Source organism: Tachysurus vachellii, chromosome 11 (assembly GCF_030014155.1).
Source record: "Tachysurus vachellii isolate PV-2020 chromosome 11, HZAU_Pvac_v1, whole genome shotgun sequence".
NCBI lineage: Eukaryota > Metazoa > Chordata > Actinopteri > Siluriformes > Bagridae > Tachysurus > Tachysurus vachellii.
Genome location: NC_083470.1, coordinates 16,584,731 through 16,717,169, shown reverse-complemented (window position 1 = coordinate 16,717,169; position 132,439 = coordinate 16,584,731). Strand labels below are relative to the sequence as shown.

Genomic DNA, 132,439 nt, shown 5'->3' with positions numbered 1-132,439 from the left:
TACACACACACTTACACACACACTTACACAAACACTTACACACACACTCACACTTACACACACACTCACACACTTACACACACACTCACACACTCACACACTCACTTACACACACACACCTACACACACATTTTGAATTTTTACGTCAAGTTCAGTATTTTACCAATACAATGCCATATAGCTACGAAACTTGGTATGGTTCATCAGCGACATGTTCTGAGCGCATCTGATCGGCTTGACCCCGGTATCGCTGCTTGCAGCTATATTTATTATTATTATTATTATTCCGTTTTCCGCCATTGAAGTCAATGGCAGCCCATAGAACCGTACGTAGGAAAGTTATGGAATTTGGCACACATGTAGAGGCCAGTCTTAGAAGTTACTGTAGCAACTTTGGTGTGTATAGCTTAAACCGTCTAGCTCCACCAACAGTCCAAAAACCCAATTTTGTGCTGAATCGTAAGGCCTAGAGGCAAAATTCTTGCAACATCAGAATCAGAATCAGAATCACAAAGGTCTTTATTGCCAAGTATGTTTAGGCAAAATTCTTGCAAAATCAGAATCAGAACCAGAATCAGAAAGGTCTTTATAAGGAACACACACACTTACTCACAGTCGCACACTCACATACTCACACACACACTCTCTCACACACACACACAGACACACAGACACACACACACACTCACACACAGACACACACACAGACACACACACACAGACACGCACTCACACTCACATACACACTCACACACACACACACAGACACACAAACACACACAGACACTCACACACACACTCACACACCCTGTCACACACACACACAGATACACACAGACACTCACACACACACACAGACACTCACACTCACACAGACACACACACTCACACAGACGAGGAACACACACACTTACACACATTTACACACACACTCGCACACTCACATACTCACACACACTCACATACACACGCATTTACACACACACACACTCTCTCTCTCACACACACACACACACACACACTCACACACACACACACACACAGACACTCACACACACACTCACACACACACTCACACTCACACTCACACACCCTCTCACACACACACAGACACTCACACAAACACACGGACACTCACACTCACACAGACACACACACTCACACAGACGAGGAACACACACACTTACACACACATTTACACGCACACTCACATACTCACACACACTCACATACACACGCATTTACACACACACACACTCTCTCACACACACACACACTCTCACACACACTCACACACACTCACACTCACACACACACACAGACACACACACCAAACTTGGTATGGTTCATCAGCGACATCTTCTGAGCGCATCTGATCGGCTTGACCCCGGTATCGCTGCTTGCAGCTCAAGCCCCGAAGGGGCGTAGACACCTATTGTTATCGTTAGTTTTCTTCTTCTTATTATTATTATTATTAGGGTTCAAGCACGAAGCGCTGGAAACCTATTGTTTTTGTTAGGATTTTTATTATTATTATTATTATTATTATTATTATTATTATTATTCCGCCCTAGAAACGATCGTGCAGCCCAAACCGTAAGGCCTAGAGAGCTCAAACTTGGTCAGATGGTAGTACTGGTCACAGTTACTCAGGGCCAAAATCTCAGCGGAATCGGACAATTTGGGGCGCTTCAGCGCCCCAAAACGTGTTTGTCCCCATAACCCCTAAACCCCTAAAACCCCTATGTCCAAATCTCAAGTGCTTTATATCATTGGAATCCTTGGCTCATGACTTAAAAAACGTATATCTCCTATTTCATCTCCGCCATTAAATTTTTTCACTATAGTGCATTTTGTCCGAAACCTACTTTTGCAAACTAGTCCTAGGTTTTTCGCCTGGTTGAGACCAATCCAGTGCAGTAATATTCTCTGGAGTCTCAATGTCAATAATCTTCGAAAAAAAGTCGAAATTTTGATTCAGGGTCCTTAAGGGGCCCCAAAACCAGTTTTACTAAAATGTCAATAACTCAAGAACTAAATGAGCTATCAACACCAAACCTGGGACACATGTGAAAGAGGTCAAACTGAGGTCACAGTTCAAAAACCGTGGCGATTGTTTGTTCTTGTTCTCTCTCTCTCTCTCTTTGCTCCACTATCTATCTTTTCAGATCCCTAAAATTGGACATCTCCTGTCAATCTTCATTATCCTGTGTGACATCACAGTCCAAACACAGTTCTAGAATCAGAGTTTACCATGTTGTCATAGCAACATGGTAAACAACCCCAATGCATTCCATGCATTCAACATCCTAAAATTTTGTGTATGTGACTTGCGGGTCACTATGTGTATGTGACTTGAGGGTCACTTTATGTATGTGACTTGCCGGTCACTTTGTGTATGTGACTTGTGGGTCACTCGTTCTGCATCTGGATGCTTGTGTTTCTTCGCTTTATGGATATGACTTTGTTTATTTTAGGGAAAACCGGACAGGTGAGTACTTCACATGACATATATTGTGCAACACGTTGGTAAGCTTTTCTGTATTAGAGACACTAGGTTAGGAGCGGGTGCCACCCTCTGTAACTTGCGGGTCACTTTGTGTATGTGAAAATCCTTTAAGGCCTTAAACTCCCTAAAGGCCTTAAACGCTTGAACCCGGGAAATGCTGCTTGCAGCTTTAATTATTATTATTATTATTATTCTTCCGTCCGTCATTGAAGTCAATGGCAGCCCATAGAACCGTATGTAGGAAAGTTATGAAATTTGGCACACATGTAGAGGCCAGTCTTAGAAGTTACTGTAGCAACCTTGGTGTGTCTAGCTCAAACCGTCTAGCGCCACCAACAGTCCAAAAACCCAATTTTGTGCTGAATCGTAAGGCCTAGAGGCAAAATTCTTGCAACATCAGAATCAGAATCAGAATCACAAAGGTCTTTATTGCCAAGTATGTTTAGGCAAAATTCTTGCAAAATCAGAATCAGAACCAGAATCAGAAAGGTCTTTATGAGGGACACACACACTTACACACACATTTACACACACATTTACACACACACACTTACTCACACTCGCACACTCACATACTCACACACACACTCTCTCTCTCACACACACACAGACACACACAGACACTCACACACACTCACACACACTCACACACACTCACACACACACACACACACACTCACACAGACACACTCACACACGCACTCACACTCACACACACTCACACACACACACACACACACACACACAGACACTCACACACACACCCTCTCACACACACACCCTCTCACACACACACAGACACACACACACACACAGACACTCACACTCACACTCACACAGACACACACACAGACACACAGATGAGGAACACACACACATTTACACACACACTCGCACACTCACATACTCACACACACTCACATACACACACATTTACACACACACACACTCTCTCTCACACACACACACACACACACACTCACACACACACACACACATACACTTACACACACATTTACACACACACTCACAATCGAAAACATTAACACACTCACATACTCACACACACACACTCTCACACACAGACAAACACACACAGACACACACAGACACTCACACACACTCACACACACACACTCACACAGACACACACACACACTCACACAGACACACTCACACACACACACAGACACACACAGACAATCACACTCACACACACACACCCTCTCACACACACACACAGACACACACAGACACTCACACACACACACAGACACACACACACACACACAGACACTCACACTTACACAGACACACACACTCACACAGACGAGGAACACACACTTACACACACATTTACACACACACTCGCACACTCACACACACACTCACATACACACACATTTACACACACACTCTCTCACACACACACACACACTCTCACACACACTCTCTCACACACATACACACACACACACACACACACACTCACACAGACACACTCACACAGACACACTCACACACACACACACACACACACTTTATTGTCAAGTATGTTTTCACATACGAGGAACACACACACACACTGACACACACATTGACACACATACACACACAGACACACACACTCACACTCACATACTCACACTCACACACACAGACACACACAGACACACAGACATGCACACAAACACACACACACACACAGAGACACACACACACACACACACACACACACACACACACGGGGTCAAGCCGATCAGATGCGCTCAGAACATGTCGCTGATGAAACATACCAAGTTTCCACACTCGCACACTCACATACTCACTCGCACACTCACATACTCACACACATACTCACATACACACACATTTACACACACACACACACACAGACACACTCACAGACACACAGACACACACACATGCACACTCACACAGACACACTCACACACACACACACACACACACACACTCACACACACACACATTTACACACACACACACACACTCATTCACACTCGCACACTTACTCACACTCGCACACTCACATACTCACTCGCACACTCACACTCACATACACACACTCACAGTTACACACTCACTCACACTCACTCACACTCGCACACTTACTCACACTCACACTTACACACACACTCACACTTACACACACACTCACACACTTACACACACACTCACACACTCACACTTACACACACACTCACACACTCACACTTACACACACACTCACACCTACACACACACACACTCCCACAGACACACACACACACACACACTCACACACTCTCACACACACACACACACACACAGACACACAGACATGCACACACACACACGCACTCACACACACACAGACACACAGAGACACACACACACTCACACACTCACACACACTCACACACACAGACACTCACACACACACGCACATTTTACGAATGCAATGCCATATCGCTACGAAACTTGGTATGGTTCATCAACGACATGTTGTGAGCGCATCTGATCGGCTTGACCCCAGTATCACTGCTTGCAGCTATATTTCTACTTATTATTATACTGCATAGAACAGTTTGTTGGGGGCGGGGCTACACATGATGTCACGTGAATACCCGGTGGGGTGCCAATACTTTTGAACAAAAGTGACTACTAAGTGTTTTGACATTTCATGTCATTTCATGACATTTTTTTCAAAACTGCAGTCTTATGGAATTCTACTTATTATTATACTGCATAGAACAGTATTTTGGGGGCGGGGCTACACATGACATCACGTGAATGCCCGGTGGGGTGCCAATACTTTTGGACAAAAGTGTAGTGACTGGGACCAATACTTGTGGAATCATTGGATTGATAGTGTGGAGTTGATAGTTACATGTATTGAGAGTGTGCTTTACATCTACAGAGAGAACAAAAGAATTTTAAGAATTCTCCATTCAAGTCTATGGGAAAAAAAACCCCTTTGAGCTTCCGTAGCGGGAATTCCGGAATTCCGATCGCTTATAAAAGTCATAGCACACCTCTCCTCAACGGGCCGCTCGATTTGACACCTCATTCATGTGTCTAGGACAAAAGCTGCGGGACAAGTTACGCGCCGAAAAAGTGTCCGGAAGAATAATAATAATAATAAGTATGCAGAATAACAATAATGATGCTTTTCAAGCACCATTAATAATAATAATAATAATAATAACTAGAATGTACATTTCCTGAAGAAAATGTGAATGGTGCTTGCACGTGGCAAGTTCACCTCATTGGGCTGAGTGTTTTGATATATGACATGTCCATGTTGTGCAAAATTTTGGATTTCGCTTATTTTGGGGGTGGGGCTACACGTGACGTCACGTAAATACCCGGTGGGGTGCCAATACTTTTGGACAAAAGTGTATTGACTGGGGGCCAATACTTGTGGAAACATTGGATTGATAGTGTGGAGTTGATAGTTACATGTATTGAGAGTGTCCTTTACATCTACAGAGAGAACAAAAGAATTTTAAGAATTCCCCATTCAAGTCTATGGGAAAAAAAAAAACCCTTTGAGCTTCCGTACCGGGAATTCTGGAATTCCGATCGCTTATAAAAGTCATAGCACACCTGTCCTCAATGAGCCGGTCGATTTGACACCTCATTCATGGGTCTAGGACAAAAGCTGCGGGACAAGTTACGTGCCGAAAAAGTGTCCGGAAGAATAATAATAATAATAATAAGTATGCAGAATAACAATAATGATGCTTTTCAAGCACCATTAATAATAATAATAACTAGAATGTACATTTCCTGAAGAAAATGTGAATGGTGCTTGCACGTGGCAAGTTCCCCTCATTGGGCTGAGTGTTTTGATATATGACATGTCCATGTTGTGCTAACTTTTTGATTTCGCTTACTTTGGGGGCGGGGCTACACGTGACGTCACGTGACGTGACAAAAACACGCGTGAGGCACTTCCCCTCATCGGGCTGAGTGTTTTGATATATGACGTCCATGTTGTGCTAACTTTTGGATTTCGCTTATTTTGGGGTGGGGCTACACGTGACATCACGTGAATATCCGGTGGGGTGCCAATACTTTTGGACAAAAGTGGCTACTAAGTGTTTTAACATTTCAAAAGTGACTACTAAGTGTTTTGAAATTTCATGTCAAAAGTGCAGTCATTATGGAATTCTACTTATTATTATACTGCATAGAACAGTTTGTTGGGGGCGGGGCTACACATGACGTCACGTGAATACCCGGTGGGGTGCCAATACTTTTGGACAAAAGTCTATTTAATCCGAGGTTTAGAACGAGATAAAGAGAGTGACATCCATTATAAGTTGGTTTTATTACATTCTGGTTAACCCCTACCAAATCTAAGATGGAAACAACTGCTGTTCTCAGAGGATATAACTTGAAAAATTAATATTAAAGTCTCCAAATATTACTGCTTTGTATAAAGAAACAGAAGTTCAGTAGGTCTGTAAAAAACAATTAGAGGAACTGACTCAGTTAACTTATTTTTGTGGCTACATATGTTATGTTAGTATGAATTAAATGAGTTTGTCACATTAAACGAAGCTTGTCTACCTGGTTATAGTTACAGTATATACATCAGCCACTCCTAACAGGCAGGGAAGGAGGTGTTGCAGTTATTCATGATGTTAAGCTAGGCATCAAATTAGAATCTACACATATGTTCGAATGTCGGATGAGTTGAACATATATCTAGAATCTTGTTTTTTGGAGTTATTGAGCTTTTTGGAGCAAGTCACATCAGCTCTATGTTCACAGATGCGAAAATGAAGCATGCAAAGAAAAGACCACTGTAGCAACTGTGAAACATGCAGAAGGCTTGGTTTTGTTCTGGTGCTGCTTTGCTGCATCTGGCACAGGGTGTCTTGAATCTGTGCAGGGTACAATGAAATCTCAAGACTATCAAGGCATTCTGGAACGAAATGTGCTACCCAATCACAAAAAGCTTGGTCCCAGTCACAGGTCCTCCAACAGGGTAATAACCTAAAACACAGAGAAAAACCCAAGAATGGCTTAGAACAAAACATCAGTTCTGTGTGCTCAGTCTACTGCTGTTCACTCTGCTGACTCATGACTGCATAGCAATGCACAGCCACATCATTAAGTTTGCTGATGACACGACCTCAGTGAACCTCATCAGTAAGAACTATGTGTCTAAGTGGTGAAGCTTCCTGGTGCAGAGTTAACAAAGTTTTGTCAATGTTCAGATAAAGAGATAGTGGGTGTCTTCAGGAGAGCACAGAGAGACCACTCTCCATTGAACATTGATGGATCTTCCATGAAGATCTTTAAGAGAACCAAATTTCTTGGTGTTCATCTGGCAGAGAAGCTCATCTTGTCACTCAATGCCAGCTCCATCAGTAAGAAAGCAAAACAGAGCCTCTATTTACTACCAAGGCTGGGGAAAGCCCATCTCCCTCCCTCATTTTTTCCACGTTCTATAGAGGGACCATGGAGAGCATCCTGAGCAGATAAGAATTACTGTCTTACTGAAGAATTAAAGAATTACTGATAAGCATTACTGTCTGTACCCTGACACTGAAGTGGATAGTGAGGACAGCTGAGGTGATCATTGGAATCTCTCTTCCCTCCATCTTGGACATTCATAACACATGCCGCATCTGTAAAGCCAAGACCATTGTGGATGATCCCACACACCCCTCACACACACTCTAGACCGTCTTGCCATGTGGAGAAAGGTACCATTGCATTCGGGTCCTCACAACCTGCCTGTGCAATAGTTTCTTATCTCAAGCCATCACGCTTCTCAACAAACAGAACTGAACTATACCAAACACACACCCAACTATGTGAACTACACTGGACTGTACATCACTCACTTAACTGCTGTTTTTGCACACCATGTACTTTATAATACAGTATGCACACTAATCAGCGTTATTTTTGTGTACTTTGTGAATTTTATTTTTTAGTACTTGTATTGTCTGTTTGCACTGTCCTTGTCTCACACTGTTGCACTAGGTTGCACATCATGAACTTTATGTGGCTAGGATTTAAGTTCTTAGCTCTGTGTTGTTTTATGTAGCTTTATGTCATTTTTTGTAGCACCAACATCCTGGAGAAACGGTTGATTAGTTGTTGTTTTTTTAAAGCTTCTGCTGAATCATAATTCTAAAAGCAATGTCTGGTTTTCATTAGTCAATTTTACTATTAAATCTATTATTACTTTTGTCAGTTTCAATTTATTTCAGTGCCCATTGTGTGTTCTTTCTTTAATGGAAGGGTGCCAACAATTTTGCCCAGGCAAACGTTTAAGGCATCTGTATATCACCACCCCTGAGAATAAACCTGGCAGAAGAACTGTGCCATGTGGAGATCTCTAAAGTTGTTTTGGATATAAAACATGCCAGGGGAAGTGTCACACTGGTAGGCACGGGCAAGAGCAAAAAGCTTCATGATCCACCTGTACTGCTGCTGCGCAACAGGCCCCAACATTCCCTGTGCAGCACAAGAGAGGAAGGGCCCTGAATTTGTTACACTGAGTTTTTATAATGATTCAAACACAACATCTGAAGAAAGGAAAACATCATCTACCATTGGCTAGATGGACAACGCCTGCTCATCTCCTGATCAGGATAATCTTACCCTTACCAAGGTCTGCCTAGAGTTGTTTATGAGCCAACTCGTCTCCAGCTTATTGTGATCCTCTAAACTTTTATACAAACAATCTCTAGTAATAACAATTTAGATTAGATTAGATTAAACTTTATTGTCATTACACATATACAAGGCAACGAAATGCAGTTTAGGTCTAACCAGAGTGCAATAGTAGCAAGTGCAGGATATACAGTTTTTACAAGATTTAAATAAGTTAAATTTCTAGTCCAAACCAACCTCTAGTCCTGCACACAGAACTTCACGAACAGCTTCTTAGTAAAAATTTCCATCACAAGAGCAAGCTGGACTTCTCCTGAAAGCAAAGGGAGCAATGCCCATTCCCTTTCCAGCCATTTCTAAGGCAGCTACTGAACATTTGAAGAGCTCCAGGAAGACATCTGGATTATCCATAGAGTCAAGGGAATTGATGATCTCATTGAGTGGGGATACAATGTTTGCCAACATACAGCTTGCAGTTGGATATATCTACAGTGCTGCTTGAAAATTTGAACGTTTAGAAAATTTCTAGATTTCTGCATAAATATGACCCAAAACAATCAGATTTTCACACATTGAGTCCCCAAAACAAGGTGAATCCAATCAAATATTATTTCCTGCATTTTATTCATGTTCCAATATTATATGATCTAAAATGTTCCGATATTATATATCTGAGAGACCTCTACAATATGTGGATCTCTACAATTAGTATTTAATAGGGATGAGCAAGTACAGCATTATCTGTATCTGTATTTTTATTAATTTGTAATATTTATAACACTAGCTTACTACCTTTATGTTTTTATGAAATACAGCAAAAACGTGTCAGACACTCGGTGTCTGGTTACTGGTTAGAGATAGAAGGTTTAAAAAAGAAAAAAAATCTCCAACAGGCAGAGACGCAATGTGAGTCGCATTCTACCAAGCAAGCATCACGTCTGAACGAACCCACGTTTACCAGAACTCTACTGGTTAGTAAGTACGTATTATTAACGTTACAACCCGAAGTAAAAAGTTGAAGAAACCCTAAACGTTAACGGAAAAGACCCGCGAAACCGAGTGACTGAGGAAGAGACAGAGAGCTGTTCTGTGTGTGACTGAGTGCGCAGAGCGAGAGACAGCAACACAATACATCTGTATGTGTGTAGGGGAGGGGCGCTGTGACTAGCCTATCACAGAACGCTGACACAATCAGCTACCCAATGATGATTTTCATTCAATCCGAGCACAGATATTGACTCGTATTACTCGTATAATACTCGTACTCGGCAGAAGTGCTTTATCCGTACCGGATACTCGTTTCAGCCGAGTATCCGACTCATCTCTAGTATTTAAGGTCAAATTAGAGTCCATCTGATAGAGATATATAAAATTCTGTTCATGATGTGCGGAAGTGGATCATGGCAAAAACAAGGGAGATTTCTGAGGATTTCAAAAAAAGTTTTTGTTGCTTATCAGGCTGGAAAAGGTCACAAAACCATCTCTAAAGACAGATTCTGTAAAAAAAAAAAAAAAAAAAAAAAAAGAGGAATTTTAAGACCATTGGTACCCTTCCCAGAAGTCAACAAACAAAGATCAATCCAAAAGCAAGAGATGTAATAGTCTATTGGGTCAGAAAGGAACCCAAAGTAACTTCTAAGCAACCAAAGTTCATGTGATGACACCGATCAAAATCTCAGTGTTGAAGCTTTTCTGTACTGAGGAATGGGATGCAATTATTCCAAGCCGTTGTGCAGGACTGATGAAAAGTTACCAGAATCTTTACTTGCAGTTATTTCTGCACAAGGGCTCACAACAGATACTGAAAGCTTCACATACTGTACTTTTGCCAGTCACATATATCTGAATCATTTCTCAATAATTAAATGAAGTATAATATTTTTGGCTCATTTGTTTAGTTGGGTTCACTTTTACTTTTAGGATCTAATGTTTTTTGGTCACATTTATGCAGAAATATAGGAATTTCTAAAGGGTTCACAAACCTTCAAGTGACACTGTATATATGGCTAAACATAATGGCTTGTGGTATAACATCACCACTATGAGACCTAGGGTTTCAGTACTTCATGCTTTAACCCTGAATAGTAAGAATAAGAATCAGACAAATCAGAATCAGACCCATGGAGGTCTGGATTTGGAGTCACACTGAAAATTGAAGTGGAAAAACACATTACAGGCTGATCCAACTTTGATGTAATGTCCTTAAAACAAGTCAAAACGAGGCTCAGTGTGTGTGGCCTCCACGTGCCTACAACACCTACAACGCCTGGGCACGCTCCTGATGAGGTGGGGGATGTTCTCCTGAGGGATCTCCTCCCAGACCTGGACTAAAGCATCTGCCAACTCCTGGACAGTCTGTGGTGCAACGTGGCGTTGGTGGATGGAGCGAGACATGATGTTCCAGATGTGCTCAATTGTATTCAGGCCTGGGGAACGGGCGGGCCAGTCCATAGCATCAATGCCTTTGTCTTGCAGGAACTGCTGACACTCCAGCCACATGAGGTCTAGCATTATCTTGCATTAGGAGGAACCAGGGGCAACCGCATAAGCATATGGGCTCACAGGGGGTCTGAGGATCTCATCTAATGGCAGTCAGGCTACCACTGGCAAGCACATGGAGGGCTGTGCGGCCCTCCAAAGAAATGCCACCCCACACCATTACTGACCCACTGCCAAACCAGTCATGCTGGACGATGTTGCAGGCAGCAGAACGTTCTCCACGGCTTCTCCAGACTCTGTCACATGTGCTCAGTGTGAACATGCTTTCATCTGTGAAGAGCACAGAGCGCCAGTGGCGAATTTGCCAATCTTGGTGTTCTCTGGCAAATGCCAAATGTCCTACTTGGTATTTGGCTGTAAGCACAACCCCCACCTGTGGACGTCAGGCCCTCATACCACCCTAATGGAGTCTGTTTCTGACCGTTTGAACAGACACATGCACATTTGTGGCCTGCTGGAGGTAATTTTGCAGAGCTCTGGCAGTGCTCCTCCTGTTCCTCCTTGCACAAAGGCAGAGGTAGCGGTCCTGCTGCTGGGTTGTTGCCCTCCTACGGCCTCCTCCACATCTCCTGATGTACTGGCCTGTCTCCTGGTAGCGCCTCCATGCTCAAAAGTGACCAAAACTTCAGCCAGAAAGCATAGGAACTGAGAAATGGTCTGTGGTCACCACCTGCAGAACCACTCCTCAAGTCCAAATAAAAGCATTATCAAATTTTATCAAGTCTTCCACATTCTTTTACGGGAAGCAAAAAACAAAAGAATATAAGTGAGTTTTAAAAAAATTTAGATATTTAGATATTTAGCAATTTAGATATTTGTCTCTTCAAACTCAATTTTTCACTTTTGAAGATTTTGTCATTTTTAATTACTGAACTAACAATTAGTAGCATAAACCTTGTTTTTGATAACTGCTGCACATCTGTGTTGCATCAACCCAAGGTATGGTACCTGAATTGTCATGCATTTAAGTTTTAATGGAAAGAAACTTAAATGCACAAGCCAGACTTTTGTCCCTTCCATACCAAGGCCAACTGATATAGTACATAATTTATTATTATTTTTCCCCACTTAAATAAAAAGGGCTGTAAATAATATGCAAGTCCTTTAAATTTCCTTTAAAGCAACATTTATTTACAAACCCATTGACGTCAAGATCAATCAAGAATACACAAACATCAGGACAAGCACAAGTCCATAACTAGAGTCAACATGAACTTATTATTCTGTAAAATCATTGATGACATGAAATGTAATTAATTTGTATATTAAGTAACATCATGAATAAAAAAAACAACATTGTATAGTGTGCCTATTAAAAGCTATGCCCTTGAAACTAACAATGCAGAAAATAAAATATGAAAAAAAAAGAAACCATCACAAACCTGCATTAATCCCTCATTAACAGACTAAATTCATAGCAGTTTAATTTACTCTAAGATCAATCTGAGTCACTGTCCTTGTCAGTGTCTGCCTCCTTCACATCCACACTGAACTTGTACTCCTGGTCACAACCCATGTAAGCATCACTCATGAAATACAGTGTATAGTTCTGAACACCAACAACAGGGGCCACAAAGTCCAGTTTTACCTGATGGGGGGAAAAAACAAAAAAATAAATAAAAATACACTTATGATCAGTACTATGAGTCAATATTAGTGCCATACATTATTTAGATAATAGCAATATACACAATATTGTAATAACAGAAAACCTTTGCTTTTTGTTGCAGAGTCAATCTCTTGATCGAGATAAGACTGTTAGATTTGGGGTCTCCAATCACAACCCACCAGCCCTCTTCACGTTTCTGAAAAATGGGCATTAAAAAAAATTGACAATTTATTTTTCAGGATTTAAATGACAGCACAAGGACAACACAACACAGAGCTATCACATCCTAGTGCACAATCATTAAGAAAAATTTTTTTTATTATTATTATTTTAAAAGATAATTTTAAACCTATTAGAAATCAAATTATTTAATCTTTAATTTACACCTCTGGATTTCAAATCAGTCAAAATGTTACTAATTAGTAGATAATTGGGAGCACACCTGTGAATACAAAAATACATGTCAGATTTTTAAAATCTAAAACAAACAAAAAAAATTTTTGAGGGTAAAAAAAAAAAAAATTGCTGTAGCTGTAATGGCACAGCCAGTAATATTTCAGCCTTCCAGCTCTAGATCCTTTAGTTCATTCTTGAGTTTGGGCCACTGATTATGCAACATGCTTCACACAATACCCTTGGATAACTGTGTGGAATTGGTAAACTTTGCACCAGTGCATGAAACTGACCGCTACATCCTGTGTGCAGCACAGTGACTAGAACAAAGATGGATGCGGAGGAGATCGACACTGAACTGGTAGGGCAAAAAAAAAAAAAAAAAAAAAAACTACCCCCAATTATATGGCAATGTTTTAGCTTTAAGATTAACAACACAGAGGTACTGTGCAATATTTGCAAAATTAAAGTTGCTACATCAAGTGACAAATGAGAAATTTATCAGCACCTGAAACAGCACAGAGAAGAAAATTCAACATTCTGAAGGCAGTGGCTCAACTGCTGACTGAATGGTGAATGCAATATGTATTTTACTAACCTGTGGAAACAGTGGAGCAATGACAGGTCCTGTAACCTCTTCCTCTCTCTCTAACTGCACCTGAACAACAACTGGACTGCCACTGGAAAATCAAAAAAAACAGTTACATTACACCCAAATGGATGAACACTCATTTCTGGTCAATGACATGATTTAAGCATAGCGCTGTAGGTAATGAAACACAAAACAAATGCTTTTTAAATGTAATGAATACGCCAAGGACTGTTAATCACCCGGATACCTTATTTGCATATCATCGCTGTCGGGCGGAAACCTCGTATGTCCAAATTGTCACTTTCATATTTTTTCACACATCGATGCTATTGGTCAGTCCCCACGTGGGTCTGTTATATTTGCAAGTTATTAACCAATTTAAAGTCTTGAAAATAGCTTGAGCGCAAATCTCATAACTCCATTGTACACTTCAGCTGTCCACCTCTTCCTCACTCCAAGGGAGAGCTTCGTGGCATATTTCTCCTCAAGAAGAGTCGCAACGAATCAACACGTCTTCTGAGGTAAATGTCTTCAAAACACTGGGCTCAAAGAAAAAAAAAAATCTTGACCACCGCTAGTTCTGGTGCTCATCTGAGGACAGGAATTTAGCGCAAGACAATCCACTGCAACGCGGACTAAACCCTGTGCATTGCAGATAAGGTAGTGTTTTTTTTAATTTCCTGAAAAATAACGGTTTTGGAGATACGAGGATTCTGCCTGACAGCGACGATATATGAAAGGTTCTCTGCAATCACCTACACTATTCAGTGCTTTTCTATGTAAGCACTAGTTCTGAATGTCTGGTTCCAATGTTGATTAGCTGAGGATTAGGCAACTAAATTACATGGGTAAGCATTGTTCCATTTCAAACCTCTTATGTGGTAGGGAATTTTTTCTGCTATCTTTTAATAATAATTTTTAATACAAAAATATTTAATATTTTTTATACCTCTCAAGTAATGCTGCACAATTAATTATATCCCAAACGCGACGTCAGCCTGTGCGAATTATATGACAGCACAGCGACTAGAACAAAGATGGATGTTGAGAACTAGAACTGAAGTGACTAGAACAAAGATAGATGTTGAGAACTAGAACTGCAGTGACTAGAACAAAGATGGATGACACTAAACTGGTAGCCAAAAAAAAACCCAAATAAAATAAACACCTCTACCTCTGCTATATGGCGATGTTTTGGCTTTAAGATTACCAACAGCAGAGAGGGGTACTGTGCAAGATTTGCAAAATTAAAGATGCTACATCACATGACAATATGACAAATTTATATCAGCACCTGAAACAGCACAAAGAAAATTTTGATGAATGAATGACAGAAAACCAAGATTAATAAAGAGACAGCTGAAGAAAAAGCACAAGCTGTTACCTGAAAAAACAAAACAATTACAGATGTATTTGTGAGTCTCACATCATATGATAAATCTTCGCATAGATATAAAGAAATCGAGGACTCCATAACGTGCTTCTTGGCAGAAAAAAACGTTACCTAATAATCCGCACACTGGACAAGAGGTAAACTATTTCTCTCAAGTAGCAATCCCTAAGCTTTATAACTCGCACCGTAGCAAAGTTCAAAAGGAAATGGAAATTCTTTCAACCACTAAGGACCTGTGGTCATGCAGGACAAGTGAACCATATACTAGCTTGACTGTGAACTTTGTTGAGGAGCTTGAACCGAAAAGCCTCTGGCTGCAAACAGTGTATTTCTCCGACAACCACTGAAGTGAACATAGCCATGTGCTTGAGAGAGGCACTGGTTGCATGGGACCTCTTTGAGGAGCGTCAGGTCGCTATCAGAATAGACAACGGAACCAACATTGTAGACTTCATAAACTTCAAATAGTATATATTACATCCTGCAGAAATGTCCATTTGTTTGGACAAAATGTTTAAAATATCTTATTTTTGTGAAAATGTGCATGTTATTTATTGTTTTAATTATTTAGCTATATTTTAGAGAAAAGTTTACATGCAAATGTGTATTTGTAAAACTAGAAAATGTTTTTAGAAATAATTTTTTTACTAAATGAAATAACATTTCAGCAATATCACTAATCCTTGTGTGTGCATTTTTCTTGATAACATTTATCGCAATCGCAATATTGACCTCAATCGCAATACGATTTTTTTTTCCAAATTGTGCAGTCCTACTCTCAAGGATTCTTCATATCACATCAACATTAAAATACTTATCAAAATTATGAGACATTTAAGTATAATGCTTTTAGAAGTTTCAAATATTCACACAGCTGACATTTTCTCTATTGAGAAAATCTCTAAAGACATACATTAACCATACTTTGAGTGCATGAACACATTGTATGCATTATTTACTACACATCTGATAGTGTTTGGGGTTTACCCTTTGCAATCAACTATGTGGGCTAGTGGAGTACATCTTCACCATGAGCTTAAAACTAGGAAGAGTGCCACAGCAAAACATCCACTGTGGTTCCATTTACAAGGGAGCAGGTTTTTCCTCTCTGCTGCCGTGAGACTGTAAAACGAGCCACAACGATTATGTGTTGGAAAGGCTTCGTGACCTCGGCTTGCTGCGGCGACCAGGCCTCCAGTTCTTGGCATCGCCTGATACCGGGGACGCCGAAAGCATTGCTCGGGGAAGTGGGCGAGCACCCATGCTAGGCTAAAAACAAACCCTAGCCGGTCGGCTTTCCTGTCCATTCTACTCTCTAATGTTTTCACCCTGGACAATAAACTAGACTACATCCAACTCGCCCACTACACGGCGAGACTTTAGAAACTGCTGCGTCATCGTTTTTAGGGAGACATGGCTCAGCTTCAGAGTTCCGTACGCCACCATTCAGCTAGATGGGCTCACCTCGTTTCGTGCCGAGAGAAATGCAGCACTGTGCGGTAAGGCTCGCGGTGGTGGTGTGTGTTTACATCAACACAGAATGGTGCAAGAACTCTTGCTTGTGTCTAGCTACTGTTCATTGTTAGTGGAGTTTGTGACTGGTAGATGCAGGCCATTTTATTTACCATAGGAATTCACCATGGTTTTCATTGTCAGAGTGTACATTCCCCCCAGCGCTGCTGCTAAAGAGGCCCCAAGTGAACTCTATGGGGCTATATTAGAGATTCTGTAGATGGATCCCTGAAAGACTGTATCATCGCCAGAGATTTCAATCATACAAATCTCAAATCAGTGCTCCCTTAATTCCATCAGTATGTGGATTTTGTATAAACAAGATCCATCGTATTTTCCCCTCTCGTTGCAAACATTCCCAGCACACATCATGCAGAGCCCCGCTCCCCCACCTCGGCTACTCAAACCACATCTCGGTTATGCTAATTCCAGCATACAGACCACTCGTCAGACGCTCTAAACTGGTTCCGAATCAGGTGAAAACCAGGCCAGCAGGAGCCACCTCTGCTCTTCAGGACTGCTTTGAGTGCACTGACTGGAACATCTTCAGGGAGGCTGCAACCAATGGTGACTCCATCAACTTGGAGGAGTACACGTCAACAGTGACCAGCTACATTAGCAAGTGCATTCATGACGTGACCGTCTCCAAGACAAATCACCACACACTCCAACCAGAAGCCATGGATGACTGCTAAAGTGCATGCTGAAGACTAGAGACCTAGCTGTCAGAACAGGTCTAAGAACAGCATGGGCCAAACTGTTCCAAGCCATCAGAGAAGCAAAGCACGTACATGCCCAGACATTCCACAGCCACCTCCAGGACAGCGGAGAGACCCGCACATGTGACAGGGCATACAGGCGATCATGAACTAAAAGACAGATTCACCTGCCTGTGATAGTGATGCCTCCCTCCCAGATGCACTGACTGACTTCTACGCTCGATTTGAGGCACAAAACATAGCGGCAAGGAAGACCATCCCTCCCCCCAATGATCAGTTACTCTGTCTATGCAAGGCTGACGTGAGGAGAACTCTATGCAGAGTTAACCCACGGAAGGCTGCTGGACCAGACAACATCCCTTGCAGGGTGCTCAGAACAGCTAGAGGATGTCTTCATGGACATCAACATTTCCCTGAGCAGCGCTGCTGTTCCTACATGCCTCAAGATAACCACCATCATCCCCATCGCAGTCTACAGTGTCCTGCCACAATGACTATTGTCCTGTCACACTCACATGCATTATAAATTGCTTCGAGAAGCTTGTCACGAGGCACATCAAGACCCAGTTTCCACCCTCACTGGACCCCTACAGTGTGCGCATCTTCCAAACCGCTCCACGGATGATGCCATTGCCACAGCCCTTCATTTAACCCTCACCCCACCTGGACGATAAAGAGTTACGTACGAATGCTGTTCATAGACTTTAGTTCAGCATTCAACACAATCATCCCTCAGCACCTGATTTGGAAGCTGAGCCTAATGTGACTGAACACCTCCCTCTGCAACTGGATCCTGGACTTCCTGACCAGGAGACCTCAGTTAGTCTGGATCGGGAACAGCATTTCCAGCACCACCACACAGTTCTTGAGGCCCTTCAGGGCTGCGGGCTCAGCCCACTGCTGTTCACCTTGCTATCTTCCCTCCATCATGGACATTTACACAACACGCTGCATCCGCAAGGCCAACAGCATTGTGGATGACCCCCACACACTCCTCACACACACTTTTCTCCCTCCTGCCATCTGGAAAAAGGTACCGGAGCATTCGGGCCCTCACAACCAGACTGTGTAACAAAGTACAAGAAATCCCCTTGGATGCAGCTGCCCAGTCATGAAAATCTATTGAATGAAGATCTCTACGCAGCCTACCACTTGCTGTTGCTGTTTTCCCCAATTGCTCCCACTTTGGTACAATATTACTAACAGTTGACCATGGAATATTTAGTAGTGAAATTTCATGAATAGACATATTGCAAAGGCTGAGAGCAACCCATTTCACAAATGTTTGTAGAAGCAGTCTGCATGCGTAGGTGCTTGGTGTTATACACCTGTGGGCATGAAAGTGATTGGAACACCCAAATTCATTGATTTGGGGTGTTCCAAAATGTTTGCCAATATACTGTATGCTCCAACTTCCGTGTTTTGTACATCAATGCAAAACATGCTGAAAGAATAGTGATATCTGTAATCCTTACCTTTTGATGTCATCTTTGTCAACCACTTCATAGGAGAGCTCAATGTTAGGGTATCGGTTACAGAAACGTGCCACATCAGCCATCTGAATATCTGACAGCTGCAGAAGATTAATGCGGTCCTCATCCTCCATCTCCATGATGTCAAAGATGCTCTCCACACCCTACATTTACATTTACAGCATTTAGCAGACGCCCTTATCCAGAGCGACTTACATTTTTCCTCTCTCATTTTTATACAACTGAGCAATTGAGGGTTAAGGACCTTGCTCAAGGGCCCAGCAGTGGCAGCTTGGTGGACGTAGGAATCGAACTAGCACAACACCTTAACCACTAGGCTACCACATCCCCTACATACACCAAAAATGCAATGAAAGCAAATTTCATGAGTGGATGAAATGAAATAAATCCCCAAATTTTCACCTTTTCTGTACAGCGTTTGACGTGCTCTGTTGTGAAGTGTGGCAACTGTTTTAGATAAGAATCCTTAGACCACATGGCTTGTGTCACCATTTGAGCTAGCTCCATAGCAGCCAATGCTGGACTCAGCCAGCCATTGCTTGAGAGCACGTCTACACATGCCTGGATGAGACGTACAGCCTACATGCAAAAAAAAAAAAACAACAAAAAAAAACACAAACAAATTTTTTTTTTATTAAAGAATCTTAAAACATTAACATGTATTGCTTATAACATGGACATAATTGTCTTCAGGGACTGTCCATTATTTAAATATGTAACTAGGGTAGCAACAGCTAAAAAACAAATAGCTGGAAGGCTATGCACTGTATAGCACACCCTAGTCATGGAATAAAAATAGAATTTTGTCCTCTCATGGCTGTATATTTTAACCATGGATTTAAAGTTTGTGTCAATATAATGATGCACTGCAGAGAGACGACCACACTATTTTGACAATATTCATTCACTAACACTAATTTTCATTTACTAACTGATAATTATGGGCACGATACCCAATTAAATGTCAAAATGTGCACCACATGATCCTAAATTAAGTTACATAGTCCAAAGGCAAGCTTGTCAGTCAAAGTTTTAAGAAAAAAAAAAAGCAATGCAACTGGTAACTTTAAAAAAAAAATCTTTCGAAAAAGCATGAACAGCAACCCATTCTTAAAGAAATAGCATTCAGGTTTCCTGACAATGTTATTAATCTTTCTACAGGAATTTAACTGGGTTATTACTGTTTGATTGTGGCTATGTTCTTTAAGTTTTTATTGGAGTAAAATTTAGATTCATAAAAATTCATTGTTGAGAATGAAAACTGGAAGGGTACAATCTTTGTATCATGCTTATTAACAGCAATGTATCAGGTTTTCCACTTTTCCAGCTGTATTACACATTTACGATCATATTTAAGTATCTTTTCTGTCCCAACAGAATTATCAAAGTGGGAAAACTCAGTGGGTTGCAAATGTCAAACATTAACCTAGAAGAAAATTTCAATGGAACAAATTACACGTACAATAGAAGTTTGAAGTGGACCTATAATCAATGTATTTGCCTTTTTCTCCCCAATGCATTTAATTCAGATAATGGAAAATAATCAATGAATTGCATCAATTCATAAAGTCTGTTACAACGAGAATTAAGCACATATTTTGCTCACCTTACTGAGTATTTCTTCAGTGTCAGACTGAAGCTCAGCACTCAATTGCATACGCGACAAATGGGCCTGTAACAGCAGGTTGGTCTTCACATGGGGGTCATTAAACTTGGGGCTGTTCAGTTTGTGAGGTACCTTCTGGGCTAGCTGCACAGAATAAAATGCATAACATTAATCACTAAAGTCAAACAGCCTCTGTGTTTTTTAATTTGTGCATGTAATTGACCTGATGAAGCAGGGTGTCTTCGTGGTGCCTGATTGGTATGTTCTTGTACTCAGCAGCATTGGAGATGATCTCAATCAGACCACGGATTTTAGTCTTGGCATTCAGAGACATGCTGAATAACTCTAGACAACAAAAATTTCAGAATATTTTTTAAGTAAATGAAATTACAAAAAAAAAATAATAATAATATAATATAATAATAATAATAATAATTATATATATATATAAAATTCTTTAAAAATTCCATCGAAATAATCATCTTACCAATGGTGGTATAGTTAATATAGTAGTATGCAGCAATCATGCCAAGATTAAGAGGTGCAACATCCATCTCATCCTCAATGCTGATGCACTTGGACTGCTCCAGATCCTGCAGTGTGTTCTCCACCAATTCAGACAAGTGGTCTGACAGATGCCGATGAGACATACCTGCATTATAAGGAGCAGCCAAAAACAATAAAATATATAGATAAAAGCATCATAGATAAATGGCCTATCAAACTTCTTTTTAGCACACAGCAATATCTTACCCTGAAGATTGTAGTAATTGGGGTTCTGGGTCATTCGGCGGTAAAGAAAAGTCCAAGTGAGGTAGTCCACTGCATCCTGCTTGTTTTCCACAGTCTTAGTGACTATCTCAGCGTTGAAGTGGTCATGAAGACGGTGATCCAGATGAGATTCAACTGGCAAAGGCTCATAAAGAAACTTCTTAAAGAAGTCCTTACATACAAAGAAAAATGCAAAGTGTGTGAAGATTATGGGAAAGATGAAAGAAAAAAAAAAACAATGGGAAGTTTCATAGCTTGAAAACTTGATTATACCTTTTTAGAGCCCTGGCACATAATGACACAGCAGCCCTCATCATCCTGAAGGGGACGATTGGCCTTCCCCACCATTTGCAGCACATCATAGATTGGGTAATCCACGTAACTAAAAGGACAAAACAAAAAGGTTAACAATGAATCTTAACTAATACACAAAAACTGAGATTAACGATGACTACTAAATACATACGCATGAATTTTCCCATTGTAATATTGTGTGTCCATGACAATGACCAAATGGGCAGAGATGTTAGTTCCCCAGCAAAGAGAACGAGAAGCCACCACAACTTGAATAGCACCTTTAAAACAAGAAAATGTATACATCAGCTCCTTCATTTATGAAACACCAAAAGAGGGCATTGACCTATAAAAGCACCATCACGTCACAGATTTTGCAGTTTATACAAATGAACCTCCAAGTTTCTTCTAATCTAACCCTTCTAAGTCACATTGGGTGCTGCATTTCTGTATGAGCTTCTGGTAGCAGGGCCCTTTGTATGTATTTTGGCAAATTCAGCATTCAATTAGCAGTTATGAGTAGGTAAACTTACATTTCTGGTCAAGAGCAGGATAACTGTATTAGTAAATTAAGTCTACAATGAGCACTACTAGAAACCCAATCTGTTCATATAATTGAATCTCTCACACACCCGTTACTCATTAGTTTGGGACTCATAAGTCTATGCAGGATTACATACTAGGATATATCCCCACAAAAGTGTAAAATGTAAACGTTTTGCACATTTCTAGCATTTAGTAGACGCTCTTTTCCAGAGTAACTTACATTTCACAACCCTCTACAAGGCGAGTAAATCACTGGCATATGCGAGTAAATTTCCCAATAGGTGACAAAGATATATCTTTAATTAGTCAATGGATAGTAAATTTTGATTTTACTCGCCTATGATTAAGGTTAAATAAAGTTTACCGCAGATATAATTTCAATGCCTGCCTTGAGAGTACTCAGTCTTTTAGCAGTGTTTTTCTTATGTACTCAACGTCTACACATGACGTGCAAAGAGAATTGACACATCACAACAAATGGTCTTCTTACTTTACTTTCAATGCAAAAAAAAAAAAAAATTAATTACACCCCAAAATGAAAACGCTTGATAACTTGTTTTCAAGCACAAACTAAATTAAAGAGTCAAGATCTGTGCAAACAGAAGGCTGTGAATGCACTGGCGAACAACCAGCCAAGAACGTCAAACATAAAAAAAAAAAAAAAAACATGCATTCTAAAACAAAAAAAACAAAAAAAAAAAAAACATGCATTCTAAATCGAAAATAGACAGTTCCAGGCTCAGTGGCTGTCAGATTTTGACTGGCTTTTGTACGATGAGGAGAAACAAAACACTTAACAGGAGAGAAATTTTTAACTTGCTCAATATTAAATATAATTACAGGTTCACACAGTTTGAAACGTGGAAATCTTACAGCATATTTAAACAGTAAACACCACACAGCTTGTTAAGCTGGATTCAAGCAAAGACCCTGTGGAATCTGCAATTGCAAAAGGGTTTCAAGCACAAAATAAAAATAATGACAGCACAGAGAGATGTAACCTTTCTGTAAAGATGAATACAGCAACTCAGATGAAGCCACTAATTATGCTGCAGAAAATAAATGGTCTGGACATATTCACTGCACTGAACTCATTTCAAATATTTCTGCAGATTTACAGGATATGGAGTAAAAGAAAGTGAGTTCAACTACATATCAATTATGATTGATGGTGCAACTGATTATTCTGTGACAGAAAATGAAGCCATCTATGACGGGTATGTACATGCTGGGTTGCCAGTAAATCATCTTGTCAGTCACAGAGCTGTCACTTGCTCATGCGGATGGTGTGACTGCACAGTCCTCAATGTCAAAATCTGAATTCATCTTGAGAGGAAAAGAATCTTGTGAGCCAAGCTGGGCAGTATGCAGAATATATCATATGGAGAATTTGGCCTAAACCAGTCACAATGCTGACATTGCAGATCCTTCAGGGATTTGAAAACCTTTTTCCCCTCTACCAGCAGTTTGTTGCATTTTGTAATTTCCTGGCTGATGTGCTGCAGGAGATAGCAACATTAAATCAGAATGTACAGAAGGCAGACCTCCATCCTACCAAGTGCAGTTGAGAGCTATTTGACCAGTCTTAACATTAAAACAAACCCTCTCCCAGATGGTACGCTGGAAACTTTCATCACACAGTGTCTGGAAAAGCAAAGTAGAGGTGGTCACACAGCTTTTCAAGGCATTGAATTGAAAGGGGAAAGAGAGCCTGATTGACCATCTGAGACCATCATGTTCAGTCTGTGAGAAACACCTTCATGCTAAACTAGATAGCCTGCCTGGAGTTAAAGATTAAAGTGCACAAGCTGTGATGTCAATATTTGCAATATTCAACCATGACAAGTGGCCTGATGACAGAAATCAACTTGAACAACAAGGAGCTGATGGTCTTCACTGAATGTCTCAGAGATAATCTTGTTCAATCTGGATGTGAAGTTGAAGAAAGCCCTAGAGAAAAAGCAAGTGTCTAATGATCTTCATGGCAAGCCCTAACTGGACCTTTACCAGACACGGCTGCTGAAGCAACCCTAGAGGGATGAGATGCAAAACATTCAGATTCTTCTTGTTCTGCCAATCAGTTCTGCCATCTGTGAAAGAGCCTTTAGTGCACAAAAGAAAAGAAAATCAGATGTCCACAGCAGTCTCATATCCTCACGCCTTTCAGACATGATCCTCATTTCAAGAGAAGGCCCAGAGCTTCAGCAGTATTTCTGAGCAGTATGCTCAGAAATTTTAGATTAAATGGAAAATTAATATGGAAACATAAAAATTCAGATAAAGTATAAAAAGTAAAAGTATATGTTTTTTTGTCGTTCATTTGCTTTCATGCATTTTATGTAAAAAGTCTGGTGAATAAAATAAATTTACTAGCCAATGGTGACTCAAGCTTCATTGTGTCCATAAAGGGTTGTTTAATGTCAATATATACAACTGAGAAATTGAGGATTAATGGCATTGCTCGGGGCCCCAACATTGACAGCTTGGTAGACCTGGGACTTGAACCATCATCCTTCCAATCAGCAGTCCAACACCTTAAGCACTAAGCTACCACATATGCCCTGAGCTAGGTTCTCTCCAACTATGTGGGTTTCATTAGTTTATATAATTCAATGGTCATTCATAGAGTATTTTATGATGGTTGCTTAACACCATGCCAGCATCAAGGGCTAGTCATGACAGAAGCAATGTTATGAATAAATAAATAAATAAATAAATAAGCATGCAAACGACTTGCGACAAAAAAAACACTTAACAGGGGAGAAATTTTTAATTTGCTCAATATGAAATATAATTACAATGTAACAAGTTGAAAACCTACAACTTGTTTCAAATTAATTTGAGATAAAAGCATTTAAAAACTGGTTAAAGGCACCACATCAAATATCTCCCTAAAAGACCTTTGAACTAAATGTCATACAATGGTATTAATCTCCATGTGCCTCAAAATTGGTTGCAAAAGAAACGACAAAATTTCACTCATCAATAAAACATGAGTGTCTTAAACAATTCTTGTACACGCGAGACAGAATAACACAAACATTTGATCAAAAACATTTTTTAAAATTGATTTGCATTTTAAAATCAGTGAAATATGTATTTGATCCCCTATCAATCAACAAGATTTCTGGCTCCCTGGCCTCTTTTATACAGGTAACAAGCTGATATTAGGACGCTCTTAAAAGGTTGCAAATGAACATCAGAATGATTCAGAAGAGAACTGTGTGAAGTGTGTTAATACCAGACGGCTAGATTTTGGTCTCATCTGACCACAAGGCAACTTGCTAAAGTCAGCCTCAAAACCTTCATGACTTGGAGAGGATCTGCAAAGAGGAGACAAAATCTCTCCGGTGATGTGTGCAAACCTGGTGACCATCTACAAGGAATTTCTGTCCTCTGTGAATGCCAACAAGGGTTTTGCCATTAAGTACTAAGTCATGTTTTACAAAGGGGTCAAATACTTATTTCATGAATTAAAAGGCAAATCAATTACTTTTGAAAGGTTTGTGTTGTTATTCTGTCTTTCACCGTTAAAATAAACCTACAATTAAAATTATACACTGATCCTTTCCAGTGATTCATACAATTATCAGCACAATGCATAAAATAATACAGATTTGGGCCAGCAGCTTTAGGTAACATTCACAAACATTCAGCACAAGAAAAAAAATGCGATCTCTGATTTTGACAGAAATCTGTCTCAGAATCTTGATGAAGTAACTCAGATAACCGCTCTGTACAATTCTAAAATACTACACTGCCTTATCTGATCTTGAGGTGTTGTAATGGTGTGGAGAATATTTTCATGGATGATGGATGCCAGTCTTCTGGACCTTTTTGTTCAGAATATACTTTCTAATGTAATATCATAATAAATAATTTGACTAAAACATGCTGACAAGCTACAACTTTAAGCACAGCAATATTAAAGTTCAACATGGACTTAGATTTTTTTCTAGTGAATAGAACTTCTAAACAGTGCCACTCAAGCTGCCAATTATTCTGAACACACAATCATTCACCAAGTATAAACAGTCCATGGGTTTTTAATAAAATGTCAGTAATAGAACACTATTTTTTTAGTCATTTGTTTAAAAATGTATCAAAATAACATATTGCTTTTGTTTCATGGTCATTAACTACTTTATAGTTGCTCTTGAATTGTGGATTCTGATTTGTTCACGTCTTTACATACCAGAGTTAAAGAGCTGTTCGACTATCCTGCGTTCAGTCATTGAGAGTCCTTCGTGAAGATAACCCACACCATTAGAGATGGTTTCTTTCAATGCAGTATCGGACAGTTTCTCCAGGAATGGGACCAATTCCTTCTCAGAGCAGTGTAGGAACCTACAGAGACAAACTGAAAATTAAGCAGAGCTAAGGAATGGAGATGTTCTAGGTCTATCATAAAAAAATAAAAAAAAAAGGAAGCCTGACATCGAACAATGCATCAAAGTGAAAGCTACTGCACCTTTGTGGAACCACATCAGCAGCACAGAAAGTTAATATATCAATGGCAGTAAGACGAGTCTGTCTCCGAGAAGGAACAAACACTAAAGATGGTTTAGATGGAGAATGCTTCATGATGGTGTAGTACACAGGTTTAGCCATAGACAGTAGCCGGGTTTGTGTGTGACTCACGTTGAAACCCTGTTGGTGGTGAAGTGCCAAGAAAAGTTAATCATTTCATAATCTTATCCACTTTTTCCATTTGTCCCCTCAACAGGTAAACAGACCAAATCAAAACTGGGTTTGCTCTTTAGGCCTTTACCTGAATGTGAAGCTCCAGTGGCACAGGCCTGACATTTGGGTGGAAGTTGAAGGTTGCTGTGGTGCTACAACCCAACCAGTGTGCCACATCTTTTGCATTGGACAGAGATGAGCTTAGTGCCACAATTCGAATGGGACGCTCAATCTGAGAGGAGATGTACCTCATCCTGGAGCAGATAACTTCTAGTACAGGCTAAAACCACAAGAGAGAAAAAACAAAATACAATGCATGTTTCATACCAAAACAGATTGCCGAGATATTCATAAATGCATGTCATTTTAAGACATCATATATATTAAGTAGCAGGACTAATGCAGAAACATTACACCTACGAAAAACAAAAACCAACATTGTTAATATAATAAGCCTTACCCCGTTCTCTCCTCCAATAAGATGAATCTCATCCACAAGAAAAAGACTGACATTCTGGACATTCTTCCTCTGTTTCCATCGGCGGGACAAAATATCCCACTTATCTGGGGTGCTGATGATGATGTCACCTTTCCCCAGTAGCTTGAGGTCAGTGCTGGTCTCTCCAGTGAGTATGACTACCTTTTTATTCAGAAGAACTTGAAACTTCTGGTGCCAATCCACAAATACCTACACACCAGAAGTAGAACAGTATACTTTCATTCTACTGCATCAGCTATATATGGTTAAAAATGAATTGCTTCTGGAGTGAACTGAAAGTAGTGTGGCACATTTAAAATCTTTATTTCACAATTCATAAAATCTTCAAGGAAAAAAAAAAGAAAAAAAAAAGAAAGTACCAAAATTTGATTTCTATGGACTTCATGAGACACAAAGTACTTCTATAATATGGCATATAAACCGCACTTTCATGCAAAGATATTTAAAAAGCTCTATTTCTATCTATATGGCACACACAAAACACTCATAAGAGCAAAATGTTACATATACAGTGCAGGTTTTAGAACTTTCAAATTAAAACATCTGATCTTAAAGCACAAAGCCATCAAGACTAAAAAGGTTAAAAAGGCATGATCATTCAATTTAAAAAAAAAAAACACCACAACTGTTGAGATGTTGCTGCCCCAACTTATATCGTATTGGCATGATATCAGCAATGTGTATTACAGATTATAATCAGAACTGCCAACCATTGCACATTTTTGTGTAAGCTTCACAAATACATAAGAGTACGCTTGTATCCAATAAGCAATAAGAAGACATTAAATGAGTTAGATTTCAGTTAAATAGAACCTTCAAATGGACCAAATATTTCTGAGATTAGTTATGAAAATTGCAAACATTGGTAGTTGTAGGAACACTAAGGACAGTGATTCTATAACATATGTAATTTAATTTGAAAGCAGTATGCCATTGATAAGATGGACAAAAGGGTGTTTGACCATTTGGGCCATGCTTAAATGCTGATGAAAGGCTTGGTGCTTATACTTCTATATTAATGCTTAGAGCAGACATTTACATTACATTTTACATTTACGGCATTTAGCAGACAACCTTAACCAGAGTGACCATTTTATGCAAGTGAGCAATTAAGGGTAAGGGCCTTGCTGTGGGGCCCAGCTGTGGCAGCTTGGTGGACCTGGTATTCAAACTCATGACCTTTCAATCAGTAGTCCAACACCTTAACCACTAGGCTAACACATCCCGCAGGAAACACACCTCAACTGCAAGCTCTAGCACATCCCACCTAGATTGTATGAACTGTATGAACACTTAGAAACAAGCAAAAGCTTATATTAAGTTTGCATACTTGTTCAGCCAGAGACTCCATTGGTGTGATGTAGACGCAACGGCCTTCTGAGTTGTGCAGCAGCATCCTGAGAATGGCAAACTCTGCACAGATGGTCTTCCCACTCCCAGTGGGGGCGCCAACAAACACATTATCATCACTGTTGTATACAGCATTAAACACTGAATAGGGGAAACAAAACAGGTCCACATGTACAATTACCACCCACTTTAACAGCAACACTTACACAACAGAACATAAATGCAATTTTACATTCATTTAATCATTCAGATCGAGGTCAAGATCTTCAGTTAATCTGTACATCAAACACCAGGTTTGGATGTGATCCTAAAAGCAATCAATCAGAGTTACTTTAATAAGTAGCTTTTGTCGTCATTTCACCATTTCACTGTGTACTGCAACAGCTATATATGGTTGAAATGAGACAACATTTCTCCAGGACCATGGTGCTACATAAAAGCAAAGACAGAGCTAAGGACTTAGTAAGTAAATCTTAGCCACATAGTGCAACTGGGCAACCTGGTGCAAACAGTGCAGGACAACACAAACAAGACAGTGCAGACAAAAAAATACAAGACAATAAAAAAAAAAAAAACAATACACAAAAGACAATAAACAGAAACAGTGCCGACCAGTGTGTATATACTGCATGTTCAACAATACTGCGTGCAGTAATACTAGAATGAACACAGTGTCATAGCAGCAGGTCCCTGAAATAATGTAAAGTATTGTGCAAAACAGCAAAGGACTGAAATGTGAACCATGGTATTTGTAGTGCCAGGCGGACTAGTTTGAGTATTAAGCTGCCTTCACACTGCACACGACAAACGACCGCAGATAAACCGGAAGTCATTCATTTCCTATGGAGAGTTGCAAGGTCGCTGCGTGAGGTGCCGACCACCTGCGGATCCGTAATTTTCGGATCCGATTTGAGCGTTGGATCCATTAAAAAATTGAACTTGTGCGACTACACCACATCCGATATGCCGACCGGATGTGATGTATTCTAATGTTGTCCTATCAGGTTCGTGTGCGTGAGATAAGAATTATTGAAAAGTATTAATATTAACTTTAGTAATTTTTAAACTTTACCAAAAACAATCTTTTTGTTTTAAATACATTGTTATTGATAAAGTAATAAATTATTAATATTTATATTGTATTATTTTTAATGTTGTGTCCATGTTTCCTCAAAAATTATTCACGGTCTTTCTGGATTTATTGTTGCATTGATTGTATTTACTCCTTCATTAATTCATTCCTTCATTCACCATGATAAATGGAGGGAGAATACAGGTTCTAGCTTTTACTCTCTTTTACTGGAGACCCTGGAGACGCAAAGAAAACATTGCAAATCAGTGTGTATAAAACACTACCTGACTCGGAGAAAAAGTCTCGGTGAGTATCACCGTTTAGTGCAAGAGTTGCGCCTTAATGGAGAACATTTTTTTCACGATCATCTAATAATGGGTTTTCCGAGACCGCGAGAATTAACTTCTCTCCCATGTTGACGTCTACACGATTATATTGCATATTCCGGGCGACTGTCACTAGGGGGCCAAATCCGACAGTCGTGTCCGTTTGTCGTGTGCAGTGTGAAGGCGGCTTTACTCCATGTTTTTCTGTGAATTACTAAGGTTTACATGGAATGGTGCTTAAAAACACTGAGTTACTATATTCTTTCTTTGAACTTTCTAATTAACAAGGCATTTGCACCTACAGGATTGTTGCTGTTACTCTTACATACACAAAACGTGGTGGATGGGCTACAATAATACAAGACCACATTGTGTTCTACTCTTGTCAGCCAAGAACCTGAAATTATCAAGGGCATGGCTCTCTCATCCTGGAACGTTGAAGATTTTTCTAGTTAAATCTTCAAACTTAAACTCTCCAAACTGCTGGTAGAAATTTGGTGAGATTTTGGTGTCCATGATAGCATCTTGTTCCTAGCATCTTAACTTTAAACTTAAAATTTATATTTGTATTGTATTTACTATTTTACACATTATTTTTTGAATGTGTTGACGACAAACAATGAAGATCACCTCTCACACTAGCATTTAGTGTCAAAATCAAGCTAGGGGGTGTTGAGAATTAAACCCATGCTGACCAACTGACCTTTTCATCCCATTGAAAGTCTGGTGTGATTGTGAGCCTTTGGTCTGCATTTGGTCTGTGAGTTAGGTCTGTCTTTTGGACGATTTTACCTTACATTTCATCCTTCAGCTATTTGTACTTTCAATAATTCTGATGTGCAAGTAGGATGGATGACAGTAAGTAGGATGAAAGCTTCTTCCTAATCATTTTACCTATAATTATACCTTTTTGACACTAGGAGTTGTATACACAATGTATTGTGTTGTCTACACAATGTATATGGAGTTGTCTACACAATGTATATGTAAAATGTATGTTACCTTGGGTCTGAATAGGATTGAAGAAAGGAAACATGTTTTGGTAGAGGCATTCAAATGCAGCATTTCTGAGGGCAGATACAGGAAGAGGTTGTAGGTCAAGCAGCTCTGTTGGAGGTGGATACTTCTCTGGCAAGATCAGGTGGCGAAATGACACTGGCAGCTGGGTTTCGCATGCTAGAATGAAAATGTGTAAACTGTTAGCATGTTTTCAAATTCACTTCTTCACAACTAAAGACTTTAACTTACAAAGCCAACGGTCTGAGGCAACTCTGATGAAGTACTGTGGAGGCAGTGGCTCAAATACAGGAACAAAAAAGGTGACCAGGTGCTCATCCTGAGCATACTTAGACTTGAGCAGGAAATATTCATGGTGTAGGATCACTTCACTGTCAACATCTTCCACCAAGATCCAAAATGCCTCTGATGATCCATGTATCTGAGGACGTGTAAGACAAATATCAAATAGGGGTGCAACAATCTAATATTTCAGACCAATGTATTCGATAAGTCAACTATATGCTATGTATAACTGTGGCCATCTAAGCAAGGAGTGGTATGAAATGACAATTGCTTTTAAATTGGTTAGCAGTAAACAGAATATTGGAAGTAAAATTGAGCACTGTGCATGCCACCAAGAAGACATCTGTAGATCAACCTGAGAATCTGAATAATGTTGGGCAAATGTGAATTGGAGACTGGTGATTGAATTCATTATATCAAATTGTCATCTTACGAACAGTATCGTATTGTGTGGAAACCTAAGATTTACACCCAGATGGTTAACTTTTGAACTTAAATTTTATATTTGTATTCCATTTACTATTTTACTGAATGTGTTGACGACAAACAATAAAGATCACCTCACACTAGCATTTACTGTCAAAATCAAGCTAGGGGGTGTTAATATTCACTATGGAGAGAATTAAACTCATGATGACCAACTGACCTTTTCATCCCATTGGAAGTCTGGTGTGATTGTGAGCTCCACTTTAAGTGTGGACCGAGTGATAGGCTGAAGATGCACTGCCAGGTCCAGTTTTGGGAACTGATGCACATACTTATGTATGGTTTTCCCAATCTTGGGCATACGAATCAATTCGCCTTTAAAGGAAAACACATTTTAAAATGCATGCACACAATGGGTTAAGGAAAAACGTTCTTGATCTGCACAAAAGTAGATTATGTATGTAGCACTAACCAATTTCATTGTGGTTGAGGTCATACAGTCGTTCAAATGGAAAGCTTTTTTTCTCAATTTTCTTGATGACTTCTTCAGGAAGTTTGCGGAACTGTCGCAGAGGAGACATAGACTGCCACCTGAGACACAGACAAGCAGATTATATTATTTCATACATTATTTTTTGCCTCAAATTACATTAATCAATCCAACCTGCAAAGTATATGGTTTCCGAACATTTACCAAAAAAAAGCCCACAAACAACAACCAAGAAGTAGTAAATCCTAATGACTTACATCCTTTTGTCAATCATCTTGCAAAGGTTCATGGTCTTGTCAGTGAGTTGTGCCCAGCCTCGGCTCAAAACAATCTCAAAGATAGCCCTCATAAGCCGACCTGCACTCTGGACATAAAAAGAGCAAAATGAAAATAGGGATTTCAGTGCTGTCCTGTGCTGCCAGCACATTAAAATAATGTGGGGTGGTTTGTTAAATTGAGTAAAAATAAAAAAATACATTTTTTTTGTAAACTTGCCTGGGTGACATAGACCATGTCGGCCATTAGAGCAAAACCTTCCAGCTTAAGTTGGGAGATATAAGCCTGAAGCAGCACATTTATCTAACAAAACACATTATACATTTTGAGCACAAACATAATGGGTTTGAAACAGCTTTACACACACACACACACACACACACACACCTATACACCAACCCACCTTAGCACTAGGCTCCTCAATACTCTCCTTCACTGGAATTGGCACCCTTTCCAGAAGTTTCTGTAGTTCAAGCTTCTCCTCCTGTTAGTCAAAAACCAAACATGTTTCTTGCTAAATAGAACCTATCAATTATATTAGCATCATCATAATAAGCTGAAAAAAATGAATCAACAACAGTATCAGACAGACATTGAGCACATGTACTTATCTAGAAATGAATTGCTATCAAGAGCTTTTATGCTCACAGTTCAGTTGTTGGCAAAGTGAGTTGTCAAAAAAAAATGCTACAACATTTTTAGAGGAAAAAAATGCTAGAGATTTTAAATAAAAAACAAATTAGTAAATAAATTTAAAAAAATTGTTAGCTGGGAAATGTAGAATGATGAAATTACCTCTCTCACAGTGATGTTCCTGAATTCAGAGGAGAGGGAGAACACCCTGAAGAGCTCAATTTCACTGAGTGTAGGTTTAAGCAGCTGATTATAAGTCATTACGGAATCATGTGTGATGTAAAAGTGACTGGCAATGCGGCCCAAGTCCGTCATCTAAGAAAATGGTTGGATTAGGTAACAAATTTTCTATCACAGCTTGTTTATAAGTAAACCCTATGTGGGTAATATTTACTTTTGTCTATACAAAAAGGACATTCAATAGCATTGAATACTTAAATGTTGATTATGTTGCTGCAGCAGCAAGGATCTGAATACATATTTATACTGCTCAGTCTAATAAATCAGAATGACATTACATTTATTGCATGTATTACAAACATGTTTTATATATAGCGATATTTAATGTTAAGAGATGATAAAATAAATGGAAAATCTTCAAGCATTCTCTTAAAAAGAAAAGTTCTGACAGAGGCTAATTCTTTTAGCACTTACATTATAACAGCTATATACAGGTCAATCGCGCACCAGATACTTTTTTTCTAATGAAATTTATAACAAAAACAGCACTTGGAACATTTGAGGCAATCTGCAAATAAAGTTTGCCAGACATAAGTTTTTGACTGTTTAGTTAAAAATGTAATTAAATGTTAAATGCATTGTTCTTTAATAAATAAATATTGGTATTCTATATTACCTCAGTGGTTTGACCATCACTGAAAACAAAAATGACTCAAAATGATCGACTTTAAATTTAGCTTAGCAATTTTCTTCATCTTTTCTTTCCCAGCAGTTACAGCTACTCTAGTAAAAGATGGGATACATTCATAATGTCTTATTTAGTGTTGAATGTACATCAGTCTTAAAGATTGGTGTTTATATCCATTATGAAAAAAATATTTAGCAATAACTAGGCCACTATTCACCTGGAAGCTACCAGTCCTCTTATCATATTTAGTCAGGTTGCTCTTCTCCAGTACAGTGGCAGCAGTGTGCACAAGATCCATTCTACGCAACTCCAGCAGGGGATCGGTGTTGCGTTCATCATGGGAAACCCCATAGAGTGTTGGGTTACGCAGCATCCGCACATACAAATAAGTATAACCCATCCAGTTCACTGCATCCTGAGATAATAAAAATAAGATAAAAGATTCCAGAAACATTATATAAAACAATTTTCCATATAAACGATTGTTTACATTTTTTTTTTTTTTTTTATGTTTACAATGGTAAAACTGTCATGAACAACTATTTTGGGTGCATATAGAAGCCTTACTTTAGCATTCTGGACATTGCCCAGCACAATCTCAGCATTGAGCATGTCTGGGAGTTTGCCTAACATTTGACTCTCTATAGGCAACTGCTGGTTAAGCAGAGACAGGTAATACTGCAGTTCTCCATGGGATGTGATCAAAATGCCCTCTCCTTTAGAGTCGTACTGTGGGCGTCCTGCACGCCCCAGCATCTGAAGCACAGAGAAATGAAAATTTAAGAGAGGAGAGTAAAGTGGCAATACAAAACAAGACAAACAAACAAAACCAAGCACACACAATTTTAAAAAATGCCCTGCACATGCACAGTTAAAGAAACAACTTCATCTCTCCTTTTTTCTTTGAGGAAAATATTGTTGAGATTTAGAACATAAGCATTTCGTTGCTGTCGGGCGGAATCCTCGTATATCCAAAACCATTATTTTTCAGGAAATTAAAAAAACGCCGTATTTTTTTGAGTTATTAAACATTGTATCGTTAAAGTTGCTATTATACCTTATATTGCCATCATATACTGTTGTGTACCAACATTAACATCATTTTCCCAAAGTCACGTTTTATCGGAGATACAAGCTTTATGACTTGGGAGCAGGGAGATACGAGATTATGCTGTCATTGATAAGAATTGTACGGACACAGACGTCGCTGCTGCCAGCAGTGTTCAATAAAGTCTGCGGTCACGTTGAGCCTTTTTACAAGAGACAAGGCTTCAATAGTTAACTAAAGCTAATGACTGTAGTTACATACATCTTTCTAAACTCTATTTTAAAAGGTTTAAGAGCTATAAGTGACGCAATACAAAACATGATAAGCTGATTAGGCTGTCTAATAGGTGGAAATTAGTCTAATCTGCTCGCAAACCTACCTTCGTGGCTCACGGGTTTCTTTCTGCACAGAAGCTATTTTCACTTGTTAGGGTAAAACAGTGTTTTACATGCACAGTGCCAAGAGAGGCATTGTCTATAAGTAGGCTGACTTAAAGTCAGTAAAACAATAATAAAAACAATAATTTAATAGTGGTATCCAAAACATTCAATTTAATTCAAATATTATAAAAAAACATTTTAAAACGTCAATGAACATGTATAATAAGCAGTAATAAATAGATATTTAAAAATACATCAATAACAGATAAACATAGATAAAATCATAGTTAAAGGAATAGTTCACCCAAAAAATAAAATTAATAAAAGGTCAAATTATCGTTTCACTACATTATACGGCATGTTTACCTATAATAACAAGGCAAAAAGCCAGCCAGCTTGCTTAAAGTGATGAGCTACAAAGGCAAGCTACTTGTTGAACATAACGGTTTGCCTTGACATTGTAAGATACAATCCTCTTATCTGCAATGCACAGGGTTTAGTCCGCGTTGCAGTGGATTGTCTTGCGCTAAATTCCTGTCCTCGACGAGCACCAGAACTAGCGGGGGTCAATATTTTTTTTCTTTGAGCCCCACGAAAATCACATTAGATATCACTTTAAGACATGTTGATTCGTTGCGACTCTTAATCTTGAGGAGAAATATGCCGCGAAGCTCTCCCGTGGAGTGAGGAAGAGGTGGACAGTTGAAGTGTACAATGGAGTTAAGAGATTTGCACTCAAGCTATTTTCAAGACTTTAGAATAACTTGTAAAAATAACAGACCCAAGTGGGGACTGACCAGTAGCATCGATATGTGAAAAAATATGAAATTGACAAAATTTGGACATATGAGGTTTCCGCCCGACAGCGACGATTTGCTATTGTAATAACAGGATTAACTTTATAGTCATAGTTTGAATGGCAATAGTTTGCTTGTTTTGATTATGTCTAGTCAAATTCATTCAGTCTGTGAGATAAATGCCTGTGCTGAGGAGTCTTTTTGTGACAGATTTTGTAGATTTGAGAGCATCGAGAAGGGAATGATTGTTACACACACATAATGGGTAAATTTGTGCATGAGCAGTCACCAGAGGCAAACTCAGAGTAATGTGTAGCCAGGAAAAACGCAGTCAATTACATCTGCAAGTCTTTCCTACCTAAGGTAATCCGTACAACTCTCCTGATCCGTTTTCACTGCCAAGATATAGGAGAAAATGTTCCATTATCTCCCATGAGCATAATCAAATGTCCACCTTGTGTGACACCATCCGGGAGATTTCCCACTGAGATATCCCTGTACACCGCTAATTTAAGAGAACTGTTTTATCCTAAGTACTGAAACCAAAGAATGATTTCACTTGATTTCAGTTTTCTTATAAGTTTATTTGTCCAATGCAGAGTCTGAACAGTAGCATGCTTTGTGCTAGAAGCAGAAGATGGATATGCCACATCTGTGTATTTAACCATCTTTGACTATCTGTGTATTTAACTATTTGGCCTGTTTTCAGTCTCAGACCTTAACTGTCCTTGGATGATCAGGTTTGCGGCAGTTGTGACTGAGCAAGATTTTCTCCTCTCCTCACTGAAGTAGGTAGAAGGTTCACATTGAACATTAAGAGGTTCCCCATTTGCTGGTGTCATTTCCTCATTGTCAAGGTCACGGAGATATGCTGCTGGTGTTACTCTGGGGTTTTCATCTGTTCCCTGTCTCCTCCAGTCTTCTTTGTGGGTCATCCCTTCTCAGGTTGACTGATGGACACGGACATAGATTTCACCAGGCTTGACAAACACAACCATGCCATCTTGGCCTATGACCACCCCTGGACCTTTCCACTTGGTACAATCTGTTTGTTTACAATACGCTGTGTCTCCCGTTTCATATCGGTCATGATCGGGCTGCAGTTGCTTACAAAGGTCTCTCCTAATTCTCTGAGCGTTCAGCTTCTGTGAATCCTTTTCTCATTGCATTTAGTGTGGTAATTTGTTTAACTAAGTATTCCTGCTTGTTTCCAAAGCCTGGGGCTTGTTAGTGAGGACTGAGGGCAGATTTGGGCAAATACTAATGGGTAAGGACTAAAACCATGCACATTGTGCATAGAGTTCTTTACATTAATGCCCAATTTAGCATTTTTTTTTTTACAGTCGGAATTATCAATCCCACGTGATTGTCATCTCTCAAATTCACACAGTAATGTCCTGAAGGTGTTAAAGTTTAACAGGTTGTTTGAAAATTGCTGCTTTCATGCACAATGTCCAGAACTTCACTTGTTTTTTTTCAACAAAGTCTTGTTTAAGAGCATTGGAATATCTGCAGGGACAATTTTCCGTATGGAATGAACAACTTTGCCATCACCAAGTCTAAAAGGTCTTGCACTTCTATTTTTAGTAACTCACTCTGTGGTGGCCTACTTGTGTAATGTCTGTGCATACTTTGTGTTGTTGAGCCTTTTCTTGCTTTAAAAACACAATTTCACTAAAAAGTGTTTGCATACCAGTGTCAGCATTAAAATCCTCAGCGGAAATTTCAAAAGCACAGCCCCTTGCTCTACCCATTAGAGACATGGTAACCGCTTGTTTTTTTGTCCAGTTCGGTGATACGTCTCCAAAAAAAAAAAAATCAAATTTTTCCTAATTTCGTAATGTGGCGTCAATAACTCCAGCTATTTAGGTAAACAATTCACTATATTGTTTATCAGTATACATCACCACCATTCAGCACACACGTATTAAATTAAATTAAAAAATAAATAAATAAATAAAAAAACGCACATGCGTAGTTAATGAAACATAACTGAACATACAGACACAAACCTAATTGGGATTTTCTTTGACAATTTACCACAGTCTGTTTTAAACTTAATCAAGATGACCAATGATGATTTTTATCCTCCTCTAGTACAACATTCGTTGTTAGGTGAAGATAGATGTGTCACAGGAAAAGAGTACAGTCAGTCCATTGATCTATTGAATGACTTACCTGCAAAATGTCTAGAGCTCCTAGCTCCGTCCACCTGCCTTTCTCTGGGCTATACACCTGTGTGCCTTTGATGATGACAGTGTGTGCTGGCAAGTTAACTCCCCAGGCCAGTGTAGCAGTTGACACCAGTACCTGAAACAAAATAGTATAGTTGCAAAAAGTAGCATTCCAGGATCATTAACTCCAATGGCAGGTAGTTTATTAAATTATATAAATTATATAAATTATATTAGGTAGTAAATAAATTAATATGTATTTTTGCTACCAGACTCTGCACATACCTCATTTAAAGTCTGTTTTTAAAAAAAGCCACTATGTTGACCATAAACTATGTTCCCTACATACATCTTATAACTTTCTAGGAGATCACATACAGTATACAGAACAGAAAGAATTAAAGTAATCCCAGTTTATTACATGTACAAATAATTAATTTCAAACCTGCAGTCAGAATGAATTTATTTGGACCTGGAAACCTACCTGTATATGTCTATCTGCAAAAAGATCCTCAACCAATGTTCTGTCCACTCTAGTCATGCCAGCATGATGGATGGCAAATCCATATGGCAACAGATCCTTTAGCTCCAGATTCTACATTATTAATCAAATGAAAGGTACATAATTGATTTTTTTTAATTAATAACTTCATAATATGTTTAATTGATTGGTGTATTTAAATTGAACTAGCTTGTAATAATTGTAAGGTATTCACAAATCTCATTTATCCTTGAACCAAACAAGTGCACCTTGTTAATAGATATGAGTGTTAAAAAGTTTAAAGCTTAAGTACACAACAAGAGAAAAGGCTGACCTTGCATTGTTCGGCCTCAGTTCTTAGGACCTCTGTCGAGGCAGAACCTTCTCGAAGGAAAAGTCCTAATGTGTCTTTCTCCAGACACATATCCCTGATTGCTCGTGCAGTCTTCCCCGTCTCCTTCCGTGAATGGACAAATATCAAGACCTGAGGTGGAAAAGATTTTGCAGGTTAGCAATCAAACATGAAACTGATCTGAAATAAGGTCTCAGACTTTTTCTAGCCAAGGACTCTTTCAATTGCTTAAAATAGTAGTAATAGAAATAATAATAATAATAAATTTTCACAAACATATTCCAAGGGTTTAAATATCAAACTATTCAGTACTACTCTGGCTATTTTTTAGACATATAATTTAATCATTATTTGTATTAATAGTCATTAGATTTCATGAACATGGAAAATAACTGATAACGATTATCTATGGTGCACCAGTGCAAAATCATGGTCCAACCGGTTATGCTTCAGGAAACTCTGGAGGTCTCTTGAATCCATTTAAGAACCTACATATCAGAAGTGCCCAAAAAATGTTTTACACCTGATTTTTTTTTCTTCTGGATTGTAGGTAGAAATTACTAAACTATCAGAATTCTGGGTACATACTGGGTGTGTGCGTGTGTGTAATATATATGTGTATATATATATATATATATATATATATATATATATATATATATATATATACACACACATATATATACACATATATATACACATATATATACACAAATATTTACACACATACACATATATACATATATGTATATATATATACATACATATATATATATATATATATATATATATATATATATACATACATATATATATATATATATATATATATATATATATATATATATGTATATATATATATATATATATATATATATATATATATATATATATACACACATATATACACATATATATACACATATATATACACATATATATACACACACACACACACACATATAAATACATATATATACATATATATATTTGGATAGCAGGCAGACAAACTCTGAATACGAAGCAGATCTTGAAGGCCTTTCAGTTACATTCAGTTCATTAATATGTGCATATTTGGGTAAAAATCTATTATTAAATTTGCTTACAAATGAAATGCAATTAACCAAGTTAAACTTTGTGTCTAAATGAGGCCTGTATAATTCAGATTTAGCGTTACCTGATTCTTTCCAGCATGTTCCATTATCTTCTCATAGACAATCTCATTCATGATCTGGAAACGCTTGATTGCCTTCTTCTCTGTGATTCCTACATATGTCTGTTCTAATGGCACAGGTCGAAAACTACAGAAATGTGGGGAAGGCAAAAAATGTTAGGCTTTTGTAATTATTTTGCAGGCTTTATTTAAATTAGTCAAAAAATTTAAAAAACACAAATAAAACACCACACTTACACAAAGATTGACCCTTACCTCATTACTTTTTTTAAGTAAAAAAAGTCTTAAGTTTTTGTAATGATGCTTCAAGCTTCGAGAGCGAGAAGGGAATCTCTTCCAAATCTATCATATAACTAGGCTGTGAATGATTTTATTCTGGTGTTCATCAAACCTGATCCCTGAAACATAGAAACTTTGTGTGTTTTGTTTCAATGTCTTGCTTTGTGAAGAAGTTGTTTTGGATCATGAGCACCTCCTTTCTTTAATATTGGTTAAAGCGCTTTGTGGCTAATCTTTTTATTTCATTTAGAATTAAAATTTGGCCTTCTGATTCTTACTGCTGACAGGTGGTTTGCACCTTTTGATAAGATTGATATATGTGCACCAATTCTTCAAACACAATCATTATGGCATTAATCTGACCTATCAACTCTCTTGGTATGGTCATTGAGTTTTTTATGTTGAATGTAGTTGAAAAATCTTGCAGTATAATCTTGGTTAAAACCAGATTAACTGCAATTTCAATTGAATTTCTACCCTACACGTTCATCAATCCCATGCACACAGCACTTTGCCTACTGCAAAGCTATGGAGGCCATACCCCCTAATGCACTGTGCATTCCTCCAGAACATAACACAGATAATTTCTATGTTTTTATATGATAAAGTTTATATAAATTTACACAAATTGCTAATTAAATCCTATAAATTCCCATTTTAATTTCCCAGATGAAGTTTCTGAAAGTTTCCGGGAAACTTTCACCGCTTTGCAACCGTACACAGTACTCATTTTGTGTGACATTTTACTATTCTTTCATTTTTCTTGGCTGACCTGCTTTGTTTCTAGTTGATATTACGCATAGTATTTTTCTCCTTGCCATTCAAACATCAGAATTTCAGCTTTCATTTCCTGAAATGTTTTGATCCAATGCAATCTTTTTCCTGCCAAACATCTTCAGTGTATAATAAAAACAAAATAATTAACCTTGCTTTTCCAAAACTTTCAGATAGAAATGTAGCCTAAAATCAGCCGGCAAAATGTTTGCAAATAAAAAACTTTACGTTTGGGATGTATATCAAAACACATCTTTGCTTTTCTGTTTAACCTGTGTTACAGTTAAATATTTTGCATTTCCACATCAGAAAATTTGAAAATCATTGAAAAAAAAATCTGTTTAAAATCAGGTTGCAACATTACAAAAATGTATGAATGTTCGAGTTGGGTGAATACAATCAAAGCTATTTATTTTCACTATACCCGCACCTGTTATCAAAGTAGAAAAGACCCTTAGCAGGGTCTACACGAAGGCATGTAGCCACATCCTCATAATTTGGCAGTGTGGCACTGAGACCAATGAGGCGCACATCTTCCTGAGTCAGTTCTACATTTCGGATAGTCCGAGCAATCAGAGACTCCAGAACTGGTCCACGATCATCGTGAAGCAAGTGTATCTCATCCTAAAAAAAAAAAAAAAAAAAAAAATTAAAGTGGAAAAAATCCCTGCCAGTGTGCCTTCATTATTCATGTCAAAATTTAACACGCTACTTACAATGATGATGAGGCGCACTAGCTGGGTGTATGTGCGCTCCCCTCCCTTCCGGGTGATAATATCCCACTTCTCAGGGGTGCACACAATGATCTGGGAAGCATTGATCTCTTCCTTACAAAGCTGGTGATCTCCAGTCAGCTCAGACACTGTTATGCCATAACTAGCCAAACGCTATGACAAAAAACAATGATGAACAGTGTTACAGTGGGTATCGAAAAGAATCACACTATTCCAAATCACATTTTGATGCTTTGCAAGCTGAAATAAGAGACAACTTTTTTCAGCTGTATTTCAGTTTTATTCAGCTGTATTTACTAAATTATCAAACTAACACCAAGTGAATGATAACAGCAAAAGTTAAGGAAAAAAAATTAATAAAATCACTAAGTTAACCCCTTCCTAAAAATCACTAGCAAACGAAATGTCGACTTTTGTAGACATTTCAAGTTGCATATCGTCGCTGTCGGGCGGAATCCTCGTATCTCCAAAACCGTTATTTTTGAAGCTGCCCCTGAACAGAGGGGCTTGTAAGAGATGGCTCTGCCCCTTGCTGTGGCCTTCTCTATTCAATGTAAAAGCTCAGGAATGCAAAGGTGCACCTTTTGCTTAAAGTAGTCATGGCAGATCATATAAGAACAAAAGGTCCTGCAGTTGCTACTGGCATGGCCTTATCTGCAGTGCACAGTGTTTAGTCCGCGTTGCAGTGGACTGTCTTGCGCTAAATTCCTGTCCTCAGATGAGCGCCAGAACTAGCGGGGGTCAAGATTTTTTCTTCTTTGAGCCCAGTGTTTTGAAGACATTTACCTCAGAAGACGTGTTGATTCGCTGAGACTCTTCTTGAGGAGAAATAAACCGCTAAGTGAGGAAGAGGTGGACAGTTGAAGTGTCCAATGGAGTTATGAGATTTGCACTCAAGCTATTTTCAAGACTTTAGATTGGTTAATAACTTGTAAAAATAGCAGACCCACGTGGGGACTGACCAATAGCATCAATATGTGAAAAAATATGAAATTGACCAAATTTGGACATACAAGGTTTCCGCCCGACAGCGACAATATGGCTGTCGCATTTCTAGCAACAAGATTTTATAGTTGTCAATCATAAATAAATTGTCAAAATATGAGGATTTATTGACGACAGGACAAACTTGATGGAAGAAGAAATTTGCACCAGAAGTATTGTGGTGCACACAAAAATTGCTGAGAACGTAGCAGAGAAAAAAGGTAGCAGTCACTATGTACAGAGATAAGAACTACACACACTAAAAAAAGTAATCCCCATGAGGAATCATTACCAACATAAGTAGCAGAAAATATACAATACAATGACATTAGAAGTATTACTACAAATATAATAATATACAAATATGTGGCTCTCAATAAACTGACTCCAGCCTCAGTCCATTACTCGTGAATTTCCTCCATGTTCTTGAATCAGCTTTGCTTGACAATCTTCTCAAGGCTACGGTCATTCATGTTTTTCTTTTTCCTGACACACTTTCACCCTTCCAGTCAACTTACCCGGCATTACCAGAGTGACGTACAAAAGTGCTTTGTAGTCTCTCTTATTTAATACATTAACACTAGATATGCTAGTGTTATACTAGTAATACGTATGTATGCTAGTAATACAGCACTCTGAATAGCCAGTCCATTTTAGCAATGATTTTTTGTGGGTTACCATCCTCATGAAGGGTGTCACTGATTATCTTCTGGACAACTGTTCAGTCAGCCGTCCACCCCATGAATGTGGTAGTGTGTACTGAACCTGCCTGAGAGTTGTGGAATTTATGTTGCATAAAAAGTGATTTGCTTAAAGTGGAAATGAAATACTCATATTTTGACACCAAACTTGGAACTTTTTAAGTTTACATACAATGAGTCTAGAATATACATAGTTTTTTGAGATGCACCTGTATATACAGGGTTTTTCCTACATTGAAAATTTTTTGGCGGCCGCCAAAACGATTTGTCCCGCCAAAGCTTTATTTGATCTGTAATTCGGTTTTGTGAGTGAAGCAGGCTACTGATGGAGAGAACAAGCACAGCGCCCCCCACCCCCACCCGAGCACGCTCCGTCTTCAGTTCTGTCTTTGCTCTCTCCCTCGCAACAAAATAAACTGATCCTAAAGGTCGGAAGACCGAATCCATGTTTCACGTGGTGCATTCAGAGAATATTTTTTGCTGAATTACCGCTGGGTATGAATTGCAGTCAAAAAAAAACAAAAACAAAAAAAAAACAAAAAAAAAAACGTTGCCTTATCTTCTCTTACAACTTGTGACGCATTCCGCACATGCAGCTGACATAACTTTAAATAAACGCAAAAAAAAAAATAAAAAATTAATCCAGTTTTGAAGTGTTTTGTGTGTGTTGACAAATCTTTCGCGATGTCCTAACAGCCAGGATTCCCACACAACACGTCCGCTAAAGTCCGATTCTCGACCTAATGACTCCTTTGAGCCGATTCATTATAATGAATGGTTAAAGCAATTGGTCTGCCCGTGAGTGTCAATCGGTGTATAACAAATCATTACTTCTTAGAAGAACATGCACATGAAATGAGAAAGTAAGTGTGCTTACCCTATTTAGCAAGGGTGTTTAGTAAAATTTAGCCTTAATAATCCACAGTATGGATAGGCCTATGACAATGTGTAGTAAATTACCTATAAAATCATTTAGTTTAAAGTTAGACTGGAGTGAGATGAAACTAGATAAAAAGCACAAAGCAAGCTGTTGCTAGCTAGCTGTTAATTTCATATGGTAAAAAATTACACTATTTTTCAAATTACACTAAAATTACGCTGTGTGTGAATGACCATTTCGGTCAGCCACAACCGAAGACCAATTTTGACCCAGGAAAAACCCTGATATATAAGTTTATTCAATAATACTGGAACATCATTGAAGATACACTTAGTGTGACTAACTATCTAACTGAAAGATGAAGCTGAAAAGAATAAACCAAAAAAAAAAAAAAAAAAAAAAGGTATGATTAGTTCTTAATGTTACATTTAAGTCCTAACATCCTGGCAAAACAAGAACCTACACTGTAGATTGTGGATGGAATGTACATATTGAGACCGATAAGTTGTACACGTTGTTGAATTTCACAAATATAGTTAAAAAGAAAAGAATAGCAGTGACAACGCCAAAACAGAAAATCAGTTCTCCATCTGCAGAATATCTGCAATTATTCATTTACTGTGAAGATTCAAGTCTCCAGATTAATGCTTCCACCCTTTGTACATGACCAAAGTGTTATGCTGGCATGAAAAACAACAGGAATCAAATCACAGCTAAAAAGCAATTTAAAATAGCATATGCTGCTTTTGATAGTCCTACCTTTCCAAAACTGCCCACCATTTCCTGTACAAGTGAACGCATAGGAGCAACATAAATGATTTTGAAGTCATCTACGTTGATGGTGCCATCCATGTTGATGTGCTTGCCAATTTCTCTGAGCATGGCCATCAGTGCAACATTAGTTTTACCAGCTCCCTAAGAGTCAGAGAGAGGCATAAATGAGCAAACAAATTTGCTCCCTTACACATCAAAACCATTTCAAAACAAATGTTCTACTGACATAAGAACTGTAAAGTGTTTTGCAAAGATGTGTTGACTGGCTGGATATAAATTTTCATATATAAAGGATATACAGTTTAAGCTTTGCAAAGTTACCATCAGGACAGTTATTCTTGTCAGGAATTCAGAGAAACTGTTTATGTTAAGGCTCTTGTGGGTTGTGATAAGAGTTACATAGCTTATGCCATGCCAGTAGCAACTGTAGGAACTTTTGGTCTTATATGATCTGCCATGACTACTTTAAGCAAAAGGTGCACCTTTGCATTCCTAAGCTTTTACATTGAATAGAGAAGGCCACAGCAAGGGGCAGAGCCATCTCTTACAAGCCCCTCTGTTCAGGGGCAGCTTCAAAATTAGGAGTTTAGATTAAAATAACTATATGCGTACAGCTGTTCACATTGCTACCTAGCAGACAGTTGAATTTTAAGAATATATAAAAATCATGGTTGGACATCATTATTTAGAATATGAAACTCAAATATGCATCAGCAAAAAACACTACATGAAAAATATGGCATGATTGAAATATTTAAACTTACAGTGGGAGCGCACACCAATAAATTTCCATCAGTCTCCATGGTAGTCTTGAACAGCTTGCTTTGGATGCGGTTCAAAGTTTTAAACCCCTCAAACGCTGCTTGAGAGTACTTTGGCATCTTCTCAATAGCCACAAGAGTCTGAAAATGAAGGACAATTAAAAATGTAAAAAACTAGCATGAAATAGATTTTGCCTCTGACAATATAATGGAAAATATGTTTCACACATCGGTGACATGGTTTACTTTTAGACAACACTACTGCATAATTTTAGTTTAAAGTAGCATGCTGCTCTAGTGTGGCAGATTCATAAAAATAAAATCTTGTGGGCAGAAAGCAATCAAGATTAAAATCGTGTTTCTGTACACTGAAAGTTAGTTACAATGTGTAAATTTAAAAAAAAAAAAAACTACTTTAAACTGAAATTATATCTAACATACAAGAATATCATCTCAGGATATGTCTTATACAACAGTAGTTTAATAAAGTAGAATATTTATCATAATGTTAAAAAAAAGGGATTGTCTTAAACATTACAACTGAGTTCATTTCAACACACAAACATTGAGATGCATTTACAGGAAATCAAAGAAAAAAATTTGTGCACCCTGAAATGTCAATTTCCAAGCATTTCAGTAAAAGAACCTCATACCAACTGTGAAACACGGAGATGGAAGTGTTATGGTTTTTGGACTGTTTGCTGCAGCAGGACTTGGCCAGCTCATTATAGAATCCACTATGAATTCTACATTGTATCAGGAGGTCCTTCAGGAACGTGTGAGACCATCTGTCAATAAAATCTAAAATGAAGCAGAACTAGACCTTGAAACACGACAACGACCCAAAATACACCAGTAAATCCACAAAGAACTGGCATGCAAGAAACCCCTCAAACATCACACACAGCTGAAAGAATTCTGCATGGAAGAGTGGGGGAAACTTTCTTCCAGTCAATGTCAGAAACTGACAATTTGCTGCATTGACAATTTGCTGTTTTATTAAACATTTTATTTTTATTAACATAAAGTTTGGGGTCACCTAACATCTATCCAAAAAATAATACATTTAACCCTTGTGGACACTAAAAACACGACCCTTTCCTGATGTTCATGGACAAACTCATCATCATCCACTAAATTAAACTTAAGATAAATATTTGTACACTTCTTCTCTCTAGTAATCAGCCTCATTTCTAATCAAATATAAAAAAGTGAACTGATTTTTTTTAAACCTTTAATTACAGTCTTGAATATGTCAAAGATGACCAATGTTGACCAATTTTGGCTTTTGCATTGTTAGTTTTTGTACAGAATTAGATTTTAATGACTGCCATTATAAGCACGTTTTTTCATTGCATGGCAAAAAAAAACATGCATTCTTGCTTTTTTTATTGTTCCCTAATAGGTGAAATTTTACATTTTTACTGTTGACCAAAAAAAAGGGCCAATGACCAATTACACAAAAATGCGGGGGAAAAGGAAAAAAAAAATCTTTTCAGGCTTTTTTTTTTTTTCATGGAGTTATCAGAGGCATCTGTGTGTGCACCTTTGTCTTCAGGCTTTGAAATCCTGAATACAAACACACACAAACAGACCTGCCAACCTTGTAAAAAATTTTTGAGTAACTTGCAGCAGCGACGCGGCGTGAGGTCAGGCACATTTGCTGGTCAGTGTTGATTAAGTCCACATGCTCACTCATCACAACTTTTTACTTAGCACATAGTTCTCACTCACCACCATATCTAGTTATTCAACATACAAGTAGACCATGAAGAACTCTTTTATTGAAAAGGCAACATAAAAACATGTCTCTTAAACATTACTTAAATACATGGTACATTATAAATAACAAATCAACAAATAGCATACTGTATAAAAATACTGTATAAATAACAAAAAACAAAGGGCTTTCAAAAGGTCTTTTAAACTTTATAAATAACTGAAAACTGCTATGTCCCTTGAACACATCAGACAACAAAATAAATAAAATCTCAAAACGTGTGATATTTTCACAGCAACCTTGTAATGGCCTTTTAAGCAAATATATTTGCCTGAGAATGAGATGCCATTTTCAGTCATTCATCACTCCTAACAGCTGTGGCACTTATTGATATTTTTGCCTCATAGCCTGCTGACTTGGCCTTTCTAAGGAGAGCATCACTGAAGTTTTCCATTTGACAAACCACTCCCTTTGCAGCCAAACTCACCTTTCTTGCCACCAAAGCACTTAGAACATTAGTGCCCATGCTAGCTCTGTACTGGGTCTTGTTTTTGCCCACAAGACTAACCCTCTCACAATCAGCATTGCTATGGAAAATTGATCGTTTGTGTATAATATCTGCATACTATTTTAGCAACTCTTTATGTATTGCCATAAATTAGATCTAAAGAACTAAACAGTAACTTCATATCTGACAACACATACATGTGTTAATTTTCTCAGCAATAATGCAAGACTCTAGACTTCACTATGGTTTTGACTGGCTGATCATATAATAATACCTCCCTCATGATTTCTACTTTCTGCTTCTATTTCCCTGCTTTTCACAAAAAAATCTGATGTCCATCAGATGTGATCTACAGGAGCCAGTAACAACCGAGTCAGAATACGATTGATATTTAAAAAATTACATTAGTTTCGTCATGTTATAGCATGACTGCGTGCTATAAAAGGGATACACAGACGCTCACGGATATTGATTTCTGGGTGCTCGTGCCAGTTTGTCTTTTCCGTTAAAGTACGACGGCAATGCGTTTACAGGCATGACTTACGTTTCCTATATAAATACTGGCAAATAAAGTAAAACTTGATCTGTGCGTAAAACTTAAACTTGAGGCACAACACCGGACACATGCCCCAGTAAAGGAGTCTAACGACGCCTGTGGTTCGGCAGGCTTATTAAAATGGATGAAATTCACAATTCTGGCCATTTACCTTTGAAACGTTAAGTCCCCACTTGTAAAAAACAGTCACTGTAAGAAGAATTGAAGACGGACAGAGACAGATGAAAACCACATTTGTTTTGACAGCTCTCCGCTTGTAGCGTTGAAGTGATTTAAACTAGCGCTATGATTGGTCGAATTATTATTTTCCCAGGTTGCTGCCCAATGCGGTTACACCCATAGGCGCATTGCCTGGTGCGCAAATGCACAGACAGTTGAACTCAGAAGGTGGTCAATGGTTTTTTTACAATGTGTATTTTGAAGTGACAAATCGTAGCAGCGTACTTTGATGCGTATCTGCTACACAAAATGCGTAAAGGTTGGCAGGTCTGCACAAATTATAGTATGCTGATATCCTCCATAGAACTCCATCTAAAACAGCCTGAAAATAAGCTTTTTTGTACAGGCCTTTGTAATGGTTACATTGGTTAGAAATGTACGAAATCCTTTGTACAAAATTTTTGGTTACAAAATCCTCTAAGAGTTTGGACTCCATCATATAGATCCTGTACAAACGGAGGAAGTTTAAGACCATTGGTACATTCCCAGAATATTGCAGGACATCTGTTCATGAACTGAATCTAAAGAAAAAAAATGGGTCATACACCAAGACAACGACCACAAGCACCCAAGTCTGTTTACCAAAGAATGATTAAAGAGGAACAAAGATAATATGTTTTAAAATGGCCAAGTCAATGCCCTGACTTTAATCCAAAAGAGAAATTGTGGAAGGCCCTGAAGCAAGCAGTTCATGTGAGGACACCCACTAAAAGTATATCAGTTGGCTCGTTTGTTTGACTGTGTTCACATCAAAAAAATAAAATATAATAAATCAGAATAATAAAATAATCTCACCTCATCCTCAGAGAAGGGCTTGGGTTTAAGTGCAGGAACATGAACCTCTTCATAACCTTTCCTCTGTTTACGGAATGAACCATCAGGCAGCTGGCAGCGCTTGTTAGCCATAAAGTGACTGCCCTGGGTAAAGGCAAGGTCCTCTAGATCTAGCAGATGCCGAGATGCCATGGTCTGCAAAGGGAGAATGGCAGACAACAACTTCAAACAAACAACCTTAAAATACAACAGTTTTACCCAAGTTTAAAAACAAAAGGGTTTAGAAAAATTTAACTGAAACTGAAAGTTTTAAACCACCTGGCCATGATCAATGTCCATCGACTCCAGATCACTGTCAACACGAGATTTTCTCACTCTTTCTCTTCGTGATCTTTCCTCCTACAAGGAAAAAAAGCAGTAGGTATTTAATGTTTTGTTCTTCCAAACATGTGCAAGCCGATTAATATTTGGCCAAGATGTAACCGTGTACAGACATCTGTGTGTTCCTGCAAGAAAAGGTTCTAACTTTCAAACTGCAAAATTTCACACTCAGCAGCTTTAAATATTATAGACAATGAAGTCAACATGCTCACACGAATTATGTCTTCTTTTTCAGTCTCTTGCAACTGGTAAAGAACTTGGGACAAATCCTGATCTGCTTCCATTTTGCTCATAATCCTCTCCTTCTCCAAGTCACTTTGAGCACTTGCCAGCATGGTGCAGTACAGGACTGCAAGAGAAAGGGAAACATAAATGGAGCATTCTGAAAAGAACAGGTCCAATTTACAAGAATGTGTCTGCAGCGCTCTTACTCATGCGTCTGTGCTGGCGTAACACCTTGATGAAATCAAAAGTGTTAAAACCCAACAGAAGTACCAATTGATTTTCACATTCTCTATCGTCACTGGCAGTCTGAAAACAGAAAGGAGAAAAAGGGGGAAAAAAAAAAAAAAAAAAAAAAAAAAAAAAGACACGTGTGCGCAATTATAGGTACTTACACAACATGCATCCATTAAGAGTTATGCAAAGAGAAAACTTCTAAAGGAAATAAAGAGGTGAAGGCTTTTACCTTGAGAATCTCCAGAACTTCATCAGCTTTCTTCTGGGACACAATAGCATCGTCATAGAAACGACTGAGCTGTCGCTGAAGCCAAAAAGCATCGATATCCCTTGGATGAAGGTCTTTCTTTTTATTTGTCATCACATCTCCTGCACTTCCCAGCTAGACAAATAAAAAGTATTGACATCAACAAAATCAAATTCAATCAATTGTTGGCAATGAATCATCATCAATTACAAAAAAAAAAAGAAAGAAAACAGTGGTGCTTTGATGTATTGACAAAGAAAACCACCACTAAACTATGGTAACTTAACATTACACAGTGCTATTGGCCTAATGACATAATTTGAATTTCCATGAGAGTAATGTGGTGATAATCACTCAAATCTCTTTTGCAACCTGTAGTTTTCATAAGCTCAGTGCAAGCATTTTTCACCCTTGTTTAATAACCCATGCATGTGGACATTTCTCTGCATTGAATGAGATTTATCATGTATTGCCTGTAAATATGAGCATGTGTTGGGCACGGTGGCTTAGTGGTTAGCACATTCGCCTCACACCTCCAGGGTTGGGGGTTCGATTCCCGCCTCCGCCTTGTGTGTGGAGTTTGCATGTTCTCCCCGTGCCTCGGGGGTTTCCTCCGGGTACTCCGGTTTCCTCCCCCGGTCCAAAGACATGCATGGTAGGTTGGTTGGCATCTCTGGAAAATTGTCCGTGGTGTGTGATTGCGTGAGTGAATGAGAGTGTGTGTGTTCCCTGCGATGGGTTGGCACTCCGTACAGGGTGTATCCTGCCTTGATGCCCGATGACACCTGAGATAGGCACAGGCTCCCTGTGACCCGAGGTAGTTTGGATAAGTGGTAGAAAATGAATGAATGAGCATGTGTTCTTGACAGAGACTATAAAGCACTTCCCCGAATCACTCAGGACAAGTACAGCTTGTAAATGCCATACACATAAAATAAATAATTACATTTAAATGTCATAATAAAATTAGTAATTTAGGCACATTTTAATTAAAAATGGAGAAAGTCAGTGAAACTGATATAGATGGCTTGATTACTTACATTTGCAGACAGTGTACATCCCACATCCGCTTCCTCACCCTCACTGTCGTCAGAGCCTTCATCACGTACTTCTCCAAATTGATCCTCATCACCTTCCTAGATTACACACACATTTGAGATAATAATCATATCTTATTCTTGCACAGAAGTGTTTCAACATTCAAACCTGGCTTCAACTTATGTAATTGATGAATAAATACTACACATGTATTCAGAGTATGCAGTCTTCAAGTTTGTGCATACAAATGGCTTGTGTATTTTGTTTGATCCACTAGCAAGATTCAAAGACAGCAAGACAAAGACAGAATACTGAACCCCATTTGTATCATGCATTGCAGCTAACTGAATTTCAATTAAGTAATTTTAAGCTAAAATAAATTTGTTTCTAATCCATCGTTTTACAATAACCTCTGACATTACAAAGTAAATGCCCTAAATAAATGAAAAAAGAAATATATAGTACTATATGTATGGAGTTGTGGAAAACTGGGATTGAATATTAGTGTATGTACACGTGGGTTCAACCGTCTAACAGCTTTCAAAGACTAAATTTTCAGCATTGGCATGTAAATGAAATTATACAAGTACAACTCACCTCCTCATCAGACTCAAACTGTACATTTACTCCATACGTTTCATCTATGTTGTCATCTGTATTAAAAGAAAAATTACATGATTTAAGAAACTTAAAAAGACCAGTTCTAGATTCAACTAACATTTTCAAGCATTTCAGTCAGGAGTCAGCAGAGGTTGATTTGATAAACAACCCAACCAAGAAAGTAGAAATAAAACAAAACAAAAGCTGTCAAATTTAGATGAACTGATTTATGAAGCACTGTGCCACCATAATCACCAAGACTAAAATTTCAATAAAAAGGTCATAAAGGAATTCACTACAATATACTTTTAGCCTTATTATATTAAGTGGTTGTTATATTAAGGATGTGTTTTGATCAAGACTACAAAGAACTTCTCTAGGTCACTAAGCATAAGGGCATCTACTAAATGCTATACACAACAAATTAGATCAGATGTTTCATTTGGATGACAAACAGTTGATAATATTCTCATGCTTTGACAGAAATCCAGTTTTACCCATATTTTGTAGTTCCTTGTCTCCTCCATAGTCCGTGATCTTTTTGCCCAGGTTGACAAGGACATGGTAACGTGTGTCATCTGCAGGGCCAAGCAGCTGCTCAACCTCTCTCCGCCTTTCCTTATCTCTCATCTTGTCATTCTTTAATACAGCCAAGACTTCATCAGCAGCCCCACATAAGATATCTCTAGGCTGGGTAGGAAGCAGGCAGTTGAGGGAATTTGTACAAAATGCAGCACAGAAATTTAATTTATTTAGGAAGCCAAGCAGGGGGGCAAGTTATATATAAATTACTAGTTCTTACCTGATCTCCAAGAGCAGCCTGGATGAAGCTCAGTAGAATTTCATAAGTTTCTCTGGTCTCTTTGGTCTTGGGCTTGTAAACAATACCCACCATATCATCGATGCCCTCAGACAGAAGGGTGAACCCTTTCATTTTGTTAATGTCATGCCTGTCCTCGTCCCGCTTTCGTCTCCTACATAACGAAGATATAATTCAGTTGTCGAAATACGTACACGCTACTGTACTAAAAGGAGTTTACTCTGGTGAGAAAACGTGATGAAAAACAAATGATGCACAGAAATTTAAGTGAACACCACATTGGTTATATTCTGTAGCGGCATCGTAAAAAGTGTTAACACATACTTTGCTCTCCTTTCCTCCAACATTTGTGGCTTTGTTCTCTGACTCTTATCGCCCATTTTGGTTCCCTCCAATTTTCCAACCAGAGATAATACCTCTCCAGTGGGCTCATCTCGCCGTGTGCGGTCGATCAGAGAGCGGTCGGCTTGCAAAACTAAGTTCGAGTTCTATAGAGCCAAAAAAATATTAAGCAAACAAAAAAAAACAAACAAACAAAAAAAAAACAACAAAACAGCAACAACCTTCACAACTGCAACATACATAAATGCAAAATTTTCCTTAACGATTACTCTAACAAGCAAACAATTAACAGCACACGCGTTAACTTTCTTATAGTAAGGATTTAAGCTAAATCAATATAAATAAAGGCGGATGTAGTAATAGAAGGAAACCAAGAATGACTGTAAAGTAATTAATCATACTTACTGCTTTATATTCGTATTGCAAGCTACGCGCTGTAACATCCGCCATTACTTTATTTAATCCTGGCTACTTCTCAAAAATATAAGCTAACAAAAGTCTGCTAATATTCGCTAAGAATTTTTTTTCACGGAAATCTTGATTAAAAAATTAAATCAGAATCAGACAAGATGGTAGATTCCAGCTGCACGCCAAACGTATTTACCACTTTGATCCTGAAAGAGACTGAACTACGTTGAAAATAAGCACAACGCGGTTACAACGACATGGCTATTACGTAGATTTGGTACAGGTTCTTGGTACTTCCTGAACCGTTTTTGAAATATTGCCCTCATGTGGATTGGAGGTGTCACCCCGTAAAATGGGGATTTCTGTGCCGAGATTCGACTCGTACAAGTTATGAGATACTCAAAAAGAACATTCTATCAGCCCCACAAACCACTGCTTCCAAACACTGTCCTCCCTTTTCTATGTTAATTATTCTAATATCATAGCTAATTTATTCATTTTGAATTAGCTTTGTCCTGGGGTGAACTTTATGTTTTCAGAACCTTTATCAAATGCATGGATTCTCTCAAAATTTCATGTGTTTGAAGGGAACAACACTGATCTGAACAGTCTATCTGACCTTGACTAAAGTTACCTTTAGAAGATGTATCTCTCTGTTAGAATTCGCCAAACTATGGATGTTATTTTAAGAAAAAAAAGCTATATAAAGCTATTCATGTTTAACAGATTCATTTAAACAATTTGTCTTTCTTGTCATGTTAAAACTTACTTAATTTAACCAATAACAGTAATGGTGCTCAAAACTACTCATGATGTTGCCTCATCTTTTACAATTACACAAATTCATATAGGCCTAAAAAAAATCCCACATATCTCTAGGTTCGATTATTGTAATGACTCACTCAGTCCATAGTAGAACAAGAAGATATGATCACAATATTCCTATCTTATTCATATTGACTCCCAGTAAAATTTAGCGTTGATTATAACGCATTACTGAACTTCAGGCAATTCTGCTGACTGAATTTATTCAATTCAATTCAATTCAAGTTTATTTGTATAGCGCTTTTTACAATGGACATTGTCACAAAGCAGCTTTACAGAACATAAACATAGAACAAAAGATAAACATAAGGAGAAGTATAAAGAATTAATATAATAAAAATTCAAGATATATACAGTTCACAGTGTGTATGTATGTATGTGTGTATGTGTATTTGTCCCCAATGAGCAAGTCTGAGGAGGCTCAGGCAACAGTGGCAAGGAAAAACTCCCTTAGATTGGTAAAGGAAGAAACCTTGAGAGGAACCAGACTCAAGGGGAACCCATCCTCATATGGGTGACACTAGATGGTGTGGTTACAAATATACAAGTATCACAGAGTCCAACTGGAGCCGGTCGATCTGTAGATGTCTCAGGGTTCTCACAGAGTCAGCCTTGTCTCAGTGGAGGTCCAAAAATTTCAACGCACGGAAGACGATCATAGCATGGGTGTCTCAGCATGGGTAGAAAAAGAGAAGAGAAGAGCAGTGCAGAGGGATTAACATATCTGCTGTTCATAAGAATGTGCAAGTCTAGTGTGATAGTGCACAATATTTATGGGATGTATTATGTGTACGCCTGACTAAAGAGATGAGTTTTCAATCTACATTTAAACTGTGAAAGTGTGTCTGAGCCCCGAACACTATCAGGAAGACTATTCCAAAGTTTGGGAGCTAAATAAGAGAACGCTCTTCCGCCTTTAGTAGACTTAGATATTCTGGGGACTACCAGGAGTCCTGAGTTTTGTGATCTCAGAGAGCGTGAAGGATTGTAACGTGTTAGAAGACTAGTTAGATACATGGGAGCTAAACCATTAAGAGCCTTGTACGTAAGTAGCAGCAGTTTGTAATCAATTCTAAACTTAACAGGTAGCCAGTGTAGAGATGATATAATTGGGGTTATATGGTCATACTTTCTTGTCCTAGTGAGAACTCTGGCCGCTGCATTTTGGACTAACTGTAGCCTATTTATTAAAGATGCAGGACAACCACCTAGTAATGCACTACAATAGTCCAGTCTAGAGGTCATGAAAGCATGAACTAGCTTCTCAGCATCAGATACAGACAGGATGTTTCTCAGCTTGGCAATATTTCTAAGGTGGAAGAAGGCTGTTTTTGTGGTTTGGGCGATATGATTTTCAAAAGACAAGTTACTCTCTAATATAACACCCAGGTCTTTCACTGTCGAGCTACTAGTAACAGTACATCCCTCTAATTGGAAATTAAGTTGTGAGAGTTTCTGTGTACTAGTTTTTGGGCCTATAAGTAGTGTTTCTGTCTTATCAGAGTTTAACAACAGAAAGTTACAGCTCATCCAGTCTTTTATCTCTCTAAGGCATTGAGTTAATTTCGACAATTTAGTTATTTCATCTGGTTTTGATGAGATGTATAACTGTGTATCGTCAGCATAGCAATGGAAGCTAATCCCATGTCTTCTAATAATGTTCCCTAATGGAAGCATGTATATCGAGAAAAGCAGAGGTCCTAGAACTGATCCTTGAGGGACCCTATAATTAACTGGTAATAAACTGGAGGATTCACCATTTAATTCTACAAAATGGTATCTATCAGACAGGTAGGATCTAAACCAACTTAAAGCCTGTCCATGAATACCTGTGTAATTTTGTAAGCGATCTAGGAGAATGTTGTGATCTATAGTGTCGAATGCAGCACTAAGGTCAAGTAGAACTAATAGTGACATACAGTCTTTGTCCGAAGCTAAGAACAAGTCATTTGTAACTTTAACAAGTGCAGTTTCTGTGCTATGATGGGGCCTGAAACCTGACTGAAACTCTTCGAGGATATTGTTCTCCTGTAAGAAGGAGCTCAGTTGAACAGACACAACCTTTTCTAGTATTTTAGACATAAACGGAAGGTGTGAAATCGGTCTGTAATTTGAAAGTCCATTAGGATCTAAATTAGGTTTCTTAATGAGTGGCCTAATAACTGCCAACTTGAAGGATTTAGGGACGTGACCTAAAGACAACGAGGAGTTAATAATATTAAGAAGAGGCTCACCGGCTTTATATAACACTTCTTTCAGTAGTTTAGTTGGAATGGGGTCTAGTGAACAAGTTGTTGATTTAGCTGTAGTAATAAGTTTAACTAACTCTTCCTGACCTGTACTTGTAAAGCAATGTAGTTGTGTGTTTAGAACCTTAGGGGAGACCGGGATGCTAGTTGCTCTCATATGTTGAGCGTCACCTATTTTATTCCTGATACTTTCGATTTTATCAGTGAAGAATCTCATAAAATCGTCACTACTGAACTGAGATGGAATTGTGTGTTCAGATTTTTGGTTTTTTGTTAGTCTAGCCACTGTGCTAAATAAAAACCTGGGATTGTTCTGGTTATTTTCTATGAGTTTGCTCAGGTGCTCAGCCCTGGCTGCTTTTAGAGCCTGTCTATAGCTGGACATACTTTCCTTATATGCAATTCTAAAAACCTCTAATTTAGTTTTTCTCCACTTTCGCTCGAGGTTACGGTCTCTCTCTTGAGGGTGTGAGTATGACTATTATAGCATGGTGCAAGCGTTTTATCTCTAACCTTCTGTAATCTGATTGGGGCAACAGTGTCTAGTGTGCTAGTGAATATAGCGCCTATGCTGTTAGTAATTTCATCTAGATCGTCTGTGTTTAAGGGTGCAGCAAGAAGTCCAGACAGATCAGGCAGGTTATTTGTGAATCTGTCTTTAGTGGTCGGAATAATAGTTCTACCGAGACGATAATGTGGTGAAACGCAGTTAGCCTGTTCTACAGGTAGTGTGTACATTATGAGATAATGGTCTGTGATATCATCACTTTGAGGAATGATATCTATATCAGTGACATCTATTCTGTGTGATATTATTAAATCTAGCGTATGATTACGACGGTGAGTTGCTCTAGTGACGTTTTGTTTAAGCCCAAGTGAGTTTAGTAAGTCCATGAATGTGTGTCCTAGCGCATCATTTGTGTCGTCAACATGAATGTTAAAATCTCCTACAATTAATGCTTTATCGAAGTTAATCAATAGGTCAGAAAGAAAATCTGTGAATTCTCTAAGAAAATCGGTGTAGGGCCCTGGTGGTCTATACACGGTCGCTAGCGCAAGAGACATCAGGGATTTTTTCGTGTGCGTGTGCGATAGTGTAACATTAAGGACAAGCACTTCAAAAGACTTAAATCTATACTGTGTTCTCTGGGAAACAGTAAGGCAATCATTAAAGATAGTGGCGACACCACCTCCACGACCAGTCTGACGAGGCTCGTGCTTATAGATATAACCTGATGGTGTAGACTCATTTAGACCGTCATTTGTAGTCATTTGGTTTAATCCAGGTTTCGGTGAGGCAGAATGCAGTAAGGAATAATTTAGAAATACATGTTCCTCTTGCAAATATTTTGCCACACAGTTCAAGTATTAATTTGATGCAACTTGTGCTGCTTTGCTGTGAGCAAGGATATAAGTATTTTGGACTGGATAAAATGTTATAGTGATAGTAGGTTCTCTTCAGAAAGATTGAAATGATCTTGTGCTAAATGGAGTAACTTTGCCAACGTTTTCCTTGCACCCCTGGCAATATGGGTTCACACAACATTTATTATTGACTTTTGCAGTTTTTTAATTAGTTGTCATCCTGTTGGACAGTGACATAGTAGGCCAAAGAGAATAAGAGTGTTTGTGTAAAATTTATGGTTTCACTGTGAGTCAGAACCACTGGAACAGGCTAGAACAATACCATAGAGGCCCAACGTCCATGTCAGTGTGGAGAGAGCCATTACATCTATCACTGGCCATCCATCATGTGGGGTCTCTGAAGCCCTGAATATGTTTTTCTCCCTGTTCCACAAACCAGAAGGCACATATTTCACATAGTAATATATTATCATAAGATGAAAGGCGTGTGAACTCTAGGATGAAGTGCATACACATACAATTTTTTCCCTTTGATCTGTTATGATTGTGGCAGTTCCTAAGAAATGCTTGTAGGATGCAAATGCAGGAAAGGCAGAAAAAAGTCAAGCAGTTATTAAAACATCAGGCAAAAGCAGGTGAGCCAAAAAACAGTCAAATGGGATCAGCAAACTGTATCAGATGGATAAGACAAAATACAGAGTTTAAATCGCAAGGCAACAAGGTATTTGTGCACAGTACAAAGACTTGGTAATGGCGAGATAAAATTGAAAGTATATTTTGCAGTTCTTTTGTGTGGTGTCTGTGAGTGCAGGTGATTGGAAATATGTAGATGTGTGTGATCAGAAAGAAGGTGACTGAACATGGAAGTGTATGAGTGCTCTGGGCATTGAAGCCTGCAATAGATGTTATGAAATGGAGTAAACCTGACAAGATAAACATTTTTAGAAACCAAATCATTAATTCTTATTTACTATTCATGCATTATTCAAATACACATGTAAATGTACAGAAAGTGGTTTACAGAAAATCCATCTTATTATTCTTTAGGGAATGGCAATATCCTAAATGGATATTAAGTCTAATAAAATCACCCAGGACTATTTAAGGGAGGTTACATACAGGGCAAGCAAAGTAGTGGTACAACCTCAAATTTGACATTCATTTATTTTGGGTATATCCAAATAATTTCAACATCAGGATCCAGGACTGTTGTATGCAAGTGAAATTCTGCACTTACCATGTATACGCCATATTTTCAAGTTAATATCAATATATTTGAAAGCATATTAGAGAGAAAAATATATTTTATAAGCCATTTTGTGCCATTTTTATAAGCCAATGGCTCTGTCTCTTTTACAAGTAAATAAATTGCATGAAAATAAGGAACTAAACAATGTAATTTAGCAATAATGAAAATCTTTAAGAACCATAAACATATGAGTTTTTAAAAGAAATATTATTTGTTATTTTTTACTATCTTATATCTAATGTATGTCATATGTGAATGTAAGTGAGTGTGGTATGTGAAGATTGTATGTGAGTGTGGTATGTGAAGATTTCCCAAATGCAGGCATTTCCATACCACAGGTGTAGTGAATTTCCACACCACAATATCTGGGGTGGTTAAGTTGACCAATAATGCAAATGTATCATTTGACCACAGTATATTAAAATTACTAGAGACTAGTCATCCTAAGTATAAATGTAAGACCATTATGCACCTGCCTACATTGCAGAATATCATACAAAGCTTTAGTATGATTCATGCTATTGTATGTCCAAAAAAGGGGAAAAATATATTGCTTTTAATTTTTCTTCTCTAAAATCCAAGAGAAAGCCCGTGAGGTAATGTAATCCTTTTTCATAATAGATGTTTTCAGTATGAATTGCTATTTTAACAATTTTTGTCAGTGATCATATTAATTTTAATTATATATATATATATATATATATATATATATATATATATATATATATATATATATATATATATATATACATTCAATGTATCTTCCTTATGTAACAGGTGCCTACAAAGACAACCATCAATCATGCCTGGTATGTTTGACCAGATCGGAATCTGGCTCCTAACTGGCTTTCTAGCCATTCTTACAATATTTTTCAATATCTATATCTTATTGGTGAACCAGCGAAACTGCAGAAAGAACCACTTACATCTATGCCCCGGTGACACTATAATGACTGGTATATCCCTGGCTAGTATCAGTCATCAAGTTGTCTCTTACTTGTGGATGACAATGGTTCAGGTGGACATAAATTGTATGTATGACACTGTGGAAGCAATTCTATTGGTGTTAGTTTTCTCCCTGAAATTCTCAATAATGTGGACCACTGCTTTCCTTACCTTCTTTTATAGCACCAAGCTTGTGATCAAGCCTATCCACTGTTACACACGCATTCAGGAAGCTATTCTAAAGCACGTTCTTACTGTGGTGATTGTAATTTTTGTGTGTGGCTTTACCAATTGTCTGCCACTTTTAACTACTGTGACATTTTACAACAGCAGTGCTGGAATTATAGAATGTGGTTTAATCATACCAGATGGGGCTGTGGGATTTGGCTACTTTATTTATCTTGCAGTCAGTGCAGATATTGTTCCAGGTATACTGATGATCAAATGTAGTATCTCCATCTCGTATCATCTATCTATCCATCTACGCCACATGAAGGAAAGCACTAATGGCACCCATGCTCCCAAGCTAGGTACTCAGATGAGGGTGATCAGGATGAACCTTACCTTGGTGGTGGTGTTCCTTTGTTTTCTTATTGTAGATCTTTTCACTCAGTCCACAGTAGTCTTAAAAAAGGAAAACACCATGGGCTTATCCATTCTTTTCACTACAATTTACACATCAGTTAGTGGATTTGTGCTGATCTATGGAAAGAAGAGCTTCTGGAAAGAGTTTCTTCACTGGTATAACCTCTTTTTAGAGGAGTACTCTTGTTTAAGATGTATGAAAGTACCAGAAAGTAAGACTGTGACACACACTGCTCCAAAGCACTGATGGTTGTTTATGATAGGTACTCTATATGTGTCTTTTAATTATTTTTTTTTTTTTGTATAAAGGTAGAAACATGATTAATTTGCTAGTTTTTCTAAAAAAAAAATCCATTATAGGATATGTCTTGTTTATTGAAGCCCAAAACCAAAGCAACATTTTTCAACCAACGGCTTTTCAAACACTGAGACTCACATACTAATTTCATATGTACCTTCCCAAAAGGTTTATGTTTTTAATGAGTTATATAGTATTACAGGAATAGGTATTACAGAATAAAACAAAATACTCATTTAAACTAGCCAGAAACCAGACCTTATACCTTTCTTTGTTGCTGAATTTTCCAGAGTCAAACACCCAAATGCATGGACAAACACAGGGACAACCACAGTTTTCTTTTTAATTATATCCTAATTTCTCAAAAATAGTAATTGTAATGGTGCTTTTAATACAATTATGCAATATAACTATACAATATCAAGAGTAGAAAACATTCAAGTATATGTGATACATAACAATTAACTTGTTCATGCTATTGATTGTGTGCTTAGCATGCTTATGTTACACATCTTGCAGTGTGTCTATGCATAGTAAGAACAGAGAGCTAGTATTCATATTTGGCAGGAAACTGAATATAAAATGCTAAAGTAATGATGTAAGAAAGAAATGTTCTTCATGATTTCCTTTGTTTGTTTCCTTTGAAAAACCTTATTATTTAATTGTTATTTGTAATTAATTATTTGTTTTATATAAGTAGAATGTAACTGAATTTGTCAGCTTTATTTTGTACCAGTAGTATCTCAATCTTGAATAAATCACTAAATGTTGATTGTATTATTACTACAAAATAATTTTATGTATTTTAACTACATGTATAAGAGAATAATAAAGTGACATACATCACTAATGATTAAAGTGTTACTGTGTTAATCTTTTGAAGTAAAATATGACCTGGAATATTATTGCATTTAACAATCTTTTAGAAAGTATTATACATGGTACAAAATTACAGAGGATTCAGTGATTATTAAAAGGTAAATTATCATACAAAAATTATACACCAGTTTGACTGAAAAAGCCCTGAAACATGATGTTGCCACATCTGTGCTGTTTTGTGGGTATGGCTATGTGACCTTTTGTAATTATGAAATCATTAGACCTTTTGAATTGGTCATATGAGACCATAACATTTGGGTTAGAAATGGCTTGCATTTAGCAACCTATGCTGAAAACAAAATCTCTTGGATTTACATGAAAAAAATTGTTTGCAAACATTAAAGTCATGTATGCCCATAATTAGAGTGATCATACTGTGATGTGTTATTTGTTAAACATACATTACTTTTTATGTAAATCTAAGGCTTTTCTTTTATATCAAGAATATTCAATAGCACTATTATAAACAAATATGGTCTTTTTTGTCCATATTTGCATATATGTTCATAAAGTATATTTATTTGCCCTATGTTGAAACAACATTGGTTTGTTATGTCAAATACCCAAAGTGTTGTTTTGTTAAGTCAATCTCTAGCCAGCCCCTCCTCGAACCGCCACCTTATTGTGGTGGAGGGGTTTGCGTGCCTGAATGATCCTAGGAGCTATGTTGTCTGGGGCTTTCTGCCCCTGGTAGGGTCTCCCAAGGCAAACAGGTCCTGGGTGACAGGCCAGACTAAGAGCGGTTCAAATACCCCTTATGAGTAATTTAATAACGAGGTCCGTGACGTCGCCCGGTATGGCGACAGTGACACCTGGAGGGGCGTGATTGGGAGAAACGGCCCCCCGACCTGAACCCGAGTGGTGTTCTGTTATTGGACTTCTGTGCTAGTCACAGTTTGTCCATAACGAACACCATGTTCAAGCATAAGGGTGTCCATCAGTACACATGGTACCAGGACACCCTAGGTCGGAGGTCGATGATCGACTTTGTGGTTGTTTCATCTGACCTCCGGCTGTATGTCTTGGACACTCGGGTGAAGAGAGGGGCGGAGCTGTCAACTGATCACCACCTGGTGGTGAGTTGGATCCGATGGCGGGGGAGGAAGTTGGACAGACTTGGCAGACCCAAACGTTCTGTGAGGGTCTGCTGGGAACGTTTGACAGAGTCTCCAGTCAGAGAGAACTTCAACTCCCACCTCCGGCAGAGCTTCAACCAGATCCCGAGGGAGGTTGGAGACATTGAGTCCGAGTGGACCATGTTCTCCACCTCCATTGTCGATGCAGCCACTCGGAGCTGTGGCCGTAAGGTCTCCGGTGCCTGTCGTGATGGCAATCCCCGAACCCGGTGGTGGACCCCGGAAGTAAGGGATGCCGTCAAGCTGAAGAAGGAGTCCTATCGAGCCTGGTTGGCTCGGGGGACTCCAGAGGCAGCTGATAGGTACCGGAGGGCCAAGCGAGTTTCAGCCCGGGTGGTTGCGGAGGCAAAAACTCGGGTCTGGGAGGAGTTCGGTGAGGCCATGGAGAAGGACTATCGGTTGGCCTCGAAGAAATTCTGGCAAACCGTCCGGCGCCTCAGGAGGGGGAAGCAGTGCCCTGCTCACACTGTTTACAGTGGAGTGGGAATCTGCTGACTTCGACTGGGGACATCCTCGGACGGTGGAAGGAGTACTTCGAGGTTCTCCTCAACCCCACCGACATGTCTTCCATTGAGGAAGCAGAGGCTGAGGGCTCAGTTGTGGACTCGTCGATCCCCCAAGCTGAGGTCACTGAGGTAGTTGAGAAGCTCCTCAGTGGCAAGGCACCGGGGGTGGATGAGATCCGCCCTGAGTACCTCAAGTCTCTGGATGTTGTGGGGCTGTCTTGGTTGACACGCCTCTGCAATGTCGCATTGAGGCTGGGGACAGTGCCTCTGGACTGGCAGACTGGGGTGGTGGTCCCTCTGTTTAAGAAGGGGGACCGGAGGGTGTGTTCCAACTACAGGGGGATCACACTCCTCAGCCTCCCCGGAAAAGTCTATGCCAGGGTACTGGAGAGGAGAATTCGGCCGATAGTCGAACCTCGGATTCAGGAGGAACAATGCGGGTTTCGTCCCGGTCGTGGAACACTGGACCATCTCTATACCCTCACCAGGTTGCTGGAGGGTTCATGGGAGTTTGCCCAACCAGTCCACATGTGCTTTGTGGATCTGGAGAAGGCATTCAACTGTGTCCCTCGTGGTGACCTGTGGGGGGTGCTCTGGGAGTATGGGGTCCGGGGCCCTCTGCTAAGGGCTGTCCGGTCCCTATATGACCGGAGCAGGAGTTTGGTTCGCATTGCCGGCAGTAAGTCAGACTTGTTCCCGGTGCATGTTGGACTCCGGCAGGGCTGCCCTTTGTCACCGGTCCTGTTCATTATCTATATGGACAGGATTTCTAGGCGCAGTCGGGGGCCGGAGGGAGTCTGGTTTGGGGACCACAGGATTTCGTCTATGCTTTTTGCAGAAAATCAGGACCTTCAGCGTGCACTGGGACGGTTTGCAGCCGAGTGTGAAGCGGCGGGGATGAGAATCAGCACCTCCAAGTCTGAGGCCATGGTTCTCAACCGGAAAAGGGTGGCTTGCCCCCTTCAGGTTGGTGGAGAGCTCCTGCCTCAAGTGGAGGAGTTTAAGTATCTTGGGGTCTTGTTCACGAGTGAGGGAAGGATGGAGCGGGAGATCGACAGGCGGATCGGTGCATCTTCTGCAGTGATGCGGTCGATGTACCGGTCTGTTGTGGTGAAGAAAGAGCTGAGCCGCAAGGCGAAGCTCTCTATTTACCAGTCGATCTACGTTCCTACCCTCACCTATGGTCATGAGCTTTGGGTCATGACCGAAAGGACAAGATGCCGGATACAGGCGGCCGAAATGAGTTTCCTCCGCAGGGTGGCTGGGCGCTCCCTTAGAGACAGGGTGAGGAGCTCGGTCACCCGGGAGGAGCTCAGAGTAGAGCCGCTGCTCCTCCACATCGAGAGGAATCAGCTAAGGTGGCTCGGGCATCTGTTCCGGATGCCTCCTGGACGCCTCCCTGGGGATGTGTTCCGGGCATGTCCAACCGGGAGGAGGCCCCGGGGAAGACCTAGGACACGCTGGAGGGACTATGTCTCTCGGCTGGCCTGGGAACGCCTCGGTATTCCCCGGAAGAGCTGGAGGAAGTGTCTGGGTAGAGGGAAGTCTGGGCGTCCTTGCTTAGACTGCTGCCCCCGCGACCCGGCCCCGGATAAGCGGTAGAAAATGGATGGATGGATGGATCTCTAGCCAGCTCAATTAAGCCACTCTATTAAGATAAGCTGGGGAACAATAGTCTGTTTCGGGTGGGGAAGTAGGGAAGAAGAAGGGGAAGGACAGAAAAAGAGGAAAAAAAGAGAAAAGAGAGGGAAAGAAAGAAAGAAACTAAAGGAGAGAGAGTGCCATGTGTGAAAAAATTCAAGTCCCCCTACCCACAAGAATCCTACCACAGCTAAGATTTAAATATTTAATTCAGATTTGAAATCACAACTGTTAGTCTACATAAATATTCCTGATGCCAAACATGTGTAAATTTTTCACTACTAAATAGTTTATTGATACTGGCAATTTAATTATATGCAAAATATGGCTTCTCTATAATTATGTACTGTTATGGTTATTGTCTTTTTTAATGAATTTTACTGTGTTGATTTTATTGTATTTTTATTCTGTTTTAATGTTTTATTTATTAGAATTCCTAATTAACTGTACTCATGATTACTCCATTACTTATTTAAAGATCTCTGCTAAGGTGCTTCAGTATGCAAAAATAAAGAGTAATAAAATGTTTTACCATCCCGGCTTACAGAGTGATTACTGAAAAGTGTGAAATAAATCAGTGACCAGTCAATGGTATATAAAAGAATATAATTATATTTAAAACATAACTTTATAAAAGTTATAAATTATTACAAAATAGTAACAAAGTAAATTAAACTAAAAACAAAAGCACACACCTAAATATTCAATTTATAAAATGCAATATAACTACACTATAATATAACTATATAATATAGCACACAACTACAAACAAAACAGAAAAATACTATTTAAACATCAAGTGTTTACACATATACATATGTATATATAGGGTGGAGTGCTGCAGTGATGTGCTGGGCCCAAATGAGACCAGCATTGGCTTTTTCCATGATGCCTGTTTTAGAAAGCTGTTGACCGTCTCTGGTAGGTTTGAGGGGACCCTACAGTGTTCTGTGACAAGCTGTATGTATGCAGGTGAGTAGTTATCCTAAACAAGGATCAGATTAATACGTTACACTGATGCTATTATATGTGAGATGTTGTCTAGCTGTCTGTACAGAGGTCGCCAAAGGGGCAGCGTCAGAAATGGAGGGTGATTGATCACGGTTTCCCTAAAATGTGCAAAAAGAAAACAGGGTCAAAACTTGAAGAAAGGCAGGATGTGATTGTAAAGCACAATGGCCCTAATTACATACTGTACTTTGGGAAGATATAATCCACAAAGATAACGTGGTACATTACCAAAACTGGCCTGAATGGGACATTTACTTATCTGAAACATAAAAGAAACACTGTGTCAGTTGGCAAGCAACCTATAAATTACACTGTATGGTTTTATGTCTTTTCTATTCATACCCTCTAAAAACAATCATTCAATTCAATTCAATTCAAGTTTATTTGTATAGCGCTTTTTTACAATTGACATTGTCTCAAAGCAGCTTTACAGAACATAAACATAGAACAAAATGTTAATATAAAAGAATAATATAAAGATTAATAGAATACAAAATTCAAGATTAATATTAGATATATTTATCCCCAATGAGCAAGTCTGAGATGACTCAGGCAGCAGTGGGAAAAACTCCCTTAGATGGTAAAGGAAGAAACCTTGAGAGGAACCAGACTCAAAGGGGAACCCATCCTCATATGGGTGACACTGGAAGGTGTGATTATAAATATACAGTCTGACAAATGTTGTATTGATGCAAAAGATCACATGGAGATCACATCTCCTCTACTGTATCGCAGAATCCAACTGGCGTCTTCTGGTGAGGAGCAGGTCTGTTGCCAGCTTCAGTGGGCCACACACCTGTGCTGGCAAACTGTTGCAGGCAGGATATATTCAGGACATCACAGAAGACTCAATGGTAGGAAACCTGCTGAAAATAAATTCTACAGTTATTATTTTAAAACAGCCTGCGTTCATTCAATTTCTGGGTTACATTAAATTTTTACCAGCTTGGTTGTTTTTGTTTGGTCATATTTGCCCCTTGTTTTTCCCACTGTAGGTGCTGAACAGTGTCTATGAAGTTAAATTCAGCAATTGAATAAGAATAATTAAATTATAATATACAGTAATGAAATGGATGAAATCTAACATCATGCAAATCATGTACATTTCCTGCCCTCCTAGATTGTAAATCATTCTATAATGTACTTATTGTAATGCAAACTGATATATTTGATAATTGATAACGACTAAACGAATCAAGAAAGTATGGTCAGAGGGGCATAACTGGATTCATTAAAAAGAAGACTCATCCTTCTCCCTTTGGTGAGTATAGTGATTCTGATAGAAGAAACAGCCTCTTTGTGTCTGCACACTACCCTACTGACTACCTCCTCCATGAGCACCCGTGCTAGAAGGAAGCCATTAGAAGACTCCTGCATGGAACCTACAGTTGAACACAGACACCCAGATGGTGGCCAGGAAACTAAGGTTCATGTCTAGCATTATGTCATCATATGCAAGATGCATATCCAAGCAAGATGGCTACCACTTTTTCTAGGCTTGGAACTGTTACAGTGAATGACTATAGTGGCATGCTGGCATCTGGTAGATCTGAAACTACCAGGTGTTTGACTTTCAGGAGTGTTTAATCTGTTGCTGACTGCTGATCTTTTATGGTTCTTCTAATATTACATAATATATATTATTAGGGTTACTGAAGGATGCAAAAATCAAAGCTGAAATGTCAGACCAGAATGATTTTGTGTAGTGACTTAGGCTGCAAGGGAAAACACAGACACCAAGGACAGCATTTTTTACACAAAACATGCACATTTATTTACAGTGAGCAAGTTTCTGAGCAAGGGTCTCCAACAGTAAACATGCCAAAGCCAATAACAAGCCTCTTTTGTCTGTAGTTGGGCCAGGTGGCAGCAGGTCAAGCAGCACAGAAGACAGCAACAAGACAAGACCCAGTAGGCTGGAGAGGTAGCACTGTTGGCTTCAGTGTCCTCTGGCCACTCTGAAAATAAAAAGGAATAAAAAGCATGAGTGCTGTAGAATGGCTGTACCCCATGCCACTTTCTCCTCTCCTTGGTGAGGGCAGATGTTTCCAGCGTGTTGTGGACAGCCAGGAAGTGCATGCTTGCAGTGCTGTAGTAACCTGAAGAGCGAAAAATCACTAAAAAGTGGTTGTGCAGGCCTCACCATCACAAGAGATATCTAAAAAAAACAGAGGAAGCACCAATTCATTTTCAAATCCACAAAATGAACATTCTGCTTGAATATACATACGCTTAGATATAAGTAACTTACAGGGGTAAAAATTGTGAATTTTAATGAGAATTTCTTTAGCCTTGTGTAAGAGACAAAATTATTATGAACAGATCATGTTCCACAAAGATAATGATAAATCTGTTTCTATGTAACCACTGCTTTAGGAGCAATACTGGTCATAGAGAGTAATATCCTTCTGATATGAATAATATTGTCAGCGACGCAGGGATAAAATAGACCCAAATGCAGGATAGCATAAAATAAACAAGTTTATTAAATAAAAAACACAAAACAGGGACACAGACTAGAGACCAGACAACAGATAACGATGACAACAACAAAAAACAACAGACAACAGTAGAGGATTCAACTAAATACTAATAAGAATTAGACACATGAGGAACAGGTGTGCAGAGGCAGGGAGGAAAAGACAAGGGCTGGGCAGACACATGACACAAAACAAACAAAAGCACATGGCCAAAGTCCGGGCTGAGTCCTGACAGTACCACCCCTCGAGGCACGGCTCCAGACGCGGCAATTCGTCTTAATGATAGTCCTGACAAGGTCAAGGAGGGGGGAGCAAGGCATCCGGCGAGGCAGATGGGGGAGCAAGGCACCCGGCAAGGCAGGTGGGGCAAGCAAGGCACCCGGCAAGGCAGGTGGGGCAAGCAAGGCACCCGGCGAGGCAGGTGGAGTAGAGGATCGTAATGAAATGGCCAATGGTTCAATGGCCAAGGCAAATAAAGATGGAGAGAGAGGGCAGCCCTGACGTGTCCCATGCTTCAATGGAAAATACTCCAACACTCTCTCTAGGCGCAGAGCTATAGTTTTTGCCAGAACTTTTACATCAGCATTTAACAAAGATAGAGGCCTATAGGAACCACATAAAGTTGGATCTTTGCCACTCTTCAAAAGAAGAGATTTCGTGGCTTGGGTCATAGTAGTTGGGAGCAAACCATTTTCCTAGGATTCATTAAACACTGACAAAAGTAGAGGTGCTAATTTATTAACAAATTTCTTGAAGAACTCAATAGGATACCCATCAGGTCCTGGGGCTTTATTGGACTCCATCGCTTTAATTGAGAATTTTATTTCTTCAAGGGAGAGTGGGGCATCTAGTTCTTGTACATGGTCAGAATGAATGGTAGGGTTTTCAAGGTTGTCCAAAAACTGATTCATAATAGTAGTATCACCCGGAAATTCAGATTTATACAAAGAGGTATAAAACGATTTGAACATTGCATTAATTTCTACCGGGTCTGTAACAATTACATTAACATGATTATTAATTTTAGGTATCAAACGAGAGGCAGATTGACGTTTCAGTTGGTGAGCCAATAGTCGATTTGCTTTATCCCCATGTTCATAGTAAGTGCCACGTGTCTGCAATAACAATCGCTTTACTTCCCTAGAGGAGATAAGATCAAATTCTGTCTTAAGGTTAAGACGTTTCTTAAACTGTTCTGGGGAGGGATTGGATGCGCACACTTGGTCAAGAATACCAATAGCAGAAGTGAGTTCTGTAAGCTTGGCCTTATGTTTTTTATCTTCCCCCTAAGGAAAGCCTTCAGTGACTCCCAAAGTAAAGATGATGATGTAAGTTTGTTCGAATTAAAAAGGAGAAACTCATCAGCAGAATTAGACAGAAATTCACAAAATTTGTTATCTGCCAACTATAGAGAATTAGATCTCCAAAGGGGGGGAGTAGATCTCTGTGTGGACAGCTGAATATCCAGAAATAGTGGTGCATGATCTGATATTAAAATACTTGAGTAATCAATGGAAGCAACAGACAAGTTCAAGCTGTTATCTATGAAGAAATAATCTATTCTTGAGTATTATTGGTGAACCTGCATGAAAAAGGAGAATTTTTTAATTAAAGGATTAAAAAAATTAAAAAATTAAATTATGAACTCCCCAAGGGTCAACCAAACCATTCTGGTTCAAAAAGTCAGAAAAGGATTTTGACATAGCTGACTGAGATATTGGTCGTGAACTAGATCTATCTAGCACTGGGCCAAGTACAACAAATAAGAATTTAAATGAGGTATGTTACTAAGTAATCTGTTGGAGAATTCAACATCATCAAAGTTAGGTGCATAGACATTTATCGGCAGCACCTTTGTTTGCATTAACATGCCTACAACCATAAGGTAACTACCATTTTTATCAGCAATAACATCAGTAGGTAGAAACTGAATATTTTTATTGATCAAAATAGCAACTCCTCTTGATTTAGAGTTAAAGTTAGAATGAAAGACATGCCCTATCCAAGAAGCCTGCAGCCTATAATGATCTTTAAATTTCAGATGAGTTTCTTGCAAAATCACTATGGCAGAATTAAGCCGTTTCAAATGGCTAAAAACTTTACCACATTTAGATGGGCTACTCATGCCACGTATATTCCAGCTAAAGAAACGAACAGATGGGCCTACACCAGGATTATCGAAATTAAATTTAACAGGACACATTTAAGTATAAATGAATTTAAGAACACATGATCAGTACCAAATGGCCTCCTGACCTCATTAAAGGCGGCTCGAGCCCAAGCCACCTTGGCCGTGTGGTCGGGGAAAACGGACATCTTTATTTCTCAAAAATCTCAGCAACGTCTTGCTTTAACGAGTCTAGCAGTTCTCCCTTCAGGGACTCCGCATCAGTTACTTGCATGACTTCTCTCGGAGAGGTAGAGCTGCGGGGTGAAGACAGAGCCCCAGGCTCCGGGGTCGCTACCTGTGTAGCAGGCCTCAGTTGTTGGGTCGTGGTGGAATGGGTTTTAGATGTTTTACCAGCCATGATAATATGTCCAAGTGGTGAAAAAAACTTTATCAAAATACCCTAGGGGTAAATATATCAAAAAGGTAATCTAAATTGTGTTATAAAATAATTACCATAAACACTGCAAGAGTCTCAAATCAGACATCTCACTCCATTGGCTGCTCAACAGCACCCCAAATTATTGCTGATAAAGCTCCAACCACAAAATTGACTGATGTAACAGTAGTTCAAAAAGACAGGCTCCAGGCAGCCCCATCCACAGCAATCCCAAGGGTCACAGGCCCGTCATGCTGATCAATCCCCAACAGACTCTGGCAAGACTAGCTATGAGAGCATAACAAAAAGGGAAAGCCAGAAGGTGACACAAACATGAGGGCTTCCTAGGACATAAAGCATCCAACCACTCCACAGTCAGCGAACCTGAGCAACTCGTGAGAGTAGTAAGGCAACAGCATCCAGACATCCCAGTTCACCAAACACTCTATGCCCATGAACCCTTCAGGTCTGCACCTTTACCTAAGAAAAGCTACTTATAAAAGGCTAGACTAATCAAATGTGTTCTCAGCCTGAACACTAAGACTGTGTCTGAGTTCTGAACACTAATTGGAAGGATGTTCCATACCTGTGGGGCTATGTAAGAAAAAGCTCTACCCCCTGCTGTTGTCTTTAGTACTTGAGGTCCTACCAAATAGCCTGCACCTTTTGATCAATGTAAGCTTAAAGGATAAAAAAAAAAATAATTATTCGCTCAAGTACTGTGGCGTGAGAAAATTCAGTGCTGTATAGGTCAGGGATAGTATTTTATAATCAATGCAAAATTTCACTTGGAGCCAATTCGGTGTTTACAGGATAAGAGTGATTTGTTCATATCTTCTGGTTTTAGTTAGGACACTAGCTGCTGCTTTTATACTAACTAAAGACAGTAAAGTATTACAATAATCCAACCAATAGGTAACAAAGGCATAAACTAGTGTTTCTGTATCATGTAGTGACATCATATTTATTATCTTATCAATATTTCTGACATGAAAGAAAGCTACCCTTGTGATATTTATGTGAGATTTAAATGAAAGACTGAAGTCAATAAACACACCAAGGTATTTTACTTGTGCACAAGATAAAATAGACTCTAATATCAGAAAGCTTATTTCTGGCTGCCTGCTAGCAAAAACCCTTATGTCTTGCTAGAGTTAAGGAGGAAGTATTAAGTAGCAAGCATACACTGTCTAATGTCTTCTTCACATTCTTCAGTTGAATTAAGCTGGTGTCTCTCATCAGACTTAGCTCAAACATATAGATGCATATCATAGGCACAACAGTGGAAGCTAATACCATTGCCACAAATAAATGTACCAAGGGGTAGCATACAGAATATAGGGAGATAAGCAATGGGCCTGAAACAGAACCTTAGAATGTTTAGAGAAGTCACCATTTATAAGCTACTAACTGACAACGATCAGTCAAATAAGACCTGAGCTAGGAGAGGACTAACCATTTAACACCAACAGGTTCTAGCCTATTATGTAAAAATTATGATCAATCATGTCAAAAGCTGCACTAATTTCAAGTAACAGCAGCAAGGAGACACAACCCAGATCAGTAGCCAGTAACAGGTCATGTACAGCATTAACCAGTGCTGTCTCTGTGCTTTGACGAGGCCTAAATCCTGACTGATACAGTATATTTCATGAATGTTATTCCAAGTCAAGCCTAGCCAAGTCAAGTCAAGAAACTTTTATTGTCATTTCAACCATATATAGATGTTGCAGTACATAGTGAAATGAGACAATGTTTCTCCAGGATCATGGTGCTACATAAAACAAAGACAGAGCTAAGGACTTAAGTAGTCCTTAATTGTAAGTAGTCCTAGCCACAAGTGCAACTGTGCAACCTGGTGCAAAAAGTGCAGGACAAGACAAAAAGTTACAAGACAATACAAAAAGTACAAATAATACAATACACAAAAGACAATAAACAGTAAGCAGAAACAGCGTCAACCAGTGTAAATACTGTATGTGAATACTGAATGTTCAAACAATATATGCAGTAATACTAGAATGAACATAGTTTCTTAGCAGCAGGTCCTTGAGATAATTTATAGAATTGAGCAAAAACAGCAAACGACTGAAATATTGTACAGTATGTGCAAAATGACTGAAATGTTGGACAGTTTGTGCAAAAGAGCAAAAAAGTGCACAAAACAGCAGTCTGATGGCTTGTGGGAAGAAACTGTTACACAGTCTGGTCATGAGGGCCCGAATGCTTCAATACCTTTTTCCAGATGGCAGGAGGGTGAAGAGTGTGTGAGGAGTGTGTGGGGTCATCCACAATGCTGTTGGCTTTGCGGATGCAGTGTGTGGTGTAAGTGTCCATGATAGAGGGAAGAGAGACCCCAATATCCACTGCAGGGTCTTGCGATCCGAGATCGTACAGTTCCCAAACCAGACAGTGATGCAGCTGCTCAGAATGCTCTCAATGGTCCCTCTGTAGAACATGGTCAGGATGGGGGGAGGGAGATGTGCTTTTCTGGGACACTGCTGGGCTTTCTTGGTGATGGAGCTGGTGTTGAGTGACCAGGTGAGGTTCTTCGCTAGATGAACGCCAAGAAATTTGGTGCTCTTGACGATCTCTACGTCGTGGAAGCTCTGTCGCTCTTCTGAAGTCAACAACCATCTCTTTAGTTTTATCCACATTCAGAGACAGGTTATGCTGACTCGTCGCTCTTGTTGATGAGACCCACCACAGTCGTGTCATCGGCAAACTTGATAATATGATTCAATCTGTGCATTCCTGCACAGTCGTGAGTCAGCAAGGTGAACAGCAGTGTACTGAGCAGGCAGCCCTGGGGGCTCCAGTGTTTAGTGTGGTGGTGCTGGAGATGCTGTTCCCGCTCTGGACTGACTGAGGTCTCCCAGTCAGGAAGTCCAGGATCCAGTTGCAGAGGGAGGTGTTTAGTCCCAGCAGGCTCAGTTTCCCAATCAGGTGCTGAAGGATGATTGTATTGAATGCTGAACTAAAGTCTATGAACAGCATTCATACATAAGTGTCTTTATTGTGAAGATGGGTAAAGGGGCTAAATGAAGGGGCATGGCAATGGCATCGTCTGTGGAGCAGTTTGGACAATACACGAACTGTAAGGGGTCCAGTGAGGGTGGTAACTGGGTCTTGATGTGCCTCATGATGAGCTTCTCAAAGCACTTCATAACGATGGGTGTGAGTGCAACGAGGTGATAGTCATTGAGGCAGGACACTGTAGACTTCTTTGGGACAGGGACAATGGTGGTAGTTTTGAGGTACGTAGGAACAATGGCGCTGCTCAGGAAAATGTTGATGTCAGTAAAGACATCCGCTAGCTGTTCTGTACATTCCCTGAGCACCCTGCCTGAAATGTTGTCTGGTCCAGCAGCCTTCCATGGGTTAACTCTGCATAGAGTTCTCCTCGTGTCGGCCATGGATAGACAGAGTACCTGGTCATGGGGGGGAGGGATCATCTTCCTTGCCGCTACGATGTTCTGCACCTCAAACCGAGTGTAGAAGTCGTTCAGCGCATCTGGGAGGGAGGCGTCGCTATCACAAGCAGGTGAAGCTGTCTTGTAGTTTGTGATCGCCTGTATGCCCTGCCACATGCGACGGGTGTCTCCGCTGTCTTGGAAGCGGCTTTGGATTGTCTGGGAATGTGCACGCTTTGCCTATCTAATGGCTCGGGACAGTGTGTCCCTTGCTGTTCTTAGGGCCGCCCTGTCCCCTTTTCTGAAGGCTAGGTTTCTAGTCCTCAGCAGCGCATGCACGTTAGCAGTCATCCACGACTTCTGGTTGGAGCGTGTGGTGATGGTCTTGGAGACGGTCACGTCATGAATGCACTTGCTAATGTAGCTGGTCACTGTTGACGTGTACTCCTCCAAGTTGATGGAGTCACCATTGGTTGCAGCCTCTCTGAAGATGTTCCAGTCAGTGCACTCAAAGCAGTCCTGAAGAGCAGAGGTGCCTCCTGCTGGCCAGGTTTTCACCTGCTTCAGAACCGGTTTTGAGCATCTGACGAGTGGTCTGTATGTTGGAATTATCATAACAGAGATGTGGTCTGAGTAGCCGAGGTGTGGGCGGGGCTCCGCATAGTACGCGCCGGGAATGTTTGTGTAAACAAGATCCAGCGTGTTTTCCCCTCGCATAACAAAGACATGTTGATGGAATTTAGGGAGCACTGACTTGAGATTTGCATTGTTGAAATCTCTGGCAATGATGAACAGTCCGCCAGGGTGAACATTATGTAGGTCGCTAATAGCGCTGTATAGCTCACTTCGCTGTATAGCTCACTTATAGCTCACGCCTCTTTAGCATTAGCGCTAGGAGGAGAATTCGGCGTCCAGAATTCTGTCGCTGAGCCACGTCTCCGTGAAAACAAACACGCAGCAGTTTCTAATCTCTCGCCGTGTAGAACGTTTGGGTCGGATGTAGTCCAGTTTATTGTCCAGGGAGCAAACGTTGGCTAGTAGAATGGACGGGAGAGCCGGCCGGCTAGGGTTTGTTTTTAGCCTAGCACGGACACCCGCCCGCTTACCACGCTTCCGCTTCCTCATGCACTGCTTTTGGCGTCCCTTCTCCTGGTCTCCGGTATCAGGCGACACCGAGGACTGGAGGCCTGGTCTCTGCAGCAAGCCGAGGTCACAAAGCATACCCAGTACATCATCGTGCAGGTTGGTTGTTGCACGATTTCTGTACTCTATTAATTCCTGGTGGTTGTATGCATGAACAAGGCTGTCTCTGGTGTCCATGTCCTAGCAACAGTCAATCAGAATCAGAATCAGAAAGGTCTTTATTGCCAACTATGTTTTCACATACGAGGAATTTTTTCTAGTACAGGAGCTCCACAGTGTAAACAGAATGGCAATGATAAGAAATGAACACACATATAATAGACAGTTGTATGTACAATGGAAAATAAGAATGTGCAAATTGAAATATAAATGTGCAAATTGAATTATACATGTGCAAATTCAAATATAGATGTGCAAATTAAAATATAAATGAGAACTTGTAAACAATGTAAGAATAGAGTTTGTTCTGTGTATGTTAGGTGTTCATCAGATGTATGTTAAGTGTTCATCAGATGGATTGCCCGAGGGAAGAAACTGTTCCTATATCTGGTCGTTTTGGTGCTCAGGGCTCTGTAGCGTCGACCAGATGGCAACAGTCCAAAGAGTGAGTGTGCTGGATGTGAGGGGTCCAGAGTGATTTTCTTTGCCCTTTTGCTCACTCTGGAGAAGTACAGGTCTTGGAGAGTGGGGAGAGTTGTGCCAATGATTCGCTCAGCAGTCCGGACTACCCCCTGTAGTCTTCTGAGGTCGGAAATAAAACCTTAAAAAATTAAATAGCACCGTATTGAATCGTGCTATTGCCACGCCGCCATCTTATTATGCAGGTATGAGCATAACTGCTTTGTTACAACCTTTTCTAGAATCTTGAAGATAAAGGGGAGGTTTGATAGTGGCCTACAGTTGGAGAGCTGGCATGGGTCAAGGTCGGCTTTTTTAATCAGAGGTTTGATAACCGCTAGTTTAAAAGATTTAGGCACATAGCCAGTGCTAAGGGAAGAATTCATTTTTTTTTAGAAGGGGTTTGTTTGCCACTTGTAATATCTGTTTAAAAAACATTTAGTTAGGGGATCCAGTATGTAAGTTGATAATTTTTAAGAAAAAATCACTGAAATTAAGTCAGTCTGTCAGTCAGATTGTTATCACTTACTTAGAAGGCTCTAAACGGTTTAGCTCCCATGTACTTAACCAGTCTTCTAATGTGCTACAATCCGTCACGCTTGTTGAGATCACAAAACTTTGGATGTTTGGTAGTTCCCAGAATACCAAAGTCTATTAAAGCCAGGAGAGTGTTTTCGTATTTAGTTCTTAAACTTTGAAATAGCCTTCCGTTTAAATATAGATTAAAGACATGTCTCTTTAGCCAGGCATACTCATAATACATCCTATAACCTTGTGCTTTAGTACATCTGATCAAAAGCACATTATTATCTAGTGCTTGCTAATATTAAGAACAGTTGGATTCTGCCTCATGAAGTTTTCAGACATTCGAAAAGTAGTTGCCAATACCATGATTTTTAGAACAACCTATTAATCAATCCATTAAATAACATTCTACATATGCTGTACCTCCAAAATTAAGCATTTGAAAGCTTTGGCATGGAGAAGTTGGTGTTGAATCTATATTGTATTCAGATGATGAGCTAATTTATGAGTTTCTCAGGAGCTCCTGCTAACACAGTTCCAAATTGTTTATATTTAAGAACCTGTGAAGTACGGGTATGGATAACACTGTATTGAACTTTCAATTTTATATCAAGCCCACAAGCTGCTGAGACATCAACGTTGGGTCCTTGAGCAAGGCCCTTAACCTCACCTGCTCCAGGGGTGCCGTACTATGGCTGACCCTGCGTTCTGACCCCAGGCTCATAAAGCATGTATGTGTATGTGACTGTTACGAACTATGTTTGTGGGTTCGCTGTTTTGCTTGTTCTTGTTCTCTCTCTCTCTCTCTCTTTGCTCCACTATCTATCTTTTCAGATCCTACCATTGGACATCTCCTGTCAATCTTCATTATCCTGTGTGACATCACCCGTCGATCCACCAATCAACCAGGATCAGAATCAGGATTAGAATCAGAATCAGAGACAGAAACAGAAGGAGAGAGAAGATGTGTGCTAATTTGTTAGAGGGCTCTATTGTTGTTCATTCCGTTTTAGTATGTCAGACTGTTCATGTATCCCAATTTGTTAGTTATTTTGTGTGCGTGACTTGCGGGTCACTTTGTGTACGTGACTTGAGGGTCACTTTGTGTACGTGACTTGCGGGTCACTTTGTGTACGTGACTTGCGGGTCACTTTGTGTACGTGACTTGTGGGTCTCTTTGTGTATGTAACTTACGGGTCACTTTGTGTATGTGACTTGAGGGTCACTTTGTGTATGTGACTTGAGGGTCACTCGTTCTGCATCTGGATGCCTGTGTTTTTCGCTTTGTGGATATAACTTTGTTTATTTTGGGGAAAACTGGACAGGTGAGTACGTCACGTGACATACATTGTGCAACACGTAGGTAAGCTTTTCTGTATTAGACACACTAGGTTAGGAGCGCGTGCCACCCTCTGTATCTTTTGTTTTTATAGGAAGTATAGGTTAGTTAGGGCGTCATCGACGCTGAAGATTTGTTTTTATTACTTTTCTTTGTAGTTCAGGTTAGAGGGTTATGTTCAAGCTAGCACAGTTTTGTTTTGCTAATTTCTTTGTTTTGGCACCGCTCATGGCTCTTTTCCCCTTTGTGTTTTTTGTTATCTTGTTTCTGTAATTATCATACATATACCACTTTTGTCACCACCATTTGTATGATAATAGAGACAGGTTTTGCCCACTATTTGTTGTCCTTGTCGTTGATTGCCACATACACACCAGAAATCTAACTTTATAATCATTTCATATTGTTACATCCCAACCATACCCCTAAACACCATTTGGGGTCATAACAAATGGGGGCTCGTCCGGGATAGTTTTTCCCGTGTTCAATATTTTTGGTGTGTGTTGGCATCATCAGCATAGTTGTGGGGAGCCTATAGGCTAATTTGTATGTTTGCGCTTTACCGCTAGGGGTACTGGCATTAGTGTTGTTATTGTTTTTTTTGGTGTGTGCTGTGTGGGAATTAATAATCGAAACATGGCTTTGTTTGATTTACAGTCATTTATTAAAGATCCCACCATAGAACAGCTAAATAAGTGCAGGAAGGATGACCTATTTGCAATTGCGGCACATTATGAAATCTCTGTTGCCAGACAAGCTCGTAAAGAAGTTATAAAATTTTAATTTGAGTTGTATACACCAATGACAAGCGCTTTGAGCACTGTTGGGTTTGTTGTTTTATTGACATAAAGAACACTGTTTACCCTTTTATTTTTTTACTTGATTCGAAGGCCTTACGAATGCTATGTTTGCTGCTCTGGGGTTATGTCCTAGGACAGAGGTATTCAACTAAAATTTAAAGAGGTCCAGTAAGAGAAAATTTCTTGAAGCAAAGGTCCGGAAGATCATAATGTCTAACTAGTTAGTGTGATATATATTTAAGTAGCCTAGTAGTTGTATCAACATCTGCAAGCAATCAATACCTGACTGTCAAATCAAATAAATTCAGTACAATTCAAAAACATTTTGACAATATTTATTGTTACATAACATAGAACTGAACATATGTATGATTGTATGTAAAACATTCTCTCATTAAATAAATAAAAGTAAGGCTACATTTCAAAATAAGAGAAAATAAATAAAATGTGAAAATTGTGTATGTTTAAATAAAGTGCTTAACTTTCCCTTTTATATCTCAGTCAGAGAACTGAGCTCTAGCTTGACTTGGCAGGATGTTAAACCTGGGCTTGAATATAGTCAGGGCCGTTCTCATACACATGTGGAGGTGCTCATTAGTGAGCCTGGAACCATATTTAGTTTGGATTATGTTGATTGTAGAGAAAGCTGCCTCGCAGTTGTATGTAGAGCCAAACATGGTTAGGATGTATAGGGCTACTTTCCTCAGACCTGGGGAAATCTGTCTCAGGGACGCTGTCTTCAGATTAGAGTGGATATGTTTGTCCAAAATTTTTTTTGTCGTCTCATAATGGTATTTCACCAGAGGTGGGTAGAGTAGCCAAAAATTGTACTCAAGTAAAAGTACTTTTAAAGTAGACATCCAAATAATTACTTGAATAAGAGTAAAAAAGTACTTCTGATTTATCTTTTAACACAACAACAATCAGACAGACAAAAATACAAAATAATCTTTAGGCAAATTATGGCTCATCCAATCAATAAAATAAATTAAAATTAATTAATTAATTACAAAATAGCTTAAATTAAAATAATTCAGGTAAATTCAAGTACTTAATAAATAAAATAATAATAAATAAAAAATAAATATGCACAAGTAACACAAATTTCCAAACCTTTATACTTTTTTACCAGGCAGAACTAGAACGATGCAGCCCATAAATTCTCATAAAATTTCATTTCATTTATTTTGTGTTGTGATTGTTGCACATTTGATGCCTTGATGAAAGGGCAATAATAATGAAATACATCTCTACTCTTTTAATTAATTTCAGGAAGCCTCTAGTACTTTCCTTAGTTTCAGGTAAGCTAAAGCTTCTGGTTGCAAAGTTGTTTTTATTTCTCAAAATATCTTCCTTCATGTTCATCAGAACAAAGAAATTTATACAGGTTTGTAACAACATGAGAGTGAGTAAATGATGACAGAATTTTCATTTTGAGTGAACTATCCCTTTAAATATGTGTGTTCGGCGCTGCAAGAAACGACACGTCTGATGTCATCTGTCGGCTCTTGCGGCGCTGAGTAAAGTTGAGCACATAAAAAAAACTCGAAACAGCTGAACTCGACAAAACTGCTGTGTTGCTAACTAACCCGTCCCGCCGCTGAATTTGAGTATGGTAACGTGACGAGACTGCACAACTACGTTTGATTGGTGAAACACAGTCACGTGGTAGAGCCTTAGCGGAAGTTTCTCTATCTGTCAAAATAAAACATTAAAATTGATGCATAGAATACCAAAGAGGTAAAAAGAAAAGTAACGAGCTCATTGTAGCCTAATGTAGCAGAGTAAGAGTACAGTTTCTTCTTCACAAATCTACTCAAGTAAAAGTAAAAAGTATAGTGATTTAAAACTACTCCTAGAAGTATAATTTTTTCAAAAACTTACTCAAGTAAATGTAACGGAGTAAATATAACTCGTTACTACCCACCTCTGTATTTCACAATGCCTCATAATATGAGACATTCTGGTGAAGTGTGACGTGTGAAGAGAAATCAGTCTCCGTTGCACTCGTCTGTTTCTCTCCCTTTCTCCGTCTCACTCGTCTGTTTCTTTCCCTTTCTCCGTCTCACGCATCTGTTTCCCTTTCTCCGTCTCACGCTACTGTTTCTCTCCCTTTCTCCTTCTCACTCGTCTGTTTCTCTCCCTTTGTTTTCTACTTCATGTGTAACTTTACTCTAATTCTCTCTCATCTTTCTTTCACTGTTGAGTCGCAGTGTTTACTTCAGGAACGCACAGACTTGATTGGTCTGTGCGTTTCCATTACCTTTACCATAAAGACTGCAAAAGCTGTGCCGGTTAAAATAGAAGCGCTTCGTCAAGTTTTAAATCATAACCTTTTGTTTTGGCTGTAGGTCCGGGTCCGGATTGGGCAGCTTCTGGGTCCGGACCCAGACCGCGTTCCGGCTGTTAGTGACCTATGTCCTAGGAGTTTAGGACATCATACTGTTATTGCATTATCATGTTCTGGTGATATACATTACGCACTAGTTTCAAAGTAAGTGTAGTAATCACCGGTAAAGGCACCGTGCTACTGAATGATTAGATTTTTTTTGTTAGTCAGACAAAACTATTAACTATCAACTATTTCCCATTTTGTGTTGTTAATCTACTTAGGTAAAGGAAGATCAGACAGTTCACCATCCCATCGCTGAGAATCCAAACCCGTTGCACCACTGCATACATATTATAGGTTATCAAGAAGTAACTACTGTAGCTAGTCAGGCGGTATTAGCTGTGGGTCATGGTTTTATAGGTTTCAGGTGATGCCCAGCTGTTAAAAAGGGGTTTCATACATATATCTGTAGGAAGGACATTATTTATAATTACACTCTTCAATTCAATTCAAGTTTATTTGTATAGCGCTTTTTACAATGGACATTGTCTCAAAGCAGCGTTACAGAACATAAACATAGAACAGAAGGTAAACATAAGGAGAAATATAAAGAATTAATATAATAAAAATTCAAGATATATATATATATATATATATATATATATATATATATATATATATATATATATATATATATATATATATATATATAGTTCACAGTGTGTATGTATGTATGCAAGTATATGTATTTATCCCCAATGAGCAAGTCTGAGGTGACTCAGGCAGCAGTGGCAAGGAAAAACTCCCTTAAATTGGTAAGGAAGAAACCTTGAGAGGAACCAGACTCAAAGGGGAGCCCATCCTCATATGGGTGACACTAGCGGGTGTGATTACAAATATACAGTCAAACAAATGCTGTATTGGTGTAAGGATCACATGGAGTTCAGATCTCCTCTTAGTATCACAGAGTCCAACTGGAGTCTGTAGATGTCTCAGGATTCTCACAGAGTCAGCCTCATCTCAGTGGAGGTCCAAGATCTTCATCGCACGGAAGAAGATCGGAGCTGGTACAATGTCTGGATCCTTCGGGATGGGTAGAAAGAGAGAAGCAGTGTAGAGGGATTGTCTAATGTAATAGTGCACAAGATTATGGGATGTATTATGTGTATGCCTGGCTAAAGCGATGAGTTTTTAATCTGCTTTTGAACTGGGAAAGTGTGTCTGAGCCATGAACACTATCAGGAAGACTATTCCAGAGTTTGGGAGCTAAATAAGAAAACGCTCTACCACCTTTAGTGGACTTAGATATTCTGGGAACTACCAGAAGTCCTGAGTTTTGTGATCTCAGAGAGCGTAAAGGATTGTAACATGTTAGGAGACTAGTTAGATACGTGGGAGCTAAACCTTTAAGAGCCTTGTATGTAAGTAGCAGCAGTTTGTAATCAATTCTAAACTTAACAGGTAGCCAGTGTATAGATGATAAAATTGGGGTTATATGGTCATACTTTCTTGTCCTAGTGAGAGCTCTGGCAGCTGCATTTTGGACTAACTGCAGGCTATTTATTAAAGATGCAGGACAACCACATAGTAATGCATTACAATAGTCCAGTCTAGAGGTCATGAAAGCATGAACTAGCTTCTCAGCATCACAGACAGGATGTTTCTCAGCTTGGCAATATTTCTAAGGTGAAAGAAGGCTGTTTTTGTGGTATGGGCGATGTGAATTTCAAAAGACAGGTTGCTGTCTAATATAACACCCAGGTCTTTCACTGTTGAGCTACTAGTAACAGTACATCCCTCTAAATGGAAGTTAAATTGTGAGAGTTTCTGTGTACTGGTTTTTGGACCTATAAGTAGTATTTCTGTCTTATCAGAGTTTAACAACAGAAAATTGCAGCTCATCCAGTCTTTTATCTCTCTAAGGCATTGAGTTAATTTGGACACTTTAGCTATTTCATCTGGTTTTGATGAGATATATAACTGTGTGTCATCAGCATAGCAGTGGAAACTAATCCCATGTCTTCTAATAATGTTCCCTAATGGAAGCATGTATATCGAGAAAAGTAGAGGTCCTAGAACTGATCCTTGAGGGACCCCATGATTAACTGGTAATAAACTGGAGGATACACCATTTAATTCTACAGAATGGTATCGATTAGACAGGTAGGATCTAAACCAACTTAAAGCCTGTCCATGAATACCTGTGTAATTTTGTAAGCTATCTAGGAGAATGTTGAGCTCTATAGTGTTGAATGCAGCACTAAGGTCAAGTAGGACTGATAGTGACATACAGTCCTTGTCCTTGAAAGTCATTTGTGACTTTCACAAGTGCAGTTTCTGTGCTATGATGGGGCCTGAAACCTGATTGAAACTCTTCGAGGATATTGTTCTCCTGTAGGAAGGAGCTCAGTTGAACAGACACAACCTTTTCAAGTATTTTAGACTTAAACGGAAGATGCGAAATCGGTCTGTAATTTGATAGGTCATTTGGATCTAAATTAGGTTTTTTGATGAGTAGCCTAATGACTGCCAACTTGAAGGATTTAGGGACGTAACCTAAAGATAGCAAGGAGTTAATAATATAAAGAAGAGGCTCACCAGCTTTATGTAACACTTCTTTCAGTAATTTATTTGGAATGGGGTCTAGTGAACAAGTTGTTGATTTAGCTGTTGTAATAGTTTATCTAACTCTTCCTGTCCTGTGCTTGTGAAGCACTGTAGTTGTGTGTCTAGAGCCTTAGGTGAGGCTGGGTCACTAGTTGCTTTCATATGTTGAGCATCACCTATTTTATTCCTGATACTTTCGATTTTATCAGTGAAGAATCTCATGAAATCCTCACTACTGAACTGAGATGGAATAGTTTGTTCAGATTTCTGTTTTTTTGTTAACCTAGCCACTATGTTAAATAAAAACCTAGGATTGTTCTGGTTATTTCCTACTGTATGTGTTTGCTGAGGTGCTCAGCCCTGGCAGCTTTTAGAGCCTGTCTACAGTTGGACATACTTTCCTTATACGCGATTCTAAAAACCTCTAATTTAGTTTTCCTCCACTTTCGCTCAAGGTTACGGGTTTCTCCCTTGAGGGTGTGAGTATGACTATTATACCACGGTGCAAGCGGTTTATCTCTAACCTTCTGTAATCTGATTGGGGCAACAGTGTCTAATGTGCTAGTGAATATAGCGCCTATGCTGTTATGCTGTCTTTAGTGGTCAGAATAATAGTTCTAACGAGTCAATAACGTGGTGAGACACAGTTAGTCTGTTCTACAGGTAGTGTGTACGTTATGAGGTAATGGTCTGTGATGTCATCACTTTGAGGTATGATATCTATGTCAGTGACATCTATTTTGTGTGATATTATTAAATCTAGTGTATGATTACGATGATGAGTTGCTCTAGTGATGTTTTGTTTAACCCCAAATGAGTTTAGTAGGTCCATAAATGTGAGTCCTAACGCATTGTTTGTGTCGTCAGCATGAATGTTATAATCTCCTGCAAATAACGCTTTATCAAAGTTAACCAATAGGTCTAAAAGAAAATCTGCGAATTCTCTAAGAAAATCGGTGTAGGGCCCTGGTGGTCTGTACACGGTCGCTAGAGCAAGAGACATCAGGGATTTTTTTTGTGTGCATGTGCGATAGTGTAACATTAAGGCCAAGCACTTCAAAAGAATTAAATCTATACTGTGTTCTCTGGGTAATGGTGAGAAAAACACTGAAGATAGTGGCAACACCACCTCCACGACCAGTCTGACGAGGCTCTTGCTTATAGGTATATCCTGATATACCTACGTTTATTGTCTATACAACTTTATTCCAGTGTTCGGCATCACCATCACTCACACACTGAACGACCCGCGCTGCACATGCGCTGAGAGACCTTCGGCACACCGTACCGTATTTAACAGAATAGAAGCACCTTATGCTGTAATGAACAGAGTAGGGGAGGAATAACAGGTTAACAATCTCCCTTTACTTAAAGAAATAAAACCTTTTTTTAAGTTATAAATAAAAAAATGTATAACAAAATCCAAAATTACCATAAACAGAACAGTTGCTACACACACAATTGGAAGTGTTCAATCTTTTCAAATTTACCCTTTTTTAAGCTTAATATCTACAGTCCTAAGCTGAGTGCTTTCCATAGCACCATAGTCCTTCACAGAGTGCTTTCAATAACACCAGAGCAGATGCTCCCTTTTTTGTAAGACAGTCAGCGAGTTGAGTTTTTGTATCGGACCAGAGTATTTTCTTTATCCTTTTGCTCTGTATGAGCTCCTTTATACTGCTGATGTCCAGTCGAAGTCGTTTCTCAGAGACCTGTTTCGTTGACTTAAGCGCATCAAACAGAGAGTGATTGTCCGTAACACAGATCAAGGGAGGAGCATTCATCTCAGCATTTCCAGTGGTGAGCTCACAAAATAGGGTAGCCAGAAACACAGCATTATCTATTCCATCTGACAGGGCCAAAGTTTCCCCTGCCAGAGTACTCCTCACCACACGTCAAATTCTCTTAGATTGCCAGCTGAGAGGAGAAAACTTCCCTCCTTCTCCCATGAGACCAATCAAGGTTCCCACTTGTGTGCCCCCATCAATGAGATTTCCAAGGGAAGCGTCACTGAAAACAATAAAGTTCAGAGCATCATTGTTTCCCAAATGCTGAAACTTGAGAGTCACCTCTAATCTTTCTAATGACCTTATTTGTCTCATGAATAGACTGGACTGTGGCATCTTTTATATTAGCTTATATTATAAGCTGCTTGTATCAAACATAATGTCTGGTCTGGTTTGTTTTGCAACCTGTCCTATTTTTGACCTAAGCTGCTCTTTTTCAGTCTCATTAAGAGAGGCATCTCTCTGCACTGCACGTGCTGCTTGCATGCGAATAGGCTGTAGGTTTTCAATGTAAGTATGTTGATGTACATGAACTACATCATTAATAGTGACAAAGTCCATTCCGACATAGCAGAAATTGTCATGTTCTTCACATCCAACATGGAATGCAGACTTTAGTATGGGTATCACATCTGTTGAAAAGTTTTCTGAGCCTGCCCAAAGAAAATCATCTACATGACATGTGAGTACTCCAGTAACCTTACACTGTTCATCCAACCAATAGAACACTGCTGGATCTACTTGAAACATTCTCCCACTTGTACTCAGCATGATGTCTTTCACCTTGTTGTACCAATACAGTGATGCATCTGCAAGGCCATAAACACATTTGTTTAATTTCCATAGAATGTCTTTCTTTTCTGCTTCAGGAGGGGGCCGGACATAGATTTCTCTGGACAACTGCATGCCCTGTAAGAAAGCAGATTTGATGTCCATAGAATGAACTTGCCACTTATTTTGACAAATTACTGCTAATAATAGCCTCAGAGAGTCGGAAGCACATGTTGGGGAGTCCTTCTGCAGCTTGTGAATGTTAAGCTCTTCAAAACCTTTGGCTACAAGTCGTGCTTTGGGGACAATGACACTGGGAGTTTCTTTGAGGCTACAGACCCATCAGGTAGAAACACACTTTTGACCTGCATCATCAACTTCCTCAAAAACATTGTTTTTGTTCCAATTCATAATTTCATCCTGCTTGGCTGCATCAGATGAAATGTCTTTTGTAATGAGTACATCATTCTCCCTATCGGTTGATTCAATATTAAGATTATCAACACATGACATATCCACTGGCTCCTTTTGTCCATCACTGCCGCCAGGTTCAATATGTTGCAAATTAAACCAGTGTTTGTATTTTCCAGAGGCTTTACCTGCTCTGCCTAAAACCTTAGCTCTCTGTAGCCCATCACCATCCTGTTTCATAAATGTCACAGTCTGTCCTGCTCTTAAATTCACACCAGCAGAAGAGACAGGGTTATCACTAACATTGTGATCTGTTTCAATTTGTGTCATAGGATGAAACACTTCTCCTGTATTCACCTCATCATCGCTGATGTTTTCCTGTTCGCTGTCTGTGTTTTCTTCACCATCTGAGCTTTCTGCTCCGTTGTTTAAACTGCATTTTTCACTTGCTGTGTCTGTGTTGTTCTGAAGAGTTTGCTTTGCAGATTCCTGATCCTGTGTGTTTATCTTGCAGAGCCTGGACTGATGTACTCTAACAAGAGTCCCCCCATGTCTTACAAATACAACAGCTTCATCTTGACCGATAACTGCCCCTGGTCCCTTCCACTCAGGACAGTCTGCTCTTTTGTAGTATACCTTGTCTCCTGTCACATACATGTGGGTCTGAGCTGTTTACATAGTGCTCTTCTTATCCGCTCAGAAGTCTCTGCTTCAGTGAATGCTTTCCTAGAAGCATGTAATGCAGAAATGTGTTCTCCAACTCTTGCACTCATAGTGGTTCCTTCTAGAGCAGGCAGTTTGTCGACTAATACAGAAGGAAGGTTCGGATTCTGACCAAACACTAATTGATATGGACTGTAGCAATGAACATCCAACATACTGTTCTTGGCCATGAGGGCCCAGTGAAGGGCAGTTTGCCAGTCACATCCATTTTCTCGTTTGACCTTCTGGATTATCTCAGTGAGCATTTGATTATGCCTCTCAAGTAGTCCGTTGCTCCATGGACTATACCCTGCTGTTGTTTTTGTCTCAATGTTAAAGTTTTCAGCCATGTCTCTGATCTCTTCGTTGTTGAATTCTCCACCATTGTCACTGTACAGCCTCTGGGGGGCGCCATGAACACTTATCCGAGTGTGAATGAAGAAGTTTACAATTTCAGGTGACTTCTTAGTTTTAACAATGTTTCCAGCACTGAAACTTGTAAAGTGGTCGATAATATGAAGATACCACACACCTGGCTCCAGCTCGTGTAGATCCACTGCTACGGTCTCGTTATATTCCGAAGCTAAGGGCAGCCCCACAGCAGGCCTTGGCTTTGTCTTTTTGTACTTCTGGCATATTTTACAGTTAGATACTATTTGTTGTAAAATAGTAAAGCATTCTTTATCATTGTTTCCTGAACTGTGAATGAGTCTCTATAGCCTGTCTGCCGACGTGTGACCAAACTGTTTGTGGAGCTTCAGAAGGACTTTGCGTTTCTCATCTGGAGACATATTTTCTGTCACTGTTAGGACTTTTTCCTCAGTTTGACCTTTTTTAGTTTCTTTGTCTCTGATATTGACACAGTACTGTCCAGAACTAGTAAATTCAAGAGGAATGCATTGTTTGAACATCACTGCACTATCATTGTGGTCTTTGTTCTGTGAAAAATGCCACGTCCTGGTTCACTTGTATTCCGTTTGATGAGCCTGTCGTTTTCCCTCCGAAAATCCTTTTTAGAGCCGATTTCATAGAGGAGAACGTCAGCTCGGTGCTGGCCGTCAGTGCCAGCTGTCTGCTTTTATCGTCGAGACAGGCTGTGTCTAAAAGCTTAAAAGCCAGTACAGCATCAGGAAGCGTCATATTATACTTTTTCATCCGGTTGTATCGCTGTTCAAAGTCAATTATGTAGTCCTCCATGGAAACGGAATTATTCTTTTTGTTATGCCATCATAATATGAATAGGCTTCATATGCGCAATCTTTTTCCTCTTTAAGGAACACGCCGTCCAGCTTTGCCATCAACATTGCCATGCCTTTATTGCGGTCCAAATCTTCCGCAGGTATTTCCATGGCCATCTCACGTGCTCTCCCTTCAAGCCCCAAAGCGACAGCAAGGGCTTGCTTCTTTTTATCTAGATGGGTAACCCGCGTCCAGATGTTAACTTAATTTTTCCAACACTCGTATGGCCTGGCTTCATCAAACTTCGGCGGAACTTTATAACTCACTGCCATCCTTTAACCATCCTCTGCTACCATGTTAATTGAAATAAACACGACGTTTATTGTCTATACAACTTTATTCCAGTGTTCGGCATCACCGTCACTCACACACTGAACCACCCGCGCTGCACATGCGCTGAGAAACTTTCGGCACACCGTACCGTATTTAACAGAATAGAAGCACCTTATGCTGTAATGAACAGAGTAGGGGAGGAATAACAGGTTAACACGATGTAGCCATTTGGCTTAATCCACGTTTCAGTAAGGCAGAGTGCGGTAAGGCTATTTTCTGAGATGATTTCATTTACAATAAGTGCTTTGGGTGCAAGTGATCTAATGTTCAGGAGCCCAAACTTTAGGAACTGTTTTTGTATGTTTCTTTGGCATTTTTCTGGTCTGATTGCAGTAAGATTATTTTGAGAACAGACACAGTTTCTATCAGTTTCTATTGCTGGTCCAGCATAAGGTATGTTTTGCATGCTGGGACCAGCTTGGGATGGTGGTATGCTGGTCCAGCATTAGGTGCTAGTTGCTGGTGTGCTGGCCGACCAGCCTGGGATGCTGGTATGCTGGCTGACCAGCCTGGGATGGTGGTATGCTGGTCCAGCATTAGGTGCTGGTTGCGGGTGTGCTGGCCGACCAGCCTGGGATGCTGGTGTGCTGGCCGACCAGCCTGGGATGCTGGTGTGCTGGTCAACATATGTTGTTTTTTTAGATGCTAGTATAATCCCAGCAAGACCACAACAAAACCCATTTGTTACATATCACATTTCTTAGTGCATATTCATAGTTAAATAAAGACCAAGACAATTTTCTGGAGAATTGTAATTCACATTTTAATAAGGAAAAACTTTCTGAATATTCCTATCATTTACATGGCTTTCTATATATATATATATATCTTTCTAATTTGTATATGATTTATATGCTGCTTCCCTAATGGAGCCCCGGAAGTCAACATTTGTTGGTATTACTATATTTAATTTATGGAGACACTTTAATCCCTAACGCCTAACGAACGATTTTTAAATGTTTTTATTCTTTGTTATTCAAAGCTTTTTGAGCTTTGTTATTTCAGTTCTTTGGGAACAAAAGAAATAACACACTTATAATTAAATATATTCCAATATATTGTGTTTTAATCTTATATTAATGTGTTACATAGAAACATACACAAGCAAAAATAAAGCTTGTTCCCATAAAGCCCATTCCAGCAAGATCATACAGGTTAACCAGCTACACCAACCCCGTTTTGCTTGATATCACTATGACTATGCTGGCCACCCAGCTAAAGCAGCACTATACCAGCAATGCCCAGCATTATACCAGCACTAAAGCAGCATGAACCAGTAAAAACCAGCCTGGACCAGCATGGAATTCATGCTGGTATATGCTGGATTTTTCAGCAGGGTTCTCTGCTTCACCGAGACATGGTTGAACCCAGCGGTATCGGACCACGCCATCCAGCCGGCTGAGTTTTTCTCGGTTTACAGCATGGACAGAACACGATTCAGGGAAGTCAAGGGGAGGTGAATTGTGTCTGATGGTGAACAACCACTGGCGTGACAGCGCGAGCATCGTTCCTCTTTCACGCTCCTGCACACCAAATCTGGAACTACTGACCCCAGGCTCATAATAACCTGGGATATGCGAAAACTTAAAGCATGTCTGTGTATGTGACAAATAAAATTTTAATTTGAGTTGTATAAAGTGCACCAATGACAAGCGTTTTGAGTACTGATGGGTTTGTTGTTTTATTGACATAAAGAGCACTGTTTACCCTTTCATTTTTTTACTTGATTTGAAGGCCTGACCTACTGACCATCAAATGTCTGCCCTTCTATCTACCTCGGGAATTCAGCTCGGTCATAGTCAGTGCCATTTATATTCCACCTCAAGCGGACACCGACACTGCAGTATGGGACTTACATGAGACACTAATGCTACACCAAACACAGCATCAGGACACTGCGCTCATTGTGGTGTGATTCTTTAACAGTGCCAACCTCAAGCGCGCACTACCGAACTTTCAGCAGCACATGACACTGGACCACTGCTACACACCATTAAAGAACAGCCACAAGGAGCCTGTGGCAGGGACTAACTTGACTTGACTTGACTATAGAACACCAGCTTCTAAAATGGTGAATGCAGACTCGCTAAACATCTTTTACGCTCACTTCAAGGCTGCAGCTAAGTACACTACCAGCGCAAACAGCATGCATGCTGAAAGAGCTGAAGAGGTAAACACGTTCACCATCTCGGAGCATGCCACTGTGTCAATGGATCTCCAACTTCCTGACAGACAGACCACAAGCCATAAGGGTGGGGAAACACACCTCATCCATCCTCACCCTCAGCACTGGAGCTCCCCAGGGTTGTGTTCTGAGCCCCCTGCTTTACTCACTGTACACATATGACTGTGTGGCCACCTCCAGCTCCACCACCATCATCAAGTTTGCTGACGACACTGGCCTGATCTCCAACAACGACAAGATGGCCTACCTACAGGAGACTAAAAACCTGGAGAGATGGTGCCAGGAGAACAATCTGCTACTAAACTTCAGCAAGACTAAGGAGTTGATAGTGGACTTCAGCGTGAAGCAGGAGTGGTCATACCAACTGCTATACTTCAACGGGACCCCAGTGGAGAGAGTGGACAATTTTCGGTACCTAGGTGTTCACATCACACAGGACCTGTCTTGGTCCTGTCACATCAACCCCTTCACCCTGGTGAAGAAGGCCCGGCAGCATCTGTAGCATCTGAGACGCTTAAGGGACTTCAAACTACCCTCTCAGGTGCTAAAGACTTTCTACACCTGCAACATTGAGAGCGCCCTGATGGGTAGCATCACTTCCTGGTTCAGGAACAGCACCATGCAGGACAGGCGAGCCCTCTAGAGGGTGGTGTGGTCAGCTGAACATACCATCCACACCGAGCTCCCTGACCTGCAGGAAGTCTACAGCACGCGGTGCTGGACCAGGGCCAGAAAGATTGTAAAGGATCTCGCCCATCCCAACAATGGACTTTTTTCTTTGTTGTGTTCAGGGAAATGCTTCTGCTCCTTGAAAGCAAACACAAAGAGAATGAGGAGAAGCTTCTTCCCGCAGGCCGTTCGGAGTTTAAACCAGGAACCAACAACAAGCAACGCCCGCAGCCAAGCCACGTCCTGACCCATGTCCGGAGGGAAACAGAGGAAGCAGTTACTGTCAGAAACGGCAGGGGTAAAACCAGCCCCAAACGCAAAAAAAAAAAGAACTGGCAAAACATAGTACTGTACATAAACCGACAAAAAAAGGACGCAGACTCGTCTGAAATGCAACATAAGGGAAATAAATAGAGATGATAATAAGTCAAATACAAACGTGAGTATCAATAAGACATGTGACAATGCAAGTTCATGATACAAAGATTAATATTATACAATAATTAAGATTAATGTTAGACCAAATATTTAAATCTAATTTTATTTATCCCCAATAAGCAAGCCTGAGGTGACTGTGCAAGGAAAAACTCCCTTGGAAAAAATGGAAAAGAAAGAAACCTTGAGAGGAACCTGACTCAAAAGGGTACCCATCTTCATTTGGGTGACAGTAGAGGGTGTGATTATATCTTATATATTATCTGACAACTGTATATTGATGAGGAGCTTATTGTTCACAAATAACCACATGTAGTTGGCATCTGCTCTTAGAATGTCAGAAAACTTCATGACACGGAACACAACTGGAGGTGATACAATCTCTGGATGCCTCTGGATGGGTAGAAAAAAAAGAGAAACAGTGGAGAGGAATTAGCGAAGCTGCTGTTAATAATATCAACAAGCGCTAGATGATAATGTGCATGTACAAGAGCACAAGATTATGGAAAGAATTGTGTGTATGCCTGACTAAAGAGATAGGTCTTTATCTACATTTAAACTGGGTGTGGCTGAGCCCGAACACTGTCACTTTGCTATTTCAAAATTTGGGAGCTAAATACAAAAACGATCTAACACCTTTGGTAGATTTTGGTATTCTGGGAACTACAAGAAGTTCTAAGTTTTCTGATCTCAAAGAACATGAAGTATTGTAGTGTGTTAGAAGACTGTTTAGATACATGGGAGCTAAACCATTTAGAGCACTGTACATTAGTAACAGGAGTTTCTAAATTTAACAGATTAAATTAAATAACGGTGTTATATGATCATATTTTCTCGACCTGGAAAGAACTCTGGCAGCTCCATTTTGGACAAACTCTAGCCTTTTGAAGCAGGACAACCACATAAAAATGCATTACAACAGTCCAGTCTGGAGGTCATGAATGCATGAACTTGCTTCTCAGCATCAGATACAGATAGGATATTTGTTAGCTTGACAATATTTTTAAGGTGGAAGAAGGCAGTTCTTTAATATGGGCGATATGATTTTCAAAAGACAAGTTGCTGTCTAATATAACACCCAGGTCTTTTTCTGTTGAGCTAGTAGTAACAGTACATCCTTCTAAATGGAAATTGAATTGTGGTAGTACTTCTGTCTCAGCAGTGCGTTTATATCTTTAACGCACTCAGTTAACAGACAATTTATATATTTCATCTGGTTTTGATAAGACATATAACTCGTCAACATAACAATGGAAACTAATCCCATGTCTTCTAATGATGTTCCCTAATGGAAGCATATATACCGAGAAAAGCAGAGGTCCTAGAACTGATCCTTGAGGGACCCCATAATTAACTGGCAATAAACTGAAGGATTCACCATTTCATTCTACAAAATGGTATCAATCAGACAGGTAGGAGCTAAACCAACTTAAAGCCTGTCCATGAATACCTGTATAATTTTGTAAGCGATCTAGAAGAATGTTATGATCTATAGTTTTGAATGCAGCGCTAAGGTCAAGTAGAACTAATAGTGACTTGCAGTCTTGGTCCAAAGCTAAGAACAAGTTATGTGTTTGATTTTCCTTGAATTTGGCTTCAAGGTCATTGGATGGCTCGCCAACATACTAGAATGCTTCTAATACTTAAAAGAAAAGTAAGCTGGACCAAGTTCAGGGGAAAATTGTTAGTTGAAGATGTTTGTCTAGCATAGCAGTCTTCTGGAACTTAACCCAAAGGCACCGTCAGTGTGACCAGACTTTATACCTGGTAACAAATGGCCTTCAAACAATAGAAAGATACTGTTGGTACCGCCTACTGGAGAACTTACAGTGGACAGGACAAAAGGGCTATCCTGTGTATTGATCAGTTGATTTCTTTACAGACATGCCATTATGTTATCTACACAGGTGGGGCACAGGCACAATGCAAGTGCTGACTTCTGTTCAGTAAAATGCTCTCATAATGTGGTAATCTGTAACTGAAATATTCTTGTCTTGAAAGTTTAGCTGATGAATTATTCTAATAATAGTTGTTTCCATTTATAACAAAACAGCATGTGCATCTGTATTGTTTGCCGTTAAGTACCTTAAGTGGTTCTGTTTTTAAAGTATTTGAGCCATATGCAGAGATTTGTCTTATAGCCTACATTTTTATATGTAGAGTAAATCTAGACCACCAGGCTGCCACTGCTGGGCCTGAGCAAGGCCCTTAACCCTCATTTGCTCAGTTGTATAAAATTAGATAAAATGTAAGTCGCTCTGGATAAGGGTGTCTGCTAAATGCTGTAAATGCCAGAAAGATTTATGCTGTAGAACCTTGTCTTATGTTGCTGTTACAATTTAGTTAAAGCAAAATTTTATTTAGCTGTCCTAGAGACAGTGTGGAAGAACTCTTAGTTGATACTGTTGTTGTAATTATACATATTGTTAAAATATGAAAAGGAATTTTTGCAAAGAAAAGCAGAAATGAGCAGCCCTACTAGTTTAAATATTAAATACTAAGGTTTATGTTATGTCTATTTTAGTTTTTTCAGTCAATGCCAGTATATTTTTATACTGTAAAGGAAAAGGTGCAGATTTTTATTCTGTGCAGAAAACACATTTATACAATGAAGATGAAAAGTTTTGGAGAAGTCAATGGGGGAACAACATTTGGTTTGCCCGTAGCAGCAACAGAGGAGCAGGGGATGAAATACTCAATGGTAAATTTTATAGTCATGTTTTTAGCCATAAGAGAGATAATTCTGGAAGATTGTTGATATTGAAAGTAAGCATTGATCAGTCATGGTATTTCTTGGTGCATAGGCCACTAATAAACAACAAAATATTGTTTTTCTTTTTTAAATATTGAATTAAAATTCATACAAATTAGGAATGAATTCACTGATGCTACAATAATATGGGAAGGGGATTTTAACTGTGTAAGTAATGATATAACAGCTAGATGACCACCAAAACATGAGGTTACTGGTGAAATAAGCAATGGGTGCTTTTGTTTAGGGTTAATAGATATTTGACATCATAAAAATCCAAACCAAATAATCTATACATGGAGTAACGAAGATCAGTCTAAACGGTCACGTATTGACTATTTTTTTATTTCAAACACGCTGAAAGATTATATACAATCTATTGCCATAGTAACTTCTGTCATAACAGATCATATAATAATAGCAGTTGACCTAAATAGATATGGTTCAAGCAAACAGGGGTTATTGGAAACTCAATAAGACACTTTTAGAAAATGAAACATTTAATATAAAAGTAATAGGAACTGTTGACTGGTATTGGGCCTAGGCTAAAGTTATTTATACATTTGCAAAATATTAGGAGCTTACTAATTATGAAATAAGGAATTTAGCCATTTCAATAGGGAAAACACTTGCCTTTGGCTAAAAGACAAAAAGAATGTAAAATGAAATTACAATTTGAATAAAATAAAATAAAAAATAAAATAATTTAATTGAATAAAATAAATTTCAATTCTGATGAATTATTAGAAATATCATTACAAATTGATTTGGATATTCTTTATGAAGAAAAAGCAAGAGGAGCATTTACAAGATCAAGGCAAATGTGGTTGTAAGTGGGAAAAAGAATACAAAGTATTTTTAACTTAGAAAAGAGAAATGTCTTCAATAAATTAATTGTTAATAAATAATACAATGTCAGAACTATAAAAAAAAGATATCCCATCATGTTACTCAGTTCTATAAACACCTATAATTTAGTTAATTCTGATTTTGATAAATTTAACTAATGTGGGGAAAGTAAAGGATTTCAGAGTATTCTGTGATGAAGAGAGAAAATTGGAAGAAATTAAGTAATGTATTGGGAATTTAAAAGATAATCGATCTCCAGGTAACGATGGACTTTTTAGTGAATTTAAAGTGAGGTTTTCAGAGATAAAGTAGCACCAATTTTGCTTGCAGTATATAAAGAATCTATAAGGAGAGTTGTCAGACACCTTGTGGTGTCTAACAACAACATTTACAGCATTTGGCAGACGCCCTTATCCAGAGCGACGTACATAAGTGCTTAAATCTCTACCATTGAATACATTAATGCTGACTCACTAAGTTACATACTTAAGATGCCATGAGTTTAAAACATTTGTTCAAAGTTACAATGAAAGTGTCAAAGGTGACACTTCTGTCATGAGGGTTATGAGGGCTTTGAGGTAAGAGGGAGCTGGTCCATTTTTGGTTTTGTAGGCCAGCATCAGTGTTTTGAATCTGATGCGTGCAGCTACCGGAAGCCAGTGGAGGGATCGCAGCAGCGGGGTGGTATGTGAGAACTTTGGCAGGTTGAAAACAAGCCAGGCAGCTGCATTTTGGATCATTTGCAGAGGACGGATTGCGTTCATAGGTAGACCTGCCAGCAGTGCATTGCAGTAATCCAGTCTAGAAATGACAAGAGACTGAACAAGTACCTGAGCAGCCTGTGTGGACAGAAATGATCGAATCCTTCTAATGTTGTAGAGAAGAAACCGACATGAGCGAGTCACATTAGCAACATGAGAGGAAAAAGACAGTTGATTGTCCATGGTTACCCCAAGGTTGCGAGCTGTGGCTGAAGGGGAGATCAGATCGTTGTGCAAGGATATAGCAAGATCATGACCTGGGGATGAGTCACCTGGGATGTAGAGCAGCTCAGTTTTGCTAGGATTAAGCTTTAACTGATGAGCAGTCATCCATGATGAAATTTCTGCCAGACATGCAGAGATCCGGTCAGAAGCTGTGGCATCTGCGGGTGGGAAAGAGAAGATAAGTTGTGTAATCATCAGCATAGCAGTGGTAAGAGAACCCATGTGAGGAAATAACTTCACCAAGAGAGTGAGTATACAGGGAGAAAAGAAGAGGACCAAGTACTGAGCCTTGTGGGACGCCAGTGGAGAGTCTGCGTGGAGCAGATGTCACTCCCATGTTACCTGATATGAGCGTCCTTCCAGGTAGGAAGCGAACCATTCCCAAGCTGATCTGCAAATCCCAAGACTCCTGAGGGTGGCTAAGAGAGTCTTATGGTTGACCGTATCAAACGCTGCTGAAAGGTCAAGGAGGATAAGGACGGATGAGAGATTGGCTGATCTAGCAGCATGTACTTTCTCAGAGACATCTAAAAAGGGCTGTCTCTGTGGAATGAGCTGCTTTAAAGCCAGACTGGTTGGGGTCTTGGAGGTTGTTCTGTGAGAGATAGACAGACAGTTGATTAAAGACAATGCGTTCAAGAATTTTTGAAAGAAACGAGAGAAGTGATACCGGTCTGTAGTTACTGATGTCTGATGGATCCAGAGCAGGTTTCTTCAGGATGGGAATAACCCTTGCTCTCTTGAAGGTAGTTGGTACCTGACCAGATGCTATGGATCTATTGGTGATAGTTGTAATGAAGGGCAGAAGGTCTTGCGAGATGGTCTGGAGCAAAGTGGAATCCAATGGGCAGGTGGTAGGATTGCAAGACTGGATGAGTTTTAGAATCTCTTCTGCTGTTACAGTTGAGAAATGTGACAACAAAGGTGTAGGGGAGTCCATACTCTGAGATGTAAGTGCAGTCGGGGCTGAAGTGAAGGTCCGGCAGATTTCCTCAATCTTCTCCTGGTAGAAAGAAGCAAAGTCTTCTGCAGTCAGGGAGGATGAAGAAGGTGGAGCCGGGGGGTTGAGCAGAGAAGAGATGATGTTGTGGAATTTCCGAGGGTCATGTGAGGAAGCTTCAAGCTTTTCCTTGTAGAAGGAAGTCTTGGCAGAAGACACATCTGAGGAGAACTTGGCCATGAGTGTTCGGTAAGAATCAAGATCTGCATCAAGTTGTGATTTCTTCCACTTTCTCTCTGATGATCTTAGCTCTCTTCGATTGTTGCGCAGCACATCTGAAAGCCAAGGAGCAGAACAAGAAGTTTTCTTGGGTTTAGTGGACATAGGGCAGAGGAAGTCCATAGTTGAGGAAAGAGATGAGAGGAAAGTATCTGTGGCCAAGTCCAAGGGCAGTGAGGAAAAAGACTCAGGATCAGGAAGGGAAGAAAGAGTGCCAGAAGCTACAGAAGAAGGTGAGACAGAGTAAAGGTTGTGGCAGGTAAGAGCGAGGGGGTGAGAGGTAGTTTTAGGTATGGTAGGGAGAGTGATGCTAAAGGATACCAGGTGATGATCAGAGACGTGTAGTGGGGTAGCAGTCACGTCTGTAGCTGGAGAAGGACGGGTGAAAACCAGGTCCAGCACATTGCCTCCTTTGTGTGTGGGGATGTAGCTGTTGAGTGTGAGTGTGAATGAGTCAAGAAGAGACAGGAGGGAAGAAGAATGTAGCTTGTCAGAGGGGAGGTTGAAGTCACCAAGCACTGTCAGGGGGGAGCTATCAGAAGGGAAAGCACTAAGCAGTGTGTCCATTTCTTCCAGGAAGTCACTTAGGGGACCAGGAGGGCGGTAAACAACAATGATAACAAGGTTAATTGGAGAGGTAACTGAAATGGCATGGAATTCAAGAGGAGATGGTTAAATGAGACAAGAGGAGAGGTGTAAAGCACCATTTCTTTGACAGCAATAAACCTGTACCACCACCCCTGCCTGTTTCTCGTGGTGAGTGAGAGAAAGCATAGGCAGAGGATAAAGCAGCTGGTGTAGCAGTGTTCTGTGGGGATATCCAGGTCTCTGTTAGCGCAAGAAAATCAAAGGAGTAATGGGAAGTTAAAGCAGAGATAAAGTCAGCTTTTTTCACAGCAGACTGGCAATTCCAGAGCCCACCTACCACCACTGTTTGAGACTTACACAACAGAGGAGGGTAGATGAGGTTACTGGGATTGTGACCTCTGCTCTGTGGACGAGAGTGTCTGCGAGTGTAGGAATTGAGTACAGAGATGGGTTTAAGGCATATATTTGCAGTCAAGAGTGAGAATTAAGGTATGGTAGAATATAGCAAAACAGTATTAGACACAAAGTTTACAATGAGAGAGAGAGAGAGAGATACTTACAAACCGCTACAGACGCTAGCGGAGAACCTTCAATTTAAATAGGTAAGCCCTGCCCCCAATTCACACCTTAAGGTAGACTGAAACTACTCCTGATTAATCAGCTGAGAGAACAACAAGGACCAACACTATAAAAATCAACAATGGTATAGAATATAACAATTCAAATCACACTACTCTAGAACAAAGTGAGTTAAGCAGATAGTATACAAAAGTCAGGAACCTACTTTACCAGAAGACAATATATTCAAATGAAGAGAGTTAAAGCACACGGTGTTATTACTCTAATTCCAAAACCCCATAAAGATTTCCTTTACTTAGACAACTGGAGGCCTTTTAGCCTTTTAAATAATGGTACCAAAGTATGTGCCAAACTTTAGGAACCCCGGACAATTTTCATGATTTTCATTTATAAATATTTGGATGTTTGGATCAGAAATTTCATTTTGATCTATCAAATAACTGAAGGACACGGTAATATTTCAGTAGTGAAATGAGGTTTATTGGATTAACAGAAAATGTGCAAGATGCATCGAAATGAAATTTGACAAATGCATAAATTTGGGCACCCTTGCCATTTTGTTGATTTGAATACCTGTGACTACTTAGCACTGATTAATTGGAACACACAATTGGTTTGGTGAGCTCATTAAGCCTTGAACTTCATAGAGAGGTGCATCCAATCATGAGAAAAGGTATTTAAGGTGGCCAATTGCAAGTTGTGTTCTCTTTGACTCTCCCCTGAAGAGTGGCAACATGAAGGCCTCAAAACAACTCTCAAATGACCTGAAAACATTATTCAACATTATGGTTTAGGGGAAGGCTACAAAAAGTTATCGCAGAGGTATGTCAGTATCCACTGTAGGGAACGTAGTGAGGAAATGGAAGACCATTGAACATCTGTGGGGTGATTTGAAGCGGGCTGTCCATGCTCGGCAACCATCAAACTGAACTAGAGATGTTTTGTAAGGAGGAATGGTCCAAAATACATTCATCTGGAATCCAGACACTCATTACAGGCTATAGGAAGCATCTAGAGGCTGTTATTTCTGCTAAAGGAGGCTCTACTAAATATTGATGTGATTTTTCTGTTGGGGTGCCCAAATTTGTGCACCTGTCTAATTTCGTTTTGATGCATATTGCACATTTTCTGTTAATCCAATAAACTTCATTTCACTACTAAAATATTAGTGTCCTTCAGTTATTTGATAGCTCAAAATGAAATTGCTGATCCAAACCACAAATATTTATAAATGAAAATCATGGAAATTGTCAGGGGTTCCTAAACTTTTGCATACGACTGTATATTTGCTAAAAGACGTAAGCAAGGATTAGATGATATTGATGAAGAACAGACTGAATTTATTCCAGGATGACACATTTGTAATAATATTAGATTTATATTAGATATGGTAAATTAGAATGAACACATATTGGATGATAGTCATATTATTTGTTTATTTCCATTAAGCATTTGATACGATAGAACAAAAAAAAAATAACTTTTTGTATTCGGCAAGTAATTTTAAAAAGCTTTTAAAAGATATAAAGGATGCAATAGTTCTGTAAAATATGCACAAGGAACATCTAATAGCTTTAAAATTGGCTGAGGGATGAGACAGGTTTGTCCATTTTCTCCTTTTTTATTTGTGTAAGCAACTCAAATGATTATGGATTTTCATCTTAAAAAAGGGTATTGTCACAGTTTTGCCAGGTTCTCCCCTCACACAGCACACCAGATCCTTGTCACCTGAATTCTGATCAATGTCACCTGGCACCCCTCATCACCTCACCACATAAAAGATGCTCTCTCTCACACACACTGTCCGGTCTCGTAAATGCTAGCTGCTAGTGTGTATATATATATATATAATCTTTAAAAGTTATATTTTTAATGTTAACTTCTCCCTCTAGTTACACACTTTGTTCAATTCAAGGATAATTCATGCAATTGCATATTGTTCATTTCTTGTCTCACCTTATTGTTCAAGTGGTTGATGTTGATTTGGGATTTAGAAAGTAATTAATAAGTAAGTAGACCAAAATAGTAAGTAGACCAATACATTCTAGAGATAGTAATTATTACATTAATCTAATTGGACTTGTTGAAGATGTAATTTGTAGTTAGTAATTAAGAACTATTTTAGAGTAAATTCCCACCTGTTATAATATCAGAGGTGAAACGGGAAGAACAGTATTTTATTTTATCAGGAAACAACACAAAAATGGTCAGAAAGCGCTTAGGAGTGAGGCACACTTTCCTGGCCGCTCTGCAAACAGTAGCCTTACTAATATGTTCTGCATCCCCGATGTTATACACAAAACTATAATTAGCAAAGAAACGTACAGTAAGGCAACGCAAAGCATCTGCTCAGATGTAAGAGCACGGCCACGATGGCTGATGTAAGGATGGATGAGATTATGGATCTTATTGACTGTAAAGAAAAACGGTACCGCTCAAATAAAAATGCATAGGGACAAAAATCCACTCTGGGCTCAAACGAATTAATACAGACTCTTCATCAACAGGATCGTCCATAAAAGGACACGCCATTTCATTCATTTTACATTTACGGCATTTAGCAGACCCCCTTACCCAGAGTGACTTATATTTTGTTTTAATTTATAAAACTGAGCAATTGTGTCCACAAAAGCTTGGTGGACCTGGGATTTGAACCCATGACCTTCTGATCAGTAGTCCAACACCTTAACCACTGAGCTACCACATCCTACGTTCCCTTTGCTGTTCTCTGCGTAATTGAAATGTGGGCAATGAATGAGGTGTTTAAACATCGCTTCCCCTTTAAAAAAGGGGAGGAGACCGACAGTAACTCTGGGTTTACTGAAGAAAACCTGCTCCCAACCAGGTTAGGTTCACAGAGTAAGTTACAATGGTAACTGACTCTGAGTATAAGTATTCAGAAACGGGTTTAACTTAACCTGCTTTCTCGGGTTTAACATAACTCCCTTTCTGAAATGGAAAACCCAGAGTTTCCCTCATTTCAGGGTTAACATACTCAGAGTTTTCATTTAACCTGCTTTCTGAAACAGGCCCCTGGACTTATCTTCTACTATTCAATTAATTTACATAAAAATTTACATTATATCTGCCTCTGTCGTCTTCTGTCCCTGACAGGTATTTTCAAGGCATGAGAACTATGGGGATGGAATTTAAGTTATGTCATTTTGTGGACGACACAACACTGTTTTTGAAAGATACACATGACATTTATAAGGCTGTTAATTTTATTAATTAATTCTTATTTGCATCAGGATTATGAAGGAATCTGAGTAAATTGTTTATTTTTCCTTTAGCAAACTGTAATATATCAGATATTTGTGGTATTCCAATCAAAAACATTGTGACCAATCTTGGAGTAATTATATGTAAAAATGAAAATATGTTCTGTCCAGGGTGATGCACCACCACACAAACACATGAAAATACCTTTCTTCACCACCTGCCGGCAGAAGAAAGCAGTGACGGTGCAGCACCCTGGACAGAACCGTTGACAAATGGACAAGATCAGCACCAAGGACAGCTCCCCTGGGACAGAGTGCAAAGCAGGGCAGCCAAACTCCTGCTGAACATCAACAGGCCAATCAGGAGCACCACTGTGGCACTCACCCTCCGGCAAGAGATCAGAGTGGAGAGCCAGGCTCAACAGCTGGAGGAAGGTAAAACTGAAGAATATTCTGTCTTTTGTCCTGCACTATCTTGTCTGTCTTGTCCTGCACTTTTTGCACCAGGTTGCACAGTTATACTTTATGTGGCTAGGACTATTTACTAAGTGCTTAGCTCTGTCTTTGTTTTATGTAGCACCATGGTCCTGGAGAAAAGTTGTCTCATTTCACTGTGTACTTCAACAGCTATATACAGTATGGTTGAAATGACAATAAAAGCTTCTTGACTTGACTTGGATGTTGAGAAGGAGAAAGACCTTTGGACTCATCTCAGTTATGAGGAGATTAAGCACAATATGGAATTGTATAACGCAGCCACACGAGACAACTTTAAAAAAAGACACTGAATCCTGATGGGTTGTACACAGGCTTTATAAAAGTCACTGTGACTGGTGGACTACTAGGGATGACTGTAGCAGAGGCATTTTATTTACCATGCAGCTCTGTAAACACGCCGCACATCAGCAGCTCCAACACGATACAGCAGGTGATCAAGTCTCTGCTGCGCAAGTTCACAGTAGCTGACAACCCAGCCAAGTTCACCCTGTACAAATGTTTCCGCCGTGAGGACCGTGTGTGTCTGTAAGCTGTCAGAGTCTAATCACCCTCTTCTCGTGCGTCTGCTGACTGGGCCAAACCTAGACACACTCAGCTTTGTCCTCAGAGAGCAGCAGACGAGAAGTCATGTGGGACGCTTTCTCATTCCAGAGCTTCACAACTTCCTACGCATCCTGGACAAAGAGGAACAGGACCAGGTCCAGGTGATACCACATGCTACAACATCTACAGAGAGAAGCTGGAAGAGGCACTCAGAGCAACTAGCAGCCATAATTAACAGTGCTTTACACACACACACACACAGAGCGTGAGAGAGAGAGAGTGGACTGATGCCTTAGGAGATTCACAAAATAAACTACAGTATAAGGTGACACACATCACTCTCTCTCTCAAACAAGAACTCTGACCTCCAGAGATGATTTGTGATTGCTCGATTATGAGTGCCAAACTCCCATCTCACACACCCTTTTTTCTTGTCTTGACAAGTTTAAAATGCAAGCTTGAGATTCTGTTCTGTTTGATTATTTTATTTAATTGATGGTTACTGTTGATGGTCTGTATATATTTTTGTTTTTAATTTATGTGAGGAGGCTTTGTTCTTTTTTATCTATATTGTAAGTCTTATTTTATTTTTAAGAGTCAAAGCAACAATCCAATATTAGTGAAGTGAGAGAATGGCAGTAATACTAGGTACTGCTGACCTGCATGTTTAATTTACCAAAGAATAAGTAAAGTTGATCTTGGTTAGATGGAAATAGACCTGAGAAAGATTAAGCTGCATGCCGGAATAAAATGGCTCTATTTTACTTTGGGTTAGTTCCATGCCAGCACTGTAAGAAACAGAGACATAAATTAGTATTACCATGACTTCTCAGGAGACCAATCTGACAGGACATTTGCAATTAAAGAAAGATTTTAATGTTGGGAATCCAGACAAAATGCATGGTATGCAGAAATATGATCATAAACTTTATGGCAAGATGTAGGTAGCCTAATAGATAAGGTGTTGGACTACTGACCGGTAGGTCATGAGTTTGAATCCCAGGTCCACCAAGCTGCCACTGCTGGGCCCCTGAGCAAGACCCTTAATCCTCAATTGCTCAGCTGTATAAACTGAAATAAATTGTAAGTCACTCTGGATAAGGGTGTCTGCTAAATGCCAAAAATGTAAATCTAATGTAAATGTACTGGCACAGGGTGTTCTAGTTAAGACAAACAGCCCATGTAACTCTCCCATATGGCCCATCAAGAAAGTCAGTGGAACATGGCGGCTCACAGTTGACCACAGACTAGCAAATAAACACATAAAACAATATAACTCCTTTAGTTGCAGATCCATCCACCATCTGTAATGGCTTGCCCTTAGACTGTAAATTGTTTTCTGTAATTGATATGTCAAATGGTTATTTCTCTGTTCCTTTGCCCCAGGATAGCCAACCTTGGTTAGCATTTACTGTAGATTTTGAACAATATCAGTGGACTCTTTTACCTCAATGTTTTCAAAATTCTCCAACCATGTATCATCAGGCAGTGAGATGCGATTTAGCTGATCCAGAATGCCCAGTCAAACAGTCAACAGTCATTCAGTATGTTGGTGACATGTTAATCGTGTCATCAGACATGGACATATACCTGTATAAAGCTGAGCTGTCAGATCTTCTGAACTATTTGCATAAGAAAAGACACAAGTGCAGTCTACACAAAGCACAAGTTGCTAAAGAGCAGACTACCTTCTTAGGGCAGACCATTGGAGCAGGTGTTAGATCCATAATTAAAGACAGGACATCTGCTGTAAAGAAAATATGCCCACCCACTACTGCCAAAGCACTCCACTCATTTCTAGGCACAACTGGATATTGTAGGCCATGGACAGAAGATTATGCCTTGCTTGCCCAACTGTTCTATGATTTGTTAAAAGGACCTGTCAAAGACTCAGATTCTATAGATCTCTAAGAACAGCACCTTAAAGCATTCCGTGGCCTGTAAGAAACATTATGTCAAGCACCAGCACTAAGCATTGCACAACCTGATTTTCTTTTTTTGTGTTGTATGTGCATGAACAGTTAGACTTCATGACCGCATACCTTATGCAAGATCATGCAAGATCAGGATCTATGTCCAGTTCATTATTATTCTGGTAAGTTAGTGATCTAACTAGGGTTAGGGTTAGGCTCTCTGAGATGATTTATGAATACAGGCCCTGAGGAGTAATCATTTAATTTACAATGAGTGCTTTAGATGCAAAAGATATTCCTTATATTTAACAGTACTTGCTTCAGATCAAAGGTTCTGGCTGTGCATTCACTATGATCTAATTTTATACTAATAAGATTACTGCAAAAAAAATTCCAGAGTTTATACATTTTTGAAATGTGGGTGATGACTCATTGCAGCTAGCAAGTGGTCAGATTTGCCTTGTCATTCGCTCCTTGTCTGGATTTTCACCTATTAACTTGGATTGTTCTTTATGTGCTATGCTGCAGTGAGAGCAGCACCTTCCCGAGTGGGATGGACACAGTTCCTTCCTGACAGACCAGCCTTGCCCTCAAAAGTGCTCCAATTATCTTCAAAGCCCACATTGTTTTCAGAGTACTGTTATTCAAACGATGATTGAAGACCTACTTCTTCATGAAATACTTGAACTAGCACTTTCTTCCTTGTTTGTAGTATGTGTGTATATTTGAAAAAAAAACTTTAAACAGTGTTTTACATAGTGAACCAGACTTAATATTCAATGATTGAGACTTAAAAGCACTTTTGTACGTCACTCTGGATAAAAGCATCTGCCAAATGCTTTAATTGTAAATGTTATTTAGCAGTTCAGCCACCATAACCTACTCTAAGCTACATCGGCAGGCCACATAGCGATAGGGCCAGAGCATACTACAGCCTCAGAATTAGCATGGCTAATTTTACCCTAAATTGCCTTATGTTGGAGTCTCCTATAACCAGAGCTCTTTAAGGATTCTCAGTGGGTGCTTTACTAAGGAGATTAAATCTGTTAGATGTGTAGAGGAGTGGTGCTCCCCAGTATTAGCTTTGTGGCTATGCCACTGAGTTGGTGGGTTACTAACTCTGCCTAAGGTACAGTATCTAGATTTTCCCCTACAGACACTTCATGACTCTCACTATTGCTAACCCTGTCAAGACTCTGGATGCGTACTTCTAAAGCTAAAATCTTTACTGTTAGAGAGATAACACACTTATAACAAGTAAAATTAGTGTTACCTTTACTTGTGGCAAGTGTTAGTTATCTCTCTGACAGTTAACAACAGAGAAATAATTTCTAAACATCTGGCAGCTCACACACTGTACAAGCTGAATGTTTGACATACTTAATGATTATGTGCCTTCTATGACTTAAATATGAGCTGGATACTGTAAGAAATTACAGATTGTATGCATCCAAAGTCCACTAGAAGATACACATCGGAAAGAGCTCATTTGTCAAAAGGCTTAAGTATCATAAGGTAATACATTTAGAACTCTAAATGAATAAACTTCATTAAATTGTTAGTATGGGAGCGGCAGCAGGACATCAAGGTTCATCACTAAACAAAGGGTATACATGACCTCGATTACCATTTAAAATGACCATTTGGGTGATGATAACTGTAACAACCCTGCTGAAAAATCCAGCATCAACCAGCATGAATTCCATGCTGGTCCAGGCTGGTTTTTACTGGTTCATGCTGGTATAGTGCTGGTATAATGCTGGTCAGTGCTGGTATAGATGGGTGGCCAGCATAGTCATGGTGTTTTCAAGCAAAACGGGACTGGTGTAGCTGGTTAACCAGTATGATCTTGTTGGAATGAGCTTTATGGGAACAAGCTTTATTTTTGCTTGTGTATGTTTCTATGCAACACATTAATACAAGATTAAAACACAATATATTGGAATATATTTAATTATAAGTGTGTTATTTCTTTTGCTCCCTCTTTTGAATAAAGAACTGAAATAACAAAGCTCAAAAAGTTTTGAATAACAAAGAATAAAAACATTTAAAAATCATTTGTTAGGGATTAAAGTGTCTCCACAAATTAAATATAGTAACACCAACAAATGTTGACTTGCCAGGCTCCATGAGGGAAGCAGCATATAAATCATACAGAATGATGGTTTTTATATAGATATATATAGATATATATATATATATATATATATATATATATATATATATATATATATATATATATATATAATCCATTTGTCTCAATTAAGAGGTAGTTAAGTTGTTTGTTTTATTAGTAAAGCGGTAATGTGAAGAGATATTACCCAGCATCAGCGTTGCTATGCAACCTTTAAAGCAACTATGTTCACGAAGGTAAATGTAGTTCCTGCACTTTCCAAAAATAAATCTCGCAATGTTTTCGACTACATTATATACCTTACAGTGTTTATCGAAATTAGTATAAGTGCACGTGTTCCAGATCATCTTGTGTTTGCCACTAAAGTAAAGGTGGCTCTATATTCACAGATTTGAGTTTCCCGAGTCAATAGCTCCTGACCTAAAGGTTGTTACTACACAAATTACACCTCTTTTATATCGTAGTAATGTAGAGAAACAGCTACAACCCAATTTTTCTCAAAATCAGCTTTCCTCTGCGGTGGAAAAAATAAACAAGTCTCTATGAGCAGACGACTGAGAAACAAATTCCAAGGGACTGTCAGCAAAGTGCAAAACCCGAAAAGCGAATACTAAAAAACAATCAATAACTTTACTGTAATACACGGTACTGTCACTAAACCCGGACCACACATCACTGATGTCCTGATAGATGTACTACAACACTTATTTTGGAGAAATGACTTTTTCTTTATTTTTTATGATTTTTCATAATATTAAAAAATCAATAGCTTCACTGTAATACACTGTACTGTCATCAAACTCAGAACACACATCACTGATGTCCTGATAGATGTACTACAAAACTTATTTTCAGGAAATGTGTTTTTGTTTATTTTTTATGATTTTTCATAATATTAAAAAATCAATAGCTTTACTGTAATACACTGTACTGTCACCAAATTCAGATCACACATCAGTGATGTCCTGAGTGTTGTACTACAACATTTATTTTCGGGAAATGTTTCTTTGTTTATATTTTATGATTTTTCATAATATAAAAAAATCAATAACTTTACTGTAATACACTGTATTACAAAAAAATAAAATATAAAAAATAAAAAAAAGTAAAAAATAAAGAAAAAGACATTTCTCCCAAATAAGTGTTGTAGTACATCTATCAGGACATCAGTGATGTGTGATCTGAATTTGGTGACAGTACAGTGTATTACAGTAAAGCTATTGATTTTTTTATTATTGTGAAAAATCATAAAAAATAAACAAAAACACATTTTCCAAAAATAAGTGTTGTAGTATATCTATCAGGACATCAGTGATGTGTGATTTGAGTTTGGTGACAGTACAGTGTATTACAGTAAAGCTGTAAATATATCAGGACATCAGTGATGTGTGTTCTGAATTTGGTGACAGTACAGTATATTACAGTAAAGTTATTGATTTTCTATTATTATGAAAAATCATAAAAAATAAAGAAAAACACATTTCTCCAAAATAAGTGTTGTAGTATATCTATTAGGACATCACTGATGTGTGAACTAAGTTTGGTGACAGTACAGTGTATTACAGTGAAGTTATTGAATATAGTTTCCATAATAGTAAAGTTATTGATTTTTTTGTATTATAAAAAAAATCATAAAAAATAAACAAAAAGACATTTCTCCCAAATAAGTGTTGTAGTACATCTATCAGGACATCAGTGATGTGTGATCTGAATTTGGTGACAGTACAGTGTATTACAGTGAAGCTATTGATTTTTATATATTATGAAAAATCATAAAAAATAAACAAAAACACATTTTCCAAAAATAAATGTTGTAGTACATCTATCAGGACATCAGTGATGTGTGAGTTTGGTGACAGTACAGTGTATTACAGTAAAGCTATTGACTGTATTTTGTTTTCGCTTTTCGGGTTTTGCACTTTGCAGACTGTCCCTTGGAATATGTCTCTTAGGTGTTCGCACATAGAGAATTATGTATTTTGTCCAACGCGGAAGGAAGCTGATATTGAGGAAACTTGGGTTGTAGCTGCGTTGTAGCTGCCTCTCTACATTACTACGATAAAAAAGAGGTGTTATTTGTGTAATAAGAGTGTTTAGGTCAGGAGCTATTGACTCGGGAAATTCGAATCTGTGAATATGGAGCCAACTTTACTTGTGTTTTTGCCACCGTAATTAGGATTTTGTTTTGGTGTAAATAAAAAGCTTCCACGTCTACACGACGAATCTGCTGATCACTGGGAATCAGAATGTTTGCATACGTGAGGTACCCGGATGACGGCTGCACGGCAGTTGTTTCAACTACCGAAATTATGGACTTTAACTATGACATGTTTGACCAAACTCAGGTTTATTGGGTACGATGGAAGAAAGACTTCTTCAGGGCACAAATACTGATGCTTAAAGGTGTGTAACTTAAGCAGGAGCTGTTTTATCGTAACTTGTTCACTGCACAATATAAACAAATGAGTGATATATAGTTTTGTTTCTTATTTTGTTTCTATAATTTTTCAGAGAATAAAGAAGACATAGAGCAGGAGTTGTCTAAAGGCAAACGACTCCGGGTAGCACTTCTTAAAAAAACATGGTCATCCACCACATGCTACTTGTTACTCGCTAAAAGAGAGAGCGGAAGCTAAGAACAAAAATGTGTGTTGTAAAGGTTATATTGTGTAACGTTACTTGTGCATGTGTGTATATTACAGTGTGATGGCAAATGTCATTGTCCAATAAATATTTTAAACAAACTTATACATACATACACACACACATTATATATATATATATATATATTATATAAATATAAAAAAATATATATATATATATATATATATATATTTATATATATATATATACGTATGTATGTACACACACACACACACACACACACACATATATATATATAAATATATATATATATATATGTATATATAAGTTTGTTTAAAATATTTATTGGACAATGACATTTGCCATCACACTGTAATATACACACATGCACAAATAATATATATATATATATATATATATATATATATATATATATATATATATACATATATATATAAAGAAAGCCATGTAAATGATAGGAATATCCAGAATGTTTTTCTTTATTAAAAAGTGAATTGCAATTCTCTAGAAAATTGTCTTGGTCTTTATTTAACTATGAATATGCACTAAGAAATGTGATATGTAACAAATGTGTTTTGTTGTGGTCTTGCTGGGATTATACTAGCATCCAAAAGACAACATACAGTATGTTGACTTGCACACCAGCATCCCAGGCTGGTCGGCCAGCACACCAGCATCCCAGGCTGGTCGGCCAGCACACCAGCATCCCAGGCTGTTCGGCCAGCACACCAGCATCCCAGGCTGGTCGGCCAGCACACCAGCATCCCAGGCTGGTCGGCCAGCACACCAGCAACCAGCACCTAATGCTGGACCAGCATACCACCATCCCAGGCTGGTCGGCCAGCACACCAGCAACCAGCAGCTAATGCTGGACCAGCATACCGCCATCCCAAGCTGGTCCAAGCATGCAAAACATACCTTATGCTGGACCAGCAATGCTGTTTTTTTAGCAGGGAATACCAAAGTGTACGTGACCATGATTAACATTTAAAGACATCTGGCTAGATTACAATGTGTGACCCATCCATTTGGGAGACACTTAGTTCTTACACTCAATACACATTTAAAGTGAAACCCCATTTAAACTACAAAGAGGAAAACAGTATAAAATGCTTGAGCAGGATTTGTCCTGTGTTCTTCTTGACTCAGATGAACTCAAAGTAGCAGTTTTGTCACCGCTAAACTGGAATAAACTTCTTCATTAAGATCTTCGCCCTCATCAATTTATTTTCTTAAAATATTAAAAAGCTCGGAAATGGGTTTCCTCTGCATGCTATTTGAAGACAGAAAACAAAGAAAGTCTCCCAAAAAAAAAGAAAAGAAAATTAACTGTGACAGGAAAGTAATTTAACAAAAAGAGAAAATTAAATAGTTTAATTTAAACATCTACATAAGAACGAAACTCTTAGCAAATGCTTCAAAGTCGGCTATTCCTGTCATTAGCAGCATCCTGGCCACTGTGCACATATAGTGAGTATATTCCAGTCCCTTTTTTGTCAGATTATACACTGTTATTTGTAGTAAAATCCTCAAGAATGCTCCCTGTCTCCTGAGTCAGTACGTGAGGCAGATTTTCAGCAAGGCCAAGGGCAGAAGGCTGCCCCGCATCAACTGTACAATTGGACCACTTAGATACTATATGGAGCTTGACCCCAGTCCATAGCTGAGGAAAATTGGTGCCTGGCATTGAACTTCACAGCCAAAGAGACACATGACCACATTCTCACACACTCTTATCCATGAAGTCCCTTCATTGTGGAGGCAGGTGCCTCTAAGTCTGGAATCAGGGGCTTCGTTTCATGGAGTAAAAGAACCTTTGAATACTTCCGGTTGGCCAAGTGTCTGAACCCCAAGTCCCTTTTCTACCAGTTACAGATGTACAGACTCAAGATTTGAAGCTGTAATTGCTGCAAAATGTGCTTTTACAAAGTATTTTATCTAAACAAAAGATTTCAGATTTAGATATTTCTAAATAAAGTAAATATATAACACAATAATTTGTAAAAAAAACAAAAAACAAAAAAAAAAACAGTAGTGTGAATTCTTTCCTAACAATATGGTGTAATATCCTTCCAGTTTAGCCTAGTATACTATGTATTATTAAGGAAAGAATTTCGCTATTTGTAAAAAAAAAAAAAAAAAAAAAAAAAAAAAAAACATTTTCGCTATTTGTAAACCAATTTAAAGTAAGTTTTTTAAATTTTCTTCTTCAAACTTCTGGGTATTTTTCCCCCAGTTTTTCAGGCTGCACTGGCAGGTGATGCATTATGAGAGTGAGTGATCGTAAACACAAGACCGATTTCACCTTTAGAAAGATTAATTGTTGGAAACTTTCATATTCATTTTGATAATCCACGAGTTCCTCTTTTCTCTACATCATCGCTGTCGGGCGGAAACCTCGTATGTCCAAATTCTGTCAATTTCATATTTTTTCACATATCGATGCTATTGGTCAGTTCCCAGGTGGGACTGTTATTTTTACAAGTTATTAACCAATCTAAAGTCTTGAAAATAGCTTGAGCGCAAATCTCATAACTCCATTGGACACTTCAACTGTCCACCTCTTCCTCACTCCGCGGAAGAGCTTCACGGCATATTTCTCGTCAAGAAGAGTCGCAACGAATCAACACGTCTTCTGAGGTAAATGTCTTCAAATCACTGGGCTTAAAGAAAAAAAATCTTGACCCCCAGTAGTTCTGGTGCTCGTATGAGGACAGGAATTGAGCGTAAGACAATCCACTGCAACGCGGACTAAACCCTGTGCACTGCAGATAAGGTACGGCGTTTTTTTAATTTCTTGAAAAATAACGGTTTTGGAGATACGAGGATTACGCCTGACAGCGACGACATTCTAGATTCACTGGGTGTTAGTCAGAACAGGACCCACTCATAATGGTGGTCATGATTTAATACCAACATTCGAATTAAATGTAGACAATATAGTCCACAGTCTGAAACTCTCCTAGATTATTAAAGCATATATGCATTTTATATACACATTACATATACATTCATGTTAGCTATGACTCATACAGTACTTTTATCAATAATCTCCAATTGTATTAACTTTGAATAACCATCTGACCCCACAGAACTTGATCAGAGAACTGAATACTTAGATTAAACTTTTAAAAGGCTTGTGTTGCTAGATCAACATATTTCTACTTTTCCACAAGAACAGTAAAAAAAGTATTAATTTACTCAGCAAAAACCTTGTGTATTAGCTCATAAATCACTTAAACTTGCAGTTTAAAACTCAAAACTCTGATTAAAAAAAATACTATGGCAAAAAAACCACAGGCACTAGAAAGGATGCTAGACAGATATGATGAAACAAGGGAGCTTAAATAAGGTGACAACACAATATAGTTGAGCATGATAATGGGGTGAAATGAAAAATGTGTACAGGTTTGCCCTCTGGTGGTATAGAGGGGTAAATGTCAGAGATAGCACCTTATTCAAAACCAAGCCCCAAACTTTCTGCATGACCTCAACATCTTGTCCTGGGTATACTGCGGATATAAACAAGTCTATACACCTGGTAAAAAAATGTCAGGTTTTTGTGAGAATTAAACCACGAAAGATCATTCAAACTCTCTAAAATTAAGGTAAAATTTCAATAAAGTGAAAAACAATGAGAATGATTTTATGGGAAAAACTGAAAAATTAAATGTTTAAAATCTGGTTGCACACCTTAAAAATAATACTTACTGGAGTATAATTAGACATCATACAGTCTTTCTGGAACTGTCAATCAGTTTGAAAACCACTGTGGTGTTGTCCATGCTGACCAACACATGGTAGCCCCTGTGGTGGCAGTTTTGATGGCATGTAAAAACATGGTACAATATTTATTTTGCTGCAGCAAAAGGCGGCTTCCCTACAGTGCAAAATACCGAGTCTACACAGTGGAGAGGTAAAGTTCAGTGACTCAGCTCTCCCTTTTATACATTAGGTATGTGCTTGTGTAGCCTGGTGTGTGTGCTTGTGTTTATGTGACCTCTTAGTCACCTCAGTAAGGTCAGATCTTATCAAGCACATGCACCCACACTCCCCTATATTTCCCATCCCTTTATGGCAGGAATGTTTATGGCAGGAACATTTGTGGTGGGGATGTTTATGGTAGTGACATGCCTTCCTGTTCTCTCTCTCCCTAGTCCGACACACAGAATTTACCATGAAAGCACATATACATGCTCAAAAAAGCACACTCATGATATTTAAAATTTCCACTACACCCCTGAGCTGCAGGAAATACCAGAAATATCTACCCTCTGCTATGGAGATACAAGACACAGGATTAATACATCAACAAAGCTGTGTTAAAGAGCTATAGCGATTTTTGGGGTTCAGAAATTTCTATCATACCTACAAGGCTTTAGCAGCACCACAACCCAACTGATCACCCTGTTAATGCATGGAGCTAAGAGGCTGCAATGGAAACCTGTGGCCAGTAAACAATGCCTTCACCACAGCACCTACTTGGAAACACCCAATACTAAAAATCATTTAATAGAAGAGGCTGATGTATCTGAAACAGGGGTGGGGATTGGATATTTCTTAAGAACTATATTTTCGAACAACTAAGAGGACTGGGCATGATTCCTCCCATGGTAAGAATATGGTAATGGTAACTCATTAATTACACACACCTAAACTCAAACACATCCTGGCACAATTATATAGGATAGTATAATAGGAAATTCAGTTCAATTTGCTGGAAAGTATATATGGTCTGTTCATCTCTGTACCACTTGTTACCATGCCATTGCTTTTTTTGTATGCTATCCTGGATGTGACATTAGATCATTTATTTCCTGATCTTCTGTTTCCTGATCTTGTCTGACTCTATGACTCTTGTTTGTACATCTCTATGCTATGTTTAATAAAAGCATTAAGTGGTGTTGTGGTAACAAGCTCCATTATGAATTTGCTAAAATAATGAACACTCAAAAAACTTAATTAAATTAACTACAACTTTAAGAAGTCATACAAATTTAAAATAAACAAGTTAACTTAAAATGTCAAATGTAGTAATGCTATTGCAAAGAAAATGTGGAATTACAATTTATTTAATGCTAAATAATACAATTACAGGTGATAGTTACATGAACTTAATACAATATTGTATATTTAAAAAATATCTCTGTCAAAATACAAAGACTAACACCATGTTAAAATTATGTGGATTAAACCTTTAATAAACAATGAACAAAGGTCTTACTTGACCTGACCTAAAATATCAGACCACTTAAAAATCTCTCTGAGCCAGCAGAGGTACTTAAAAAATGTAAAATAAAAACATCAGTTTAAATAATATAATAATATGTAAATTTTATACACTCCCATTTAAAAGTATTGTAATACAAGGCCACATATATTGTTTTTTTTATATACACTAAAGGCATTTGTTTGAGATCAGAAGATCAGATCATTAGTTTATTTTTAATTTCCTGAAATTTACATCTTGATGTCTCAAGCCAATGAGTAGAATTCAGGGCTATTGTTTAAACAATAGCCCTGAATTCTACTCATTGGCTTGAGACATTGGTTTTGTAATGTTTTCTAATGTTTTAATGGTTTTGACATGTCCAGCTGAGAAAAAAAAGGAAAATCAAACAGAGACATTTCACAGTCAATGAACACAGAAAATACAAGATGGAATATCCTGAAAAAGACAGAAAATCACTATTGTACTAACAACGAGGCATTGAATGGGTTGGCCAATGAAATCAACAACTGTTGATGGAAACATTGTGAAAGCTGTGAAAAAAACCCAAAAGTGGCATCACCAACAAACTCCAAAGGACAGGTCAGAACACAACCCTGTTCAAAGCTTGGAATTCCATCACAAAAGAAGAATCTAACATTTTGGTATTGTCAGTGTTTTTCCTGGCTTGATGCAGTTAAAACAAGCAAGGGATGTGCAACCAAATATTAAATATTCTTTCCTTTAATTTATTTCAAGAATATCTCTTACAAATGTATACAAATGTTTGCATATGAATATTGTGCAGTGTCAGGAGATTTGTCAGTCCCTGGCCAGAGAAAAGAGGGCAGGCTGGCAGGTCTCCTCATATTCATGTTTTATTGTTTCTATGTGGGCTGTGCCACGCCCCTACCTTGTTTCCACCATGTCACCTGGGTCTTGTTAGTTTTTATTAAGCGTGTTATATATGTCTGTCTGAGTCTCTTGGTGTTTGTGAGTCTTTGTCTTATCACATCAATGTTAATGTTGTATAGTTCATGTTATTTTAGTTACATGTGCTCTGTTGTCATGTTTACCACGTTTGTTGTGTTCATGTTTGTTATGTTTGCTACATTTGTATTGTTTAATTATATTACAGACGCATTGGAATCTCACGTTTGGGACTGGTCTTATTACTTTGGGCAAATGAGCTGCAGGCAGAGATCTGGGGGTGATCCCCACCATCAGTGTCGCATATGATGTTACATGTGGTCTGCCATGAAAGGTGTTTAACACATATCTGTGAAATTAAAGCTGAAAATTTGATCAATTGTCTTATACTTCTTGATTCTTAACATTTTTCTACATATACAACAACATAATTGGCCTTGACCTGCAAATACCTTTGGGTGGGACTGTATGCACTAAAAAGCACTAGGAAACCTATATGATACCTGTGTAAAATCAGAAATTCTTTCACAATATAAATGAAATTAAAAGGATATTTACCTCAGAAAAAATATAAAAAATATATAAATCCCATTGTCCAATATCCAGGAACTCTTCACCCTACCAATCATACCATATTTACCTAACATTAAGCAAGTATGACACAAAAATGGCTGTTAGGCACTTAGGTTACACAAACAGTAACCTCTACATATATTTATTGTGATACAGTGTGAATACAGTTTTCAAATTTTAATCATTTATATTTTTAAATGCATATTTATATTTGCTGGACTTGGGAGCATAATAATATACACATATGATGAATTTCTATATAAGAGTACATTTGTGTACATATTCCAACATTACACCTATTTGAGTGCATTGATATTGCTGTATGGAAAAAAATAAGGGCAATACATTTAGAAGTGGAGCGATGAATACATTATGTTAGGATTATCATTCTTGATGACTTTTCTTCTTCTCCCTAGCAATCATTTAATCAATTTCTCTCTGAAAATCCAAAAGATGATTTCAAATTAATCTAGTTTTAGCCACTGGCTCTGGGAATTTGTGTATTAGTTTGATCTCATCTTGCTGGAAATCCAGGTTGTGTATTTTGTAACGCGTGTGTAAACACCTGGCATGTCCTTCTTTCCACATCCATCCCCCCAGCTGATCAAACCTAGGAGGGTCATCTGGCTGTCCTTTTCACAGACTAGAGGACCACCCGAGTCACCCTAAACGTAGGGAGAAAAATAAACAAAACTTGTAATGACATTTCACTTTAGAATAACATGTTAAGCTTCTCTCATGGCAAACAGAAGAGAGACAGGCAAGTAAATATTTTTTTATCTCTTCAGAGTTACAGTATACTGAACACCAAGACAGAGACATTTCCTTTTTTTTTTTTTTACATTTATTTATTTATTTTTTACAATAGCACATGGTACATGCACCTGCTATAAAATATTTTATTGGCGAATGTTCTCAAAGTCATTACCTTGCAGGCATCGTCCAGGCCACGTGTGTCTCCAGCACACAGCATGTTAGCCGTGATTTCACGCCCAGAGAGTTTCTTTGGCACACACTGCTCCTGGGGCCAAAGGCGCACATGACCCTGTTTTATTTGCTCAGAATAGAATGGCGAGACTAAAAAAGATAAATGCGATCTATTATACTTCAGTTCATTAATCTTGTTTTATGTTCATATTACATAGGAAAAAGTTTAAACCTTACATTCTTTGTCCTTGCCATAACCAGAAATCTCACACTCCATCCAATCTGGGAAAACCATTCCAAGGTCTGGTAAACAGACCGGCAGCACCTCTGGAGTATTTACAGCACAGATGCCAGATTCACTCTTCAGTTTTAACAGAGCTGTTAGACAAAAAATGAAATAAATCTTTGTATTCAATAAAACAACTGTGATCATACAACCAAACTCATAATATAAGTCTTACATTTATGACAGTATGAGGGTTTTCATCCCTATATCTACCTTTCTTTAACAACACAAGTTCAAGCTAGTGTAGGAGGCAAGAACAGAGATAGAACATAATTCCAAGGGATTATTCATTGTTTGGAGAAAGGGGTCCACGGATTGTGGAATCACACTCACAGACACTGTGGTGTCAGGTAATTACCTCTGGTTTGTGCCTGCCTAATTTCAGCTAGTGTTAGGGTAACTAAACATGTAGAATGAATGCAAATCTGTGACAAACTTCTTTATTTATGCCACTGCCCAAAAAAGTCTTCTCGAGAAGACTCCTCACCCAAATATCTGATGAGCTAGGATCAAGAGGTGGGCTGACTAACCCAGGAAGACTTTTGTTCTTTAACCATGAATACTTCCCCCTTCTCTCATCACCTATTCCACAGAATCCACCTTTGAAGATATGCATCAAGTTACTTTATAGATCCTTAAAACAGTTCAAAATTCAATGATTTGGAAAACTTAGCTATTTTACATATGATACATCTAAGGCAGGTCATTAAAAAGCATAAATCATTATTATACTTACATTCATGTAATTTATTAATCATTTGTCTGAAACCCTTCTTGGTGACCTGTGTGTGTGTTTATGTGTAGGTTAGTTTCTCATGTAAATATAAATAGCTAATTTCCTAACATATTGTTTGGGAAAACACATCAGTGAGGCTTTACTTCACTAGGGAGTATAACGATTTGATTCAATTTAAATTACTGCATTTGCAATTAATAATTTACCCTGTTTCAGAGTTTTAGATGGGCACATCAGGGCGAGAAAAGAGATAGATGAAGTGATGCACTCATCATGGCTAATGCCCATTGTACAAGCCTGTGGGGTAGTGTTAGGATCTGGGGTTGGTTCAGTTGGCCAGGTCTAGGTTCAGCAACATTATTGGTTTCTGATTTACAGGTTGTCCTTCCTTGGACCACTTTTGGTAAGAACTAAATCCAATAGAACCTAGGAACAAACACAGTTTGGACCAAGTTGCTCAAACACTTGCCCATTTATTCTGCTTCTAAAACATTAACTTTGAGAATTGACTGTTCTCTTGCTGCATAATATATCTCACCCCTTGACAAGTACGATGATGAATGTTATTCACTTAACCAGTTAATGGTTTTAATGATATTGCTGATAGATAGTGATAGACTAGATAAATTAGATAGGATAGATAGAATTGATAGATAGATATGTAACCCTTTTTTCACAGTTGGGCATCGCCTGAAACCTAGACGACCATGGCCCACATCTAGTATCACCTGACTAGCTTCCCGTTTCTTAGGGATAACATATAATATATATCAGTGGCGCAGCAGGATTCTGGACTCTGAGCGGGGGGATGGTAAAACTAGCTGATCTCTCTGTACCTAAGTAGGTTAATAACACAAAATGGGAAATAGTATTTAAAGTGACTAAAAAAATTTAATCAAGTTTAGTAGCGTGGTGCCTCCATTGGTGATTACTACACTTACTTTGAAGCTAGTGCATACTGTATATCATCAGAACATGAAAATGCAATAACAGTACATTATCCTAAACTCCTTGTTTTTATGTGTGCACGTGTGCATGGATGAATGAGTTGCCACTACACCCAGTATATAATAAAATAGAAAATAAGAATTTATTAATTATTTCCTGCAATAGTTAGGCTGCAGCTTCATCAAGAAATTCTCAGAAATATAACCCCCGAAGAGAAAACCATTCATAAGGCCTACAAAGCAAGTAAAAGGAAAAACAATACTCTTTAAGTCAATAAAACAACAAACTAAACAGTACTCAAAGCGGTGGTCATTGGGGCCCATTGGTGCACTTTATACAACTCACCGAGCTGAAAAGTTAGGGCATTAACAATAACTACGTAGCTTCCCACTCAGAAAAAGTCCCCCCACAACAGCCAAAGAAATGTCCCGTAGTCTAAACTTATCCACTAGTGGTCACAGTATTTGCACCCGTGCGTGCAGTTATCCAGCGAAGCTCCAGCTCGCCAAACGTGTTCAGCGCAATGTCCGCCAACTTGTGTAGCTAAATGTTGTTAGCATTAGCTGAAATGGACAAACATGGTTTGCTGTTCACCAGTAAGGCTGGTTTCCCCGTCCTGCTCCACTCAGTCTATAGTGTAAGGAAAATGGGCTCCACGGGACCAACTGTTCCCAAAAGTCTGAACAAGCCCACCTAGACAGGGTCAAACTCTTTCCGTTGTCCGACACAGTTTTTTGTACTCAACTCTCACTCGCTCTCTCTCGTCACCTTCGTGGGCTTTCTGACCCTCCCCCCGCACTCGTTGGCAGATGACCACTTCAAAAATTACTCATGAAAACAAATGAACTTGATTGACAATGAACACATAGCCCACATCATATCAGACACTATAAAACGTAAAGCATTCGGGTACATTGAATTAAATGTATTAAATAACACATATGGCATTTTTAATGTACACAGTCCAGTAGTGTTAACTATACCTGTTCTTTACAGGTTCTTATAGATAGATAGATAGATAGATAGATAGATAGATAGATAGATAGATAGATAGATAGATAGATAGATAGAGCTCAAAATTACCTATGTCATTATCATAATTCACATCGTTGTATTGTTCATGAATCCAATACATCTCCACATCAAATATCTGCTCACTGCTGGAATTCTGAAGCCTGAAGGTTCGGCCAAGGATCACATGCATGTGGTTTTCTGTAAATCTATATATACACCCATAAGATGATGCAGAGTTAATTTAAAATAATATATTGTTTATAAAATGCATAAATACATATATTATATGTGTGCCTGTAAATGTAAAAGTTATTTTATATTATATATTGCTTGAAAAGTGTAAAACAGACAAATTACACATAATTGTGTGACACAAATTAGCACATATTTTAAATATTTCACTTGCTTATACATTTTATTTTTGAAGTGTTGTCAATAAGTTTAAGCTGATTTCCTTTTAAATCAATTGTACACAAATTTTAAGAAAAGTCAAATCAATTGGCTAACTTAGAAAAAACTGTATGCTCACCTCTCCTGGAAGCAGTGTGCTGCAGAGAGGAGCCAGCAGGAGTCAATGAGGACTCCCCCACACAAAAAGTTGTGTGATTTGGTACGTGGTGAGTACACAGTGATAGCAGCTTGCCATGGTTGTTGTTTGATGTCACTAACCTGACCTCCAAGTATTCTGAATATTGGCAGAGAACTAGATGGCCTTTCAGAACGCTGACCACAAGAAGCTGAAATAATCAACAATATTTATCTGTGTCAGTTAAAATATTCTTAAGATTAGGTAAGGAGGCTGCTAAGCAAAGGCTATTTTCATCAGATTTGTGCCTGAGCATTCTCACTTCCTCTGATGGCAGTTGTAGGGGCTCTTGGTCCAAGGGTTGTAATGGTAGATGGTTTCCTTGCTGTGTAGAAAAGGCATCACTAATCAGACACACAAACACACTTACGGCACTGTATGCCATTATAATTCAATATATATTAAGAATTTCATAATTGTATGAGGAAGGGCATTTGCCCGATTTTTGACAACTGTTGACCTGAGAACCAACATGAACAGTGACGATAATCATCCGTTTTATTAATTATGTGTACTTACAGCATTTAGGAATATCACAGAGCTCCCAAGTCAGCTGGGATCCTTTATAAATGTGACACCAAGGACCAAGATCACTGTCTGGGTTCCTAAATAATAAAAATAAATGCATATGGTTATGTATTTTACTGTGTGGGTTCAGTTTTGAAGATGAATTCAGGAATAGTGCCAGCAGAATGGTTATTTTTCCATTTGCATATCAGAAAGAGATTTTTTCTGCTTTTTTAGAACTGACTCTCTACTGAAAAAAGTATTTAGATGTCCTAACAAATATTTGAAAATAATAATTAATTAGGGGGCACAGTGGCTTAGTGATTAGCACGTTTCCCTCACACCTCCAGGGTTGGGGGTTCGATTCCCGCCTCCGCCTTGTGTGTGTGGAGTTTGAATGTTCTCCCCGTGCCTTGGGGGTTTCCTCCGGGTACTCCGGTTTCCTCCCCGGTTCAAAGACATGCATGGTAGTGTAGCGTCTGGTACAGGTCATTTAGATTTCATGTCCCAGGCACCCTAAACTTCGGCATCTACTCTTCAATCAACCGATGAGCAACCCAGTTTTACGATTTTATTGAGGGCTACATTCCACAGTGTCACACACACACAACTGGCTCCAGAATGTCTGGAGCCTACACAAAGACCAGATAACCCCATGCCGCTTCGCTGATTGAACTCATAGGGGCCCTCAACCAGAACACACACACACACACACGCACTCACCTGCAAACGCATACACACACACACACACAACACAATGGGACATTCCTTTTACTAATAAAACGATTAAATAAAATGCCTACATCCCACGGCATTAACCCATACTTGTATGTATCTCCGCCCCAATTATAATGATACTCTAAGATTCTTATTCTTGTAACCTGTTGTAATGTGTTTCTTCTGTTAAGGCTTGCCTGACTTAAAATTATTTGCTCCTTACTTTCCTGACAAGGGTGTATTTTATTCATGTGTCAGAACACAACACTGTATTAACATCAGTTATACTTTAATTACTGACCCTGGCATGTTAAGGTATACCTCTTCTAATGCTGTATGTCCTTTTAAGGTCTGATGTCAGAAGGTATACAAAATGATCTGTTTTTCACACAGTGCATTTTTGTTTTCTGTTTCATTTCAACAAAGGGAGTTTTTTCCCTCCGAAATCCGGGCCGTAGTATTGGCCATCTCCCCAAAGATGGGTTGAGTTCGAGACCTTTAAATTGTCACAAACACCACCAATCCTTGGTCAGATTTTCGGAACAGCTTAGAGACGACTCCATCTTCCTTCAAAGAACTTCCAGCAAGCTTCACTTCCCAGAACCATCTTCAGGAAGAATGTCTGACCCCATCCTGACTGAGATTTCTCCGTTACATCCAGACTCTTGTGCCGCAAGCCAATGCAAGTAACCGTTTCCTCTACCAATCAATTTAGATGCGTATTTTAAGTAGGAATCTCGCATTGAATTGTAAGGTGAATTTAAGTTTCTGTGACAATTTCCCAGTTAGGGTGTGATTTAATTTTGGAGTCTAAGCTTGCCATTCCTTTCCTTCCTTTCTAATTTCTTCTTTTCCAGTCTCTTCCTCCCTTTCCCCAATTTTAATTTCTTTTGTGTATTTTATTTTCATTTTTGTTTCTCTATTTCTTTTGTTTGTTTGGGTAGTTAGTTTTATGTTGTGTTTGTCTCATTCATTAGACGCCATATTTTTGTTCCACAAGTGATTGTCTCTGAGTATCGCTCACAAACCTAAGGTACCTGCAACATCTGGTCTGAACTACATGCTCTATTAAGTTAATTTAATTAAAATTACGGTATAAAGTAAAAGAGAAGTGAATCTTTCTTGGCCGGGAAGATACCTCCTTCATAGAATTAATAAAGGTTACACGGCCTGTTCGGCGGACGAACAGACCAAATAAGTGTAATGTTAATTCCATTACTGTCAATTTCAACTTAGGTTAAAATATTTAGGAGTCACTATAACATGTTATGATTACTTATAAATATTTACCTTCGCGAGCCAAAAGAAAAGTTTACATATGGTTGATTGGCATCTCTGGAAAAATTGTCCGTAGTGTGCGAGTGCCTGAGTGAATGAGAGTGTGTGTTTGTGCCCTGCAATGGGTTGGCACTCCATCCAGGGTGTATCCTGCCTTGATGCCCAATGACGCCTGAGATAGGCACAGGCTCCCTGTGACCCGAGAATAGTTCGGATAAGCGGTAGAAAATGAATGAATGAATAATTAATTATTTACATTTGTTTTTTATGTTGGAAATTTGAGAATTACTAGTTATGACCATGGGAACAGGTTCTCTTCCACAATCTAACATTTCAAATTATTTGGCCACAGGAACCAAAATCCATGGACCCTTATCCAGAGTTCCTGAGAAGCTAAGTGCTTTCAGTACATATTCATCCATGGTACAAAATTCATGACAAAAATTCTGTAAATCTATTCTGTAATACATTTTTTGATTGGACAAGCCAGAAAGGGTTAAAACCCTAAGACATCAACAAAACACCTCTGCAGCCATCAAGGCCTTCTGCAACCCACCACAAAGCTCTTTTGTTTATTTTGGACAATATAGATTACAACACAGTGAAATGTATATTGTCCAAAATAAGTGAAATTCTTTCTTTGCAGGGTTAGTCATGATACAGAAGAGAGGGTTAAGGCATGGGCAAGGCTAGCCCCTAAAATTTGGAGTAAGAAATGTTGTTATTCTAAAATGTTTGTTCGTCTTTTACAAGGTTAAATAATGTCCAAAACATACTCCGTAGTTTGTATCATTAGGAATTAATGATATAGGCCCTTATCAGTCAGTGATTACAAAGAGTAATATTGCACAAGTGTGTGAGTTACCAAACGTAATGTCCAATGCAGTATTATGCTCGTCATATAACAATGCAGCATTGCAATGTAGCTTACAGCATGTTATTAGTATTGAACTGCTGGATATCCAGGTAAATATAAAAATTGGAGCAGATTTATTCCCAATCTTTTTTTATTGATATTTTATCAGGACAGCATAAGTAAAAGAAAAGAAAATGGCCTTCCCATCAAACCATAAATCTTTACTGTCCCTACATGGTAAATAAAAGAAAAAAAATGAATTCTCTCATAAACAGCATTTAATGATGTTCTAAAAGAGACACCTACAACAAAAAACAGAGTCCCAATCAACTTTATCAAAGGCGTTCTCAGCATTTCTTATGATATCTATAATAACGAGCAAGGGGAGTAGAAAATATTGAGAAGCTTTCTTGTATTGAAAAAAAAAACGCTAGAAGCACATGCTTGATGTGCTAGGAGAGTCCCATCTTTATCAGACCGCTTGAAGAAATGCAATCTGGCAATCACATTTGATCCAAATTGATCCAAGAATGCAGCACGGCAGTAGCACGCAGCGGCCTCTCCGGATCCAATACTCTCACTCTCTCTCACTCATTTTCTACCGCTTATAACTACCTCGGGTCACGGGGAGCCTGTGCCTATCTCAGGCATCATCGGGCATCAAGGCAGGATACACCCTGGACGGAGTGCCAACCCATCACAGGGCACACACACACTCTCATTCACTCACACAATCACACACTAGGGACAATTTTCCAGAGATGCCAATCAACCTACCATGCATGTCTTTGGACCGGGGGAGGAAACCGGAGTACCCGGAGGAAACCCCCGAGGCACGGGGAGAACATGCAAACTCCACACACACAAGGTGTAGGCGGGAATCGAACCCCCAACCCTGGAGGTGTGATGCGAACGTGCTAACCACTAAGTGACTGCTAACGTGTGTGCGCTGCCGAGGACTAGAGACCTAGCCTTCAAAACAGGAGACAGGGCGGCCCTAAGAACAGCAAGGGCCAAACTGTCCCGAGCCATCAGAGAGGCAAAGCACGTACACGCCCAGACAATCCACAGCCACTTCCAGGACAGCGGAGACTCCCGGCACATGTGGCAGGGTATACAGGCGATCACGAACTACAAGACCGCTTCACCTGCCTGTGATAGTGATGCCTCCCTCCCAGATGTGCTGAACGATTTCTACACTCGGTTCGAGGTACAGAACAACGTAACAGCAAGAAAGACCATCCCTCCCCCCGATGACCAGGTACTCTATCCACGTCTATCCACGGACAACGTGAGAATATCTCTATGCCCAGTTAACCCACGGAAGGCTGCTGGTCCAGACAACATTCCTGGCAGGGTGCTCAGAGAATGTGCAGAACAGCTAGCAGATGTCTTTATGGACATCTTCAACATTTCACTGAGCAGCGCCGTTGTTTCTAGGTGCCTCAAGACTACCACCATTGTCCCCGTCCCAAAGAAGTCTACAGTGTCCTGCCTCAATGACTATCGTCTCATTGCACTCACACCCATAGTTATGAAGTGCTTCGAGAAGCTCGTCATGAGGCACATCAAGACCCAGATACCACCCTCACTGGAACCCCTACATTTCGCGTATCGTCCAAACCGCTCCACAGACGATGCCATTGCCACAGCCCTCCATTTAGCCCTCACCCATCTGGACAATAAAGACACTTATGTACGAATGCTGTCCACAGACATTAGTTCAGCATTCAACACAATCATCCCTCAGCACCTGATTGGGAAGCTGAGCCTGCTGGGACTAAACACCTCCCTCTGTCAGTCCGAATCAGGAACAGCATCTCCAACACCACCACACTGAACACTGGAGCTCCTCAAGGCTGCGTGCTCAGTACACTGCTGTTCACTCTGCTGACTCACGACTGTGCAGCAGCGCACAGATCAAACCATATCATATCAAGTTCGCCGATGACACGACTGTGGTGGGTCTCATCAGCAAGAACGACGAGTTAGCATACAGAGAGGAGGTGCAACAGCTAACTACCTGGTGTAGAATCAACAACCTGTCTCTGAATGTTGATAAAACTAAAGAGATGTTTGTTGACTTCAGAAGAGCACAGAGCAATCACTCTCCACTGAACATCAACGGATCATCCGTAGAGATCATCAAGAGCACCAAATTCTTGGTGTTCATGTAGCGGAGAACCTCACCTGGTCACTCAACACCAGCTCCATCACCAAGAAAGCCCAGCAGCGTCTCTACTTCCTATGAAGGCTGAGAAAGGCACATCTTCCTCCCCACATTCTGACCATGTTCTACAGAGGGACCACTGAGCAGTCACAGATTTATCATTATCAAATTATGTTCTGAAAGTAACAGTATACAGTGTATAGAGAGTGAGAGGAAGCATAGATTGGTAGCTAGTTTAGATGCATTCAATTTCCGTGACTATGAAATATATAATATTTGTCCCCGAATAAAGGCTTTAAAAGCCTCACACAGTATATTTAATCCCATATCAGCAGTTTGATTAAATTCAACATACAACTCAAATCTGTAAATGAATCATCTTTGAATTTAAAAGAAGGGAATCTCCAAGGTCTGAACATGTGATTGCAAGAAAAAATATTATCAACTGACAGCAAGATCTGAGACAACAAGAGGGTGTTATTAGACAGCAAGAAAAAAAAGAATTATAGAAAAAGTATGATGGACATGGGAAAAGGAGGAAAATGCTTTAATTTGATGATTTTTAAATCTCCAAGGATCTGAAAGACCAAGTTTTGTTAAATAATTAAGTCCTATCTAAACAATCATCTTTCAATAGGTTAAGGTCTATGATAAGGTCTAGGACCTAAGATAAGGTCTAGGACCTATGATAATATAATGTTTGCTGACATTAGTTAGGCTATTAAAAATGCTGTAAACAATTCAACATTGTCCCAGTTGGGGCATAAAGAAAGGCAAGCATGGCAGAAGTATTAAAGAGCTTATTTGTAACTATAACAAAACGCCTGAAAACTTAGAATGAAATAAATGCCCCATCCAAAGCCTACAGAGTAATCTATATACAGTATACAGAGTATAAAGATATAGATTTTAGCCCTGTCTTTAGACTTATCATCGGTCATTCACAGTATGTAACAATACTGAAATCATGATCCGTGTACAAAAAAAAAGAACCAACAACAGCGTCCTCACAGTCATATGTCAACATTTCTACCTAACGCATGAATTTAACTTGGTCAAAGACAATGGGACAAATATTCTACTTATATTCCACAGGTGGACATGGACATCACTCAACACCTGCTTGATGTTTTGCAATATATTAGTTGTTACTGATTGATACTGAATAACAATAAACTACAATTATAATAATTGTTTGCATTATTATTTAAAGATATTTTGTTGACAATCTGTAGATTATATTTAAATATATTACATTTCCAGTGAGCAGTGTTTACTATGTGCTATACAGCCTCTATGGTTATTTGTTATAAAACAGAGAACAATTAGAACTTCAACTACAAGGCTTTAAGCTTGAATAAATGAAAAGATCAACAAGGATGATGCAGATAGTAAGAAATTGTGGGATTTGCCACTGCTGAGAGTGGAAAGCTTACTGGAATTGGACAAGGGAATTCCCCAAGAGGCAAACTCAAGGTTCAAAGTTTACAGGAACATAAAGAAATAACTGTCTTATAGAAAAAATGTGATACCAGGCTGATTTAGTACAGCTAAAATTTAACCACTTATTCAAAGTGACATAAGAGTCAATGCTGAAAGACTGCATAACAGACAGTCAGATAAATTTAATGGAGAAATAAATGCATGGGAAAAATTTTGGAACCAATATGAGACATTCACTTGATGCAATGTGTAAGAGGGAAAAGATTATCTAATTGAAATCCTACTTAATTGGAACTGTAGCTAAAGTGGTAGCAGGGTTTACATTGAGTGATAGTAATTATGATACTGCTAATACATTGCTTAATGAAAAATTGGAAAAATGGACCTTATGCGAATATGTTCAATTTGATGAACCTGACTCCTGTGAATAAATCATACATCACAGCATTATTACAGCTGTCTGATGAATATGAGATAAAGATTCACTATCAGAAATGATGGGGATAAAACACAAAAAAGGAGGAGGTCTCTGCAAAGCTAAATGCAACATGGGGGAAATAAATAGACATGATAAGTCAATTACAAACAGGTGAGAATCGACAAGACATGTGACAGCACACTGCCGGAACACCCCCTAATGTTCCGGCTGAGAATGTCCAAGCAAAGTCCTGATAGTTCCCCCACCTCAAAGCCAGTGCAGCAGGCCAGTGTTCCCTTTACAGGCACACAGTCCATAAATCTCCTCCATTTGAAACAATATCGGAGGATTTTGCAGTGTTGCTTTTGGTAAAGAATGGTATGAGTAAAGCATACATAGCACTTGTACTGTCACTAGGGGCCATACGTTTGGAACTAATCTAATATACAGAACTTCCTTTTAGCACAAAAGAGGTTCATAGCAAAGAGACAAAGAGACTCAAACAATGCAAAGACATTCAAAGAAGCAGATCTGAACTATCTCTGGAAGGCAATCAAAGAGCCTTATTTCTGAATCTTCTTCACTGTAAGGGTAATAACCTGGAAGTACACAGTCAAGTGAGCAGCCTCGAGGGTTGGTTCTGGGGAAGTCTTGTGAGGTTAACAAAGTCATGCTTTAGGAAAGCTTGACATCATTCCTGTGATGACAATATTTTACATTGTCACTTTCGTTTATTACATTTTTTACTTTTCTATTGCAGTTAATTTTATTCCTCTTCTTCATCTTCAAACAGCTAGCGGAGGAAATGCTCTTTAGACCTTTTTAATATTCCAATCTTATTCAGGTCAAATTGTACAGTGTGTGAGCTCAGGATGTTTATTAATTCTTCCTCTGTCATTAGCGTTAATTTAACTTGTGATAAGTGTATTTTAGATAGGTCTCTTACAGAGATCTTAGCTTTAGCGGTGTGCGTCCAGACACTAAAGAGGGATAGCAATAGTAGTTTAGTTTCTGTAGAGGAAAATACCTTAGGCAGAGTTAGTAACCCTCTGTTTGATTTTCCTTGGCTGCACGGTCATTGGGTGGATCGTAAACGTACTATAATGCTTTTAATATACAAAAGAAAAGTAAGCTGGAGTATATATAAAATATATATCTAATATATAAAAGAAGAATAAGCTGTTTGTGTAGCATAGCAGTCATTTAGAACTTAACCCAAAGGTATTGTCTGTGTGACCAGACTTTATACCAGGTAACAAATGGCCTTCAAACAATAGAAAGATACAGTTAGGACCTCCTTCTGTAGAACTTACAATGGACAGGACAGAAGGGCCATCCTGTGTGTTGATCAGGTGATTGCTTTACAGACATGCCATTATGTTAACTGCAGGTGGAGCACAGGCACAGTGTAATCACCTGTTCGGTTCCCCCTTTACAGTTATATGTAAATTACAGGTGAGGCACAGGCACATCAGACATTGACTACATATGAATGTCAGGAGTTGATATTGCATGAAAGAATTAGACACAAAATCCTTCACTTTCAACTCCGGCATTAGAGCCCTCCCAGTGGGGCGAATTGGTGACGACACAGCAGCATAATCACAAAGACAAAGCTAATGTTAAGGCTTGACCACGGGAGCTCCACTCCTCTATGCTTCACATGTCTAACGGGTTTGCTCTCCTCAGTGAAGCACCCACTGAGAAACCTGAAAGAGCTCTGGTTATAGGAGATACATCTTAAGGCATGTGAAATTAGCTAGGCCTTGAGGAGCTCCAGCAGCACTGATTAGGGGTATTCTGGGAGCCAGGGCGCTGGACATAGCAGGTAATCTTAGGGTCTTGGCAAGCATAGGCACTCTAAAGTAGTTTTCTAAGTAGGAGGTACAGGTAAAGATATACACCTTCGTCAATCAGATACTACTAAAAGTATTGTAGAGGTGTGTAAATTAGCGAAGGCGATGTCTGTTGTATGCTCTGGCCCCATCCCAATGTGTGGCGATGTAGCTTACAGCAGGTTATGGTCGCTGAACTGCTGAATA

At 39.0% G+C, this 132,439-nt stretch overlaps 3 protein-coding genes and 1 pseudogene across 4 annotated transcripts in view; 2 read left to right on the top strand and 2 right to left on the bottom strand.

The window, feature by feature from the left end:
• Positions 1 to 12,759: 12,759 nt before the first annotated feature.
• snrnp200 (small nuclear ribonucleoprotein 200 (U5)) lies at positions 12,760 to 55,152 on the bottom strand. The gene is made up of 45 exons (XM_060882488.1): positions 54,866 to 55,152; positions 54,443 to 54,606; positions 54,101 to 54,272; positions 53,796 to 53,988; positions 53,296 to 53,351; positions 52,701 to 52,796; positions 51,643 to 51,795; positions 51,386 to 51,485; positions 51,167 to 51,303; positions 50,892 to 50,972; positions 50,595 to 50,768; positions 46,800 to 46,937; positions 46,021 to 46,176; positions 42,679 to 42,849; positions 42,393 to 42,586; positions 40,913 to 41,036; positions 39,718 to 39,867; positions 39,387 to 39,497; positions 38,907 to 39,038; positions 35,071 to 35,259; positions 34,721 to 34,918; positions 33,798 to 33,950; positions 33,406 to 33,486; positions 33,222 to 33,305; positions 32,984 to 33,090; positions 32,709 to 32,827; positions 32,457 to 32,611; positions 31,757 to 31,946; positions 31,511 to 31,684; positions 29,091 to 29,251; positions 27,722 to 27,949; positions 27,350 to 27,541; positions 27,050 to 27,228; positions 26,774 to 26,925; positions 22,205 to 22,313; positions 22,012 to 22,120; positions 21,721 to 21,910; positions 21,455 to 21,619; positions 21,191 to 21,312; positions 20,968 to 21,111; positions 19,764 to 19,940; positions 19,344 to 19,504; positions 14,251 to 14,332; positions 13,363 to 13,455; positions 12,760 to 13,238 (listed from the first exon to the last, which is right to left on the bottom strand). Exons 1-45 carry the CDS (start codon positions 54,908 to 54,910, stop codon positions 13,089 to 13,091), a joined length of 6,411 nt encoding a protein of 2,136 aa, XP_060738471.1. The 5' UTR covers positions 54,911 to 55,152; the 3' UTR covers positions 12,760 to 13,088.
• Positions 55,126 to 62,333, top strand: LOC132853769 (uncharacterized). The gene is made up of 2 exons (XM_060881712.1): positions 55,126 to 55,136; positions 61,334 to 62,333. Exons 1-2 carry the CDS (start codon positions 55,126 to 55,128, stop codon positions 62,331 to 62,333), a joined length of 1,011 nt encoding a protein of 336 aa, XP_060737695.1.
• A 41,282-nt stretch (positions 62,334 to 103,615) lies between these two features.
• On the top strand, positions 103,616 to 105,362 carry LOC132853768 (ras association domain-containing protein 3-like; annotated as a pseudogene).
• An 11,491-nt stretch (positions 105,363 to 116,853) lies between these two features.
• Positions 116,854 to 132,439, bottom strand: part of plat (plasminogen activator, tissue) — a 73,292-nt gene continuing 57,706 nt past the window's right edge. For both annotated transcript variants that reach the window (XM_060881293.1, XM_060881292.1), the window contains 7 exons: positions 123,528 to 123,613; positions 123,271 to 123,333; positions 122,952 to 123,159; positions 122,492 to 122,628; positions 119,676 to 119,816; positions 119,440 to 119,588; positions 116,854 to 119,176 (listed from right to left, as the gene is read on the bottom strand). In XM_060881293.1, coding sequence (XP_060737276.1) covers positions 119,015 to 119,176; positions 119,440 to 119,588; positions 119,676 to 119,816; positions 122,492 to 122,628; positions 122,952 to 123,159; positions 123,271 to 123,333; positions 123,528 to 123,613 — 946 coding nt within the window. In that variant the 3' untranslated portion in view covers positions 116,854 to 119,014. The remainder of the gene's footprint in view (positions 119,177 to 119,439; positions 119,589 to 119,675; positions 119,817 to 122,491; positions 122,629 to 122,951; positions 123,160 to 123,270; positions 123,334 to 123,527; positions 123,614 to 132,439) is intronic.

What these genes read in the sequence shown, in the direction of transcription:
- snrnp200 (XM_060882488.1), bottom strand. Translation starts at nt 54,910, where the DNA reads ATGGCGGATGTTACAGCGCGTAGCTTGCAATACGAATATAAAGCA. An exon ending in AGCCCTTCTCTGAGGATGAG is followed by an intron (nt 46,938 to 50,594) that starts GTGAGATTATTT and finishes CTTCATTTTCAG; the next exon opens with ACTCTTGTGGCTATTGAGAA. An exon ending in TTGCAGATAGACATATACAG is followed by an intron (nt 39,039 to 39,386) that starts GTAGGTTTCCAG and finishes ATTTTGTTTCAG; the next exon opens with GTACTGGTGTCAACTGCTAC.